The sequence below is a fragment of the Girardinichthys multiradiatus genome, chromosome 2 (assembly GCF_021462225.1).
Source record: "Girardinichthys multiradiatus isolate DD_20200921_A chromosome 2, DD_fGirMul_XY1, whole genome shotgun sequence".
NCBI classification, from domain to species: domain Eukaryota; kingdom Metazoa; phylum Chordata; class Actinopteri; order Cyprinodontiformes; family Goodeidae; genus Girardinichthys; species Girardinichthys multiradiatus.
Window position 1 is genome coordinate 11,033,852 of NC_061795.1, and position 144,179 is coordinate 11,178,030.

General features: G+C 40.4%; 1 protein-coding gene and 1 long non-coding RNA gene across 6 annotated transcripts; one reads left to right on the plus strand and one right to left on the minus strand.

Annotated features, from left to right (window-relative positions):
• Nucleotides 1-19,080: 19,080 nt before the first annotated feature.
• On the minus strand, nucleotides 19,081-59,508 carry cfdp1 (craniofacial development protein 1). Of its 4 annotated transcripts, none has more exons than XM_047354277.1 (8): nucleotides 58,972-59,508; nucleotides 52,849-52,975; nucleotides 51,572-51,761; nucleotides 51,282-51,391; nucleotides 47,589-47,714; nucleotides 45,330-45,338; nucleotides 42,870-42,916; nucleotides 19,081-20,208 (listed from the first exon to the last, which is right to left on the minus strand). In XM_047354277.1, the coding sequence occupies exons 1-8, from the start codon at nucleotides 59,036-59,038 to the stop codon at nucleotides 20,135-20,137; spliced, it is 750 nt and encodes a 249-aa protein (XP_047210233.1). In that variant the 5' UTR covers nucleotides 59,039-59,508; the 3' UTR covers nucleotides 19,081-20,134. The 4 variants fall into 4 exon arrangements, with proteins under 4 accessions (XP_047210233.1, XP_047210218.1, XP_047210237.1 ...); XM_047354262.1 differs by having other exon boundaries at nucleotides 42,758-42,916; nucleotides 58,972-59,507; XM_047354281.1 differs by lacking the exon at nucleotides 45,330-45,338 and having other exon boundaries at nucleotides 58,972-59,506.
• Nucleotides 59,509-80,249: 20,741 nt separating this feature from the next.
• On the plus strand, nucleotides 80,250-81,833 carry LOC124857799. Of its 2 annotated transcripts, XR_007035685.1 has the most exons (4): nucleotides 80,250-80,410; nucleotides 80,537-80,643; nucleotides 81,466-81,528; nucleotides 81,648-81,833. It is a non-coding gene; the product is annotated as an uncharacterized LOC124857799 (long non-coding RNA). The 2 variants fall into 2 exon arrangements; XR_007035686.1 differs by lacking the exons at nucleotides 80,250-80,410; nucleotides 80,537-80,643 and adding an exon at nucleotides 80,717-81,229 and having other exon boundaries at nucleotides 81,343-81,528.
• The last annotated feature ends 62,346 nt before the right edge of the window (nucleotides 81,834-144,179 follow it).

Consider the following 144,179-nt stretch of genomic DNA (forward strand, 5'->3'; position numbering starts at 1 on the left):
GAACCTTCTATCAGAACCAGGTCCAAACTCCTTCAGAACCTGGCAAAAAGCTCCATGAGTACAAGGAAAGAAAAACTCCATCAGAACCAGATCCAAACTCCATCAAAACTAGGAGCAAATCTCCATCAGAACCACACACAAACTCCATCAGAACCAGTTAGGACCCCTCCATCAGAACCAGGAGGAATTCTGTATCAGGACCAGTTAGGAACCCTCCATCAGAACCAGACCCAAACTCCAGCAGAACCAGGAACAAATCTCCATCAGAACCGGACACAAACTCCATCAGAACCAGTTAGGACCCCTCCATCAGAACCAGACCCAAACTCCATCAGAACCAGGAGGAAATCTGTATCAGGACCAGTTAGTCATCCACTATCAGAACCAGGTCCAAACTCAATCAGAACCAGGAGGAACCTTCTATCAGAACCAGGTCCAAACTCATTCAGAACCAGAAATAAACCTCTAAACCTCTATCAGAACCAGTTCCAAGAAGCATCAGAACCTGGAATAAATATCCACAAGAACTGGACCCAAACTCCATCAGAACCAGTTAGGGACCCTCCACCAGAACCAAGTCCAAACTCAAATCAGAACCAGGAGGATACTTCTATCAGAACCAGACCCAAACTCCAGCAGAACCAGGAACAAATCTCCATCAGAACCGGACACAAACTCCATCAGAACCAGTTAGGAACCCTCCATCAGAACCAGACACAAACTCCATCAGAACCAGTTAGGACCCCTCCATCAGAACCAGATCCAAACTCATCAAAACCAGGAGGAATTCTCATTCAGGAAAAGTTAGTCATCCACTATCAGAACCAGGTCCAAACTCAATCAGAACCAGGGGGAACTTTCTATCAGAACCAGGTCCAACATTCTTCAGAACCAGACCAATACTCAATCAGAACCAGGAGGAATTCTTCATCAGAACCAGTTAGGAACCCTCCATCAGAACCAAGTCCAAACTCAATCAGAACCAGGAGGAACCTTCTATCAGAACCAGGTCCAAACTCCTTCAGAACCTGGCAAAAAGCTCCATCAGTACAAGGAAAGAAAAACTCCATCAGAAGCAGATCCAATCTCCATCAGAACCAGTTAGGAACCCTCCATCAGAACCGGACACAAACTCCATCAGAACCAGTTAGGAACCCTCCATTAGAACCAGACCCAAACTCCATCAGAACCAGGAGGAATTCTGTATCAGGACCAGTTAGTCACCCACTATCAGAACCAGGTCCAAACTCAATCAGAACCAGGAGGAACCTTCTATCAGAACCAGGTCCAAACTCCTTCAGAACCTGGCAAAAAGTTCCATCAGTACAAGGAAAGAAAAACTCCATCAGAACCAGATCCAATCTCCATCAGAACCAGTTAGGAACCCTCCATCAGAACCGGAAACAAACTCCATCAGAACCAGTTAGGAACCCTCCATTAGAACCAGACCCAAACTCCATCAGAACCAGGAGGAAATCTGTATCAGGACCAGTTAGTCATCCACTATCAGAACCAGGTCCAAACTCAATCAGAACCAGGAGGAACCTTCTATCTGAACCAGGTCCAAACTCATTCAGAACCAGAAATAAACCTCTAAACCTCTATCAGAACCAGTTCCAAGAAGCATCAGAACCTGGAATAAATATCCACAAGAACTGGACCCAAACTCCATCAGAACCAGTTAGGGACCCTCCACCAGAACCAAGTCCAAACTCAAATCAGAACCAGGAGGAAATCTGTATCAGGACCAGTTAGTCATCCACTATCAGAACCAGACCCAAACTCCAGCAGAACCAGGAACAAATCTCCATCAGAACCGGACACAAACTCCATCAGAACCAGTTAGGAACCCTCCATCAGAACCAGACACAAACTCCATCAGAACCAGTTAGGACCCCTCCATCAGAACCAGATCCAAACTCATCAAAACCAGGAGGAATTCTCATTCAGGAAAAGTTAGTCATCCACTATCACAACCAGGTCCAAACTCAATCAGAACCAGGGGGAACTTTCTATCAGAACCAGGTCCAACATTCTTCAGAACCAGACCAAAACTCAATCAGAACCAGGAGGAATTCTTCATCAGAACCAGTTAGGAACCCTCCATCAGAACCAAGTCCAAACTCAATCAGAACCAGGAGGAACCTTCTATCAGAACCAGGTCCAAACTCCTTCAGAACCTGGCAAAAAGTTCCATCAGTACAAGGAAAGAAAAACTCCATCAGAAGCAGATCCAATCTCCATCAGAACCAGTTAGGAACCCTCCATCAGAACCGGACACAAACTCCATCAGAACCAGTTAGGAACCCTCCATTAGAACCAGACCCAAACTCCATCAGAACCAGGAGGAATTCTGTATCAGGACCAGTTAGTCACCCACTATCAGAACCAGGTCCAAACTCAATCAGAACCAGGAGGAACCTTCTATCAGAACCAGGTCCAAACTCCTTCAGAACCTGGCAAAAAGTTCCATCAGTACAAGGAAAGAAAAACTCCATCAGAACCAGATCCAATCTCCATCAGAACCAGTTAGGAACCCTCCATCAGAACCGGACACAAACTCCATCAGAACCAGTTAGGAACCCTCCATTAGGACCAGACCCAAACTCCATCAGAACCAGGAGGAATTCTGTATCAGGACCAGTTAGTCACCCACTATCAGAACCAGGTCCAAACTCCATCAGAACCAGGAGGAATTCTGTATCAGGACCAGTTAGTCACCCACTATCAGAACCAAGTCCAAACTCAATCAGAACCAGGAGGAACCTTCTATCAGAACCAGGTCCAAACTCCTTCAGAACCTGGCAAAAAGCTCCATCAGTACAAGGAAAGAAAAATTCCATCAGAACCAGATCCAAACTCCATCAGAACCAGTTAGGAACCCTCCATCAGAACCAGGAGGAATTCTGTATCAGGACCAGTTAGTCACCCACTATCAGAACCAGGTCCAAACTCAGTCAGAACCAGACAGAAACCTCCATCAGAACCTGGAGAAAATCTCCATCAGAACTGGACCGAAACTCCATCAGAACCAGGTCAAAGTCTATTAGAACCAGGTCAAACCTATCAGAACCAGGAAGAAAACTTCACCAGAGCCAGGTCCAAATCTCCTTCAGAATCCGGAGGTCCCTTCTATCAGAACCATGGTCCAACATTCCTCAGAACCAGGCCCAAACTCAATCAGAACCAGGAGGAATTCTTCATCAGAACCAGTTAGGAACCCTTCATCAGAACCAGACCCAAACTCCAGCAGAACCAGGAACAAATCTCCATCAGAACTGGACACAAACTCTATCAGAACCAGTTAGGACCCCTCCATCAGAACCAGACCCAAACTCCATCAGAACCAGGAGGAATTCTGTATCAGGACCAGTTAGTCACCCACTATCAGAACCAGGTCCAAACTCCTTCAGAACCTGGCAAAAAGCTCCATCAGTACAAGGAAAGAAAAACTCCATCAGAACCAGATCCAAACTCCATCAAAACCAGGAGGAATTCTCCATCTCGTTCCCCTGTCCATTCTGAGAAAATCGTTCCAAGAATGACGTCGATAGCCCTTACGGTTTCCGAGTTATGGGCGGTAGTTCGGGAGCATGCGCCTCCATGTTAAAAGCCCAGGCCAGGGGGAGACGATAGTGAGGTGCTGCATTAGAAATGCTGCAGGTGTCAAGTTACACTGACACTCTTTGCTGATTGGCTGATTCATTCCTCACTGTTCTATTATAGCTCTGTGTATCTCCTACTGTCTATGTCTGTATATGATTCTGTCTTTTTTTCTGCCTCTATTCTCTGCGTGTCTCACACTCGGACACACACACACACACACCCACATTCATGGATTACTATCTTTGTGAGGACTTTCCTTTGACTTACTTTCATTATCTTGATTTCTATGGCCTAAACCTGACCCTACCACTAACTCTTTGCCAGCGGGACACACACACACACACAGTCACACACACATTCCTGGATTACTATCTTTGTGAGGACTTTCCTGTGACTTTTCTTCATTATCTTGATTTCTATGGCCTAAACCTGACCCTACCACTAACTCTTTGCCAGCGGGACACACACACACACACATATCCATTGATTACTATCTTTTTGAGGACTTTGCATATACTTCCATTCATTTTCATTCGTTTCTATGGCCTAAACCTTACCCAACCCCCTAACTCTTTGACCATCTTCATAGGAGGCAACTACTGGCGGCCACTTTGTGTTGAGTACTTAAACAGCATGTACTGCTGTTCTAACAGCTAGACCTTCTAACAGGAACCTTCTATCAGAACCAGGTCCAAACTCCTTCAGAACCTTGCAAAAAGCTCCATCAGTACCAGGTAAAAAAACTCCATCAGAACCAGGTACAAACCTGTATCAGAACCAGGTCCAAACTCTATCAGAGCCAAGGAGAAGCATCCATCATAACCAGGTACAGACTTCCATCAGAACCAGATACAGATCTCCATCAAAGCCAGATCCAAACTCTATCAGAACCAGGAAGAAACGTCTATAAGAACCAAGTCAAAACTCCATCAGAACCTGGCAAAAAGCTCCATCCGAACAGGAAAAAATCTTTTTAAGAACCTTCTACAAATTTTCATCAGAATCAGGTATAAACCTCTATCAGATCAAGGTCCCAACTCTATCAGAACCAGGCAGAAACCTTAATCAAAATCAGGTCCCAACTCCACTAGTACTTGGCAAAAATCTCCATAAGAACCTTGAACAAATATACACTAGACTTATGATGATAAGACCATCTTCATAGGTCCCAGTGGAGCATCAAAACAGCGACCATTTGATGCCAGCTTCTTAAACAGGTTCTACTGCTGTTCCAACACCTGAACCAGAGTGAATAATTTTAAAGGGCAATTTCATAGATTTTTGAATATAGGCTGTAGTTAGCATTGCCATTTTAGCTAATTTTAGCTAATACATTGTTTTTGAATAGTAGATGGGGTAAATTAATATCAGCCTTCATGCTAGTGATAGCCAATATGCTAATGTTAGCAATTTAGCTTCTCTTTCTCATCACTTCTCTCTTAGCTGAAGAACACATTTGCCTTTTTAGGCAATTTCCTGTTTGTTTTTGTGTTTCTTGTTGTTTCTTGTTAGTTCATTTTTTCTGAAATTTATCCTATTTTGTATATATTTTAGCACTGACTTCAACTTCTTAGGCTATATTTTTGCTTCAGTCTATGCTTTTTCAGCTCATTTATGGGCAGCTCTTTCCTGCTTTTTAAAGTTTTTCTCAGTTCTTGCATTTCAACAACTCTTTCAACAAGTAGTTTTGAGGTAACTTTAAATGGTTAAACTGTTTTATAGCTAATAGTCTTCCTGCTTAAACAGATCAGATGACAGTTTTTCTTTGCTGTTTCTGCTATTTCTACTAATTTATCAGATTTCAGCAGTCAATGTCAGCTTGTTTCTGCCAGCTTTCAGCTACAAAATTCAGCTTACAGCATTCACACTGCATTTTCGCAGGAAATGCAAATTTTTCTAGTTCTTATTCTGGTTGCTTCCGTACACTTTTTGATTCGCTACTCCTTCTGCATACTTTGTGCTATTTCAACTGTTCAACTTTCACAATATTCAGCCCTTTCTGGACATTCCGGCTATGACTTTTGGTATTTATATCGTTTATACTTTTTAAAATATTCAGCTTTTTATTAATTGTTTGCTCCCATAGGAATGAATGGAAAACGGCAAAAATTCTGCTAAAACTTCACTGTTTTTGCCATTTAACTACTTCCGCATACTTTTAGCTAGAAACACCATTCAACTTTTAAAATGCTTTCACAACCTTCTGCTATTACTGTTTAATTCAACTTGATGTCTTTTACAGTTTTTCTACAATTTGGTTTCAAATGTTATTACGATTTTTTCAGATTTTCAGTTTTATAATCCTATGACGTAATGGTCGTGTCGCTAGAGTGTATGCTCTAGGTTTTTGAATAACCTGAAAAAGAATGAACAAACTCTCTTCACTCGCTCAATTTTCAATCTACCTATACAAATTATACATCAAAACGTAGGATGCTCTTTCGCAATTAAGAAAATGTCACCCTCATTGATGTGGGACACATAGTTTTCCGGCAACACGCCCCGAAGCAACACAAAGTCAACACACCCTGTATAGGAAATCTATAGGAATTTCATAAAAAATCAGAGCAAAAAATTCTTAGTGACATGTTTTCGAATCGCCGCCTCTCGTAAACCGTTCGAGGTAGAGACATGAGCCTTCTGGAGATTTATCTTCAGACCTTGTTGACGCTCACAGTGAAGGAATTATCCATCAGGATCAGTTAGTCACCCACTATTAGAACCAGGTCCAAACTCAGTCAGATCCCGAAAGAAACCTCTATCAGAACCAGTTCCAAGAAGCATCAGAACCTGGAACAAATCTCCACCGGAACAGGACCCAAACTCCATCAGAATCAGTTAGGGACCCTCCACCAGAAGCAGGTCCAAATCACCTTCAGAACTAGGAGGAACCTCCTATCAGAACCAGGTCCAAACTCCTTCAGAACCTGGCAAAAAGCTCCATCAGAACCTGGCAAAAAGCTCCATCAGTACCAGGTAAAACAACTCCATCAGAACCAGGTACAAACATGTATCAGAACCAGGTACAAACTTGTATCAGAACCAGGTCCAAACTCTATCAGAGCCAAGGAGAAGCATCCATCATAACCAGGTACAGACTTCCACCAGAACCAGATACAGATCTCCATCAGAGCCAGATCCAAACTCTATCAGAACCAGGAAGAAACGTCTATAAGAACCAGGTCAAAACTCCATCAGAACCTGGCAAAAAGCTCCATCCGAACAGGAAAAAATCTTTTTGAGAACCTTATACAAATTTTCATCAGAATCAGGCAGAAACCTTAATCAGATCAAGGTCCCAACTCTTTGCCTTTTTAGGCAATTTCCTGTTTGTTTTTGTGTATCTTCAGCGTATTTGTTGTTAGTTCATTCTTTTTCTGAATTTTCTGCCATTTTGTTTATATATTTTAGCACTGACTTCAACTTCTTAGGCTATATTTTTGCTTCAGTCTATGCTTTTTCAGCTCATCTATGGGCAGCTCTTTCCTGTTTTTTTAATGTTTTTGTCAGTTCTTGTATTTCAACAACTATTTCAATTAGTTTTGAGGTAACTTCACCTTGTTTCGGTGTTTTATACCGGATAGTCTTCCTGATTAAACAGATCAGATGACAGTTTTTCTTTGCTATATGTACTAATTTATCAGATTGCAGCTGACATTCTGGTTTCAACCTTATCAACTTTCTGCCAGCTTTCAACATGAGTTTAGCATTTCTGTTTTCTTCTAATTCATTAAATATTAGCAGATTTTCTGCAGTCAATTTCAGCTCGTTTCTGCCAGCTTTCAGCTAAAAAATTCAGCTTACAGAATTCACACTGCATTTTCGCAGGAAATGCAAATTTTTCTAGTTATTATTGCATTTACTCTCACAGATCCAGTATGATGTATGTGACCGGTGGTACCATGCTAACTGTGTTGCAAATCTGAACCCCAGCAAGGCGTACATACAGGTCCTTCTCAAAAAATTAGCATATTGTGATAAAGTTCATTATTTTCTATAATGTAATGATGAAAATTTAACATTCATATATTTTAGATTCATTGCACACTAACTGAAATATTTCAGGTATTTCATTGTCTTAATACGGATGATTTTGGCATACAGCTCATGAAAACTCAAAATTCCTATCTCACAAAATTAGCATATTTCATCCGACCAATAAAAGAAAAGTGTTTTTAATACAAAAAACGTCAACCTTCAAATAATCATGTACAGTTATGCACTCAATACTTGGTCGGGAATCCTTTGGCAGAAATGACTGCTTCAATGCGGCGTGGCATGGAGGCAATCAGCCTGTGGCACTGCTGAGGTCTTATGGAGGCCCAGGATGCTTCGATAGCGGCCTTTAGCTCATCCAGAGTGTTGGGTCTTGAGTCTCTCAACGTTCTCTTCACAATATCCAACAGATTCTCTATGGGGTTCAGGTCAGGAGAGTTGGCAGGCCAATTGAGCACAGTGATACCATGGTCAGTAAACCATTTACCAGTGGTTTTGGCACTGTGAGCAGGTGCCAGGTCGTGCTGAAAAATGAAATCTTCATCTCCATAAAGCTTTTCAGCAGATGGAAGCATGAAGTGCTCCAAAATCTCCTGATAGCTAGCTGCATTGACCCTGCCCTTGATAAAACACAGTGGACCAACACTAGCAGCTGACACGGCACCCCAGACCATCACTGACTGTGGGTACTTGACACTGGACTTCTGGCATTTTGGCATTTCCTTCTCCCCAGTCTTCCTCCAGACTCTGGCACCTTGATTTCTGAATGACATGCAGAATTTGCTTTCATCCAAAAAAAGTACTTTGGACCACTGAGCAACAGTCCAGTGCTGCTTCTCTGTAGCCCAGGTCTGGGGAATGCGGCACCTGTAGCCCATTTCCTGCACACGCCTGTGCACGGTGGCTCTTGATGTTTCTACTCCAGACTCAGTCCACTGCTTCCGCAGGTCCCCCAAGGTCTGGAATCGGCCCTTCTCCACAATCTTCCTCAGGGTCCGGTCACCTCTTCTCGTTGTGCAGCGTTTTCTGCCACAATTTTCCTTCCCACAGACTTCCCACTGAGGTGCCTTGATACAGCACTCTGGGAACAGCCTATTCGTTCAGAAATGTCTTTCTGTGTCTTACCCTCTTGCTTGAGGGTGTCAATAGTGGCCTTCTGGACAGCAGTCAGGTCGGCAGTCTTACCCATGATTGGGGTTTTGAGTGATAAACAAGGCTGGGAGTTTTAAAGGCCTCAGGAATCTTTTGCAGGTGTTTAGAGTTAACTCGTTGATTCAGATGATTAGGTTCATAGCTCGTTTAGAGACCCTTTTAATTATATGCTAATTTTGTGAGATAGGAATTTTGGGTTTTCATGAGCTGTATGCCAAAATCATCCGTATTAAGACAATAAAAGACCTGAAATATTTCAGTTATTGTGCAATGAATCTAAAATATATGAATGTTAAATTTTCATCATGACATTATGGAAAATAATGAACTTTATCACAATATGCTAATTTTTTGAGAAGGACCTGTATGTGCAGCTGCTGAGATGGAGCCGTCTTTTCTTCCCCTACTTTGTTGTCAGATATTTCATTGTTGTTGTTCATTTTTATTGCATTGTTTGATATGTTTATCTTGAAAAACACCTTTTATTATTACTGTCATTATTATAATGATTATTATTAGTATAACTGTACAGTTATGAGGAATTACTTTACAATTTTTATTTGGAAGAGTAGATGTGCAGTTACATAAGAAAGAAATACTTCTTATTTTGTCTTTGATCTTTTAAGGATGATTAGTTTCAAGCGAAACCTTTGACAATTTAGATTATAATATAATCTATTATTTATAGGTAAACATTTTTTTACATACTCTTTTCAGTAAGAGTTTTGAAGTCAAATTTCAAGAGTATTTTTTGCGCTTTGCAGGAAATAAAAAGTCAGCAGAAACCGTTTGGTTCAATGATTTCACTTCTGTCTGGCTACATTGTAGCTCACCACTGTCATGGTGTGAATGTGTGTATGAATGGGTGAATGACTGATTGTAGTGTAAAGTGCTTTGGGGTCTCTTGGGACTTGATAAAGCGCTATACAAGTTCATGCCATTTACCATTTTATTTAGTCTTTTACTATAAGTTACAGTATGGTCACAATATATGGTAACAGCTATCATATCCTGTAAATGTGTATATTTCAATAATAATCAGGATGATTGTGGTCAAATATTACTTTTTTATTTATTTTAGGATCAGAAACAGTTTGGCTGAATTATTTAGTCTTTTACTATAAGTTACAATAGCTACGGTTACAAGTTGTGAAATCAGCTGTTATCTGACGTCTATATTTAATGTTACCTATTATGTCAGTGTAAACAAAAGCAAACAAACGTGTCAACACAAAACAACTAATTTAATACATTTTAATAATAACAATAATAACTACTACTAATGTGCATGTGCACTGGTCCTGTTGCTCTCTTGTTGTGTAAGAGTTGAGTCTAGAATTTTCTACGCAAGTCTACTCTCTTCGGCCAAGCTTACGCAATTGGTGTAGAATACTCTTCAATGAGGCCAAGATACGACGTAAAAAGGCAACAGCACCTCCTATGGTCACAATATACGGTGTATATGGTGTAACACCTGTTTCCATCAGTTTTCTTGGTTCTATCTCTGTCAGCTGGAAGGATCATCAGCTGTGAGGCACAGCTGCTGTCTACCCCAGGACATTACTCTGGGGGTGGACAACTGCTGACTGTTTGAATGGATGTTCCTCTCTTTCGAAAACACAACAAAATTGATAGCATTTCGAAAACAAACTTGCTGAAAGATGAAAGAATGATACGAATATGAATGTGAATAAAAACAACACAATAATTTCTAAATAATCCATCAAACTTGTCTGTTGACTTATCTGTGCACAGTTTATTGGTTCTGTGTGTCGGCTGGTCAGTCCACCGTCATTGTCCATCTCTCTTGTCTTCAGCACTTGCACCAAGGGCATAAAGAAGAGTGTTTTTGCTAATTTGTTTCACAACATGCTGTCATACCAGGGCTAAAAGATATTTTTTTGTTCATTCTAGCTATTTTTTTAGCCTTTAGAGAGGAGTATAGCATAAAATGCAGGTAATGTAGTATGCTTAAGGTCAGTCTTTATGTTTCTTCATGCTACAAACTCATTGTAAAATGCACCCAAAGAACATGTTATTTTTCTAATCTCTTTATCTCTGAGATAAATAGAAACACATCTGTAATGCCATGTGACTTTGTTGACAGGCTTGGACGCCTGTCAACAGGCTATTGACACCCTTGGGTTTGAAATACTTTTGACTTTTATTTATCCTGTCTCATCCTGGCTTTCCCATTGGGCCAAAACTCATCTGGGTTCTCCTTTGTAGATTTTCCATCCACATTATGTAATGCACAAAAACAAGAATGTTATCAGATATTAAAGTAAAATCATGTACATTGGTCTTTATTATTGTTTCCACTTTAGAGAAAATAATCTTTCAATCTGCTTGTAGTAGGAACAGAATCATATTTAGCTGTAAATTTGTTCTGGTATATTTGACATAGCGATATAAAAAATAATTTCGCATTCCCATAAGGAATTACATTTTATCCACTTTATACAACTGTTGGGGTCATCCATATTTTGGGGATAGACCAGCTGGGCTGCACATTATTTGTCAAAATAAGGTAAAGTTCCCCCACCTTCGGTGAAGCGGTTGATTAAACAGTGACATTTAGCATGGTTTTGGTCCTTGAATCGCCACCAATGTGTTGGAGGGGTTTGAGTGCCCAAATGATTCTAGAGGCTATGTTGTCTGGGGCTTAAATGCCACTGGTAGGGTCTCCCATGGCAAACAGTCTCTAGGTGACGGATCAGACAAAGAGCGGTTCAAGACATCCTCATGAGGACTACACAAACGAGGATAGTTGCTGGATAGTGCCGCCCCTCCCGGGCACCCCATTATTCTGCTGGGGGACTTAAACGCCCACGTGGGAAACGACAGGGACCCCTGGAGAGGCGTGATCAGGAGGAATGGCCTCCCCGATCTGAATCCGAGTGGTGTTTCGTCATTGGACTACTGTGCTAGTCACAGATTGTCCATAATGAACACCATGTTCAAGCATAAGGGTGTCCAACAGTGCACTTGGTACCAGGACACCCTAGGTAGGAGGTCGATAATCGACTTTGTTGTCGTATCGTCAGAGAGGGGCTGAGCTGTCCACTGATCACCACCTGGTGGTGAGTTGGATACGCTGGAAGAGGAGAAAGCATGGCGAGGGTCTGCTGGGAACGTCTGGCAGAGCCCTCAGCCAGGGATGTATTCAACTCCCACCTCTGGGAGAGCTTTGACCAGATTCCGGGGAATGTTGGAGATATAGAGTTTGAGTGGACCATGTTTTCCGCATCTATTGTCGACGCTGCTGCCTGTAGCTGTGACCGTAAGGTCTATGGTGCCTGTTGCGGTGGCAATCCCCGAACCCGGTGGTGGAAACCGGCAGTAAGGAATGCTGTCAAGCTGAAAAAGCAGTCCTATCAGCTGTGGTTGGCTTGTGGGACTCCTGAGGCGGCTGACGGGTACCGCGAGGCCAAGTATGCCATGGCTGGGCTGTGGTAGAGGCAAAAACCAAGTCCTGAGAGGAGTTTGGTGAGGCCACGGAGAAGGACTACCAGTTGGCCTCGAAGCGATTCTGTCAAACCGTCCAGCGCCTCAGGAGGGGGAAGCAGTGCTTTGCCAACACTGTTTACTGTGGAGGCTGCCGACCTCAACTGGGGAAATTATTGGTCGGTGGAAGGTGTACTTTGAGGATCTCCTCAATCCTGCCATCACGCATTCCCTGGTGGAAACAGAGGCTGGGGACTCGGGGTTAGACTCTTTCATCAACCAGGCTGAAGTCACCAAGGTGGTTAAAAAGCTCCGCGGTGGCAGGGCTTCGGGAGTGGATGAGATCTGCCCTAAGTACCTCAAGTCTCTGGATGTTGTAGGGCTGTCATGGTTGACACATCTCTTCAACATTGCGTGGCAGTCGGGGACAGTGCCTCTGGAATGGCAGACTGGGGTGGGGGTCCCACTTCATAAGAAGGGTGACCAGAGGGTGTGTTCCAACTACAGGGGGATCACACTCCTCAGCCTCACTGGTAAGGCCTATGCCAGGGTATTGGAGAGGAGAGTCTGGCCGATAGTCGAACCTCAGCTTCAGGAGAAGTGTGGTTTTTGTCCCGGCTGTGGAACACTGGACCAGCTCTATACCCTCTATAGGGTACTCGAGGGTTCATGGGAGTTTGCCCAACTGGTCCACATGTGTTTTGTGGACCTGGAGAAGGCATTCGACTGTGTCCCTCGTGGTGCCCTGTGGAGGTTGCTCCAGGAGTATGGAATCGGGGACCCTTTATTAGGGGCCATCCGGTCTCTGTACAAGCGGAGCAGGAGTTTGGTCCGCATTGCCGGCACTAAGTTGGACCTGTTCCCGGTGCATGTTGGACTCCGGGAGGGCTGCCCTTTGTCACCGGTCCTGTTCATAACTTTTATGGACAGGATTTCTAAGCGCAGCCAAGGGTCGGAGGGGTGTGGTTTGGGGACGTGGTCATGCTGGCCGCCTCTAGCGAAGACCTACAGGATGCGCTGGGGCGGTTCGCAACCGGGTTTGAAGCGGCTGGGATGAGGATCGGCTCTCTCCAAGTCCGAGGCCATGGTTTTCGACTGGAAAAGGGTGGCTTGTCCTCTTCAGGTTGGAGGGGAGTTCCTGCCTCAAGTGGAGGAGTTCTATGGGTTAAGAACGCTGTCAAAAACAATGTGTATGTAAAGACGGAAATGTGTGCATATTAGTCAATAGTTGTGCATAAGTAAAATCCAAAAGAGGTATTGTATATTTTCTCTATAAGAATACAAAATAAAATGTTACAACTTGAAGAAATTACAAACACAAAATTCAAGTTTACAGTTGTGGTTTATTCTTTATGAATACAATATGCTATAACAGTTTGTGAATACGATTTCTTTTCTATGAGAATACGAATTTACATCAGCGACTTGGTGTCACGTGATCTCAGGCTCAGGATATAGTGGGTGGAGTTATACAATGATGTACAGTAGGTGGCAGTATGCACATCTGAATTTGTTGCGAACTGCCAGCAGAGGAAGAGAAGAAGAAGCAGCAGCAGCACTAGCGCAAAAAGAACGGCCCAAGAGCATATATTAACAACATTAAGACATATATAAACTTTTTAACATTACCTGACTTTGTACCGTAGTTTCTTGGTCCGTCATCTTAGCGCTAGTGCTGCTGCTTCTTCTTCTCTTCTTCTGCTGTGCATACTGCCACCTACTGTACATCATTGTATAACTCCACCCACTATATCCTGAGCCTGAGATCACATGACGCCAAGTTGCTGATGTAAATTCGTATTCTCAAAGAAAAGAAATCATTTTCACAAACTGTTATTGCATATTGTATTCATAAAGAATAAACCATAACTGTAAACTTGAACTTTGTGTTTGCAATTTCTTGAAGCTGTAACATTTTATTTTGTATTTTTAGAGAAAATATAGAATACCTCTTTTGGAGTTTACTTATGCACAACTATTGACTAATATGCACACATTTCCATCTTTACATACACATTGTTTTTGACAGCGTTCTTACCCCATAGAGTTCAAGAATCTCGGGGTCTTGTTCATGAGTGAGGGAAGAATGGAGCGGGAGATAGACAGACCGATTGGTGCAGGTGCTGCAATAATGAGGGTACAGTGCCGGTCTGTTGTGGTGAATAGAGAGCTGAGCCGAAAAGCGAAGCTCTCGATTTACCGGTCAGTCTACGTTCCTACCCCCTCACCTATGGCCATGAACTTTGGGTCATGACCGAAAGAACCAGATCCCAGATACAAGTGGCTGAAATGAGCTTACTCCGTAGAGATAGGGTGAGGAGCTCGGCCATCCGGGAGGGGCTCAGAGTAGAGCCGCTGCTCCTCCACATCGACAGGAGCCAGTTGATGTGGCTTGGGCATCTATATCGGATACCTCCTGGATGCCTTCCTCGGGAGGTGTTCCAGGCACGTCCCACCGGGAGGAGGCCAGGGGACGGTCTAGAACACGCTGGAGGGACTATGTCTCTCGGCTGGCCTGGGAACGCCTTGGGCTCCCCCCAGAGGAGCTGGAGGAGGTGTCTGGGGAGAGGGACATCTGGGCATCTCTGCTCAGTCTGCTGCCCCCGCACCCCGGTCCTGGATAAAGCGGAGGACGTGAGTACGAGTAATTATCATCAATAATTCATAATTGTAATTATTAAGGGCTTTGAGATCATAATCACAACACCAGAGGACATTTCTGATTTCTATTTGTAAGTAATGATTTTTGGTCAATAAATTATCTTTCTGAATTATGATTTTTTTAATTATAATTTTTGATGAATATTAATGAATCAATAATCATAATTCTTACACAAGGAATGTTTGAGACCATTAGCAGAATTAGATCTGGGGCTTGCTTTCAGATAAGTCTATCACATACCAGCCATCACATCACCAATTTATCTCGTCTAAATTGTCCAAATTTGATTGTTATCCATTTAGCATCCTTAAACCTTAAATTTCATAGTTCATTTGTTACCGAATTCCCCTAAACACAGAATGTAATTTTTGCCCACCAAATTATTTACTTAATTGTATCAGTTGAATAAACAGCAATGGCTAAACCTTAAGGAACATGTTATTTCTCTGACTGACTCATTTGGTCTGAGAGTCATGAAGTTTCAGAGTAGATATTTTGGAGGAGGGGCCAATTCAATCGGTTGTGCTATCAAGAACAAACACAAAATTCTCATTTAATGAGAGACCTGTTCAGGAAGTCACATATGGTCTCCACATCAGTTCACAATGCTCTTAACAGGCAGCCGTTTGTGGCCTACTACACCCTCTAATTAACAGACCTACCATGAAACAGAAAAAAACCGAACATATATAGGTCCTTCTCAAAATATTAGCATATTGTGATAAAGTTCATTATTCTCCATAATTTCATGATGAAAATGTAACATTCATATATTTTAGATTCATTGCACACTAACTGAAATATTTCAGGTCTTTTATTGTCTTAATACGGATGATTTTGGCATACAGCTCAGGAAAACCCAAAATTCCTATCTCACAAAATTAGCATATCATTAAAAGGGTCTCTAAACGAGCTATGAACCTAATCATCTGAATCAACGAGTTAACTCTAAACACCTGCAAAAGATTCCTGAGGCCTTTAAAACTCCCAGCCTGGTTCATCACTCAAAACCCCAATCATGGGTAAGACTGCCGACCTGACTGCTGTCCAGAAGGCCACTATTGACACCCTCAAGCAAGAGGGTAAGACACAGAAAGAAATTTCTGAACGAATAGGCTGTTCCCCGAGTGCTGTATCAAGGCACCTCAGTGGGAAGTCTGTGGGAAGGAAAAAGCGTGGCAGAAAACGCTGCACAACGAGAAGAGGTGACCGGACCCTGAGGAAGATTGTGGAGAAGGGCCGATTCCAGACCTTGGGGGACCTGCGGAAGCAGTGGACTGAGTCTGGAGTAGAAACTTCCAGAGCCACCGTGCAGAGGCGTGTGCAGGAAATGGGCTACAGGTGCCGCATTCCCCAGACCTGGGCTACAGAGAAGCAGCACTGGACTGTTGCTCAGTGGTCCAAAGTACTTTTTTCGGATGAAAGCAAATTCTGCATGTCATTCGGAAATCAAGGTGCCAGAGTCTGGAGGAAGACTGGAGAGAAGGAAATGCCAAAATGCCAGAAGTCCAGTGTCAAGTACCCACAGTCAGTGATGGTCTGGGGTGCCGTGTCAGCTGCTGGTGTTGGTCCACTGTGTTTTATCAAGGGCAGGGTCAATGCAGCTAGCTATCAGGAGATTTTGGAGCACTTCATGCTTCCATCTGCTGAAAAGCTTTATGGAGATGAAGATTTCATTTTTTACCATGACCTGGCACCTGCTCACAGTGCCAAAACCACTGGTAAATGGTTTACTGACCATGGTATCACTGTGCTCAATTGGCCTGCCAACTCTCCTGACCTGAACCCCATAGAGAATCTGTGGGATATTGTGAAGAAAATGTTGAGAGACTCAAGACCCAACACTCTGGATGAGCTAAAGGCCGCTATCGAAGCATCCTGGGCCTCCATAAGACCTCAGCAGTGCCACAGGCTGATTGCCTCCATGCCACGCCGCATTGAAGCAGTCATTTCTGCAAAAGGATTCCTGACCAAGTATTGAGTGCATAACTGTACATGATTATTTGAAGGTTGACGTTTTTTGTATTAAAAACACTTTTCTTTTATTGGTCGGATGAAATATGCTAATTTTGTGAGATAGGAATTTTGGGTTTTCATGAGCTGTATGCCAAAATCAATATTAAGACAATAAAAGACCTGAAATATTTCAGTTAGTGTGCAATGAATCTAAAATATATGAATGTTAAATTTTCATCATGACATTATGGAAAATAATGAACTTTATCACAATATGTTAATATTTTGAGAAGGACCTGTACATACACATACACTAACAAACATTATAAAATGGCTAAAACATCAGTCACTTGTTCAACTATTACCACGATACACTTTAAAATGTCAACCTTTTACCACTCATTTCAAAGATTAATGAAAGCAGTACCTATTATCTATTTAATCGTTTGTTTACAGGACAGGCCTTCATAATTTCCAGCTGAGAAGAAGCTGCCACAGCACAACCACAAACAGCGACAATAAAAATATTTCAATCTGTTTCCCAGTGTAAATATTTCATGTAAGGCTAACAAAGGCAAACACCTGACAGACAGATGATAGTTTCCACAGGTCCATGTGAAGTTGGAAATACACACCACACATATAAAACATTCAACACAATTAACAGTCACAGGCCACAACAAATGACAAAATAAATAACTGTGGCCGCTTCTTTAAAACAGCAATGGTAGAAGGAACAAAACTCCTTTTAAAACGGGTCCTTCCATATCTAAGTGTCCAATATTTGCGTTCAGAGGGCAGGAGCTGAAAGAGGTTATGGAGCGGGTGCTCAGTGTCTGAAACTATTGATTTGGCGAGATGGGCCATTGCTCTGTCATTGAGTTCTGTGATGTTTGGTGTGGGGGAACAGATTATTTTCGATGCTATTAGAGGGATTTTGAGAAGGTTATTTCTATTTCAATCTGAAAAGACTTACAAAGAGAGTGTTGGAAATTAGAAAAGTTTTAATGATGTGAAATTACATTATTATATCTTTGGCGCTCGGACCTGGGAGAAAGACATGAATGCTGTGAATGATATGAGCTAAGATGAACATTTGTAAGGCTTAGATTTAGAGATGTCTTCCCCCTGATCCGACACTGGTGGTGGACTGGCGGACAGGCAGCGAGGAAGCCAGGAGTAGATGTGAAGGAAGATGGTGGACGTGGGGTGGAGGAGGGATGAGCTCAGCTGACAAGCGAGGAGGAACACAGGCGAAGGTCCTTTAAAAACAAGGCGTTGGAAGGTGATTGGATGATGAATCAGGCAGACAGGATGCTGATTGGAAGGCCGGGAGACTCACGGGGAAGTCACTGGACGGTGGAGACGGCGAGGGTGAGTCTTTCATTCTGGGTTTTCATTTGAACTCCATTTGCGACTGAGAGCATGGTGTAAAAACAGGTAGAACAATGATTCCTGGTATGCAGTACTTAGGCCTGACACCATAGTATGAGAAATAGCTCTATATGATGATGCCAGAGCCACCATACTTATCTTGTTGAGGCTTGGAATCAGTGTTTGGGGGTCAGCTGACAATCTGTCTGCTGCCCCTAGATAAAAAAAAATCAACCCTGCTTTAATTAGGCAACAAAATGCAACCATGCTTAGAAAAAGCTTTAAAAGCTTTTTCTAAGCTTTTCTCTAAGCTTTTTGGTACAATGGTACCAAACCTATAGGCTTGGTGTTGTGCATAAAAAAATGGAATGTGTGTGTTGGTTCAGGAGAACTTCATGTGATGATTTCTGGCCTTTCCTAAATCTATGTCTGCTCCTAACTTGAGTACAAGTTAGAAGTTTTATGATCTGGAAGCTCTAAGGTTCCATTTTGCTTCAGTGGAACAATGGAAGTTGAGGTTGTGCAAGGGCATCAAACCATGGCTGGTTGTGATAAGGCGTTGCAGTGGGCATCCTGGCCTTGTCTTTCAGCATGACAACACTGCATTTCACAACACCCATCTAACAAAGAACCTCTTCTCTTGCCTCTTGCACCCATTTTTTCATTTTGAAGCTTAACGTACAACCTGGTTATGATACAACAGAATAACGTGGAAATTTGTAGCTTTTTCCCTGTTCCTAATGTTTTGATAAGTATACAAGTTGGCTCCACTGCTTCGATGAACATGACCAAATAGTGCTAAAATGGAAGGATTCTGTAATACCCATTCAGGTGTTTACAACACTGCACACAGAGATAACACACAAACCTCCTCCAACAAATTTACATTAGTGTAAAAAAAAACTATTTATTTTGATCTAAAACAAAGAAAATGCAGAAAATGACGTTTAGTTACACAAATCATTTAGGAACTTATTTGTTTTAAACAAGGAAACAAAACAAGCACACAGGACTAAAAAAACCCATTTAAAAGTCATTTTCAAGGCAGGGGTGTGTGCCTTGTGTGAAAGAAAGGGGGATGGAACAGTCAAAGTTAACGTCTATGCCCTGCTGACATGGTTCTGAGCCTCCAATCGAGATTGTCCAAGGGTCAGTAAGAAAGAGCCTCCATTGTGCTGCAACCAATGACTGTTTAAAGGGAGATTCTGTGTAGATTATTAACCATATATTTACAGGTTTAACCACACAGACCATTCTACGAAGTATGGTTCAGTTATAAGCTGTAGTTAAAGTACAGCCTTCCATAACCACATTCTAATCAAGATCCACTTTGATTTCTGATCCTTGTGGAATGTCTAACTGCTGTTTTAACACATCCAGGTTGCTTATGTGGTATGACACAGGAATCAATAACAATATACAAATGTAAGGACAAACCAGAACGATTAATTTTTCTGGTCTTTAATCTGATTCTTGAACAAACAGAACAGCCAGTCGTGTGCACCTGTACAGCAGTTCAGCTATGTCACTTTATTTGACCTAAATGAGGAAATGTTTGGAATGCTGTAGGGTCACATGTCATTTGTCAGGCTAATTCAACATTAGCTCAAGAGATAATTAGTCTGATAACTGATGTGTGCTGCTGTAAAAGTAGCAAACGCAAACTGATTCTCACAAGGATTGAAGGCCAAGAGGCATCAACACCCCTTCATTACACGGAAGGGTGTTGAACAACCAACAAACAACCTATAAATAGGTTGTTCCTCAACCTATTTATATACACACCCTGAAATAGGCCACAGATCCAGTTAGATCTCTTAGTACAGGATGAACGTTAACTCTGTCAGGGGAAAAAAACAAGTTACACAAATTCAAATCCCTGTGCTACTCTGCTCTGCATGTGAGTGTGTTGATCATCAATGTGTCATCGTTTCATATTGCTCAGTCGGACTGCTTTTTCCAGCTCAAACTGTCGGTGGTCGACACGCTCCAAGAAGTTCTTCCGCTCCACATACCTAAACACACACGCACACAAACACACACACACACACACATAAAAAAAAAAGGAGAAAACTAGTCTTACTTCCACTCAAACACACCCTCCCACAGAATGTATGGGTAAAGTAGAGGAAGCAGTTAAACAACTCCCTGTTCAATGTGGACATTAAATTAAACAATTTGCTGTGTCTAAATGGTTTTAAATTGGCCCACATCTTTGAATCAAAATGCATATTAAAGAGAAAATAGGTTCTTACATTTCCTGACAAACAACAAAGTATTCCACAAGTAGTAAAACCATAAACTCAGTTACCTAAACAACAGGTCGGATTTGGACAACTGTAAACACAACTGTATCATACTTTCTGTAAAACACTACACACATTTAACTACTTTAATACACTAAATAACACATTGTTTGTATTTTGCCTGTTCAAAGTGTTACACCAGTGAACCAACTGCTTAAACATATATGAGCTCAATTCTAAAATACACCAGAGATTATAAGTACACCCTTTCGTCAAACTTTTTGACAGGTGGGCGGGACGTCCGCTGAGGGCGGGACTTCCGGTTGGCGCCATGTGGGCGGGAGGTCACGTGGTCAAACAGGGGTGTGTCCAAGGGGGCGTAACCGTGGATGCTGATTGGTTGTCGTCATTAAGGGCGATACCTTAAATGAGCCAATTAAAACACAGGGGTGTTTAAGGGTGTTACGGGGAAGGCCTTAAATGAGCCAATTAAAACACACAGGGGTGTGTTTAAGGGTGTTATTAATAATCTGTATGTTTTTCAAGTGTTAATACATCTAAAACAAAAAGACATGCATCCTTTTATATTTTAAAGGTATAAGGTATAATCAACTTAATGTTGACCTATCACATGAAATCCTAATAAATGAACTGTGTAACCTGACAGAATTGTAAGTTCATTTTGCTTTACAGCAGGACCTATTTGTTGAATATATGAGCCAGTCTAAATCAGTTCAAAATAGAAAAGACCTAAAAAGTAAATAAAAGATTGTGCTTCCCTACATCGATGGAACGAGAAAACATTCAGCTTCTGCGTCAACAGACTGGAAAGCAGGTGAAAGAGGTAAGACGAATATGAGATTAACAGAAAAAAACAAAAAAAACTTTACGATCCCTCAGTATACTGTTTCCAAGTTATAAATTGACTCTAGCAATGATGTGTTTGTTTTGAATCATGAGAGACTCCATTTTAGGAAAAAGGAATGATAATTTTAGTTACCTGTAGCTTTTTCTAAAACATTTTTTTTTCATCTTAGAGCTAAAGGTTATTCAGGGAGTTACAGTTATTCTATATCCATCTGTTAGTTGCGATGTCAGGAAGGGCAGTTAGGTCTGTTCCTAGATAACCATATCACCTTTGAACTCAAGAAGGGTTTTGGTCTTAAAACATAGTCTTTGCAGTTGAGATAACACTGTCATTCTGAGATAACACTGTCATTCTGATCGATCAAACTAAAACCGAACTTGGAATACTGCCATCAGCTGTCGAGCAGCAAGGTGGGTAATAAATAAATAAAAAACAACAATAGCTCACTGAGTTTTGTCTACAAAGAAAACAGTGCAATGAATAGTCAATATGATAATTGGGCCTCTTTTTTTTTTTTGCATTTCATTGTCCTGGCAATAAAAACAGGTTCAGTTTTCACAGTAGTCAGCGCAGAGACCTCAGAGCTGTGTACATCATTGTCAAGTCTGGTACAGCTAAGAAAGGTTTAAACTTGTTACACTGAAAAATACTAGTAGAATTCTAGTTTAAACTTGTGTGATGGAAATTTTTTTGTAGTAAGCATTCCACAGTGTATGACCTTTGGGTTGCCTCATCCCTCTGAACGTCTGTGTTATTGGAGAAAGCTGCAAAAGCCATTATCAGAAGTTTTGATGGTTAGGAAAAATCCACAACAGATAACACTGTCATGTTCTGGTATAAATACTGTGTGTAAATGTTGTTCGGGGGCTCTGTTTCATTGCCTAACCTCAGTGTCAGGGTCTTCAAATGTTGAATGTCTTTGAACCACAACACTTGTTACATTGAAAATACCAGTACTGACAAGAAAAATGTCGGTAAATATTTCAGGAAACCTGGCATCTACTTCTAATGATTCACAGAAGTACAATGACATCTTTAAAAGTAAGTAAATAAGTATTCATCTTTAAGAAATCATTAAATGCATGTGAATGTTCTCTAATATTGTTTATATATATATATATATATATATATATATATATATATATATATATATATATATATATATATATATATTGTTTCTTTGTCATAGAACCCACCGCTGATGACCTTGATGATTTCATTTTGACACAATCAGAATATGGTAAGTAAATGTTAAATGCAATAAAAAATAAAAAAATAAAAAAATAAAAAAAATAAAATATATATATATATATATATATATATATATATATATATATATATTATAGTTAACCCTTGACAATGTTTCAATTTATAGATTTGATGAGAGAGGTAAACCCGAATGATCAAGTTGGAGGATTCAGCGGCTGGAATCGACAGTCAAAATTGAGATGGCGTATTATTTCCAAACAAGAAAAACCCCCAACAACATCTGAACTTTCTTCTAACACAGAAATTAAAACTGATTTTTTGAATACTCCTACGCCAATTATCATCAATTCCCCTGAAGACACACCGGATAAGTTACCGGCACCTCCAGAAAGTAAGTCCTAAGAACTATCTGTTTTTCTTTGAGAGTGAATGTATTTATTTATGTGTTATTAGAGACTTGTTTTAAACCTCAGATAAAACTGTTTACAGATTCGACAGAGAGCTCTGTGGAAGACACAGCTGTCGAGCAGCAAGGTAGGAAAAAAATTAAATAAAATAAAAACAACAATGTATATGTATTTTAAGCATAGTTCAATAAAATATCATATAAACTTGTTTACAGATACACCCAAAGATGCCACACTGAATCCGCCCACCAGAAGGTCGCTTTTCAAAGATCAAGACAGCTTTCAGCAGAGAGGCACCATTTCAGTGCAACAAGAAGCGAAATCTGGAGGTTTTACCGCACAGAATCGGAGTAAGATAAAAAATTTTTTTTTGTTTTTTTTCCCCTTAAAAAAAAAAATTTGTTTATATTAAAAACTATTATCGTTTATTTATGAACACTGTGCTGCGCAGCGTAAGATAACTTTTACTTTCTTCTGTTTTTACAGAATATTTAACCCCGGCCAAAAGACAGCGACTCTCTGCGCTGCATACCAGAGCAACGCTTGTGAGAGGTTTAATGAGCGGTACGTTTTAATTCATACATACTGAATTAATTTGAATTCCCTTTTTTTTTCAGCTTTAATGTGTTTATTTCAATATATACAGGTCCTTCTCAAAATATTAGCATATTGTGATAAAGTTCATTATTTTCCATAATGTCATGATGAAAATTTAACATTCATATATTTTAGATTCATTGCACACTAACTGAAATATTTCAGGTCTTTTATTGTCTTAATACGGATGATTTTGGCATATAGCTCACGAAAACCCAAAATTCCTATCTCACAAAATTAGCATATTTCATCCGACCAATAAAAGAAAAGTGCTTTTAATACAAAAAACGTCAACCTTCAAATAATCATGTACAGTTATGCACTCAATACTTGGTTGGGAATCCTTTTGCAGAAATGACTGCTTCAATGCGGCGTGGCATGGAGGCAATCAGCCTGTGGCACTGCTGAGGTCTTATGGAGGCCCAGGATGCTTCGATAGCGGCCTTTAGCTCATCCAGAGTGTTGGGTCTTGAGTCTCTCAACGTTCTCTTCACAATATCCCACAGATTCTCTATGGGGTTCAGGTCAGGAGAGTTGGCAGGCCAATTGAGCACAGTGATACCATGGTCAGTAAACCATTTACCAGTGGTTTTGGCACTGTGAGCAGGTGCCAGGTCGTGCTGAAAAATGAAATCTTCATCTCCATAAAGCTTTTCAGCAGATGGTAGCATGAAGTGCTCCAAAATCTCCTGATAGCTAACTGCATTGACCCTGCCCTTGATAAAACACAGTGGACCAACACCAGCAGCTGACACGGCACCCCAGACCATCACTGACTGTGGGTACTTGACACTGGACTTCTGGCATTTTGGCATTTCCTTCTCCCCAGTCTTCCTCCAGACTCTGGCACCTTGATTTCCGAATGACATGCAGAATTTGCTTTCATCCGAAAAAAGTACTTTGGACCACTGAGCAACAGTCCAGTGCTGCTTCTCTGTAGCCCAGGTCAGGCGCTTCTGCCGCTGTTTCTGGTTCAAAAGTGGCTTGACCTGGGGAATGCGGCACCTGTAGCCCATTTCCTGCACACGCCTGTGCACGGTGGCTCTGGATGTTTCTACTCCAGACTCAGTCCACTGCTTCCGTAGGTCCCCCAAGGTCTGGAATCGGCCCTTCTCCACAATCTTCCTCAGGGTCCGGTCACCTCTTCTCGTTGTGCAGCGTTTTTCTGCCACACTTTTTCCTTCCCACAGTCTTCCCACTGAGGTGCCTTGATACAGCACTCTGGGAACAGCCTATTCGTTCAGAAATTTCTTTCTGTGTCTTACCCTCTTGCTTGAGGGTGTCAATAGTGGCCTTCTGGACAGCAGTCAGGTCGGCAGTCTTACCCATGATTGGGGTTTTGAGTGATGTACCAGGCTGGGAGTTTTAAAGGCCTCAGGAAACTTTTGCAGGTGTTTAGAGTTAACTCGTTGATTCAGATGATTAGGTTCATAGCTCGTTTAGAGACCCTTTTAATGATATGCTAATTTTGTGAGATAGGAATTTTGGGTTTTCATGAGCTGTATGCCAAAATCATCCATATTAAGACAATAAAAGACCTGAAATATTTCAGTTAGTGTGCAATGAATCTAAAATATATGAATGTTACATTTTCATCATGACATTATGGAAAATAATGAACTTTATCACAATATGCTAATATTTTGAGAAGGACCTGTATATATATATATACATTTTGTTTTTTGTTTTTTTGTTCATTCTCCAGAACCGGACAGCGCAGAAAGACAGTCTCTTCAGCCTCACGGGATCTTCGAAATAAGGCCTCATCGTTAATGCTTCTGGCAGCATGTCAGATTCTGTTAAAGAAGCATTTTGGTGACATCAAGGTGATTTTAAACTGAACTGATCACTCTGTTTTTTTTTTGTTTTTTTTTTGTAGGTTAGTGTTATTTTTTTTTTCTTATGTTCATAGAAATCGATAACCGAATCAGACTTGCCCTGGATGAAATAAGAAATTTAGTAAATGAGCTTAACGAAATTCCCGTTAATGCAGAAGTAGCAGATAACATCGTGTCAAATGCATCTCCTGCTAACAGTGCAAATGTAATAAATGAAGATCAGCACGGTGACTTTTTAAACGTAATCAATCAGGCCGTCTCCACTCAGCTTTCAGCAAAATGATTCACCTGACAGTCATCAAAATCCTTCAACGTCACACGCCGCAGATCAGCACGGGGGTCATTTCAATACGGAGTTAGCGGTCAGTTCTGATCAAATAGGGCGAGATCCTCCAGCATTTTAATAACCATGAAATAAGGAGACCTTTTACCATACCGCCGCCCTGTCCAAGTAACGTTCCAGATTTAGCCGCATTCTATACAAACATCATGCGTATTCTCATTGAATTAGCCGACGCTGCAAGATCTTTAACCAGACGTAACGACGTTGTGCAGCTGGAATTAGTGGGTGAAAATCTTAATCGTCACATCACATTTACTGTTACAGATGATGGAAATATGATCCTGTCTGCTTTCGAGAACTTTCTCGACGATTTAGTACAATCGAATGCAAATATACCTGTAGATAATAACCTGAAATTTGTTCTTCAGGTTGTTAATGACCCAGCAGGAGGTTCTAAGCGTAAAGCTGCAGGAACGTTAGACTGTGAACTGTTTAATAAGAAAATGCGTCATTTGTATATTATAAACAATGCCGGTAATCAGTTATGTTTTGCAATCAGCCTCGCACACGTCTCTGACCCTGAGCTTACGGATGACCGTGCTGTAGAACAGGGGAGGAGATGGCAGCATCAGGCAGGCCTCGACGAGCAAACAGCAGTTACTTTTAGTGATATTGGTAAATTTGAAACCATTCTGAAGAGAAAAATTGTAGTTTCACAGAACCACAGGCTCTACTGCTCTGTGTAAATTTGAGACCAGTTTCCCTGATCGTTCAAACCCTGTGTTGTTGCTGTTATTTCAAGGTCATTACTATGGGATAAAAAATCTCAAAGGTTTTATGGGGTGCAGATATATCTGTAGTTACTGTTACACCAGCTATGAGAATGCAAACACACACCATTGTGAAGGTTATTGTCCAGTGTGTCAAACATATAAATGTATGCAAGAAATTAGCAATCCTGTAACCTGTGCAGGCTGTCAAAGAATCTGTCGTAATTCCTCATGTTTCAGCAGACACAGGGAACCGCGCATCAGAAATAGTGCTGAAAAACCTATGAGTGACTGTGAGTTGGTAAAACTGTGTAAAGTATGCAAATGGATATACGTTATTCCAATCAGTAAACCGAATAAACCACACGTGTGTAATGTAAAAGGCAGTATTTGCAGTGAAACCGTACCTCCCAGCCTAGACATTACATGCGATGATCATAAGTGTTACATTCAGCCTTGCAGTGCAATTAATCAGCTTGATGATAAACTGATTTTTTATGATTTTGAATGCCTCGTCAATGAGAGCGGCGTGCATACCCCCTTTCTGGTCTGTGCTAAAATGTTGAAAGATGATAAATGGCTTGCTTAAGGATTGAATTGCACCCAAAAATTTCTTCTACATTTCAGGAGGCCGATGTACAGAGGCTTCACCTTAATAGCGCACAACGCGCGTGGGTACGACGGCTACCTGATTCTCACTGCAATGCTGCAGTTAGGCATTAAACCTCATCTCATCATGCTAGGAAGTAAAGTTCTCTGTTTAACCGACCCTGATTACAGGTTAAAATACATTGATAGCCTGTCCTTCATGTGTATGAAGTTGAGTGCCATGCCGAAAGCGTTAGGCTTTACCGATCAAAGCAAGGGTTTTTTCCCCCACCTATTTTCCTCTGAACAACGTCTCCAGTATGTGGGGCCTTTTCCTCCTCCATCCTGCTACGCTGTAGAACGCATGAGTCTTCAAGAACAACAGGTGTTTAGCAGCTGGTACAGAGAAGCGAGCAAAGAGGTCTTTGACTTTAAGAAAGAAGCTATTCGTTATTGTAAAAATGATGTTGAAATTCTTTCTCAAGGATGCTTAAAATTCAGAGACGAGTTCTTTAAGGAGACAAGTGTGGATCCGTTTAAAAGTATCACAATAGCATCAGCCTGCATGAAGGTTTTTGTAACCAATTTCCTTCCTCCTCAAACCTTAGCCATTCCATCACCTCTGGACTACAGACGTAGCAGTAAAACGTTCTCCAGCGCATACATTCAATGGCTCGGCTGGATTGCAGACAGCAGAGCCATATTTATCGAGCATGCATTAAATAGGGGTGAAAAGAAAATCGGCCCATATTCTGTGGATGGGTATGCAGAGATCAACGGTGTCAAAGTTGCGTTTGAATTTTACGGCTGTTTTTTCCACGGCTGTAAAAAGTGTTACATGCCTCATGACAAGTGTCCGTTAAGAGGGGTCGCATTTGAACAGTTTTACGCAGCCACTGTTGAGAGAAGCAAGGTGTTACAAACTGTGTACGGCCTTCGTCTCGAAGTGATATGGGAGCATGAGTGGACTGAAATGAAAAAATCAGACCCAGGGGTGATCAGCTTTCTTGAGAAAGTTAATGCACCCGAACCGCTATCACCCCGGGATGCTCTGTATGGTGGACGCACCTGTCCTATGAGGTTGAGGTACACAGCGGGGCCGGGTGAAACTGTACACTATGTGGATTACACATCTCTGTACCCTTATGTAAACGCCAACTGCGTTTTTCCCCTCGGACACCCCACCATCATTTACAAAGATTTTGATGACCCCAGCAGCTACTTCGGTATAATCAAAGCTGTGGTCTACCCACCACGTGACCTGTTGTTCCCTGTTTTACCTTACAGAACATCCCAAGGTAAACTTGTGTTCACTCTCTGCCGCACATGCGCTGAAATAAATAACCAGTCAGGTCCCTGCATGCATAATGATGAGGACAGAGCTCTGACGGGTGTGTGGGTGAGTGTAGAGTTTTGTAAAGCGTTGCAGTGTGGTTATCGTCTTGCTAAAATCACAGAGGTGTGGCATTTTGAAAAGAGCAGTGACACAATCTTTAAAGGGTATATCAACACCTTCCTGAAAGGTAAGCAGGAGGCTTCAGGCTATCCGTCTGAAGCAGTGGATCAGGAGAGTAAGTCAAAGTATATAAGCGACTACAAACTGCATCAGGGCATCCAATTAGACCCTGAGAAAATTGAGGTGAATCCTGCCAAAAGGCAGGTTGCAAAATTGTGTTTAAACAGTTTTTGGGGGAAATTTGCGCAAAGAAGTGATCTGTCTCAGACCACAGTCCTCACTAACCCTGAAGAATTTTTCAGCTTCATGTTCTCGAGTAAATACAGGGTTAACTATTTTCATTTTTTCAACCCTGAAATGTGTGTAGTGCAGTGGAATTTCAGTAAACGTGTCATCTCTCCTCCAAGCAAGGCAAACAATGTGTTTATTGCAGCATTCACCACCACTTATGCACGTTTAAAACTTCTCAGCAGCATGGAGAAGTTACAGGACAGATTGATTTATATTGACACGGACAGTTTGATTTATGTGACAAAAAGTGGTGAAACTCCTCTGGAATTGGGAAATTATCTGGGTGATCTTACTGACGAGTTAGATGGTGACAGCATTTCGGAGTTTGCATCGACAGGACCCAAGAGTTATGCATACCAAACTAAAAACCGTAAAAAAGTAGTGATACGTGCTAAAGGCATCACTCAGACGCATTAATGCAGCGAGAGGGTCAATTTTGACAGCATCAAAGGGCTGGTCGAGGGCTACTTACAGAGGTCAAGTGAGGGTGTCATTGAAATCCCTCAACACACGATCAGGAGGGATAAAAATAGATTCCGTTTGACAAACGCGACATTTCTTAAAAAGTTTTGATTGGTGTATGATAAGAGACGTCTTTTTTCTGACGGGACAACTCTGCCTTTCGGTTATTAGAGTTGAAGAAGAAAAAGAAATAAAATAAAAAGTCACATGGATTTACAGGAGATTGATTTTGATTCTAGATTTAGAGCACCTTTCTCATGTATGATAGTTGGACCCAGCGGCTGCGGGAAAACTTTCTTTGTAAAAAGTTTTTTACAAAACTGTAATCATGTCATGGATGTTGTTCCAGAAAATATTGTATGGATTTACACATCTTTTCAATCCATGTAAGCTGAATTGCAGAAGATGAATAAAAATATTACCTTTGTGGAAGGATTGCCTCATTCTTTTGAAGATGAAAACCTGTTTCCTCCTGATCAGAATCATCTGATTATTCTAGACGATGTTATTGCTCAAGCCTCAGATGATGAAAACGTGATGAAAGTCTTTACCCAGTATCGTCATCATCGTAATATGAGCGTTATTATGTTGACTCAGAATGTTTTTCATCAAGGAAGGTACAGTCGCACCATCAGCCTGAATGCTAATTATATGGTGTTGTTTAAAAACCCGAGAGATAAACTGCAGCTGAATATACTGGCCCACCAAATGTTTCCATCTCAAAAGGGTCTCTTCTTGGAGAGTTTTGAGGACGCAACGAGAGAAGCTCATGGATATTTAATCATCGATTTTACGCCTACCTGCCCAGAACATTTCAGACTGAGAACGGGCATACTTCCTCAGCAGTGGCCTGCTGTGTACGTGCCCAGAAAAAAGTAAGTCATCATGTCTGCGCGTATAAAAAGGAATGTCCCATTATTCAGAGCTTTGTTTCAGGCCACTCCGCAGAAGCGCAAAGATATTCTCGCACACTGCTCTCCCGACTTTATTCAGGCTCTGTGCAAGATTGCACTGAATATCCTAAAAGGTAACATTAAACTATCACCCTCTCAACACCGACAATTGAAGAAACAAAGAAAAATCATCAGATTGTTGGGTGATAAAAGAACCGGGATAAAAACTAAACAGTTAGCTCTCAAAAAGCGACGAGGTGGTTTTATTCTCCCCATCTTAACGGCTCTTGCCCCCTTGATTGGTGATCTAGTGGGTGGAATCATCAGGAGATAATGTCTCTCAGAACATCGCAGAAGATGTTTCTCATTTCCCCTCATCAATTCAAGCGTCTGACCCAGTCAGACACGTCCATCAGACAGACGGCGGAGGAGAATTTGGATGCTGAAATGAGAGCGATAATAAACGAGCTCGGTTTGACTTCTTATGAAAAAATCAAGAGATATGATGCACTTTTCCAGAGGTATCTGACTCTACTTAAGCAAGGTGTCAAAGAAGAAAAACAGCGGGTAAGTTTAACGCTGCAGCGTGACACAGAGGTTCCTGAACATGAGCGGTCCCAAGAAAAACAAGGTCCAGGGCAGGACGAGGTCCCTAAGGATCAGGTTCTTACGGAAGTACTAAAAAGCCTACCTAAACACAACCGTAAAAATGCCGAGTACATTTTGAAGAAATTATCCGAAAGAAGTGAGAGTTGGACTTCGCGAGGTGAATTTGTATTTAAAGGAAATGTTGTAAAAGGGTCCCACATGATTGATTTGTTGAAAAATCTCATGCTTCCGTTTAAAAAATCTGGAGCATCACAAACCCGAGGATGGTCTGACTTTCTACACACCTTGTCAGAGGTAAACATCCCTATATCTTCAGTCATTAACCCTTATGCTCGTGAAGAATATAGACGTTTCAAAACAGAGGGTACATCGATTGAAAATGGGGGTACACCCCCCAGCGTTAAGCAGAGAATAAAAGAAGAAGAAGAAGGCAGATAACTCATTCTCCCTACTGGTTGAGATCTGAGCTGGAAGATCCAAAAAATGCTGATGGGAGATCAAAAAGGTCTCTTCGTAAGACGACACTACCACCCCGATGGATTACATTTTCACCATAAACCGTTATAAGAAAATGAAACATGTAGCCTATTTCTTTTATTCAATAAAATATTTATTGATTATATTTTTCAAGTCTAACTTCGTTCTCTACTTCACACACTAACATATGATATCATTACACAAATATTAAATCATAAGAAAAAAACTAAAATAAACAATGAAAAAAAAACATAAGACAATTTAAATTCCATAACAATCCATAAATATCTCCAAAGAGCATGTTCCGTGAGTATAAAATGTACAACTTTGATTAACGACACATTTCTGATATTTTTTCACAAAGTTAGATACCATTAAATCATTCTTAATCACATCTCCGATGTATTTCGACAACACTTGCTGCATTGATAATCCGCACGCTCTATGACATAGATAAAAAATGCAATGGTGACCGCACACAGTGGACAGAGTGTTTTGAAGCTGATTATTATGATACAATATTTTTGAGGATCTGTCTTCTAAAAATGTTACGATGCTTGACGGGTAGAACTCGAAATCCGGAGAGAATCCATAAGAGTCAAAAAAGCTGGATTGACCATTCTCATCCAAAGTCAGAGCTAGCCATTGTTCTCCAGGCATGTGTGAAGGATGTGTGTTCACAATAAAGTAGGCCGGCCCTGGGAATTTGTCAGCTAGCAGCGGCAGCTGGTCGCACGGCCATACACCACAAAACAAATCTCCCAGCAGATGATGCAGCAGGCTCTCAATTTCATGATTATTCATGTCTGATTAGATTAATAATAATCCACCAGCACACGCCTCTTTGAATCAATCTCTAAAATAGAGTCATAACAAGCATAGATGATCAGCGTGGTGGTATGAGGCAACGGGTTTCTGAAGCGCATTTCCAATCTTAAATTTCCACTGGAAACTGGAGATGGAGCATCTGTGTCCTCGCCCGGGTTAAGATTAAATGTGAATAGAGAGTATCCTTGATTAAATTCCTGACGTGTTATACTCAGTGGAAGATCTTTTAGATGTCGTCCTGTAGCCGTAAACAAGTTGTAATGCTCTCTCACTGAATGACCTTGGTTAAAATTGGGCTGGAAGGCTTTAGCAAGAATTTGTCTGCCATCCTTACACAAAGCTAAATATTCCATATCAAAATGATTAAAGTCAAACAGATTGAGATTGCGTGTTCCTGTAAAAGCATCATGATCCAGTAATGCAATCACCACATACTTGGGAAAGACGCCTAAGAAAAGATTCTCTTGATTGCATACCCTTGAATTTTCAGGGATGGAATATGTATTTACATTCACACGTGAAAGTGGATACAGAGCATTTGCCTTCATTAAAGCTGAAGCGTGCCCCAGTCATACAGCTGGAGAGACGGTAACTTTTTTGATGAAAAGAGATGCTCCTAATATCCTGAGTTTGTAAGTGGAGTCTCTTGCTGCCATGAGACAAAAGGCATCGTTGGCTCTTGTAAGTTTAATTTTGAGGTCAACAGAGTTTAAAAGAAGTCTCTCACAGAAAAATGTCTGCATGCAGGGGGCCTAGGAGATGTACCTCCCTGGAATTTGCCGTAAAGCCTGCTCTGCTGTTAAGACCTTGATTTGGCCCGTTAGTTGTAACAATAGAGTTCAGAGCACCTGCAGTGTTTTTATAAAAAAGACCAGAGCTAAACTGGGTTTTTAAAGAATCCTCAGAAAAGTTTAACAATGTCTCAATCATGGCTCTATATGGATGTGTAGCGCTGGATTGTGAAATCATTTAATCTCCGAAAGTGACATCACACTGACTGAAGATGGTGTTTAACGGGTAGTTGATGAGCCCTACAGGTGCATCATCTGGCAGGTTTGTTCCATCCTCGTTAGTAATTTTCACTCTGAGATGCAACAGCGTATTGTTGAGATCCAGATACTTTTCTCCATCTCCCGGAATGAAAAACTCGATTGGGCCTCCATCGGTGATTGCTGATAAAGGCTGGATCTCGGTGTAAATTTTATCTTCGATCAATAGCTGCGTCATCGGGGCAGAAAATAAGTCCAACTCTGCCAGCATGCACTCTGATGATTTGTTATGTAAAAGAGCCATTATTTAAATATATCAAAACTTGCGGAAGACTTCCTTCCTCTTCGTATGTCTGCTCCGACTGATCTCCTTTTTTGCGTTTGTCGTTGTTTTTTAACCGTCCTTAAACGATCACCAGGGGGTCTTGTTCTGGGTCTTTTGGATAAAACCATAATTCCTGAACCTTCTTGACCGTCGGTGTGTGTAGAACCACTCATTTTACTCACGGCTCTACCGATGACATACGAAGCGATATTTGATGCAGCCGTTTTAAGATGGGGTTTTGCAATTGCAAATCCTTTTTTAACCAGAGGGGATACGAAGTGGAACAATTTTGAAAATAATGATCCAATTCCGCGTCCGTACATGACCGGAGCCCCATAAAACCCTGGCAGATTACCGCCTGATTGACTTACATAGTAATTTACAAAGCGATTTGGATCACGTCTCAGACTTAGCTGTGCCATGTTCTCTCTTGCCTGCTTGATGCAGTGTTGAATGACCAGGGTAATATGAATGATAACCAATCAGTCTTAGAGGTTATATACATATCTCTGGAATAGTTTATACAAATAAAATTTATCTCAGGCTACGTTGTGATATCACCGGTCTGAAGTGTAGTCTTATGACGGTCTTTCCATAGACGAAATTTACAGGAATGTTTTGGTCCGATTTAATTTTTATATTGATATTTTCAATATGTCTTCTGGTGACTGGAAGGTAGTGGGCGGGGTTAAACGTCTGAGTAATCATATCACTGAATTTGCCTTGTACTTTGACGGTCTGCAGTAAAGGTGCAAAAGTGTCGCCTACTATTTGAGGGCTGACCACGTCGCTGTAACAGTATAGGTGATAGAAACCAGCCTTTATATCCGCTGGAAAAGGAGCCAGTTTTGGTTCAGAAACATGAATCCATTCCCCTGGTTTCACGCCCATCATATAAGCTAGAGTGCTGAAGAACCGTATTTCATACGGACTGCTTGCTTGAAATGCAAATCTCTTTTGAACTTTGCTGAATTTAATGCGGAAACCCGATTTCAATTTTTTGAAAAACATTTCCATCTCTGTCTCGAGTTGAATAACGCTGTTATAGTAGCCACTTCTGATCCTTTGCGTATTGATCTCCACATCACCAACCTTCCTCCATTCAAAGTAGGCATCATAATCCGGTAAATTATGCCATGTATGAGGGTATGAAATCTCTGCTAATGCAACCATCCATTGGCCTTCTAAATCAATATGTTGAGCTAGATTTACACGAAAACTTGAACTGGTATTATTTTTAAACACTTCCATGCTAGCGTTAGATGGAATGGTAACGTAAAAGCCATCATCCTCTACCTGACGGTTCATGATGCTGTGTCAACTGTGAGGTTTAGTGCAAACCTTTTTATACGTTTCGAAGTTCATTAAACTTGATCCAACTGTTGAATTTCTCAGGCCAGTTTTTCCAGCTTACAAAAACCTATTTGACTCCCTTGACCGTACATCGTTTTAATATTTTTTCCACTTGATACATCTTGTCGTTAAATATTTTTACTTTTTGAAGTTCCTCAGCGTAAAAGGAACCCTCGATAGGTTCTCCATCCAAATCTTTGAGTTTGTATACAGGAGGAGATCGGGGTATTCGCTCATACACTGTAAACACTTCATCCGTAAAATTCTGTTCGTATTTTTTGTCAAACACTCCACGGACCTTGGATATTCTGACAAGATCCCCCTTTTTAAACGTTGTCACTGAGTCCTTGCAATATCTGTTGGACTTGACATCATACAGATTCTGAAACACTTGAAAGGCATTTTCTGAGGTCACTTCCATAGGGCTCATTTTAATGCTGGAGTGGTAGGAATGGTTGTAGCTTCTAGCTAGGTTTTGCAGTACATCGACGTACCGCCGGGTATTGTTAGCTGTAAAATATCTCCACATCCTTGTTTTTAATGTGCGGTTAAATCTCTCGACCACTAAAGCTTTTGCTTCACTCGCTGTGGCAAAATGTTCAATACCGTATTTCTCCATTAAAACCTTAAATTTCTTGTTAAAAAATTCTTTACCGGCATCAGTCTGAAGTTTTTTGGGGATCTGACTTTCTTTAAAAACTGATTCAAATGCATTTACCACCTCAGCGGCTGTTTTCCTCTTCAAAACTCGCACATACGCCCTTTTTGAAAAGATGTCAATGACTGTTAATAAATAATTATAACCATCATTTTCCTTGGCCAGAGCTTGCATGTCACAGAGATCAGCCTGGAACTGCCTCAATGGTCTGGTGATAAAAACTCTGTTTCTCGGGAACTTTATTCTTGCAGGTTTATGTAGAGTATAGGTATCTTCTCCTGACAAAAAATCTTTAACTTTTTCAACCGCAACCTTCTTTCCCGTTTCATCTTGCATAACCCTCCTCAGTCTATCTACACCCCCAAAACTTCCCGGATTTGAAGGGCTATAATATACTTTCTTCATCAGCCGTCTTCCTGCCATCTCTGCCTTATGCTCACTCTGCCGATTACTTGTTAAATAATGAAAAAAAAACACACAAGAGGGTAGATTTATCTTTTTTTTCATTTTTGTATTTAATAGTAAAACAAAAACAAAAACAAAAAAAAAACAAAATCAGATAAAATGCAGATTAATGCAGATGAATTCAAACACTACTAGCTTTTAAACAACACTTTTGGGAAAGGTTACTATGTTCCTACTTTAATTGTATTTAATAGTAAAAAGAAAAAGAAAAAAAAAGAAAAGTCATATAATGCAGATTAATTAAAGTACTGGAATACTAAAAAATGATACAACAAGTCATCAAACATGTGAAATCAGTTTGTCAGTCCATAGCACTCTGAAACAGAGTTAAGTTGTTTGAGATGTTTCTCATCGACCATGCAATCATAAACGTGCGCTATTGCACTGTGGATGCCTTGTATCGATTTCAGTTCATATAAAACCGTCTTGGCAATCGTCTTTACTCTGAAGTCATCCGTTTGTATGCGTCGAAGTACCAGAAGATTCTGAATAGCAGGAACGAGTTTGGGGGTTACGAGTCGTCATACGATGCGTTGAAAGTTGACTTGGTAATAATCCTCCCCCAATACCTCCAGGCATTGGTGCTGACGCTGGCTCGGGTGGTTCGTTATACACCCATAGCAGGTTTCTCTGAGATAGTTCAAAGAGGTTATGTTGAATAAATGAAGTATCGCTGTTTTCACCGTATTGATGAGGGTGGTTGAGAACCAACCGTCAATTTCGTCCTCCTGGTTACTCTCATCCTCTGCTGAAGGCTGGGGGTCCTCCATCGGTTCCAGGGTTTGTGTAGGGGCTTCGGTAGAGGGTGAGTAGCTGGTGGCTACCTCCTCCTCCACAACCACCTTCATGTCTTCAGGCAGGACATTCGCGTCTACAGACTCAGCCATGAATAGCGGCAATGGTGAGCAGAGGTCTGGAGAAAGCGGTAGATATTTCATGTTGTATCCTGTAGGTGATGCAGGATTGAAGTGGTTCTCTGAGAATGAGGACGTTGAGGTGGATGGTGAGAAGAGGTCAGGGGAAGGTGGATGATATGGTCCAATGTTGAAGCTTTCATCGTGCTCAGGAGAGAAGTGGATCTCTGCTCGGTGGTTGTAGAGATCCCTGTATGGTGTCGGTCCACTCATTCTCATGATACAATTCTCAGTGTCTGTGAGCTTGCAGTTATCCCCCCCCGTATATATATCATAGGAAGGGGCGTGTCCTCAGAAGAGGGTTTGTTCTAAACGTAAAACAGGAAACGTCAGGGTTTTTTTCACTGACGTGACATCAATCCAACTTTGTGAGTTGTGGAAAAGGTCGGAAAGACGATGTCCAATTTCACTCATCTTCTCTGCCCAAGCTTCAAACGGCAGAGCCAGCATTGTCTTGAATATGCCGCAGTCCTGATTGAAAGCCTCCAACACAAACAGATCTGAGGGACTCGTCCGGTTGTTCCTGCGTCTGCTTGCCCGAAAAGACCAGCGGCCATTTGCCGTGGTTTTTGACCCCCACACTGCGCTAAAGAGAGGTTCTCTCTCAGCTATTTCAACATCGGATGGTATATGAAACATTCTCGCCCGTTTTACAGGTCGAGGAGACAGTTCATTTTCTTCTTCTTCCTCCCTCTCCTGCTTTGAGACTGTTTCAGGGGTATCATTAAGGTGCGGGATTGCAAGCCTTAACACAGCCCAGTCGCTGTGGGTGAGAGTACACAGAGCCAGTGATCCATTAAATACCTCATCTTGATCCAATTGATACAGGCAAAGCTCTCCTATTTCATACATGAAAATATAACCCCAGCTGCCAACCAGGCCATATGGCTCCAAAGACCATTCTTCCTGCAGAGTGTCGAACGGGGGTCTTTGTACCCTGCAGATGTAGTATGTTAATTTCTTTGGAGCATTCAATTCACGGGATGAATGCTGGTAGACGGTCACTGGGGTTTCGCACAGAACTGACATACATCTTGGCCGACGCGAGGTCTGATTTTCAACCATGGTTGTTGAAGTTGATGTTGGATCCTCATCATCGGTAGAGTATGTCATGACGGGAATTCCGATAGGTATCTCAGATGAGGAAGTAGATGATGCAGTTGCTTGTTCATCATCATCTTGGCACGCGTTGCGTTTCTCCTCCGCTTGACGATAAACTCTCTTAACTCTAGCCATTGTTGAACGGGTGTTCTTTTCCAACGAATGCTGCATGTAAAGTGCAGAGTTTTATCTCTGTATTTAAAGTAAACACTAAAGCACGCCCTATTGTTTTCATTGGGTTACTCAAGGTTTAACAATGCTTACACACACACCCCCTCTATTTTTAATTGGTGCTGATGCCAAACAGTTTCCGATAATACCATATTTGTCTTGTTCTATTTATAACAAACACACCTCTGTGTTTTTCATTGGCTCATTTAAGGTATCGCCCCTAATGACGACAACCAATCAGCATCCACGGTTACGCCCCATTGGACACACTCCCCTGTTTGACCACGTGACCTCCCGCCCACATGGTGCCCACATGGAGCCAACCGGAAGTCCCACCCTCACCAGAAGTCCCGCCCACCTGTCAAAAAGTTTCACGAAAGGGTGTACTTATATTCTCTCTTACACCAATAAGATAACAGCGCTATAAAAAAGGCAGCAGGTGAGCTCAGCTGTTTTCAATCAAATGAAAGGAATCTGCAGAAGACCTTTTATTTGATTTAGTGTTAAATACAGATAAGGTTATTATAGTGGTTGGGATTTTAACATTCATGTTGACACTGAAAGTGATAGCCTAAATATAGCCTTTAATGCTATCTTAGACTCAATTGGCTTTGCTCAAAACATTAACAAATCTACAAACCTATGTCTTCATTCTGTGTACCTTGTGCTGACATATGGCATTGAGTGTAAAGACATAACAATATTTTCTCATAACCCTGTCCAGTCTGACCATTTCTTAATAACCTTTGAGTTTAATTTAACCAAGTACTCCACACCTGAAAGAAAATTTCATTATAGTAGATCATTATCAGACAATCCTGTAACAACCTTTAAAGAATCTGTTCCACTTTTAATCTCCTCGTTATCACAGAAAAACACAGTGCAGGGCAATAATTTTGTTTCTTCCCCTTCACAAATTGATTCTCTTGTTCATAGTGTTACTTCATCATTGCGTGGTACATAAGACAATGCAGCCCCCTTGAAAAAGAAGGTAATTATTCATAGGAGACTGGCTCCCTGGTTTAATTCAGAGCTGCGTACTTTAAAGCACAATGTTAGAACATTGGAGAGAAAATGGTGCTCTACACACCTAGAGGATTCCTACTTAATCTGGAAAAATAGCCTACTGCTGTATAAAAAGACACTTCACCAAGCTAGAACAGCTTATTTCTCATCATTAATAGAAGAGAACAAGAATAATCCTAGGTTTCTCTTTAGTACAGTTGCTAAACTTACACAGAGTCATAGCTCTGTTGAGCCATCCATTCCCTTAGCTCTCAGCAGTCATGACTTTATGGGATTCTTCCAAAATAAAATTGATTCTATTAAAAAGAAAATCTTTGACATACTCCCGAAGATGATTACTTCATCAGCAAGTGAGACAACATTGGAAGTAACTGTAGAACCTGATCTGTGTTTGGACTGTTTTGATCCTGTGGAGCTTCCTGAGTTATCAGAAATATTAGCTTCATCTAAACCTTCAATTTGTATGTTAGACCCAATCCCAACCAAATTATTTAAGGAAGTGTTCCCTCTGATTACTAGCCCCATTTTAGATATGATTAACCTATCCTTAGTAAATGGATATGTACCACAAGCTTTTAAGATAGCTGTAATTAAACCTTTACTTAAGAAACCTTTGCTTGTTCGAGATGACTTGAAAAATTACAGACATATATCCAATCTTCCATTCTTATCTAAAATTCTTGAGAAAATAGTTGCTAATCAAATGTGTGAGCATTTACACAGCAATCACCTGTTTGAAGAGTTTCAGTCAGGCTTCCGAGCTCATCATAGCACTGATACAGCTCTGCTGAAAGTCACTAATGATATTCTTATGGCCTCAGATAATGGACTTGTGTCTGTACTTGTCCTCTTAGATGTCAGTGCTGCATTTAATACAGTCAATCACAATATTCTCTTAGAAAGGCTGGAACATGCATTAGGGATCAGGGGAACAGCGCTAGGCTGGTTTAAATCTTATTTGTCTGACAGATTCCAGTTTGTTCATGTAAATGATAAATCATCTTTAAACTCCAGGGTTAATTGTGGAATATCACAGGGTTCAGTACTTGGGCCAATTCTCTTTACTAATTTTACCTATTTTCCAATAGGTAAAATTATCAATTTTCACTGTTATGCTGATGATACTCAGCTTTACTTATCCATAGGTCGTGATGAGCCCAACCAGTTAGATAGACTACAAGCATGTCTTGAAGACATAAAAACTTGGATGACTTTAAATTGTCTGCTTCTAAATTCAGACAAGACAGAAGTTGTCGTCTTTGGACAGGAGTCTTTAAAAAAGAAACTGCTTAGTCAATCACTTAATCTGGATGGTATTAAATTGACCCCCAGTAATAAAGTAAAAAACCTTGGTGTTATTTTTGACCAGGACATGTCATTTAAATCCCATATTAAACAGGTTTCTAGGTTTCTAGAATTTCCTTCTTTCACCTCCGGGAACATTGCCAAAATAAGAAATATCCTATTCAGGAATGACGCTGAAAAACTAGTCCATGCATTTGTTACTTCAAGGCTGGACTACTGTAATTCTTTACTATCAGGATGTCCACAAAATGTAGTTAAAAGCCTTCAGCTGATTCAAAATACTGCAGCAAGAGCTCTGATGAAAATTAAAAAGAGAGATCATATTTCTCCTACTTTAGCTTCCCTTCATTGGCTCCCTGTTAATTCCAGAGACTCTAGAAGTAGAATGGGAGACAGATCCTTTAGTTATCAGGCTCCTCTCCTGTGGAACCAGCTCCCAGCTTTAGTCCATGAGGAAGACACCCTGTCTACTTTTAAGGCTAGGATTAAAACTTTCCTTTTTGATAAAGCTTATAGTTAGAGTGGCTTAGGTTATCCTGAGCTATCGCTGTAGTTATGCTGCTATAGGCTTAGGCTGCTGGAGGACATAATGACCACTTTAACTCTCTCTGCTACATTCTCACACTACTCTCCAATTTTCTATTATTTGCTGTTATTTCAGCTTTTAGCTTTATGTTCTCTCTCTTTTCTCTTCCTAGAAGCTACATCTGACCTCACTCTGTGTTTACCTGTGACACCTTCCTGGAGGGGGGCATCATCCAAGCTTCTGCTGGCAACAACTTAATGCTCACCTTCTACAGATGATCCACATGGCCCTGTCTTTCAGTGTTTAACCCTTTCTCTCTCCTAGATACAGCAATTGACTGAGCTTAACAGTAACTAACTGTGTGTGCTCTCTTTCAGACTCTAACCTTGAAAACTGGTTCAGAGTTTATCTGTTCTTTTTTTCTAGATGAAACGACTAAAGGAGCTACATCCATTAACATTTACTTTTCCATCCCATAGAAAGTACTCCTGTTTCAGTGCTTCTGTGTTTTTTTTCCTTCTCTGCTCTGTTCTCTCTAACCCCCAGTCGGTCATGGCAGATGACCGCTCACACTGAGCCTGGTTCTGCTGGAGATTTCTTCTTGTTTAAAAGGAGATTTACATCTCCACCGTCGCTACATGCATGCTCAGTATGAGGGATTGCTGCAAAGTCAACGCCAGTGACTGTCAACTGTCTCTACATGCTCATCCAGGAGGAGTGAATGCTGCAAGTCTCTGACTCGATGGAATCTGCTGGGTTTCCTTAGATAGAAAAACGTTTTATCCAATTTGGAATAAATAACAGAATCTGTCTGCACTGTTCAATGATTAGGATTAATTGGAGTGTATGTACCTGACTTTTGTGAAGTGCCTTGAGACAACATGTGTTGTGAATTGGCGCTATATAAATAAAATGAATTGAATTGAAAACTGAACTTTGTGTACTGCACACATGAGAGATGATGCCAGGACTTGTGATTTTCCTCCTACAGTTACTCTTAGTTTATTGGATACAGATGCTTTTTTATTTCCTATATAAATATCTTATGACCTCATAGCGGGAAGAAACCAGAGTATGCATTACTCTGCCCTTATGTGCTGGCTAACTTGAGTATATGGTGAGTCTGGAGCAATGGAAATCCTCTGTATACCTCACTCAGAGTAATCATGATGGAGGTCAAAGTGAAAAGAATCTTTAGGTTTTTGCAGGTCAGTATTTCATCTGGTGAACGAAAAGCTTTAGAGATTCTGAACAAAGTTTGTTTATGACAGCAAAATATAGTTTAATAAAACCGATTTGTAAGGAATGGGTGGATTTCTCCAACTGGGTGTGTGTTTGTGTTGGGATTTTTTTACACATAATACTGTACTGTACTGACAATGTATTTTAGGTGCATAATATTTACCAACAATTAGTAAAAATGTTTTGGCCAATAACTCTGTATATAAATTATATTGAAAATAGTGAACTTTGACAGTTGTAAAATGAACACAGTCGCTGTTTCATCCTCTGTCTGTAACAGTATCCCCCAAAAGTGCTGTTGTTGATGCAACCTGGTAAAGGTTACTGTGGGGCATTCACTGGAAGAAAATCGGATTTTCCGACCAGCTAGTCATTGCAGAACTTCTACAGATTCCCGCCACTAGCTGATTTCTCTGCATCTTTGATTGTATAAATGACTAAACATGTAGCTGCAGCACCTGTGTTACAAATACAAGACTGGGGAACTCCCTCCTTAAGTATAAATCGCAAAAACAAGAAGTTTGTGATATGTGTAGCTTCAAAGTTTTGCTCTCTTTGGATTGTAGAAGTTGGAAGGTAATTAATTCTGCCGTTTGACTGAAGAATGACTCAGTCTCACACCATGAACACGAACACTTAAGTCCATCAAGACACTCGAGCCTCTCACCCTTCTCTGCCTCTGTTGTGGATAGCCAGCTCCTCAGTGATGCCCTCTTCAGATTTAAAAGCATCCCAGTCCATCTTTGATTTTTCCAGTGTGCTCATCTTTTGTTTCTTACCTCCTATACGACTGAGGATGCTTGACATGCCTGCTGGACGCTTAGCACTGCAAAAACAAAAAGGATGAGAGTATAGATGAGTGATGGGATGACCCAGGTACTTACACACATTCACAGGAAAACTCTGCAGCACAAAGAGTTGTGCTTCTCTCTGTGAGGCTAAGGTAATGCCTTGGCTAAAAAAGTGAGTGACGACAGAAAAGCCAGCTTGCTTAATTTGTGGGATTAATATTGAGCAGAATCTCCAAGGCGAGGCAATCCAACCTCCAGGAGCCTGGCAGCAGAAACCAAGCCAAAGCTTTTCTAGTGAGGGAGAAGAGTCACAATGGCTCATGTCTACAGCTGTGGCTGAGAGCTGAACTGACCTGAACTGTTACTCTCTCTGCAGCATGTACTAAAGATACACCACCCCTCTTATGTTGCTTTGACTTGGAGTCCAAAAAGCCACAGTCCATTTCCCCCATTAATTCTGAGCACAATATGAATATTTATTAATTGTACATCTTATAATGTGTGCTGCATTATCACTTAACGTAGAGCTTTCTGTTTAGGTCATGTTGAGATGAAACCATCTGCAAAGAGAACCTGAATATCAGTTAGACCCTTTTCAATCACTGAATCACTTAGTGAAAGTATAACAACACATCAGTGGAGATGGGCATTATAATTTCATGCTGTATGATAAACAGATGCTTGATTAATTACTGAGAACCATTTCAACAGCAGTTATTTTGGCATTTAAAATTACATACAACCATGAGAACCTTGCACTCAGATTACACTATGCTGATGCTTGGTCTGCCGCTGCACTAAAGATAAACCTCATCTAATTACCCTCTCTTGGTAAATCATGTTCTTCAAATCCCATTGAATATTTTTTTCATAAATCCTGTGTTAAATAATTTTTAAGCTGCAAAGACAAGATCTGCTTTATCCGTGCATCGCATCTGATCAATAAGGATGGAGAATGAACAAGTTTGATGATTCTCCTTCCAAAGCTGTGCTGATAAAAGAAAACATCAAGTCAACCATGGCTTCTAGTTTAGTCTAGAAATAACAGCTCAAAACCTCCTCACAAAGGATCCAGTTTAATGTGTCTCAGACTAAATATGCTGCTATTATTTTAAGTAACATATATTTAAAAGTGAGCTGCAGATTTAAACAATATGACAGAGTCCAGCTCAAATCCTGCAGACTGGCTGCTGTTTACCTCCATAATAAAGCATTGACATGGTGTTACATGCAGGTAGAAGCTTCAAGGCATGGTAGGAAGCTTCAAGATGTCCAACAAGTGCTAGGATGGTCTTCTCCAGTCAGTGCACTACACAATCATGTTGCTACCAGTGCAGTGCTGGTTCATTGCTGGCAGCAAGTGGGTATGAATGGATCTGCATTTACAGTGAGGCGAAGACTCTTGGACAACAGCCTTGTAACAAAATCAGTAGTGAAGAAGTTGCTTCTGTCCAAGAAAAACATCAAAAACAAGGACAGACTGAAATTCAACAGGGAGTAAAAGGATTGACAGCAGCAAGCTGTGGCAATGTTATTTTTACAGCTTCTCAGTTATTTGGGACATTGATATAAAAGGCTAAGTCTACCATGGCCCGTCTGTCATTCCAGCAGTGAAGCATCCTGATAGAATCCATGTGTTTCTGCTTATTCAAGGGAGTGAACTGAATTATAATTGTTGCATGCACATCATCATGAACAAAAATGGGATTAATTAATTAGACATCCTAAAAGAGCAACTTTTTCCAACAATCCAGGAACAAATTGGTGACAATGTTTGTTGTGTTTTCCAGCATGTTGGAGCCCTGTGACACAATTCAAAAGGTGCTTAAACTGTTCAGAGCGCTAACATTTTGGAGCTGTGGTCAGGAAACACCTTAATATCTTTACCTCATCAAGGACCTGTGGTCAGTTTTGAAAAACCAGGTGGAGAAACAGAAGCTGACAAAAGACTTTTTTCCATTCACAGTTCCAGCACCACAAGGCTCCACTCCTCACTCTACTCAGCACAAACCCAGGTGTGTTTCCACTGACACACTGAGGCTGGAGTTATGGCCTGAAGTTCCACTTTCACCGGTCAGCATAGTGCACTGTCCTGCTATTCGCCGTTAAGGATTTATCATTCAGTGTTGGCCTTTTCCTTTCCCAATCTCTTTTATTGGTGTAGAGGTAGATGGAGACAATTTTGCACCATGATTTAAGTGTGTATTCTGTTTAGTCCAAGTTAAGTCTGTCATCACTTCAATCTCACCACTCATTCTTGAGTTTTTTGAGCACTCTGTTCACATCCAATTTTGGCCCTGCTCAGTGACAACGGGAATTGCTTCCAAACCTGGTACCAAATGCCAGTATTGGGCCGGAAAAGCCAGAAATGGAAGCGGTAGCAAAACGGGCTGAGTGGAGTGGAGCCGGCCAAAGTAGAACCCATGGAAAAGAGGTGGAACTGATCACCTGAAATCACTAAAAAGACAAGAATGGACCACCATCAGTCAGAATTTGGCCAAGATGTTCACATGGAACATGTCAGAGAAAAGAACAATAATTGAAACATTGATTCTTCACCATAATTTTATGTTACTACAAATAAAAATCTTTGAAACTCGTACTCGTCGTCTTCCGCTTTATCCTTTGAAACTCATTTAATATAATTATTATTTAGTTTAACTTTCTGAACATCTGTGTAACTGCAAAATGTTTGGACATGGCTGTATCTTCTCTGTTTGTGGTACTGCTTTTGCTCTTAGTTTGAATGAAAAAAAAAAAATTTAATTGCCTTGGAATTTAAAGAAAGACGGAAGTGACCTATAAAAACAGCTGACCTGGAATCCAGTTAAAGAATGTGCTCAACCTGTATTGCTGGACTGAATAACTGTTCTTATCTCGACATTATTAATTCTATTCTATTGTAATAACTACAAGTTATGTTTGACCATGTTTATGAGGACTTTTCATTAACCTCCGTTTACTCCCATTTATTTTCATTCATTTCTATGGCCTAACCCTGACCCTACCCATAACCACTTCCAGTGCATATCTAACCAGGAAAATGACCTCACTTTGCTGGTTAGATATGAAAAATGGTTCTCACTCAGCAGCAAGTACAAGAACATACACACAAACACACACGTACACACACACAAATAGGAAATGGGCTGTGAAAACTGTGGTTCCCTTCCGCTACAGGACTATTTCCCGTTTCCTCTCTCCTGTCTGGGTTTTCTTCTCTGAAAAAGGATGTGAATATCCTCACACCATTTATTGCTGTGGAAGCTAATTACAAACAGGTGGCACAATAGGAAAAAAAGCTTCACATACAGATACATCTAAAAAAAAGTTCTATATTTTTTGTTCCTCATTTCAGAAAGTGAATCTTGTAGATTATATATTATATAGATTCATTACCCAGAGTGAAATATTTCAAGCCTTTCTTGCAGCATTGACCCAAAAGTTAGTGTCTCAGAAAATGTAGTTATTACATAACACCAGTTTAAAAAATACTTTCATTGTATAAATGTTATGTAATGGCCATATTGTGGCCTACACAATCATGGGGAAGACTTCTGACTGGACACATGTCTAGAAGACAATCATTGACACCCTCCAAAATGTGGGGAAGCCACAAAATGTCACCCTAAAGTAGCTGGTTTGTCTACAAAGTGCTGTATCTAAGCATCTTTGTAGTACGTTGCGTGGCAGGAAAAAGTGTAGTACGCAAAAGTGCATCACTAACAGGAATAACAACAGCCATGGGAGGGCTGTGGAGCAAAATTAATTTAAGAATTTGCGGAAGCATCACAAGGAGTGGACACATCAAGCTCCGCTATGCACAGACAAATCCTAAACATGGGCTACAAATGTGCCATTCTTCATGTTAAGCCATTCCTGAACCAGAGATGTCTTACTTAGTCCCAGAGTCTGGAGCAAGACTGGAGAAGCACAGAATCCATGTTGCCTAAAGTCCGTTGTGCAGATTCCACAGGCAGTGATGATCTGGGGAACCATGTCATCTGCTGGTGTTGGTTCACTGTGTTTTACACCTTAAGTCCACGGTCAATGCAGCCATGTGCCAGAACATTTTAGAGCCCTTCATGCTTCCCTCTGCTGATGAGCTGTGTGGAGATGCTGATCTTATTTTCCAGCAGGACTTGGTATCGGCTCTCACTGTCAAAGGTACCAAAAGCGGGATCAATGACCATGGTGTTACTGTTGTTGATTGGCCAGCAAACTCCCCTAAAATCTATGGGCTGTTGTCAAGAGGAAGATGAGACACCAGACCCAACAAGGCAGATGACCTGAAGGCAGCTATCAAAGCAACCAGGGCTTCCATTACACCTCACCAGAACCATTGGCTGTTTGCCTTCTTGCCATGCCGCACTGATGCAATAATTCATGCAAGAGGAGGCCCAACCAAGTATTGAGTGCATAGAAATGAACATACTTTCAGAGACCTGACATTTGTGCTTAAAATATCCTTTTATAATGGATCTTATGTAGTATTATTTTTGGAGACACAGTAAGCCATAATCCATATATATATATATATATATAAATCTATATACATATAAACATATATATACATATAAATCTATACCTCTTCTTTCAGTTAGAGCGTGGCTATGGAGAATGCAATATCTTTTTACAGGTAACAAATGGTGGGTCTTGTTTAGTTATTCTGGTGAGGCAGCAAATATTGTGAAGGTGTTTATTTACCTGGGACCAGGAAGAGATGGCTGCATGGGTGATGAGCTCGTCTCTTCATCTTCCTCCTGTTGAGCGCTCTGACTCTTCAGATAACTCCTAGCTTCCCTTGAATCAACTGATACCTCCTTATTCACCCTAAAATCAGAGATAGATGCACATAAAACACTAACTCACTAAATTTGCTCCAGTGTTTGGTCTTTGAACAGGAGATAGGTCAAATTTCACTGAATAAGTCTTTGACTTTACTTTATTCTAGTAATTTATACCATTGGTTGTGTATATACTTATTCCAAACCATCTACAAGAAGGGACAGAGCAGACTGTATTTCTTGAGGAAGCTTAGGTCCTTTGGTGTTTGCAGCAAGATGCTGCATATCTTCTATAAATCTGTTGTGGAAAGTGTGATCTATTCTGCCATCATCTGCTGGGGAAGCAGCATCAGAGCCAGGGACTTAAAAAAGCTCAACAAGCTTATAAAGAAGGCCGGCTCTGTTCTGGGGAGTCCTCTGGAACCTCTGGAAATCATTGTGGAAAGACGGATTCTTCATAAAATGAAGAACATTATGGAGAACCCTGAGCATCCTCTTCATGAGACTGTCCTACAACAACAGAGTGTCTTCAGTCAGAGGCTTCTTCAGATGTGCTGTAAGACGGAGTGCTACAGGAGATCCTTCCTGCCCACAGCCATCAGCATCTACAACGGCTCTTTGAAGAAACCTTCATAATGAGCTACAACATTTAATTTCCCTTTGGGATTAATAAAGTATTTTTGAATTGAATTGAAATCCCAATTTAAACCCAAATGTTTAAATTGGCCACATAAAACAGGGCCACATGGCTGCCTGGCTATTGGTATGGCTATTGGTATAAACAGCCATGTCAGAAAAATATGACATCACATTGGATATTCAGTCCTTTCCAAAAAAATATTCCCATAATTTTGTCACACCTTTTTTTATTTACCTTTAGAAAATAAACTCATTTAAATATAAGCAAACACCAAAATTAGCTGTTTTAGTCATTACACAAAGAATAAATAAAATGTGTTTTCTACTGAAGAAAAAAGTTTCTGTTACTCCCTTTGGTTGAAATAAGCTCAGTCAGATGCTTCTGTACAGATCTACTAGGCTCGGTCTGAGTTTGGGGATCTTGCATGTTCAGCATGTTTCAGGTCACTCCACAGAATCTCAAAGACGTCAAGATCTGGGCTTTGACTTGGCTACCTAAAGACTTTCCATTTCTGAATTCTCAGCCAACAAGTCCACTGGTGTCCAGGTAATTCATTTCAGATTTATATGTCCAAAATATAGCATTGCAGACGTTTAGGGGCCAAATGTAGGAAGTGTACTTATGCACAAAAATCTTGTTTTACGCAATGTTTTACGCACAACTCGGCAAGTACAAAAAGGAACATTGTGTGAAAGTGCGCGTAAATCCACGCAAACTTTTGACCGGCCGTGAAAATGTGCGGAAGCCACGCAAACCTTTTTAATCGACAATGATAAACTACAGAAAACTAAAACTCACCTAAATCCACTGAGATATGATTCCATTCAGCTTTATTTAATTAATGGAGCATCAAACCTGATGTTTTTTCAAAATTTCAGCTTTTATGGTTTAAACCCGAGCGATGAGTGATAAATCACATTTAGCCTTATACGATAACATAAGACACCCATGAAAATGATGGAAACAACCTCAGTTGGGTGTAAACTGTGAAACGTCCCAATTCTGTCACCTGTAGATGGAAATGCTGTTTCCATCCAAATGCTGTTTGGATGTTTGGCTGTCACAGCACAGTTGCCATGGTTATTTGGACATGTGATAGGTGACTTCCGGTTATTTATACTACTTTGCATATATATTTAGGGGTGGGGACCGGCTGGTCCAAGTGCCACGTGCAGCTAGGCAGAATTCACCGTAAATTGGGATGTGTGAAGGCTATGTGTGCGGTGACATGTCTACGCAAAGTTTCGTACATCTGAATTTTTTTGTGCGCTGCAAGTTTCATAATTACTCCATATCACAAACTTTGAAAGCAGGGCACTCTTTTGTACATGAGGCCCCTGGTCCTTAACCTTGTTCACGGGGGTCTTCATGTTTATCTTAGAAAGGAAAGGTTTCTCCCTTGCCCCCCTCCCATTAAAGTTAAACCTGTACAGTCTCTGTATTGGACAGTACAGAAACGCACTTTTATATTAACAACACCAAGAGCCTGCGGTAGACTAAACTTCTCAGATTTCCATTTGTATTAACAACTTGAAAACGTATAATTTTCATTCCATGTTTCAATTATGCATTGATTTGTGTTGGTGTATCCCATAAAAGTCCAATAAAATAAACTGACTGTGGTTGAAACATGACAAAATGTGAAAAGGTTTAAAGGGTATAGCTCACAGTACCAGCCTCCAGCTGTCAGTGGATCCCCAGCTTTCCGACTGACTGGGAGGAGCAGGTGAGGCTGGGCAGCATCTTCTCCTGCTCAAGAACCACCAGCACCGGCGCCCCGCTGGGGTGTGTTCTATCCCCACGCCTCTTCTCCCTCTACACAAATGACTACACCTCAGCGGACCCGTCTATGAAACTCCTGAAGTTCACAGAGTATACCACTGTATTTAGTCTGATCCAGGACAATGATGACTCAATGTACAGACAGGAGGTGGATCCGCTGGTTCACTGTTGCGGTCAGAACCACCTGGAACTTAAGCTACTCATGAGTGTGGAGATGATGAGAATCATCAGAGCTAACCTTCCCTCTATCCAGGACTTAAACATGTCTAGGGCCAGGAAAAGGGCAGCTAAAATCTCTGCAGACCCCCCACACAAACTGTTTAGATCTTTGGGTTGGCGCTACAGAGTGCTGTTAGCAAAAACCAGCCACCGCAGCGACACTTTCTTAGTCCAGGCTCTCTGTCTGATGAACACCAGTCAGTTCCCAGATCTATACCATGCATATTTGCACCAATTCCACCCTGTCTTTTTCTTTAATGAAATACTGTATATATTTACAGGAAAGAGCAAACTTTTATTTTTTATTATTTCTTTTCATTGAGAGCAGTTGGAACTGAGGTCAAATTCCTTGTTTATGTGCACAAACCTGGCGAATAAAGTTGGCGCCGATAAATACTTTCGTAAGATACTGTAATACCCAGTTTGAGATGGGCTTTGCTTTGGGTTATTCTATTCACATACCCTTACCTCCCTTCTGTATTTCCACTTTTGTACTCAGCACAAACTGAAAACAAACTGCTAGAAATGCAGCGGCCAAAGGGAAAGTAATTCACTTGTCTAGAAGCTATTGTTTATGTGATGATGTTTAGGATTTACCCAGCAGTTTTCTCAATGGACCGGGCCCTCTTTATCACTAAGCCAGAGTAAAGGGATGCTCAATGAACATCAGAGAAAACAAATGCCAGGTCTATTATAATAGTGTGGCATCATGATGGCCATATTTTAAAGATTTGCTTGGTATTCAATGTCAGTAACAAGGCTTAAGATTTGAAATATGTATATCATACAGTAATGCCATTTTACAGTATATTTAAGTGTTGTCCAGACAGTATTTGTGTGTTTGCAGCTCTATCTACTGTTCATTGTATAGAAGATCTGAGATCACACTCGTACACATGGGGAGAACTGAAAGCAACAGTCATAAAACTGATGGATGCAATGAACCCGCATCAGAAGGATTCAGGGACTGACCGAACTTCTTCTCCAGCAAAGTCAAACACTTTAGTGATGGTGACTTTAGCAGGTCCTGGTGCTTTGGTTTTTGTACTTAAAGAAGTCCCCTTTAACACTGAAGGTTCAGTCTGCAAGTAAAAACACATGAATCAATACAGGACAAAGACAACATGATGACCTCAAAGTTGTTCTTACTCCTACGATTTATTACTATAAAATGAAAATGACAACATGCTGTTGGTCAGACTGTCATCTTAACATTCTGACATTTATAAAAACTCCCTTGCCTTTAATAGAAGCATTCTTACCTCCTTTGTGGTCTCTGCCCGGCAGTCAGGTGCAGATTCTTTGGGTCTTGATCCGACGTCGGACAGGAAAGTCGCCCAGAGATCATCTGATTTCTTCTTTCGTTTCTCTTCATCATCATTGTCTTCCTTTGGCAGCTGAGCCTCTTCAGTCCCATCCTTCTCTTCCCGCTTTAACTTCTTCCTTTTCTTCCTGTTTTAAGGAGTTCATTAAATCTTTATGATTCTCATGTGATTTTACTGTGAAATAAATTAAATTATTTTTTTATTGAATATAAAGAGCAAACACAAAAATAATAAAGTCATCCAGAGCTACAGCCTTGTGACTATTTTTTATATTACTTTAAACGATGTTATGTAGTAACATATATTTCAGTTTATTTATGTGGCACTAAATCACCCCACTACTGATTCGGTCACAATGTTAAAGTAAAGAAGGTTAAAGTATTTAAAATCTAATTAATTCTAAAATTATTTTTTACTGGTTCTGTCTGTGTGTTATGGTAATCGGTGTTATTATCAGAAACCAGTAATGGAACAAATGAAACAAATAAAACAAAGGTTATTCGATTTTTGAGTTTTTTTATATGTGGCAAAACATATGAGCTGATTTCATTTTGTTCCATTTTTTTTTTTTTATTATTGAGAAGATAAGATTTGGCAAAGCAAAACAAAATATGACTCATGTTTTCATATTCCAGGAGAGGCACCTAATTCCAAGACTAGAAGTTTGTTTCTGATAGAAAATGAGACCGATGTCCCATAGAAGATATAGAACAATGTAAAAGGAGATGGAAACATCATTCAGTCTGAGATTAGAACCAATTTCTGCAGTGTTGAACCATTTATAAGGTCATACATACAGGAGTTTTGAGGGTCTTAGTGACTACACCAATCGGCCATAACGTTAATATCAAACCTGGCCCATAATTAGGCCTTTTGATACCATGGCAACAGCACATTGGTGGCAGTGGCCGTCACTGCAGGATAAAGCTTGTTGGACACACTGGCAGACAGAAGGGTGGAGGGTTTGCCTTGATGCAGAAGGCAAATCAAATCATGTTAGGAAAATGCTGCAGGTTTTTTTCACAATAACAACATAGATACAACTGTAGCCCATCCCAAGTAATGAATATAACTACACACACACTGACACACAGGACTGATGATGGACTTGTACATTGACATCATTGCAACTTGAGCAGCTCATTGCCTTACTAGGATAGGACTCTGTTCTTATAACACACATTGCACCCTTGAAATCCGTGTACCACACTCACTTCATGCTGATGTCCTTTCTTTTATTTTTCATCTTGAGGACATGGTCAGAATGTTGCACACCGTCATCCTCGTTGAGAGGCTCTTCCTTCTCACAGTCATTAATGTCATCCTCACTGAGGTTATCATCTGGAACAAAAAAGAGCAGAAGCATATTTAAAATGTATATAAAGGTCCTGTTCGTATATAGATTTTAAAGCAAATATTTACATACAGTATATAAAAAGACAAGCTTTTCTTCTCACCGTATGACATTAAATCAGACTAAACTTTCCCTCTTTTAGGTCAGTTAGATTTACCAAAATTTTCCATCTTCCCAGTAGACTAAACTTAGTATGCCTTTAAATAATTTGGTAGAGCCTAGATGATGATTTTATGGCTCTGTTAGCTTTTGATCTCTGGTTTGACAACATCTGACTTAGATGGATGCACACTTGCAAAAGGGTTAGGGGTTAGAAACACTGTTTCCTTAAATGACATCATGAAAACCTCAAAAGAAATCAGCCAATCGTGGGCCTACACAAGTCCGGTTCATTCTTTGGTACAAGTTCCAGATGCATGTAGTTGCCACATTCATCTACTTAAAATTATATGTATAGAAAAGTGTAGCCATCATACAGCTAGAGACATGTTCTGTGCCCTAGAACATTTGTGGTGCAAAATGTGCGCATCATCACCAGAACAAAAGCTGAAGACCTTGTGGAGATGCTGGCTGAAGCTGGTAAGAGAGTGTCATTATCCACAATGAAATTAGTCTTGTATTAACATAGTCTGAAAGGAAGAAGCTATTTTTCCAAATGCAATGTAAAAGGCCAGATTACAGTTGCCCCAGAGGACACATCCACAAATTTTTCTGGACTTTACCTGTGCTCTGATGAAACATAAATTGAAGTGTTTGGTCATAATGACTATTTCTGCATTTGAAGGAAATCGAAGAAAGCTTAAAAGCTTGAGAACATCAACCCAACTGTGAAGTGTGGGGGTGGCAGCATCATGTTGTGGCTTTAAGAGGCACCAGTTTACTTCAGAAAATAGATGACATTGTGAAGAAAGAAAATAAAGTGGAAACATTGAACCGATATGTCAAGACGTCAGCCTGGAAGTTAAAGTTTGGCACAAATTGGTCTTCCAAATGGGCAATGACCCTCAGCATACAAACTGGCTGGAGAGGCCATTATAAAGCCCAAATCTAAAACAAATTGAGCTGAAAAGGTATTTGTGAACAAGGCAGCCTACAAACCTGACAGTTACACCAGTTTAGGCAGAAGGAATGAGCCAAAAATCCCAGCAAACTACTGTGAGAAGATGGTAAACGGATACACAAAATGTCTGACCCAAGTCATACAGTTTATCAAGTAGTTCAACCAAATACTAAGGAAATGTAGGTAAACTTCTGAATTTGAAGCAAATATAAAAACATCTCCAAAAAACCCTCTGTGATTATTCTTTTATTCAGCACACATAATTAGGTCAGAGCAGGAAGCCTGCAAGGGCCTATTGTAATTGTAGGATTTCTTATTAGGCCCGAGCAGGAAACTGCAAGGGCCTATTGCAATCGCAAGAATTCTTATTCTTTCTTTCTTTGTTTTTTCCGTTGCGTCTTTGCGGGGCAATTTGGGGACTTTGCCATGCACTAAAACGCGTAAGATTTTACCCAAAATTGTCCCCCGCGTGAAATTCTTGTTCCATAATGTCGTTGTCAAGGGGCGTGGCCAAATCACTTAGCCACGCCCCAAACGTGAGATGGGCTGAACCGTAAGTCGTAGAGATCTGAAATTTGGCACACTGCTAGAGCTCCTCAAACCATGAAAAAAAGTCTCTGGGGGGGGTATGTCCTAAAGGATTGTGAAATTTAGAACACATATGTAGCTTCTCAGGACCTACAAAAACGTCTCTTGGAGAGTTGGCCCAAACCCAACAGGAAGTGGGCCATTTTGGATTGAAGTTGCCATTTTGACCCCATTTTTGCTATTTCTAGCCCACGTATCTGAGCGAACTCCTCCTACAGCTTTTGACTTAGACACTTGAAAATCACTCAGTATACTCTTATGGCACTGGAAATCAAAAGTTATCAAAAGCTTTTTGATACATGAAAGCGTGTGGGCGTGGCCACGCCTCAAAATATGACTTCTCGCCATAAAAGACGAAATTGTTAAAGCTCCTACAAGGAAAGTCACAGAGACCTGAAACCTTCAAAGATTGATCTGCCTCTGGCCCTGAACAATATTCACTGATCAGATGCTGACATCAGCGAAGCCCCGCCTCCTGAGAACAGGAAGTGTAATGGTTCACTTAGTGTGGTCCATTTTTGATCCCCTCCACCTAATCAACATGAAACTGTCCCAAGTGAGAGATAACATGATTGTCTAAGTTTGTGTCTAGGACTGACTGGTTTGGCTGGAGGGTGTGGCTATGACGGCGTGGCGAATTCTGATGTCACGCCACGGCCATACATTTGGCTCTAAATTACACATGCATGGTCCGATTCACTCCAAACTGACATGACATGGACATGTTGACAAAGTCAATTAATGATGTCGTTTAGCCCCGCCCACAAACAAACAAGCGAGGGCAGCTTCCATCTGGAAGGTCCGATTCACTCCAAACTGAATATGGTTGATGTTTGTCAGGCCTCAAACAGCTCTATTGGATTACAATGAAATTTGGATCAATAGTGCCCCCTGGGACACTTCAAAGGCTTTATCTCCCTCATACATCATCGGATCCACTTGAAATGTAGTATACATCATGACTGATCAATGCTGAACATGTTGACACGGTCAGTTCATGACATCATTGCTGCTCCGCCCGCTAATAAACAACTCAGCGCAGCTTCCATCTGGAAGGTCGGATTTCCCCTAAATTTTAAATGCTTCTTGCCAGATGAGAACTCTGCACTACCGAAGATCATATGAAGTGTCGCTCACAGTCCCTCCTAGTGGCGATGTATGGAACCTAATGGCAGCCTCCTCGGTCATGTGCAGCTGGCGATGCCAGACTCCTGCGGTCGCTGCACAGGCTGAGTTGCGCTGAGGTGCGAGGGCCTTCAAGGCTGCTTGCATTATTATTCCGTTTGGCCGTCGCGGGGCAATATGGGGACTTTGCCAAGCCCCCAGATGCATACGCTTTTACCCAAAATTGTCCCCCAATGAAAACTCTTGATCCTTAATGTTGTCGTCAATGGGCGTGGCCAAACCACTTAGCCACGCCACCAAACAGTGAGATAGGACGAACAGTAAGTCGTATAGATCTGAAATTCGGCACCCTGGTAGAGCTCCACAAACCAAGAAAAAAAAAACTCTCTTGGGGGTATGCCCGAAAACGCACAGGAAGTCGGCCATTTTGGGTCAAAGGCTGAGTTTTGGACGTTTTTCACTTTTACTCACCTCGAACTTTAACGAACTCCTCCTAGGGATTTTGACCTATCGGCTTCATATTTGGTCAATATGCTGATAAGGCATGAGGGATTAAAAGTTATCAAAATTGAGACTTTTCATGTATGCTGAAGGGGTGTGGCCAGTGCATAAAAATGGCATTCGCGCTGAAAGTGAAAAAATGCAATAACTTTCCCAACGAAACACCAAATCACACCAAAGTTGGCATGAAGGAGGACCTTCGGGTTCCCGACAATCCTATAGGGTCATATGCTGACATCATCAAAGCCACGCCCCCTGAGAACAGGAAGTCACTTTTTTTACTGGGAAAAGTCACTATCTGGCTGTCTACACTCAATCAACTTGAAACTGTGTCAGGTGACTGATAACTAGTGGGTCTAACTTCGTTTGAAGTACAGTGACAATTCATAAAAGGGCGTGGCCGTGGTGGCGCTGCAAAGTTGGCCGTCACGCCATGGCCATACGTTTGGCTTTAATTTCCACATACATCATCTGATCTGCACCACATTCAATGTGATTGATCCTTGTCCAGTCCCCAACAGAGATCTGATGACATATTTGGTGGGTGTGGCCCAATTCGTCCACAGCGCCCCTTAGAAAATTAAAAAAAATCAGCCCCAAGCCATGCTTTGACCGAGGAATCTGAAATTCGGTACACATATGTATCTTCTCAGGACCTACAACAAAGTCTCTTGGAGCATTGGTCCAAACACAACAGGAAGTCTGCCATTTTGGATTCAAATGTCCATTTTGACCCTGTTTTGGGCGTTTCTAGCCCGCATATCTGAGCAAACTCCTCCTACAGCTTTTGACTTACAGACTTGAAAATCACTCAGTATACTCTTAAGGGATTGGGGATCAAAAGTTATCAAAAGCTTTTTCATACATGAAAGCGTGTGGGCGTGGCCACGTCTCAAAATATGACTTCTCGCCATAAAACACTACATTGATATAGCTCCTACAAGGAAAGTCACAGACAAATGAAACCTTCTGGGATTGATCTGCCTCTATGCCTCAACAATATTCACTGATCACATGCTGACATCATCGAAGCCCCGCCCCCTGAGAACAGGAAGTATCACGTTTTCCTTTACAGAGTCAATGTTTCATGTTCTTCACCTAATCAATGTGAAACTGTCCCAAGTAACAGACAACATGATGCTCTTAGACAGTCGACAGTACTTACTGCTTTAGCTGGAGGGTGTGAATATGATGGCGTGGCGAATTCTGATGTCACGCCACGGCCATACGTTTGCCTCTAAATTACACATGCATGGTCCGATTCACTCAAAACTGAATATGCTTGATTTTTGTCAGCCCCCAAACACCTCTATTGGATTACATTTAAATTTGGATCAACAGCGCCCCCTAGGACACTTCAAGGGCTATATATCCCTCATACATCATCAGATCCACTTGAAATGTAGTATACATGATCATGACTTAATGATGGACATGTTGACACAGGCAATTGATGATGTCGTTTTAGCCCCGCCCAAAAACAAACAAGTGAGTGCAGCTTCCATCTGGAAGGTCCAATTTACTCCGAATTTTGAATGCTTTTTGCCAGACTGAAACTCTGCATGACTGAAGATCATATGACATCTTGCTCAAAGTGCCACCTACTGGCGACGTGTTGAAGTGACGCGGTGTCATCGTATGTGGCATGTAGGAGGCGATGCCAGGCTCCCGCGGTCGCTGCGCTGAGGTGCAAGGGCCTTCAACGCTGCTTGCAGCTTTAATTTATTTTGTAATCCTAACAGACTTTAAACTGGCAACATCTAATCAAATTAAATGTCGGACAGGATTTATGTGTATGTGTATATTTAAATAGATGGTATTTGTATATCAGGTTCAAGTATATGTTACATATAAAGGTGTTTTTCCGTCCAACTCCTGCAAAGAAAATCCACATTATCAGCTTTCCACTGCCGTGCCTGAGAGTAGGTATGAGATGTTTGTGCTGATATGCTGTTTTGTTTTATGCATTATACTGTAAACTATGTCCATAAGGTCAGACGCTATTATGTCGATTATATCTATCCTGTGGGAGGATAGTTAAAATTTGACCATACAAACCTAAGCCCTCCTGCCAAGAATAGAGGCTCTCTCCTGCCAACCCTTTATGAAAGACCATAATCATTCCATCTTCTTCCTTATTGTAACATTCAGAGTTCTGTGCTGAGATATAGTTCTTGGTTTATTCTGTATGTTTCTGAGCAGCATGGTGTGTCCGGGATCTTTTCCACTTGTGATTAATACTTCTCATTGTGTGAACTCACTTTATCCTACAAATAATAGCAACAAGCAATGTGTTACTGCTCTTATTCAGCTAAATTCGAAGCTGATATTAAGAACCCGATGCTTTCTATAATGGTCTGAATCATACCGTAAGAACTTTAGTTTTTTTTTTTACCATCATTTTAATACAATAAATTGTATAACATTTCCCAAATGAGCCAGCTCTAAACGCACTACATTCTGTGTGATGAAATTGTACAACTGCTATTACAGTAAATTATTCAGGATTAAGAAATATACGTCGTCAGCTATTAAACTACAACAGCACAGGTAAAAATGTGACACAGCCTGTATCTTTAATGTAATTTCACCACACATCAGATTACAGGTAACAAATCAAGGATGTGATCAGTCTATCGGTGGTAATTACTATTAATAATCTTCCGTTATCAATTGCAAATCCTTATTTAACCCTATGCACGGCCTTACCTGAGGGAACATAGTCAGCATCTTCATGTGACAGATATCCGTCAGAATCGTAGTCAGAGTAACTCATAGTGCTAAGGGGAAGGAAGCCTTCGGAGGAGAGAAGAATAGGATGCAGCAGCGGTGCTCCCTGGAAGCCTGTTTTAATGTTAACACAGCTTTAGAGAAGCAACCTGCGCTGGGTACAGAAGCTTCCTCAACACCAACACAACGACGGAATAACTAAAACACTGACGAGATAGCTTTTCTATCCGTGGACAACCATAACCACACACACACACAGACTTCCTGTCCCGTACCACTCAGGTTCGGTAGGAAACTACCTTCTCTTTAGGACGGTTCCTGACCGAGCAATTTCACATGGAAGCAGTGTTGCCAGGTGTACGATAATTATCGTATTTGTACGATAATTTTGCTCTCTGTACGATGTACGAAACATATTCCAAAAAAAGGCCAAATGTACGATCATTTGACTATTCCGTGAATATGTGGTTGTAATCAAGTTGTCATCAGCCTATCGCCAAAGTCTGTCGGAGTTTTTTTGTGAACCCTGAAGGCATCTGTGTCCGGATTCCGAAACAAATGCTGGAAATTCCAGCCAATCGTGCTTTTCTAAATGTGACCTACGAGTGACGTGTATGCTTTGGCCTGAGAACAACGGCCATGATTGGCTGAATAGTCCACTGCGCCCGCCCATGATTGAGGAAAAGAAAAAAAAGAAAAGAAGAAGAAGCAGAGCCCGGTGTTGTACAGTTGTTGTACCGTAAAGGAATGGTCTGCCAAAAACTGATCGGGTAAGATTGGGCGCGTCCCCGCGAAGGAGCGAGCAGCGAAAAGGGGAGGAGCTTGCTGCCCAGCCTGTCAGACAAAATAAAATTTAAAAAAACGTTTTTTGACGTAAATTTTTTTCAAGGTGGTTATTATTCATTTATTTTGAAGAAAAAAAAAAGTAGAACAGGTAGTTCCCAATGAAAACGTTGCAAAATTTCGAAATTATAAACTGTATTTCACTCAGAGGAACTACATTTTACAGATCTCAGTGAAGGCATGAATTAAGTCCCAAATGGCAAAAAATTGATGTTTTTCTTTGCTAAAAAAATGATTATGGCCAATATGTCTTGACCAATGAAATGTAATTTCTGCCTTAAATGACTCTGTTTTACTGATGAACTGAATTTCACAGACCTTTGAGAATGCACTCTGTGCAAAATTGCCAAAAATAGCCAGAAATCTAGGTGTTTTTCCTCTGCCAAAAATTGATTATGGCCTTTTTTTTCTGACCATTGAAATGTAATTTCGGCCTAAAAGTGCTCTGCTTCAGTCTGAGAAATTATATTTTACTGATCTTTCTGAAAACTGCTCATTCCACACTAAATAAAATACACAAAATGAAAAATATTGCACTATTTTGTTTGCCAAAAATTGATCAAGGCTTGTTTCCTGACCCTTGAAATGTTATTTCTGCCTAAAGTAAATTTATTCCATTTAGAGGAATTATTTTTTATTGATTTTGCTGAACACAATCTATCCCACACTAAAGAAAAGCCCAGCATGGACAATATCTAGGTATTTCACCTGCCAAAAAGTGATTAAGGCTTGTTTCCTGACGCATAAAATGCAATTTCTGCCTAAAATAACTTTATTTCATTCAAAGGAATATACTTTACTGATCCTGCAACAAACAATCATTCCCACACTGAAAAATGGACCAAATGGACTATTTCACCTGCCAATAATTGATCATGTATTATTTTCTTACTCATGAGACACTATTTCTGTCTAAAATTGCTTCATTTCATTGAGGGGGATCATATTTAAGACATCTTGCTGAGCACAGACACTCCCACACTGAAAAAGATCCCCAAAAGTACAATTTGGGGGTATTTCACATGCCGAAAACTGATTACAGCTTATTCTATGACCCATGGAATGTAATTTCTGTCTAAAAGTGCTTTATTTTATTTAGGGGGATCATATTTAAGACATCTTGCTGAGCACAGACTCTCCCACACTAAAAAAATCCCCAAAAGTACAATTTGGGGGTATTTCATCTGCCAAAAAGTGATAACAGTTTGTTCTATGACCCATGGAATGTAATTTCTGTCTAAAAGTGCTTTATTTCATTTAGGGGGATCATATTTAAGACATCTTGCTGAGCACTTACCCTCCCACACTAAAAAAGATCCCCAAAAGTACAATTTGGGGGTATTTCACCTGTCTGTGGGTTACTTTTTGTAGATCTAAGTTTTACACTGGAACAAACAAACAAAAAAAACTAAGCAGCTACAGGTGCACTCACATCTCCTTTTTGGTTAATATTTAAGTTAGATACCATTTTTTTTTTCACTTTGACTTGAGTTGTTTTTTTTTTTTGTCGTTACAAGCCCTTCCACTTACCCATGTTTATTTGCAAACAAGCTATCCACCTCAAATGGCTTTACAATGAATTTTTGCAGGACTAATCTGCCTTTAAATGTCTCTTTCCTGTATGTGTTATTATCCAAAACATGCCACACTAATTTCAATGTGTTAAACACCCCAAAAATGGCTGACATAGGACAGTTTCACTCATGAAAAAGTGACAGAAACCCACAAAAAATCTATTCTTTATTTTTACATACCTGGTAGTCCTGGTCTCATTTCAACTGAAACTTTTTCAAGAGATCATGACCAAGATTTCTCGTACAAATAACTTATTTTATGCTATCACTTCAGAATCTATCAACATCTACGAACACATTTGTATGCTCGAATCAAGAATGTAAACAACACAGCTTCAAAAAGTGAACTGACTTAATTTTGATCAAACAAGATTTAAATGAACAAAAAAATTTAACTTGAAATATTTGTTCCTCTCAGAAATCAAAATAAATATATAGAAAAGTAGGCTTTGCAACTGTCGGCTTTACTTACATCTTGACAAGAGGCAATATGCATCAAAACCCTGGATACATTAACACGACTTTTTTTTTCATTGACATGCCTCACAGACAAATTTTCCTGAATTGGCTTTGAACTGCATCTTCACGTAGTTTTAGTGGAACCATCTTGGGCACACATCACATCCAATCTGTGTTGGACAAAGAGACAAAAACAAACAGTTGGCAACATTGATTTTAGAAAATTTGTGTCCGTGCACTTTGTTATTCTGAGGCTTATTACATTTTATGGAAATTTAAAAATTAAGTATTTTTATCTTTCATATAGTTTAAACATGTTAAATGTTACCCAGTTAGTGTCACCATCCATCAGTCCACAGAAATAACATAAGTTTGTCAAGTCCTCTACATAGCATGACAAAAAGGAAGAAAAATACATTGTTTATCAACGTAAATGTAACTGTAAATGATAATATTTAGATTCAACATACTAAGTTTCCATTGTGCAAGGCAGTACATGTGTGCAGTTTTAGCAAGATACCTGTGTTTTCCAGGAGGCAGACAGCAATCTGCATTCTGATAGAATTGACACTTTCTGCCGAGTTGTGAAATGCCACTGGAGACCCGTCGAGGATGCACTCTGCAAACTGTTGGCCAAAAAAAAAGGAATGTGAAAACAAAAAGGATGGGTTAAAGGCTTTGGTGATTTTTATTATAAACTGCTCACAAGTTAACTTTAGTTTTGTTTTCACCACTTACAATACTCAAATGGCAGTGTAAATATAAAATTTTATATCCAACAAGCATTACATGTTTTATGTTTAAGAATTATATCACAGCACCATAACTGAAGAATTTCTTTTTCTTTTATACATTTTGTTTTATACATTCTTCTGAAAAAACGAATAAATAAAAAATAAACTGTTACAAATTGTACGTCTTATTAATCATACCATCTGCCAGCTAGCCTTGTCATGCCTATATGCCTATTTCATCTTAGCATCAATACAACAGGTCTTAACATTACTGTCTTTTGTGCATAACGAATCAGAAACTCATACCTTTAATGCGTAAATGCCACATGAAGTGGCATTTTGTTGGATTGGGTGACTGACTGTGTCACATGCCCATCTAGATACATTTAAGCCTTTGAGTCTCATGAATGACCTAAAATTCATAAGATTCATAAAGGAACCAGAAATTACAGACATGTCCACACATCCTTATGCGTTTCCACTAAGACATTGAAATACATGTTAATAAAAAAATTACCTGGAAATGTTTTCACAGTGTTTTATTTGCCGTTTGCTCTCACCCAATGGGTCCAAGAAAAGACTTATCTTTTCTCCTGGCATTATAACCTGTACATACAAATCCAGTTGAGTCCAAGTGATAGGCAATGCAATTTTAAGGGATCTTGAATGGACAACAGAGTTCATTAAGTCATGAAATTTTACCACAAGCATCCAGTGATGGCTTTGACTATCCCTATGAGATACTTGTACAAGCATGGGTCAATCTGAAGGTTAGAAAAAAATAAAAGTATTTAAATTGTGAGGGTACTTCAACATTAAGCATAAGACCAAAAAAGATCTCTTACTCTTATCTTTGGTTTCTTTTGTTGCCAGATGTTTGTCATTTCAAAGGAATCAATGACAAAGGCCCTTTCCGTGTTTTTGTCATTTAATTTCTTTACAAGCAGGGTCAGGTATGCATTGATAACCTAGCGTACAAAAAAAAAAAAACCTTCAAGTTTCATTTACAAGATGTTGAAGTCATTAGTTCTGAATATATTGACATCTTACCTCACTTTCAACTTCTTTTTGAGGGGCAGTGTTGGAAAAGTCACTGAAGAATAATTTGTAGAGTCCAATTTTGGAGACTAGAAGATTGATTTTTTTACCCTCCCATACATCTTTCACATCTGTCATGAAACATCAATGTGATATTTTTTTCCGTTAATCTTCAGCTTTAAATCCAAATCAATTTGAAAGGATTCCACAATATCTCAATACTATTGTTTCCTTTAAATCTTGTTTAATCTGATTTGGTCTTCTCAATGTTTGTGTTTAACTCTGTGTTGAAAATTCAATAGAAAAAAAATCCTCATCATGATTATTCTCTAAATAAAAAAATGTTTATATGTTAGGTCCGTATGTTGCTCTACCATTGCAGCATGTTCATGCAGACTTTGACTTGCTTTCAAATAGAACACTCCATATAGCTTATCATAAGCATAAATTTAATCTGTCTTAGCATTTTCAATAGAGCTATGATAACTTGTATTGTTTGATTTCATGTTGAAACTTACTTTGGATAATTGAGGTGTCCAGTGTGGACTCTGCCATGGAGGCTGGAGGAGCCTTGGACTGGGCCATGGAATGGCCTATGGATGGGGCTGTGGAGGCCGGTGGGGCCGTAGACGGGGCAGTGGAGGCTGGAGGGGTTGTTGTGGTGGCTGCAGAGGCCGTGGACAGGGCCGTGGAGGCGGGTGGGGCCGGTGGAGCCATAGACGGGGCTGTGGTGGTGGCTGCTGGGGCCGTGGAGGCTGGAGGGTCCAAGATGGTGGATGCAGGGACCGTTGAGGCAGGTGGGGCCAGTGGAGCCATAGACGGGGCCGTGGTTGTGGCTGCAAGGGCCGTGGGTGCTGCAGGAACCGTGGATGGGGCTGTGGAGGCTGGAGAGGCCAAGGACGAGACTTGAGGGGAAGTGGACGAGGATGGAACTTCATAAGTCTTCCGGGGCATCCTGGGTTTCTCCTCTGAGTACATCAGATGATCCATGTTAATTTTGTGTTTGATGACACCCTGGTTGTCTTGGAGATCCACACTTTTTCCAGTAATAGATACTATAGTGTAGGGCCCCAGGTAGTTGAGGTCCAACTTTCCTCCTTTTCTCTGTTGGCTCCTCACGTTAAGCTGCCACACTTTCATCCCTACATGGAATTTAGGGGTTGTTTTGCCTCTGCTGTTTTTATCACATTTAGAAGACAACACAGCCTGAATGACTTCATCCCGTTTTAGAATGTTTTCGGTGACCTCCTCCACAGACAAGTTGTCCTCCACACTGTTGTCAACCTTTGAAATAAGTTTCAGGTAAATTTAAATTTTGAGGAATGGCACTACATGAAAAAAGTTGATGCTTTTATGTTTGTATGTAAACCTCACCCTGTAATCCTCAGGGATTTCAACAGGATACCTTGCTTCTCTCCCTAACATCATAAAATATGGTGCTAACTTTGTTGTCACCTGACGCTTGGTCTGAGGCCAAATAACACTGCATCTAAATGCTTGTCCCACACCTCTGGTTTGCTCTTGACCAGTTTAGACAGTGCTCTAAATGAACAATGGACAAGAATTTGAAATTCTATCTAAAAGCACTTGATAACATTAATGGTAAGGAAAACAAATTCAACGTAATGTTTGTACAAAAAAGTTTACCTCTGTATGGTGCCATTAATTCTTTCTACCAGTCCATTTGTTTGTGGATGGTACGGTGCACAAAGACTCATTTGGATGCCCAGCTTCTCACACACCTTTCTGTTGGTCTATGTGAAGAGGCAATTTAAATGCCAATTGGTTAAAAACGATTATTGTAAAACAAAAATGCATTTTGTCAACATATGAATGCGAAAAATTTTAAATGTGAGCGTTAGGTCACATTTGAAGGTCTATTTACTTAACTTATACCTAGGTGAAGTTATACTTACTTCATTCACAAACTCTTTTCCTTGATCAGTGAGGATCCGCTTTGGTGCCTCAAACTGATATACAAACTTAAGAAGGCACTCGGTCACCTCCTCAGCACTTTTGCTCTTTAAAGGATAAGCTTGTGGCCACTTAGTGTAGTAATCAATCATTACACAGATGTACTGATATCCACCAATTGTAGTTTGAAATTTTCCCATGAGATCCATGCCAATCAATTCAAAAGGGTGAGTTACCTTAATAAGAATCAGCTTTATTTGCCAGGTATGTGTACACATCCAAGAAATTTGAATTTGGATTGTACAATGCTCATAATGTGCATACTTATACAATAACACAATAACAAAGAAAAAAGTCAGGCTACAAAATATATAGGCAGCAGTTTCCGTTAACTTAGTATTCCCACTGAGGCTTTGTACTGATTTTAATGTCCTCTCAATATATTATTGTTAGGATTTTTATGACTTTTTGTATTGTTTATCACTCATCTAAGTGCTTTTCCCTCCTTACATGTTGCAGGAAGGGAGATGGTCACAAGAATGAGTTATGCTTTTATTACTAGCAGCATCTGGGGGCTATACACCAGGTGCCCACTTCCCACTTCCTCTGTTTGTTTTTAATCAAGACAAATGACAGAGTCACCTGAAAGTCAACTCAGAGGTGAGACAGTTTTAAAATACAGTACATGAGATAAGAGTAAGAGCTATATAAATGAAAGAAGAAAAGTACTTAAAAGTCGTTTGGTAGTGTCTCGCCGAAAGGAGACTGCATTGGAAAGGTGTTATTTCGCCGCAAAGAAATAATGATAAATTTAGGTAGGATCTCACCGCAAGGAGATCAGAGACGACTAGGCGCCGTAAAGTGAACTGGATAATTTGGTTGGTAACATTCCGCCGGAAGGGAATGAAATTAAGTGTTAAATAATAAAGACAGGAATGGTTTGGGAAGACATGGATGGGCTCATTCTCTTTGTCTCAGTCTGCCCTTTCAAACGGTACCACACATGTCCGGAAAAACATCTCCTACGCAAAGCAGGAAGCCCAAACGCACACCAAGAGTCTCATTTGGCTGTACTGCATCACATGCGCTGATTCGTCACATTTCACAGCCAGATCTGAACCTTCGGCCAAGTATACCCAGGTTTCAGGCACCGGGCCCTGGGTAAACTCGGGCCATTTGCCTGACAGCTTCCATAATGTTAATGTATGCCAAAAGTCCCAAAACGTCAGTGCCTCTACATGGGATATTCTATACCGCACACTCCCTGGATCTCACACACATACACACACACCTCCAGGACCAGGCCCACCTCCTGAACCCTCGCACCCCTCATAAACTAAGCTAGGTCGACCATACATATTGCTGAAGGGACATAAATATGTTAAAATACTAACTGTGCGAGTGCTATATTATTGTTCTTCCTATTTTTATTACACATTAACCACCATCTCCTAAACATCAATGTGGGGATGATTGTGCTAAATGTGCTTTAATTTGGAAGATAACATTGGTTTTTCACAGTGTGGAAGTTTAAGTGTAAATGAGTAAAAAAAAAAAAAGGTTAAAACTTTCCTGAAGGAAGTTTCGTTTGTCTTAAATATTGCGATCAGTCAGAAAAGAAGGTAAAAGTGAAAAGGGACATTAGAGAGTCGAAAAGAAAGTTGTTTTAGAAAGGATTATAGTGCATGTTATGAAAGGAAGTGACAGGCAGGTGGACAACTGACTGACTGATAATATTTCTTTGTGCAAAATCTGAACCTATACTAAACTTTTTCTTCTGCCTCTCTCACACACAAATACACACATATATGGGATTTGAGTTCAACATCTATGTTTTTGAGTCTGGATTTTAGAAACCTGCCCTTCTCCATGGCTACTCCGCCAGAGACGCTTCTCCAGCACGGCCTGAAAGAGAGAGATCTGCCTTCCTGCTTGTTGAAAATCGCAGTGTGAGTTTCCACAAAAAACGAAACTCAGAAGAAGTCTGGCCCGAATCCACTGAGATGGACAAAGATCCATGCTGTTTGCAAGAGCCAGAAGAGTGATACACTGGATTTATATTGAAAGCACATCTTATGCGGGCAGAAGAGAAACCGGAGCAAAGTTTCTTCTTTCTCCCTCCTGGAGAACTTAAAGTGGACAAAGAATGATTGAATGTCTCACCAACAGACCGGGGAAGGGCCTGGTTGTTTTTTGGACTGATAGAGGACTGTGTGCCTGACAGTCTGACTCTGGAGCGATTAAGAAACTGATGGGGGTAACGTACAAACACACACACATTTGCATAAATCTTTTCCTATTTTCTGCAACGAAGAACGCTTATTAACCGCTGTTCATGTGACGCTTGCTTGACGTTGAGAGATATAGCGGGTTAAAATATTATTTTAGGGTTAGAAAAGTATCTTTAAAAGGGTGATAACTTAACTCATTTGATACTTTCCAGTTAATTCTTTTAGAGAAACAAGTTCGCTTTCGTCGTGGAATATTCAGGGTCAATTATTCTAGTTATTAAAAAGCAGAGGAAGTTACAACATCTCCAAAACTCAGCAGTAACCATGTGTTTCTATGTTATGCTCAGGACAGGTTTCATGAAGGAGCATTTTTATAAAACCCAGTGCATGTGTAAAACCTGATGGGTTTCTCCTTCAGGCATTATTTTCTGTTGTCAGATTTTGTATCCCATAAATCTAATGGGTAGAGACCTCGTTAAAACAGGCTTAGTTCTACTGCAGATGGTCTTCATACAGTTTCTGACACAGTATTTACAGTTTGGTGCGGTTTTTGTCCGCAAGTGGTAACTGACGCTTATGGAAGGTACAAATTCATTGTTTTTCACAGCAGCTGCTGGGATGAGGTTATATTAGGTTTTTCTTCCCTCTTCTGATTCATGCAGCATGTTGATTTACACTGTACCTTATATCAGGTCCTGACAAAAACTATGAAAGGCTTGGTTCTGCAGTTTCCTTTTTTCTCCCTTTGGAGAAGGAAAGAGAAACCTAATCAGTTCTGTGTTGCATAGGAGTCTTAAAACACTTGTTGTTTTCTGAGATATCACCAGCTAAAAACTTTAAAAACTTTGAGAGTAATTGGTTTTGTTAAACACATTTCCCTTGGTAAAACAAACCTTTAAAATGAGAATAAAAAATGGGGTTATTTAGAAAGAATCTGATTGGACAGTGGTACCACACAAAAATTAAACTAATCTCATGTTTCCTAATAGACTATCCATGAAAAGGCCTTAAGAACCGTGGAGTTATTTTCCACCACAGTACCAAGTTTTTAAGCATGCTTTTTCTTTATTTTAAAACAGATCTGGTTTTTGTTTGTTTTGTTTTTGGCTTTTTCGCATAATGTTGTCTGAAGCTTCTCATGAACTGGGATAGGAGCAAATATGATCTGATGTAAATTAGGAGCTGTGAACTAATAATTTTAAATCTGATTATTGTCCAAGCAGAAATAATATATTTAGCCAATCCTTCAATCTCTGCAGAAAGTTAACACCACTGTTCAATGCAGTAGTACTCAAATTGTGGTTCCTGGACTCCTGAAGCCCGTAAGCCATAGATTTTGGGTCCATAAAATTATAATATTTAATTAAAGGCAGACCGATTACCTATTAAAATAGATCTAAGCCAATGATGAGTTCCAGTCATTTGGTGGCTTTGAAATGCAATAATACTCAAAATTTCTACTCTGGGGAACACAGATTGGGGTTGAAGAGTTTTGTTTTGGAACCAAGGTTAGGATTTTTATAACGGAATAAAGACAAGTAAAATCCTTCATATTAGGAAAAGAAAAGAAATAAAGGCCCTCTTAACAGTAAGAGGATGGTCGGCTCAAACTCCAGTCTCGTTGTTTGATTTCTTAGGGTTTAAAGATTAAAAGAATACATGGGAGTACAAAGGTACACAAGGTGATTTCAGATTACTAAGAGATAAAATATTGGAACATTTATCAGCATTTGGATTATTAAAGAGGGGTTCTAGTCATTTTTCGAATGTTTCTCCCCAACTCTCAAAATTTAAATAGGCCAAATTAAAGAAAATGATGTTTGTTCTTTTTGAAACACTATGTGGGAAAAAGTCCAGTTTGGAGACAAGCTTCTTATCTTAATTTCTGATTAAGTCAAACACTGCAGTTTTGTTTAGTTTGGGTATACCATAAAAATGTCAATGCCGACTTTTCTAATTTCCCCTCGGGGATCAATAAAGTATCTTTGAATTTGAATTGAATTGAATTAAAATACTTCTTTGCATTTAACCTGAAATTCTGTAATACAGCTGCGATCAAATTGAGCCAAACAAAAAGAGAACTATAACAATAACTCTCAGGATTGTAGTTATTATTATAGAGTTACAGTACAAAGAATTAGCAAAAGGTTTCAGCATCAGTAAATTTGGATTCATTTAAGAGAAAACTGTTGCTGTGCTTCTAAATACTTTGAGATCTTTTTGGACTATGTGCACTGATTTTAAGAAAAAAAAGGATCCTGAAGATTGTCATAACAAAATTGATCAATTATAGCATTAAAAGATATGGCTGAGAAAACATATTCTGAAAAGAGATTATTAAAAATTTATTTTAATTCTTGAAGCTTCAAATTTGGCCATTTGTTTGTCTTTGTTTGTTGGAATTAATGTTTGTTATATATGTTGCATGAAACAATAATCCATGTTTAGAATAATGTTTCTAAATCCCAGATTGATTAAACTTTGAGTTTTCAGGAGAGTTAAGAAGCAGCTTGTTTCTGAGGTAGGTGCATGTTAACAGTTTTGCAGTTTAAGGTTCACTAAGATGGGTTTGAATGAAGAAACTGTGGGTCCGCCCATAATGCCCATCAGAGGTTAGTTCTGCTTGACTCCGCCCACCTACCAGGTTGGTTCATGCCTTTGCTGTCATGGTAACGCTCAGTACTTCCCTTCCTGAGTTTTAACACTGTTTAAGAGACAATAGAATCAAAATGCTTGTTGTGATTGTTGCCTCAAAAACATGTTTTTTTGGATGTAGGATGATTTTTAGATTTATGTGTTTTACTATTAAAAGGTTAATGAAATAGTTTAAACTAGTTTGAGGAATTAGTTTTTCATGCAGAATCATTGGTAATTTATTAGATTGAAAGTTTCCCTGGTGCTATTAAGCTAACTGACAGTTCAAGATGTGCCAAAAGTAAGGAATATATTTCTGATAAAGAATCAGAGTTATGATTTCATACTTGGTGGGAATTATTTATTAGATTCAAATTTGTAGGGTTTATGCATCTGAATTACTTTAGATGTCCATTAATCTAAAACTTATCTTCATACAAGACAAATCAGGATGATATGTGACTTATTTCTAAGTGAAATATTGATGAACTGTACGACGACTGAAGTTGTGTTTTGTTGTTGATGGAACTGAGTTACAGTTAAAAACATCTGAATTTTCTTTATGCTGCTTTCGTTAAATTCAAAGAGACACATAGTTATGTCAGAATTAATTTATTTGGTTCTATGTAATGTGATATTGGTTACTAGAACATTCTTGTTTAAACCTTTTGCTGGATTGTCGCATGAGTTGGACCCTGCGTCAGAAGGGGGGAATGTCAGAATAAAGTAACATGGGGATATTTCCAAGATCAAGTTTTTTTCACATCTTTGTGTGAAGGTAGGATGTTGTTTTACTGTCAAAACCTTTCCACTGTGTTTTCTCAAGTTTCACAGACAGTGAAGGCTGCATTACCAGAAACAGCCACTTACACCCTCCAGTCCTTTATTCCTGGCGACTGGATTCTGATCAGAGTATATAGGAGAAAACACAGGACGTCCAGGGCTGGAATGGCCCATATCAGATCCTACTAGACACCCAGAAAAGCTGCAGTCCAGCTCCTCCAGCTTCATCTGGCTTCCAGGACACAAGTCATCTTCCAACTGGATCATCCACGGCCTGAAAGATGTGAGGACAGCGGACCACCACAAGACAAAGAACTGTAAGCTGATCACTGGTGAGTGACTGAAGAGGTGGTTGAAGAACACTGTTCTTACAAGGGCACAATAATCCCTTGGGCAGTGCAACATTATTTCAAAATCTACTTAAAGCCATCGCATTGCTTGAAAGTTAGAAATCATAAGGTCATTTGCCTCACTGCACACACACCACAGTGAGAGACACATAGGAAACATACAGGGAAGATCTCTACACATTTGCATATAACCTTTCTCTGGATGATGGACTGGCGACGTCTGCAACAAAGAGACAGTCAAACATGCGCCATGATGCTTATTTTCCTTAATTTCTTAATATTTGGTGGCTACTAGGGGCTCCTTTGCCTGGACAGCGAGGGTCAGCCAAATTCTTTTCTCCCACTTTGACAGCGAAACTGACTCTGAGGAGGAAATCTTGGATGCTTTTGTCTAACTTTCATGTTTATTGCTTGATATCTATCATTATGGCACAAATTTGAAATGTGTTCATTTCCGCCGTTGTTATAATTTGTTTTCTTTGAGGAAAAAACTGTTTGCTTTCAGTATCAGAAGGAAGGAGTTGTAATGGAAATTATTTTATTAAGTGTTCCAAAGTGTATGACCTTTAGGTTACCTTACTCTTTAGAACATCTGTATTAGAGGAGGAAGCTGTAAAAGCCATTATCAGAAGTTTAATGGCTAAAAACCATTCCTTTTGGGTGATGTCTCAGGAACCAGCAGATGGTCTGTTACCCCTGACCGAGGACGGTCTAGGGTCATAAAGCACAAACTCTTTTAAGTGGAGATAACACCCATATACTCTTTAAATACTGTGTGTAAATGTTGACACCACACTAAACCCAAAAGCAGATGATTATGATGACATGTTGTAAATGAATATATCTTCCATGCCTGAGTGTATTCATAATTGTACTTCATAAAATGACCTTATAGCAGAAAATTGAAAGAAGTTGCTGTTTAAGTGAAGTGAGAAAAAGTGCAATGATGATATGAACAAGGCTTGTTTTAATTCTTTTATTTTTTATTATTACATTTTGTTTCTTTGCTTTATTATTGTTTTACTCTGCCATGATTGGTGGTCGCCTGGCGGAGGGACCGTGTAAGTGTTTCCCACAAAATAATCTGTTTTCCGTCTTGTGGGTTTGTGCTTACACAGAGTGTTTCATTTTACATGTATTTACTCATGACTTATTCGTGATAAAACAGGGGGGAACTGTTAGGGTTTTTATTACTTTTTGTATTGTTTATCACTCATCTAAGTGCTTTTCCCTCCTTACATGTTGCAGGAAGGGAGATGGCCACAAGAATGAGTTATGCTTTTATTACTAGCAGCATCTGGGGGCTATACACCAGGTGCCCACTTCCCACTTCCTCTGTTTGTTTTTAATCAAGACAAATGAACCCTAACCCTTTCCAGTTCCTTGACTTTTATAAGTCCAAATGTCTTGATATAGTGTCGCATCCATCCTAGACTCATACAACAAAGGCTATTTCTTCTCGTCTTTGAGGCAACATAAATAATTATTTGCCAATTAAGAGTACTGACCAATGAACAGTTAACAAGGACTGTTACGTTGCCTAATGAAACTCGAATGACATAAAAAAGTAAAATGTGGGGTACAATAAAAAATGATAATTAAAACTACAAACCCAATAAAGTAACATACAAAGTTCATATAATCAACGTTTAAACAACAGCTGTAAATATGTGCATAATTATTTTTGTTTGGAATATATTCAAACCTTATTCACTTTCATTTTGAAAAGGTCTTACAATGTAGTAAAATTCAACGGGAAAAGATGGGGTGAAATGTCAAAGAAAAAATGCATTGAAAAAACAGATCAATTTTAAGAACGTGATAAGTAAATTTAACAGTTTTGGAAATGTTAAGAGTTTCTAAGATGATACAAAGGACAAAGTGCACTTTGATGTGGATAATTGAAATCGACAGGAAAGAAAAATACAAATTTTAGGGCAGATTAGTCATTCTCTTTAAAAATTTGTGGTATAAATACTTTTTGGCAGAGAAAAACCAAGACTTTTGTCCATTTGATAAATTGTGAAATACCCCCAAATTGTACTTTTGGGGATCTTTTTCAGTGTGGGCGTGTCTGTGCTCAGCAAGATGTCTTAAATATGATCCCCCTAAATGAAATAAAGCCCTTTTAGACAGAAACATTATTCCATGGGTCATAGACTAAGCTGTAATCAGTTTTCGGCAGGTGAAATACCCCCAAATTGTACCTTTGGGGATCTTTTTCAGTGTGGGAGGGTCTGTGCTCAGCAAGATGTCTTAAATATGATCCCCCTAAATGAAATAAAGCACTTTTAGACAGAAATATTATTCCATGGGTCATTGACGAAGCTATAATCAGTTTTCGGCAGGTGAAATACCCCCAAATTGTACTTTTGGGGTTCTTTTTCAGTGTGGGAGGGTTTGTGTTGGGCAAGATATCTTAAATATGATCCCCCTAAATGAAATAAAGCCCTTTTAGACAGAAATATTATTCCATGGGTCATAGACTAAGCTGCAATCAGTTTTTGGCAAGTGAAATACCCCCAAATTGTACTTTTGGGGATCTTTTTCAGTGTGGGAGTGTCTGTGCTCAGCAAGATGTCTTAAATATGATCCACCTCAATGAAATGCAACAATTTTAGACAGAAATAGTGTCTCATGAGTAAGAAAATAATACATGATCAATTTTTGGCAGGTGAAATAGTCCTATTTGGTCCATTTGGGGACCTTTTCAGTGTGGGATTGATTGTTTGTTGCAGGATCAGTAAAGTATATTCCCTTTAAATGAAATAAATTTATTTTAGGCAGAAATTGCATTTTATGCGTCAGGAAACAAGCCTTAATCACTTTTTGGCAGGTGAAATACCTAGATATTGTCCATGCTGGGCTTTTCTTTAGTGTGGGATAGATTGTGTTCAGCAAAATCGATAAAAATAATCCCTCTGAATGGAATAAAGTTATTTTAGGCAGAAATAACATTTCAAGGGTCAGAAAACAAGCCTTGATCAATTTTTGGCAAACAAAATAGTGCAATATTTTTCATTTTGTGTATTTTATTTAGTGTGGAATGAGCAGTTTTCAGTAAGATCAGTAAAATATAATTTCTCAGACTGAAGCAGAGCACTTTTAGGCTGAAATTACATTTCATTGGTCAAGACATATCGGCCATAATAATTTTTTTAGCAAAGAAAAACATCGATTTTATGCCATTTGGGACTTAATTCATGCCTTCACTGAGATCTGTAAAATGTAGTTCCTCTGAGTGAAATACAGTTTATAATTTCGAAATTTTGCAACTTTTTCATTGGGAACTACCTGTTCTACTTTTTTTCCCTGCAAAATAAATGAATAATAACCACCTTGAAAAAAATACACGTCAAAAAACGTTTTTTTAAATTTTATTTTGTCATTTATTAAGTTACATCCATCACAGTACAGTTGCGTGACAGAGTGGTTCTAAATCCAAGCAAAGTTAGAGCAGATAAATGATAAAAAGTTTATTCTTACTGCTATAGTTTAAAATGTAAATTTGCAGATATTTATGACAAACGACGAAAGCGTGAAACCGAAACTTTCACAGTGAGAACGTCGCAGGTTTTATAAGAAGAAACGGATAAACGAGACACGCCTTTGCTGTAACATTGACCATACAGATATAACTTTTATTTGTGTTTCTTTTGTTGACTTCAAGAGCTAAACCACCAAGAAAGAACTCTCAAAACTAGACGCTCAGCTGAAAGGCTGGGCGCGCTCCTGCAGCAAGCTCATCCCCCTCTCGCTGCTCGCTCCTTCGCGGGGACGCGCCCGATCTTACCTGATCAGTTTTTGGCAGACCATCACTTTACGGCACAACACCTGCACTGTGGAGCTGCGTGAAGCTGACACCCCACCCACTTGAAAAATTCCAGCAAATAGACAGAATGGTTAGTGCTTCGTTTGTGCAGGTTTGTGCCGTTAAAATTTTCATTTGTGCTGTTTTAATATCTGAGATATTATAAGTTTTAATTTCGGCCGATGACGTCACCATCCCCCCATTTTACTCCGAATTCAACCGGAGTGGGGTCATTTTTTAGTGCTTCGTTTGTGCAGGTTTGTGCCGTTAAAATTTTCGTTTGTGCTGTTTTAATATCTGAGATATTATAAGTTTTAATTTCGGCCGATGACGTCACCATCCCCCCATTTTACTCCGAATTCAACCGGAGTGGGCTCATTTTTTAGTGCTTCGTTTGTGCAGGTTTGTGCCGTTAAAATTGTCATTTGTGCTGTTTTAATATCTGAGATATTATAAGTTTTAATTTCGGCCGATGACGTCACCATCCCCCCATTTTACTCCGAATTGAACCGGAGTGGGCTCATTTTTTAGTGCTTCGTTTGTGCAGGTTTGTGCCGTTAAAATTTTAATTTGTGCTGTTTTAATTTCTGAGATATTATAAGGTTTAATTTCGGCCGATGACGTCACCATCCCCCCATTTTACTCCGAATTGAACCGGAGTGGGCTCATTTTTTAGTGCTTCGTTTGTGCAGGTTTGTGCCGTTAAAATTTTAATTTGTGCTGTTTTAATTTCTGAGATATTATAAGGTTTAATTCCGGCCGATGACGTCACCATCCCCCCATTTTACTCCGAATTGAACCGGAGTGGGCTCATTTTTTAGTGCTTCGTTTGTGCAGGTTTGTGCCGTTAAAATTTTCGTTTGTGCTGTTTTAATATCTGAGATATTATAAGTTTTAATTTCGGCCGATGACGTCACCATCCCCCCATTTTACTCCGAATTGAACCGGAGTGGGCTCATTTTTTAGTGCTTCGTTTGTGCAGGTTTGTGCCGTTAAAATTTTCGTTTGTGCTGTTTTAATATCTGAGATATTATAAGTTTTAATTTCGGCCGATGACGTCACCATCCCCCCATTTTACTCCGAATTGAACCGGAGTGGGCTCATTTTTTAGTGCTTCGTTTGTGCAGGTTTGTGCCGTTAAAATTTTCGTTTGTGCTGTTTTAATTTCTGAGATATTATGAGGTTTAATTTCGGCCGATGACGTCACCATCCCCCCATTTTACTCCGAATTGAACCGGAGTGGGCTCATTTTTTAGTGCTTCGTTTGTGCAGGTTTGTGCCGTTAAAATTTTCGTTTGTGCTGTTTTAATATCTGAGATATTATAAGTTTTAATTTCGGCCGATGACGTCACCATCCCCCCATTTTACTCCGAATTGAACAGGAGTGGGCTCATTTTTTAGTGCTTCGTTTGTGCAAGTTTGTGCCGTTAAAATTTTCGTTTGTGCTGTTTTAATTTCTGAGATATTATAAGGTTTAATTTCGGCCGATGACGTCACCATCCCCCCATTTTACTCCGAATTCAACCGGAGTGGGCTCATTTTTTAGTGCTTCGTTTGTGCAGGTTTGTGCCGTTAAAATTTTCATTTGTGCTGTTTTAATATCTGAGATATTATAAGTTTTAATTTCGGCCGATGACGTCACCATCCCCCCATTTTACTCCGAATTCAACCGGAGTGGGGTCATTTTTTAGTGCTTCGTTTGTGCAGGTTTGTGCCGTTAAAATTTTCGTTTGTGCTGTTTTAATATCTGAGATATTATAAGGTTTAATTTCGGCCGATGACGTCACCATCCCCCCATTTTACTCCGAATTGAACCGGAGTGGGCTCATTTTTTAGTGCTTCGTTTGTGCAGGTTTGTGCCGTTAAAATTTTCATTTGTGCTGTTTTAATTTCTGAGATATTATAAGGTTTAATTTCGGCCGATGACGTCACCATCCCCCCATTTTACTCCGAATTGAACCGGAGTGGGCTCATTTTTTAGTGCTTCGTTTGTGCAGGTTTGTGCCGTTAAAATTTTCGTTTGTGCTGTTTTAATATCTGAGATATTATAAGTTTTAATTTCGGCCGATGACGTCACCATCCCCCCATTTTACTCCGAATTGAACCGGAGTGGGCTCATTTTTTAGTGCTTCGTTTGTGCAGGTTTGTGCCGTTAAAATTTTCGTTTGTGCTGTTTTAATTTCTGAGATATTATAAGGTTTAATTTCGGCCGATGACGTCACCATCCCCCCATTTTACTCCGAATTCAACCGGAGTGGGCTCATTTTTTAGTGCTTCGTTTGTGCAGGTTTGTGCCGTTAAAATTTTCGTTTGTGCTGTTTTAATTTCTGAGATATTATAAGGTTTAATTTCGGCCGATGACGTCACCATCCCCCCATTTTACTCCGAATTGAACCGGAGTGGGCTCATTTTTTAGTGCTTCGTTTGTGCAGGTTTGTGCCGTTAAAATTTTCATTTGTGCTGTTTTAATATCTGAGATATTATAAGTTTAATTTCGGCCGATGACGTCACCATCCCCCCATTTTACTCCGAATTCAACCGGAGTGGGCTCATTTTTTAGTGCTTCGTTTGTGCAGGTTTGTGCCGTTAAAATTTTAGTTTGTGCTGTTTTAATATCTGAGATATTATAAGTTTTAATTTCGGCCGATGACATCACCATCCCCCCATTTTACTCCGAATTGAACCGGAGTGGGCTCATTTTTTAGTGCTTCGTTTGTGCAGGTTTGTGCCGTTAAAATTTTCGTTTGTGCTGTTTTAATTTCTGAGATATTATAAGGTTTAATTTCGGCCGATGACGTCACCATCCCCCCATTTTACTCCGAATTGAACCGGAGTGGGCTCATTTTTTAGTGCTTCGTTTGTGCAGGTTTGTGCCGTTAAAATTTTCATTTGTGCTGTTTTAATATCTGAGATATTATAAGTTTTAATTTCGGCCGATGACGTCACCATCCCCCCATTTTACTCCGAATTCAACCGGAGTGGGGTCATTTTTTAGTGCTTCGTTTGTGCAGGTTTGTGCCGTTAAAATTTTCGTTTGTGCTGTTTTAATATCTGAGATATTATAAGGTTTAATTTCGGCCGATGACGTCACCATCCCCCCATTTTACTCCGAATTGAACCGGAGTGGGCTCATTTTTTAGTGCTTCGTTTGTGCAGGTTTGTGCCGTTAAAATTTTCATTTGTGCTGTTTTAATTTCTGAGATATTATAAGGTTTAATTTCGGCCGATGACGTCACCATCCCCCCATTTTACTCCGAATTCAACCGGAGTGGGCTCATTTTTTAGTGCTTCGTTTGTGCAGGTTTGTGCCGTTAAAATTTTCGTTTGTGCTGTTTTAATATCTGAGATATTATAAGTTTTAATTTCGGCCGATGACGTCACCATCCCCCCATTTTACTCCGAATTGAACCGGAGTGGGCTCATTTTTTAGTGCTTCGTTTGTGCAGGTTTGTGCCGTTAAAATTTTCGTTTGTGCTGTTTTAATTTCTGAGATATTATAAGGTTTAATTTCGGCCGATGACGTCACCATCCCCCCATTTTACTCCGAATTCAACCGGAGTGGGCTCATTTTTTAGTGCTTCGTTTGTGCAGGTTTGTGCTGTTAAAATTTTCGTTTGTGCTGTTTTGGTTTATGAGATATTAAATAATATATTTTTTTAGGTCATCCAGAGGTCACCATCCCCCCATTTTGCTCCAAATTGAACCGGAGTGGTCTACCTTTTTAATGCTGTTCGTGCCGCTTTTATGTACAAGCTATATAATTTTCTTTCAGGCGATCACTGACGACTTAAATCGATGACGTCTATGGCCTGCGCTGAACATCATCACCACCAAGCAAGCAGTTATTAATTTTGTGTTTTTCTTTCATCATGCAAGTTAAATTGTGTTTTTATCCGATGTTGTAAAATGTATGCCTTGTTATAGTGTTTTGCACTTTATTCAGGGCATGAGGTGGGCACATGACCAATATATTCATAGTTGGACAGTATTTCCCATCCCATGCATGAAGCTAGTAAAGACATGGAGAGGTACTTTAGCCTAAGTGAAGCTTTACCTTAAGTGGACAAAAGTACTTTTTTGCAGATCAGAGCTGTTGTTAGACTTTATAGACTAACCATCACTGCTTCCAACAAACAATAGGTTTTCTACTTTCATGCCAATATTGAAGTTTTTATCTGATCAAGTTTTTATCTGATCAAGTGTTTACATAAATGCTGTCACCACTGTCACCTGATTGTTCTGCACGCCTAATTTAATATATATAACCTATACCTTACTGATAACTGCACAGTATTGTATTTTTCCTCTCTTTTATTGTAAATACCTTTCAGCCTTTTTGTGATTGTTTTTTGCACTTTGTTTCTTATAGCTTTTAGTTTGGGTAAGTTTTCTACTTTTTTAGATAAATATGAACCTGTGTACTTTCATTGCCTTATGGTTTGGTGCTGACACACTCAAATGTTCCTATTGTGGAACAATAAAGGTTTTCTATTCTAATTAATTGAGAGAGATAACCATGACTTCTGAGATCACGCATAACCAAGTTACTGTTTGAAAATGTAATCTACATTATACTTTCAAAGAAGAATAAACACTTCTGATTTGGAAAATTAACTTTATGTTATAAATCACCACAGGCAAAATATGGCATACTTAACCATCTAAGAACTTGTAACAAAGAACATTAAAATAGAACCTATTTCTGGTCAGGAATATCAAACCATGGCAAAATGTATTTGCCTTTTGATCTGGGCTTCTCAGAAATTTTCCCCCAAAATGTGTTGATTCACAGCATTCAGTCTGCTGTGTATAACGCTGCATGTGGTTATATTGTCTTCTTTTCAGACACAGTCTTCACTATATTTGCCAGGTCATCATAAAGCTCCCACACACATGGAGCTCTTTGGCAGTATGCAATGTAATGTCCCAGACCATCTTTAGTCAAGCTTCCCTTGAAAGCGATGACTCCTCTCAAAGAGAATGTCTTTCCTTGGAGAGCAACAGTGGGGGGAAATTCACTCAAAGGAAACTGAGTTGTGTTTGCAAGGTCAGTGTCAATCCATGTTATTTCTCCAATGCTGTAGCTGTGAGTAACAGTTCCAGCACAGAGCATTTTTCCTGAGGTGCTGGCTCCTGTTTTGAATTCAAGTGGACATTCTGATTCCTTCGGTAGTGGGCGAAGGCAGGGAGACTCCGGAAGGAAGAGTCCATTTTCCACTGAAATGTCAAGCTGAGCCATGCCAGAGTCCATCAGCACAGAAATGTCAGGAGAAACAAATGGTACTTCCCTTGTTGTTCCTTTGTTTAGCTGGCATAACTGTGAAGAGCAGTGTTTTGAGATGTGAACGCTGGATATATTTCTCATTGTTTTTCCAATGACCGTGGAGATATTGCACTGGGCATCGATTTGATGGGCACCAGACCTCAACTGGATTTTTTCAAACATTGCACTAAGCAGCTCTGCCCTCTGTAAATAGATCTTTGGGGTCACACCATCTGTAGCAATGGCTTTTACCAGCAGCAAGATGGGGTTGTCACTGTTGTTCCTGACAACATTTTTAAATGCTGAGCTGTCACAGAAAGCACAGCATAAGCACTGACAAAACGCATCAAATGCACATGTGTTCAGAACAGAGATTGTTGATTTCCCAACTCTAATCGGTTGATGCAGGTTTCCATTTTTTAATAGTCCCACTTTCACTCTTTTTGCCCCAAACGATGGATCTGCATGGAGCCATTCAGTGCAGGAAGTGAGATAAGAAGTTCTCTTCCTTTTTTTGGGTGGAAGAATTAGTCCCCTCCAGTTTTCAACCACGTCTTCATCTGTTGGAGGAATGTTTGTGGTTTCATCGGATTCTACAGAATGGTGAGAATCCATTCTTGTCTTGGCTTCAGCACTGTGGGTAGTCATGGATACAGAGTTTGTTTCGGAAACTTTTGCTAATCCAGATGTTTCTTTTACTGATGTTACTTTTGCAGAACAAATCCGCATATTTCCTTCAATAAAGGAAAGATGATGAGAAATAAAGCGATCAACTCGAATGGGTAAGTTCTCGTGTTTAAAAAGGCCATGCTTTACATTTTTGAATTCTGCTTCAACAGTGGCTGAGCTTGCTGTGAGGTTGGTGCTTTTGAAGAGGGGGACCATTACTCCTGTCCAAAGTGGTAAGTAACTTGCTAGTCTTATTATGTGTGGAACAATATCAGGGAGGAAATGGATATTATCCCTATCCCCATTGGCTGCAGCGAGTGACCTGCTCTCCTCGCATATGTTTGATACCCAGCCGCGTAGGTCAGTCTGGATCTCGTCAAAAGAATCCACTTGATGCATTTCATTTGGATCTTCAGCTGGAATGATGATGGAGTCTTCTGTGATCTGGGTTTTTAGATATTTTTTGCACATCTCTGATTCGAGAGGGACTCCAGAACTATCATCACCCTCTGCCTCACTGAGGGCCACAACAGTGATGGCATGTATTAGCTGTTTTGCATGGTCCAAGCACTGTGATTGAAGAAGCTTTGCTATTGCCCTGACAAAGAAATCTTTGACACGGTGTGACTTGTTTTTCAGGCAGTCCCACTGACAGATCATCTTTATGCAGTGTGCCACATCAACCCTGATAAAACAAGGAGGAAGTTTTGCAGACTGGTTCCCAAGTAGCAAACGGAAGCATTCGTTAATGTATGTCTTCAGATTGGGGTAAGGAGTGAAGGCCTTCACCAGAGCACCAAGAATAGCCAGAGAAAAGTCACTCACGGCTTCCTTTGGTATAGCAGCACCTGTACGAAGCCATTCTGTCAGCCATGTTGCAATTGCATTAATGTCGTGTCTCTCTGACAGCATTTGCACAACTGGGACTGAGCAGTTGTCCCCTGTCAGAACGCCTTGATATAAGAAGATGTGGCCAGATGTACCATTTGGTCTCACCAGTCTTACAACTGAGCCAGTTGCGTCAAAGCAAACTACTGAGGGGCATTTTTTGGACAATGCCTTATACACATGTAGCTGTGTTTGACTCCAATAGTGGCAGAAGAACTTGTCTAGACCAATGTCTCTTATACTACCACTGTGAGGTGTGCTATATTTGAATAACTGCAAAGACAAAATGGGATCTTTGTCACCTAATTCCAGATCTCTTCTCTCCTGCTTAGCTTTTCGTAGGGTGGCCAAATTTGGAAGGTGACTTGGCTCAGCATCTCCAATATCCATCAAATCTGATGCCTTCGCTGACCTCCATACAGCCGGCTCCATCCTGCCCTCACACAGTTCTTTTGAAATCTGTGCACGAAGGTTTCCAGACATGAACCTCTTGGATTGCCCAGTGTGCAGGGAGATATCACTGTCTTCGATGGAACACTGAAGCAGCATTGGGCTGTTTACCGTTGGCTCTCTAGCACAAGTCATTTTAATATGGCCTTGACACTCTTTACATAAGCCTTTGATATCTATGTAGTTGCTTGTGACAGTTGGATAAACCTTTGCTCTTTGGAACACAAATGTACATGTGCTTTTGATCTTTTTCCAAATCAGATGGTTAATTACATGACTCCAAGTGCCAGGCTTCAAAATCATATATTCCCTTTTGCCAGATGATGAAAACTTGTCATTATATTCCACTTTCTCAGGTACAAATTTGATCCATTCCTCAAAAGGAACTTCAAGCTGAAAACCTGAGCAGTCATCTTGTCCAGGAGAAATGGAGCCTGAGTCAAACTCTGTGTCCACAATGCTCTCACGATCACTTTCCTGCTCACTGATCTCCAAACATGACCAGATGTTGTGTCTGTTAGATTTTACAAAAGTGTACAGGGCTTTTGGAGACATCTTGTTTTCCAGCTGCTGACTTAATACTGTCCAAATAGTGGCAGCTGGAGTGGCTATTTTGCCATTAAGAAGGATAGCCTCTTTGGAAGTGCAGAGAACTGCAATAAGGGAATCCCTGTCTATTGATGGCTGTCGAGGCATCTAGTTAAAGAACGAAAAGGCTTTGATTAGCATTAATCAAAATATTATTCTGGCCTATATAATCTCCCAAAGCCACAAAACATTGATATTTCAGCATTCTATCACAACTCAAAAACTCAGTTTAAATTGTTCTCTCAAATCTGTAAGCCATTTATGCTGTGTTGTAATTATAGTATGTTTTTATTTTATTTTAAATGTTGAATTTTTTACCACTACTTGTCTTGTGAATTTTCAATTGAAGTATCTGTTCAACTTTAAAAATGTGTCTTAGTTCTGTGGAGTCTACTGATGTGCCTAAACATCGATGACTAAAAATGAATGGAATAGCTGCAAAATGAAGCCTTGCAGAATCTTTGTTTCAACATTTTTTTAAAGTCTGGACTTTTAAAAAACAGTGTTTTATCTAAAACCTAAACATTATTAGCTCACTTACCTTGTACAAGTGTAGTAAAACGTTTAAATTACCGCCAAAACAAGGTCAGTGGTGGGGGTCAGTACGTGGGTGGAGCCAATCCCTATGACATTGTGTGAGAACTTAGTATATCAAAGTTGCCAAGCGCTTTTAAAAATTCTTACATTTAATGTCAGAAATTAGAAATTAATGCTTGACGCATTTAAAAATTTTATTTAAACAAAAAGTAAATTACTTGGTTATGAACTTTGAGCCAATGACCTACTCGCACTTCCGCTTTTGTCCAGCGTACACGAGCTGAATTAGATTATTAAAACCACAACAGTAACACAGAACAGTTATTGAAATTATAAACATTACATCATAGTGGTCGCAGACCATGTCAGGTTTTGGGCAAGGAATGTGTAGCTGCAGCTGGTGGATTTTTCCCATTTGTGAGAGGATAATATTGAATTACTGTGTAGAAAGATAAAGGTATTGGTGACTTAGTAGACATATTTAAAGCAAATTTCTTTGAGACCAAAAAAGTTTCATAATCTTTATTAAGGAATAAAGTGCAAAACACTATAACAAGGCATACATTTTACAACATCGGATAAAAACACAATTTAACTTGCATGATGAAAGAAAAACACGAAATTAATAACTGCTTGCTTGGTGGTGATGATGTTCAGCACAGGCCATAGACGTCATCGATTTAAGTCGTCAGTGATCGCCTGAAAGAAAATTATATAGCTTGTACATAAAAGCGGCACAAACAGCATTAAAAAGGTAGACCACTCCGGTTCAATTTGGAGCAAAATGGGGGGATGGTGACCTCTGGATGACCTAAAAAAATATATTATTTAATATCTCATAAACCAAAACAGCACAAACGAAAATTTTAACAGCACAAACCTGCACAAACGAAGCACTAAAAAATGAGCCCACTCCGGTTGAATTCGGAGTAAAATGGGGGGATGGTGACGTCATCGGCCGAAATTAAACCTTATAATATCTCAGAAATTAAAACAGCACAAATAAAAATTTTAACGGCACAAACCTGCACAAACGAAGCACTAAAAAATGAGCCCACTCCGGTTCAATTCGGAGTAAAATGGGGGGATGGTGACGTCATCGGCCGAAATTAAACCTTATAATATCTCAGAAATTAAAACAGCACAAATGAAAATTTTAACGGCACAAACCTGCACAAACGAAGCACTAAAAAATGAGCCCACTCCGGTTCAATTCGGAGTAAAATGGGGGGATGGTGACGTCATCGGCCGAAATTAAACCTTATAATATCTCAGAAATTAAAACAGCACAAACGAAAATTTTAACAGCACAAACCTGCACAAACGAAGCACTAAAAATGAGCCCACTCCGGTACAATTCGGAGTAAAATGGGGGGATGGTGACCTCTGGATGACCTAAAAAATAATCTTTAATATCTCAGAAACCAAAACAGCACAAACAAAAATTTTAACGGCACAAACCTGCACAAACGAAGCACTAACCATTCTGTCTATTTGCTAGAATTTTTCAAGTGGGTGGGGTGTCAGCTTTACGCAGCTGCACTGTGGGGCTGCAGCTGTTGGTAAGTCCATTCCGTACTGACGCCACAAAGCTGCGAGTGCCTGTTAGACGCTATTCAACACATCAACAGGCTTGTTATTTTGGTTATGACGAGTGTACGATAATTTCCCTCAAAATGTATTATTTATGTCTCTAGTACGATAATCCTACATTTCTCACCTGGTAACACTGCCTGGAATTAATTGTACAGTTTGTGTTTGGTTTTTTTGTTTTTCATAATGGACGTATGTGAACCGTGTGCCTCTACCATGGTTATATCCAAATATAAAAGTGGGTATGAAATCTCTTGAAGTAAAACGAGACTGTTAACTAAATTAAAACAGGGTGGAAACCAGCATATATGTTAGATGTGTTAGAAGAAATGAGGAAGACTGGATCACAGAAAGAAATACACGAGATTAAAGGAAATAAAGCAAACCAGACTCTGGTTTATCCACAAATAAATAGGATTGTATGTGCAGTTAGAGCGGAAAGACAGGGTGTTGAGGTGTCATTGATATTTATTCCATCTCCGAACAAACGGAAGTTGATGAGATTCTGTAGTAAATAGTAAACTTAGGAAGGGATAATGTAAAATGATTGGAGATATTTAGATGATTTATTCGGTTTGACAGACAGATTTGTAAAAAACAGTCTATATATAGTGGAGCTGCTAGAATGCAGTGGAGATGCTTTCTTTCAGTTACTGAGGAACACAGATTGCATTGATAATTGTCAAAAGAAATATTAAATACTGGTTTCCTCCAAAAGATGGTAGCAATGCACCTGATATTGGCTGCTGTCTGATCCACGAGAAGGAAAGAAAGAATCGTAAACACAGATAAACCATTTAAACATGCATGGCCGAAGGTTTCATTTATCAGACTGACAGCTGAAGTTCGAATGTAACTGGCTGTAAAATTTATTTGTTTTAGTTATTTGTGTATACATCGGTGACTGAAACGGCGTGGGCAGAAGCAGCGCTTTTTCCCCTTATCCTTTATCTTTTAAACAGATCATATTCACTAAGTATTTACAGAATAATTGGAAATTGCTTGTCTATTGACAATTTGCATACCCGCCCTGTTATAAAGTGATTGAAATAGCGACATCATTAAAAATAAGAAAAGAAAACAAAGATCGTTGCCATTTAGAATTTATACCACATTTTTGTAATGATTTTTTTTCCTTAATAGAAATAGAAATCTCTGCAGAGTTTCACACGTTTTTAGTTCATCATAGTAGAGATTTCACAAATGAACTCCTGTCAGTGAAACACACCTCTTTTTAAGATTACATCTAATTTCTGGTTTTATAAGAACTTTAAGTTTATCTTTATTATCTCCAATGTGCAACAACGTTTGGATACGGTTTGGATGTACATTGTTTTTACTATAAAAATTGTTCAAGCCACACGATCCTGAAAACTTTAGCATCATATTTATACAAAGAAATACAATGTTTATTTTCAAAATTTTTTTTTCCTTTTCAATTTTATATACAGGATCAGTGATTGTTTCATATACACTACCGGTTAAAGGTTTTAGATACACTTAATGGGTCTCTTTGTTTTCATGACTATTTACAGTGTAGATTCTCACCAACGGCAACAAAACTGTGAAAGAACACACATGGGATTATATAGTAAACAAATGTGTAAAATAACTTATAAGTTTTATATTTTAGATTGTTCAAAATAGTCACCCATTTCTTTGATCACTGCTTTGTACCCTTAGCATTCTCTCCATGAGTTTCACGAGGTGGTCACCTGAAATGGTTTTTCAAACAGTCTTGAAAGAATGTCCTAGAGGTTCATTTAGAGACGGCCAATGTTTATATTTTAGCAAAGGGCGGCTACTTTAGGGAATTAAAATATAAAAAAAAGTTTGTTTCGTTGCCGTGTTCTGCTTCATCCGGAACCGGGTCGTGGGGGCAGCAGACTCCGTTGAGACGCCCTAACTTCCCTCACCCCAGACACCTCCTCCAGCTCCAAGCCCAAGGTGTTCCCAGACCAGCCGAGAGACATATGCCCTTTTTCCACTGGCTCGTTTTAGGCGGCGCGGCTGGTTTCACACGGTATTTTACCAGTTGTGTTTCCATTGACCCACTGACGGCTGGAGTTATGGCATCTGAATCTTCGCCTTTAGCTGTCAGTGTAGCTGCCGTGCTGCTGTTAACATTACTCTGTGACATTGTCACATTAAAGTAATCTGCATGAAATGATAAAAAGTTATAAATAAATACAAAATAAAAAAGTAAATAAACAAAATACAAATAATGTTTGAATAGAATTTAAATAGAAAATAAAAAAGTAAATAAACAAAATACAAATAATGTTTGAATGTTTGTATATGCCAGAATGTCTTTGTGTTTTTTCATGTATAAAATCATCCACTAGAATAATTATCTAGAACACAGCCCAGCCAGAACTTATAAAATAAGGCTCAGGGGTTCTGTTGTGGGGGTTGGGAAGAGCAGCAGAAAGGAGAGACGCTGCTATCTGGATTGATAAAGCTCCAAAGTTTGTCTGAAGAAGTTACAGTTTTGGGCTTTATAAGGACGTTTTTGTCTCAGCCATGGCAATAACAAGGACAAGGTCTTTAAAGAGCAAAACCGCAGCCCTCTGACCGTGATGAAGTTAGTGTCAGGTTGGATAATCGTGCTGTGCGGAAAATTTGATCCAACAGTCTGATTACGGGCAGCTGCTGTCTGCCTGCTCCCTCCTCCTGCAGACGCTTGTTAAGGACCGTCAATAGATTTCTGAACCAAATGCGCTGTTTCATGGGGGTTGTAAAATAGTTGTTTGGTTGTTTTGTTTGGTGTTTTATGGGGGGAAATATATGTGCGTCTGAACAGCTGATTTTATGTATGATCAACTGCGTGTAATTCAGAAAGCTGATGTTTTCTTTTTCTTTTCTTTCAACCTTTCAGGCATGGTTTATGATATGTAAATAGTAAAATTATATTTCGATTTGACCCCCTGACATTGTGGTCTTTAATATTATTGTAGTCACTCTTGCATTTAACTTTTCCCTGCGTGTCCTGGGCCGTCCCCTGAGCCTCCTCTCAGTGGGACATGCCACTCCATTCTCCCCTCACTCGTGAACAAGACCCCGAGATACTTGAACTCCTGCACTTGAGGCAGAAACTCCCCACCAACCTGAAGTGGGCAAGCCACCCTTTACCGGTCGAGAACCATGGCTTTGGACTTGGAGGAGTTGATCCTCATCCTAGTGTTGAGGTATAATAATTCTACCACTAATAACACACGGCCTCAACCTCACCCAGTCCGTACGTCGTGAGAAAGAACAGAGAAGAGCAGGAAATTAAGATTAACACAAGTTTAATTTGATACACAAGTCCAATGATTTCCAATGCATAACTGAGTACAAAAGAATAATACAAAGAAGAAAAATTACCTAAGGCACCTTAGGGAGAGACTCGGGTCAGCAAAGCTTATGGCTGGATTCACTGAGTGGTCTGTCTCACTATCAGTGTTTAGGCTTTTATACCTTTAACAAACTTCAAAACTGACTGCTGAAACATCCTCTTAAGGAATTATTAACGAAGCCACATAATGGAGGTTTTACATTCCTGTGAATCATTATCACCTATGTGAGTACTTTATCGCCCATACAATGCCTAAAAGCCGGCATTCACTGATTACAGGTACAGGCAATCATCCTGTCATGGGGCTGACCATTCTTCCTGCCTAAAGCCTGCTGTCCCCTCTTTCCCCGAGGTCACAGGTTCACCAAGCAGACCATAAACACAACACATGATATATTTCAGATTTATGCCTACACATGCATACACAGTGTGAAACTAAATGATTTAAATTCTCAACACTAGCCGCTTCACACTCGGCTGCGAGCCACCACATGCTATAGATCTTGGCTAAAGCAGGACCATGTGCAAACAGAAGAGACAAAATCCACTGGTCAAACCAGACCTCCTCTGGTCCTTGGCTGCGCCTAGAAATGCTGTCCAAAAAAGTTATGAACAAGATCGGTGACAGAGGGCAGCCCTGCTGGGAATATGCACCGGGAACTGGTCCAACTTAGTGCCGGTGTTGTGCCAAGGTAGTTATGGTAAATGGACTGAATTTATATAGCACTTTTCCAGTCATACAGACCGCTCAAAGCACTTTACACTAGAGCCACATTCACCCAATCGCACTCACTAACACTCACACATTCATACACCAATATGCAGATCGGTAGGCAACTTGAGGTTAAGTGCCTTGCCCAGGGGCACATCAACATATGGCAGGAGGAAGCTGGAATTGAACCCACAACCTTCTGATTGCAAGACAACTTCTCTTCCTACTGAGCAACAGTCGCCTCGACATACTTTGTATCCCCAGTCAATTCCGCCTCATTTTCAACCATCTAGACGTGGAAATAAAGATGTTTTACTTTTGTTAACGAAGTAAAGGAAGAGTGTTGTTACATTATCGTTTAGTTAGTGGGTTTAAACTGAAAATGTCACGTATTGTCATCACGTGGTATTGTACGGGATTGTTTGAACAAATCAAGAACGGTTGCCTCAGGTGCGTAGTTAGACCTGGGCGGAAGCCCCGGATGTTTTCTGAATAGCCCCGGAGTTTTTGATAGGAGAAATTTAGAAATATTCAAAAGATGCAGCCATAAAAAGGTATTGGATTTCAAATTTTTATTTCAAAACAATCAAATTTTTTCAATTGTGTTCCATATAATCATGTCCCGCTCCACCTAACCTGCCAATGAGTTAAAAGGAGAAGACAGAAAATAGCTATTTGCGCACTTGCAGCACCACAAATGCGCAACTACGCGCACAGCCATAGACGGACTCCATTCTGGAGAAGTCCAGAACAGCAGTTTACTCCAGGTCGACCTGCCTCCTTCATTACCTGAAAAGTTACAATGAGCGCCTCGAACAGGGCTCATTTCAGGGCAACCGCGGAGCCAACCAGAGAGTGGAACCTGGTGGGTGTGTGTGTTCAGGAACAGGTGGACGCCGAGCGGTATAACCCAGGTTGAAGATAGTGGTAAAACCTGAATGCTGACTCGGAGTGGGCTAATTGTAAGTTACAGCTAATCACTTATTTACCCAGCAAGACATGAGGTGGAGGTTCACTCTAATGAGCATCATCAGGGTCATGATGAAGAACAGAGCAGAGGGACTTTCACCTGAGCTACACGTGAAGTTAAATGATGCTGTGACAGAAAACAGTAGCAACCTTCTCTGTGAGCTTCTGGCCGGATTTGCATCATAATGTGAAAATATCTGGTCCTTTACTTCAGTAAAAATAAAAGCATTTAATCCTAACGTAACTGAACACATTAAAAGGTCCTTTAGATCAACACATTGCATCTCATGGCTGCAGCCGGTCTTATAGTCTAATTCTACATGTAGACAGAAAAAGTGTTGCTCAATAAACTAGGAAAATATCTCCTGGTGCCAGTAAGACGTAGTAGAAAGAGCAAAAGTAAGCCTCCCTTTTCTCTTTCATATCTTCTGTGCTGATTCTAAACATGCAGCTCTGGCTTTAAAGATGCAGTATAATTAAGAAATAAATCATAGCAATTAATCACAGGTGGACCATTGATTAGTTAAGTATTTTTCTGAATTACACATGTAATATTATATAAACTAAACTCATTAAACAATGACACCATATGTATACAGTTATTAATAACTGTAATATTAGTACTATTATTAATAACTGTATACATATGGTATCATTGTTTAATGGGTTTAGTTTATATAATATTATAAACTAAACTCATTAAACAATGATATCATATGTATACAGTTATTATATACACACCCTCCGGTCCCCCTTCATAAGAAGGGGGCCAGGAGGGTGTGTTCCAACTACTGGGGGATCACACTCCTCAGCCTCCCTGGTAAGGCCTACGCCAGGGTATTGGAGAGGAGAGTCCGGCCGATAGTTGAACCCAGGCTTCAGGAGGAGCAGTGTGGTTTTTGTCCCGGCCACGGAACACTGGACCAGCTCTATACACTCTACAGGGTGCTCGAGGGTTCATGGGAGTTTTCCCAACCGGTTCACATGTGTTTTGTGGGCCTGGAGAAGACATTCGACTGTGTCCCTCGTGATGCCCTGTGGGGGGTGCTCCAGGAGTATGGAAACGGGCGCCCTTTATTAGGGGCCATCCGGTCCCTGTACGAGCGGAGCAGGAGTTTGGTCCGCATTGCCGGCACTAAGTCGGACCTGTTCCCGGTGCATGTTGGACTCCGGCAGGGCTGCCTTTTGTCACCGGTCCTGTTCATAACTTTTATGGACAGGATTTCTAGACGCAGCCAAGGGTCGGAGGGGGTCTGGTTTGGGGAGCAGTGGATTTCGTCTCTTCCTTTTGCAGATGACGTGGTCCTGCTGGCCTCCTCTAGCCAAGACCTACAGCATGCGCTGGGGCGGTTTGCAGCCGAGTGTGAAGTGGCTGGGATGAAGATCAGCTCCTCCAAGTCCGAGGCCATGGTTCTCGACCGGAAAAGGGTGGCTTGTCCTCTTCAGGTTGGAGGGGAGTTCCTGCCTCAAGTGGAGGAGTCTAAGTATCTCGGGGTCTTGTTCACGAGTGAGGGAAAAATGGAGCGGGAGATCAACAGACGGATCGGTGCGGCTGGCACAGTAATGGGGGCGCTGTGCCGGTCCGTTGTGGTGAAGAGAGAGCTGGGCCGAAAAGCGAAGCTCTCGATTTACCGGTCGGTCTACGTTCCTACCCTCACCTATGGCCATGAACTTTGGGTCATGACCGAAAGAACGAGATCCCGAATACAAGCGGCTGAAATGAGCTTCCTCTGTAGGGTGGCCGGGCACTCCCTTAGAGATAGGGTGAGGAGCTCGGCCATCCGGGAGGGGCTCGGAGTAGAGCCGCTGCTCGTCCACATTGAGAAGAGCCAGTTGAGGTGGCTCGGGCATCTATACCTTGGGAGGTGTTCCAGGCACGTCCCACCAGGAGGAGGCCCAGGGGACGGCCCAGGACACGCTGGAGGGACCATGTCTCTCGGCTGGCCTGGGAACGCCTTGGGCTCCCCCCAGAGGAGCTGGAGGAGGTGTCTGGGGAGAGGGACGTCTGGGCGTCTCTCCTGAGTCTGCTGCCCCCGTGACCCGGTCCCGGATAAGCGGAAGACGACAAATACGAGTACGATATTAGTACTAATAAGGTCTAGGATGAGGCTGTATGCTATATTTTAAACACCACAACACCCTTTCCTCTCAAAGTGCTTAATAGTAAGAACTGCACTAATCTCTCACATGCTCAGTGCAGAACAAAAGACTCTTGTAAAATGTTTCATTTATTATTTTTTGCAGGCCTGATTTCTTCAGAAGTGGAATGAAGGGCTGAAAAGATGGCGATAAAAGAGAACAGGATCATAAAAGGAACAATTTTAATAAAATGTTTCAAAAGCTCTTGGCATAAGAAAATAAATGTGTTTTAGGATTTTAACATTTGACTAAGATTTAGGAAAATCAACTTTATACCACTTTCCTTTTTTAAAATGTAAGAATAAAGACAATGGACAAAATTATTTTTATCTGGCAGATCTAGATTCAGTGAGATTTTATTTCAATCAAGAAGTATAGAAACGAGACTTTAAAAAGTATAACAATATATAGTTATAATAATATATCGTTTTAAAAAATCTATTTTATTTACATTTTATTAGAATGGCATGTTCAAAATTATTTAGACTTTTCAAAACTGAATGTTAAAATTGTACAGATTTAAAGCACTGCAGCCCAGTTTATAAGTGCTGACCAGTTTTATTGTACATCTTTCTAATGGTATTTTGCCATTTGTCTTTGGAGCAGTCATGCAGGCTGCCTGGAAGTATCCTACCATCACCATCTTTTTTAACAACAGGCTTCATATTTTATTTTACACTGCTATCCTTAGATTATAATTAATGGTCTTTGTCTTTTGAAGTCTTTCTGTGCTAATGTTGCGCAAAATCAGTCAACAAATTTCCACTATTTTTGGGGAAACAAACTCTATCATGCTGAGCCTGTCAGGATTTGTATCCCCTTCCAAAAATAGACCAACAATATCCCACATTCTTGATTTTTGGATCATAAACACTTCTTATAATCAATAACTGCTCCAGAAATTTTGAAGCTGTTACTTTTTTAAATATTAAAGTTACAGGGGGATACGGAAAATATCAGGGCCAGTCTGCCATAATTTGTACCCCCATCCAAATAATGGACAAACAGTATCCCACATTTTGGTGTCACAAGTCCACTGAGGGACATTGTGTGCCTTTCTTTGCAGAAGTTCCATTTAAAACCCTTCAGACCAATCAATAAATATGTGCCTTTCCTAAACTATCATGAGGCCTGACATACAAACATTTTGGAAAATACTGAGTCACTCAAAGCAAAACTCTTTCCTCTTAACAATGTTTTTATGTAGTAAGCATGCAATAGAAAAAGCCAACCAGTTAATTGATCATGATAGTCATATGGTTCTAAAATACAGGTAACTATTGCTACTCTATAGGTCCACCATGGGACCCCATTAATGTCCCACAGCTAGATTTTATCATTAGCAGCACAGATATTTCAACCCTGGGGATGTTTTTTCCCAATCATACATAATTGATGAAAAGAGACATTCTAAAAGATTTGAAGAGTAGGGCATCACTTGCACTGGTAAATGGAATGGCATAAAGAAAATATTGGTAGATGACTTACTGCCCTGTTATTTTCATACACATGCAAGGAAACAGTACTGTACAAAACATAAAACTAGAAAACAGTAACAACACAAAACTTTTAAGCTAAACAAGGGTGTTCATTTGAAAAAAGTAAATTAATGTTTACTGACAGTAGTATAGGTTGTGTTGGTTTGAGTGACTGTGGAGACACAATTGTGTTAATGAATATACAAGTTCTTCTCAAAATATTAGCATATTGTGATAAAGTTCATTATTTTCCATAATGTCATGATGAAAATTTAACATTCATATATTTTAGATTCATTGCACACTAACGGAAATATTTCAGGTCTTTTATTGTCTTAATACGGATGATTTTGGCATACAGCTCATGAAAACCCAAAATTCCTATCTCACAAAATTAGCATATCATTAAAAGGGTCTCTAAACGAGCTATGAACCTAATCATCTGAATCAACGAGTTAACTCTAAACACCTGCAAAAGATTCCTGAGGCCTTTAAAACTCCCAGCCTGGTTCATCACTCAAAGCCCCAATCATGGGTAAGACTGCCGACCTGACTGCTGTCCAGAAGGCCACTATTGACACCCTCAAGCAAGAGGGTAAGACACAGAAAGAAATTTCTGAACGAATAGGCTGTTCCCAGAGTGCTGTATCAAGGCACCTCAGTGGGAAGTCTGTGGGAAGGAAAAAGTGTGGCAGAAAACGCTGCACAACGAGAAGAGGTGACCGGACCCTGAGGAAGATTGTGGAGAAGGGCCGATTCCAGACCTTGGGGGACCTGCGGAAGCAGTGGACTGATTCTGGAGTAGAAACATCCAGAGCCACCGTGCACAGGCGTGTGCAGGAAATGGACTACAGGTGCCGCATTCCCAAGGTCAAGCCACTTTTGAACCAGAAACAGCGGCAGAACTGGACTGTTGCTCAGTGGTCCAAAGTACTTTTTTTCGGATGAAAGCAAATTCTGCATGTCATTTGGAAATCAAGGTGCCAGAGTCTGGAGGAAGACTGGGGAGAAGAAAATGCCAAAATGCCAGAAGTCCAGTGTCAAGTACCCACAGTCAGTGATGGTCTGGGGTGCCGTGTCAGCTGCTGGTGTTGGTCCACTGTGTTTTATCAAGGGCAGGGTCAATGCAGCTAGCTATCAGGAGATTTTGGAGCACTTCATGCTTCCATCTGCTGAAAAGCTTTATGGAGATGAAGATTTCATTTTTCAGCATGACCTGGCACCTGCTCACAGTGCCAAAACCACTGGTAAATGGTTTACTGACCATGGTATCACTGTGCTCAATTGGCCTGCCAACTCTCCTGACTTGAACCCCATAGAGAATCTGTGGGATATTGTGAAGAGAACATTGAGAGACTCAAGACCCAACACTCTGGATGAGCTAAAGGCTGCTATCGAAGCATCCTGGGCCTCCATAAGACCTCAGCATTGCCACAGGCTGATTGCCTCCATGCCATGCCGCATTGAAGCAGTCATTTCTGCAAAAGGATTCCTGACCAAGTATTGGGTGCATAACTGTACATGATTATTTGAAGGTTGACGTTTTTTGTATTAAAAACACTTTACTTTTATTGGTCGGATGAAAAATGCTAATTTTGTGAGATAGGAATTTGGGGTTTTCGTGAGCTATATGCCAAAATCATCCGTATTAAGACAATAAAAGACCTGAAATATTTCAGTTAGTGTGCAATGAATCTACAATATATGAATGTTAAATTTTCATCATGACATTATGGAAAATAATGAACTTTATCACAATATGCTAATATTTTGAGAAGGACCTGTAATAGAAATATCTTTTATTGTCCCACCGAGGGAAAATTGATGATGATAAAACAGAGTAGATTCTCAGTCATCAAGGACATCATTAGCCTAAGTGCTTAAGTAGAAGCCAACAGGAGTACCCTTGTTTCTTGAAGACTCTGCCTCTGTTATCCAAAAGGCTTCTTCTATACTGAACTGACCCATTTTCAGTTCTTAACTCAAAACGCAGTTTTGATGACAGGGTCAAATTCCTAAGGAAAAGAAAAAAGTCCAGTTGTCTTCTATTTAGGCAATTAGTATATATTGCTAATAATTATATTGTTATATTAAAATGAGGAGACACCACTGGTAGACATAAACGTTCTGAAAAAAAAACTTACATCTCACATGCACAATAGAAAGATTAATAATAGATAATATTAAAAATCAAAAGATGCAGCTACATCACAATAATAACAGAGAATTTAAGTACACCCTTTCATCAAACTTTTTGACAGGTGGGCGGGACTTCCGGTGAGGGTAGGATTTCCGGTTGGCGCCATGTGGTTGCCATGTGGGCAGGAGGTCACGTGGTCAAGCAGGTGGTGTGTCCAAGGGGGCGTAACCGTGGATGCTGATTGGTTGTCGTCATTAGGGGCAATACCTTAAATGTGTCAATTAAAACACAGGGGTGTGTTTGTTATAAATAGAACAAGACAAATATGGTATTATCGGAAACTGTTTGGCATCAGCACCAATTAAAAATAGAGGGTGTGTGTTTGCAAGCATCGTTAAACCTTGAATAACCCAATGAAAACAATAGGGCGTGCTTTAGTGTTGACTTTAAATACAGAGATAAAACTCTGCACTTTACATGCAGCATTCGTTGGAAAAAAGAACACCCGTTCAACAATGGCTAGAGTTAAGAGAGTTTATCGTCAAGCGGAGGAGAAACGCAACGCGTGCCAAGATGATGATGATGAACAAGCAACTGCATCATATACTTCCTCAACGGAGATACCTATCGGAATTCCCGTCATGACATACTCTACCGATGATGAGGATCCAACATCAACTTCAACAACCATGGTTGAAAATCCGACCTCGGTTCGGCCAAGAGGTATGTCAGTTCTGTGCGAAACCCCAGTGACCGTCTACCAGTATTCATCCCGTGAATTGAATGCTCCTAAGAAATCAACATACTACATCTGCAGGGTACAAAGACCCCCGTTCGACACTCTGCAGGAAGAATGGTCTTTGGAACCATATGGCCTGGTTGGCAGCTGGGGTTATATTTTCATGTATGAAATAGGAGAGCTTTGCCTGTATCAATTGGATCAAGATGAGGTATTTAATGGATCACTGGCTCTGTGTACACTCACCCACAGCGACTGGGCTGTGTTAAAGCTTGCAATCCCGCACCTTAATGATAGCCCTGAAACATTCTCAAGGCAGGAGAGGGAGGAAGAAAAAGAAGAAAATGAACTGTCTCCTCGACCTGTAAAACGGGCGAGAATGTTTCATATACCATCCGATGTTGAAATAGCTGAGAGAGAACCTCTCTTTAGCGCAGTGTGGGGGTCAAAAACCACAGCAAATGGCCGCTGGTCTTTTCGGGCAAGCAGACGCAGGAACAACCGGACGAGTCCCTCAGATCTGTTTGTGTTGGAGGCTTTCGATCAAGACTGCGGCGTATTCAAGACAATGCTGGCTCTGCCGTTTGAAGCTTGGGCAGAGAAGATGAGTGAAATTGGACATCGTCTTTCCGACCTTTTCCAAAAGTCACGAAGTTGGATTGATGTCATGTCAGTGAAAAAAACGCTGACGTTTCCTGTTTTACGTTTAGAACGAACCCTCTTCTGAGGACACGCCCCTTCCTATGATATATATACGGGGGGATAACTGCAAGCTCACAGACACTGAGAATCGTATCATGAGAATGAGTGGACCGACACCATACAGGGATCTCTACAACCACCGAGCAGAGATCCACTTCTCTCCTGAGCACGATGAAAGCTTCAACGTTGGACCATATCATCCGCCTTCCCCTGACCTCTTCTCACCATCCACCTCAACATCCTCATTCTTAGAGAACCACTTCAGTCCTGCATCACCTACAGGATACAACATGAAATATCTACTGCTTTCTCCAGACCTCTGCTCACCATCACCGCTATTCATGGCTGAGTCTGTAGACGCGAATGTCCTGCCTGAAGACATGAAGGTGGTCGTGGAGGAGGAGGTAGCCACCGGCTACTCACCCTCTACCGAAGCTCCTACACGAACCCTGGGACCGATGGAGGACCCTCAGCCTTCAGCAGAGGATGAGAGTAACCAGGAGGACGAAATTGACGGTTGGTTCTCAACCACCCTCATCAATACGGTGAAAACAGCAATACTTCATTTATTCAACATAACCTCTTTGAACTATCTCAGAGAAACCTGCTATGGATGTATAACGAACCACCCGAGCCAGCGTCAACACCATTGCCTGGAGGTACTGGGGGAGGATTATTACCAAGTCAACTTTCAACGCATCGTACGACGACTCGTAACCCCCAAACTCGTTCCTGCTATTCAGAATCTTCTGGTACTTCGAAGCATACAAGTGGATGACTTCAGAGTGAAGACGATTGCCAAGACGGTGTTATATGAACTGAAATCGGTAAAAGGCATCCACAGTGCAATAGCGCACGTTTATGATCGCATGGTCGATGAGAAACATCTCAAACAACTTAACTCTGTTTCAGAGTGCTATGGACTGACAAACTGATCTCACATGTTTGATGACTTGTTGTATCATTTTTTTTTTTTAGTATTCCAGTACTTTAGTTAATCTGCATTATATGATTGTTCTTCTTTTTTCTTTTTACTATTAAATACAATTAAAGTAGGAACATAGTAACCTTTCCCAAAAGTGTTGTTTAAAAGCTAGTAGTGTTTGAATTCATCTGCATTTTATCTGATTTTGTTTTCTGGTTGTTTTTTGTTTATATTAAATACAAAAAAAAAATAATAAGGATAAATCTACCCTCCTGTGTGTTTTTTCCTCATTATTTAACAAGTAATCGGCAGAGTGAGCATAAGGCAGAGATGGCAGGAAGACGGCTGATGAAGAAAGTATATTATAGCCCTTCAAATCCGGGAAGTTTTGGGGGTATAGATAGGCTGAGGAGGGTTATGCAAGATGAAACGGGAAAGAAGGTTGCGGTTGAAAAAGTTAAAGATTTTTTATCAGGAGAAGATACCTATACTCTACATAAACCTGCAAGAATAAAGTTCCCGAGAAACAGAGTTTTTGTCACCAGACCATTGAGGCAGTTCCAGGCTGATCTCTGTGACATGCAAGCTCTGGCCATGGAAAATGATGGTTATAATTATTTATTAACAGTCATTGACATCTTTTCAAAAAGGGCGTATGTACAAGTTTTGAAGAGGAAAACAGCCGCTGAGGTGGTAAAGGCATTTGAATCAGTTTTTACAGAAAGTCAGATCCCCAAAAAACGTCAGACTGATGCCGGTAAAGAATTTTTTAACAAGAAATTTAAGGTTTTAATGGAGAAACACGGTATTGAACATTTTGCCACAGCGAGTGAAGCAAAAGCTTCAGTTGTCAAGAGATTTAACCGTACATTAAAAACAAGGATGTGGAGATATTTTACAGCTAACAATACCCGGCGGTACGTCGATGTACTGCAAAACCTAGCTAGAAGCTACAACCATTCCTACCACTCCAGCATTAAAATGAGCCCTATGGAAGTGACCCTAGAAAATGCCTTTCAAGTGTTTCAGAATCTGTATGATGTCAAGTCCAACAGATATTGCAAGGACTCAGTGACAACGTTTAAACAAGGGGATCTTGTCAGAATATCCAAGGTCCGTGGAGTGTTTGACAAAAAATACGAACAGAGTTTTCCAGATGAAGTGTTTACAGTGTATGACCGGATACCCCGTTCTCCTCCTGTATACAAACTCAAAGATTTGGATGGGGAACCTATCGAGGGTTCCTTTTACGCTGAGCAACTTCAAAAAATAAAAATATTTAACGACAAGATGTATCAAGTGGAAAAAATATTAAAACGACGTACGGTCAAGGGAGTCAAACAGGTTTTTGTAAGCTGGAAAAACTGGCCTGAGAAATTCAACAGTTGGATCAAGTTTGATGAACTTCGAAACGTATAAAAAAGGTTTTGCACTAAACCTCACAGTTGACACAGCATCATGAACCGTCAGGTAGAGGATGATGGCTTTTACTTTACTCTTCCATCTAATGCTAGCATGGAAGTGTTTAAAAATAATACCAGTTCAAGTTTCCGTGTAAATTTAGCTCAACATATTGATTTAGAAGGCCAATGGATGGTTGCATTAGCAGAGATTTCATACCCTCATACATGGCATAATTTACCGGATTATGATGCCTACTTTGAATGGAGGAAGGTTGGTGATGTGGAGATCAATATGCAAAGGATCAGAAGTGGCTACTATAACAGCGTTATTCAACTCGAGACAGAGATGGAAATGTTTTTTCAAAAAATTGAAATCGGGTTTACGCATTAAATTTAGCAAAGTTCAAAAGAGATTTGCATTTCAAGCAAACAGTCCGTATGAAATACGCTTCTTCAACACTCTAGCTTATATGATGGGCGTGAAACCAGGGGAATGGATTCATGTTTCTGAACCAAAACTGGCTCCTTTTCCGGCGGATATAAAGGCTGGTTTCTATCACCTATACTGTTACAGCGACGTGGTCAGCCCAAATAGTAGGCGACACTTTTGCACCTTTACTGCAGACCGTCAAAGTACAAGGCAAATTCAGTGATATGATTACTCAGACGTTTAACCCCACCCACTACCTTCCAGTCTCAAGAAGACATATTGAAAATATCAATATAGAAATGAAATCGGACCAAAACGTTCCTGTAAATTTCGTCTATGGAAAGACCGTCATAAGACTACACTTCAGACCGGTGATATCACAACATAGCCTGAGATAAATTTTATTTGTATAAACTATTCCAGAGATATGTATATAACCTCTAAGATTGATTGGTTATCATTCATATTACGCTGGTCATTCAACACTGCATCAAGCAGGCAAGAGAGAACATGGCACAGCTAAGTCTGAGACGTGATCCAAATCGCTTTGTAAATTACTATGTAAGTCAATCAGGCGGTAATCTGCCAGGGTTTTATGGGGCCCCGGTCATGTACGGACGCGGAATTGGATCATTATTTTCAAAATTATTCCGCTTCGTATCCCCTCTGGTTAAAAAAGGATTTGCAATTGCAAAACCCCATCTTAACACGGCTGCATTAAATATCGCTTCGGATGTCATCGGTAGAGCCGTGAGTAAAATGAGTGGTTCTACACACACCGACGGTCAAGAAGGTTCAGGAATTATGGTTTTATCCAAAAGACCCAGAACAAGAACCCCTGGTGATCGTTTAAGGACGGTTAAAAAACAACGACCTACGCGAAAAAGGAGATCAGTCGCAGCTGACAATCGAAGAGGAAGGAAGTAATCCGCAAGTTTTGATATATTTAAATAATGGCTCTTTTACATAACAAATCATCAGAGTGCACGCTGGCAGAGTTGGACTTATTTTCTGCCCCGATGACACAGCTATCGATTGAAGATAAAATTTACACCGAGATCCAGCCTTTATCAGCAATCACTGATGGAGGGCCGATCGAGTTTTTCATTCCGGGAGACGGAGAAAAGTATCTGGATCTCAACGATACGCTGTTGCATCTCAGAGTGAAAATTACTAACGAGAATGGAACAAACCTGCCAGATGATGCACCTGTAGGGCTCATCAACTACCCGTTAAACACCATCTTCAGTCAGTGTTACGTCACTCTCGGAGATCGAATTATTTCACAATCCAGCGCTACACATCCATATAGAGCCATGATTGAGACATTGTTAAACTTTTCTGAGGATTCTTTAAAAACCCAGTTTAGCTCTGGTCTTTTTTATAAAGACACTGCAGGTGCTCTGAACTCTATTGTTACAACTAACGGCCCTAACCAAGGTCTTAACAGCAGAGCAGGCTTTACGGCAAATTCCAGGGAGGTACATCTCCTAGGCCCCCTGCATGAAGACATATTTTTCTGCGAGAGACTTCTTTTAAACTCTGTTGACCTTAAAATTAAACTTACAAGAGCCAACGATGCCTTTTGTCTCATGGCAGCAAGAGATTCCACTTACAAACTCAGGATATTAGGAGCATCTCTTTTTATCAAAAAAGTTACTGTCTCTCCAGCTGTACGACTGGGGCACGCTTCAGCTTTAATGAAAGCAAATGCTCTGTATCCACTTTCACGTGTGAATGTAAAAACATATTCCATCCCTGAAAATTCAAGGGTATGCAACCAAGAGAATCTTTTCTTAGGCGTCTTTCCCAAGTATGTGGTGATTGCATTACTGGATCATGATGCTTTTACAGGAACACGCAATCTCAATCTGTTTGACTTTAATCATTTTGATATGGAATATTTAGCTTTGTGTAAGGATGGCAGACAAATTCTTGCTAAAGCCTTCCAGCCCAATTTTAACCAAGGTCATTCAGTGAGAGAGCATTACAACTTGTTTACGGCTACAGGACGACATCTAAAAGATCTTCCACTGAGTATAATACGTCAGGAATTTAATCAAGGATACTCTCTATTCACATTTAATCTTAACCCGGGCAAGGACACAGATGCTCTATCTCCAGTTTCCAGTGGGAATTTAAGATTGGAAATGCGCTTCAGAAACCCGTTGCCTCATACCACCATGCTGATCATCTACGCTTGTTATGATTCTATTTTAGAGATTGATTCAAAGAGGCGTGTGCTGGTGGATTATTATTAATCTAATCAGGCATGAATAATCATGAAATTGAGAGCCTGATGCGTCATCTGCTGGGAGATTTGTTTTGTGGTGTATGGCCGTGCGACCAGCTGCCGCTGCTTGCTGACAAATTCCCAGGGCCGGCCTACTTTATTGTGAACACACATCCTTCACACATGCCTGGAGAACACTGGCTAGCTCTGACATTGGATGAGAATGGTCAATCCAGCTTTTTTGACTCTTATGGATTCTCTCCGGATTTCGAGTTCTACCCGTCAAGCATCGTAACATTTTTAGAAGACAGATCCTCAAAAATATTGTATCATAATAATCAGCTTCAAAACACTCTGTCCACTGTGTGCGGTCACCATTGCATTTTTTATCTATGTCATAGAGCGTGCGGATTATCACTGCAGCAAGTGTTGTCGAAATACACCGGAGATGTAATTAAGAATGATTTAATGGCATCTAACTTTGTGAAAAAATATCAGAAATGTGTCGTTAATCAAAGTTGTACATTTTATACTCACGGAACATGCTCTTTGGAGATATTTATGGATTGTTATGGAATTTAAATTGTCTTATTTTTTTTTTTCATTGTTTTTTTTTTTTTTTTTTTTCTTCTTATGATTTAATATTTGTGTAATGATATCATATGTTAGTGTGTGAAGTAGAGAACGAAGTTAGACTTGAAAAATATAATCAATAAATATTTTATTGAATAAAAGAAATAGGCTACATGTTTCATTTTCTTATAACAGTTTATGGTGAAAATGTAATCCATCGGGGTGGTAGTGTCGTCTTACAAAGAGACCTTTTTGATCTCCCATCAGCATTTTTTGGATCTTCCAGCTCAGATCTCGACCAGTAGGGAGAATTAGTTATCTGCCTTCTTCTTTTTCTTCTCTGCTTAACGCTGGGGGGTGTACCCCCATTTTCAATCGATGTACCCTCTGTTTTGAAACGTCTATATTCTTCACGAGCATAAGGGTTAATGACTGAAGATATAGGGGTGTTTACTTCTGACATGGAGTGTAGAAAGTCAGACCATCCTCGGGTTTGTGATGCTCCAGATTTTTTAAACGGAAGCATGAGATTTTTCAACAAATCAATCATGTGGGACCCTTTTATAACATACCCTTTAAATACAAATTCACCTCGCGAAGTCCAACTCTCACTTCTTTCGGATAATTTCTTCAAAATGTACTCGGCATTTTTACGGTTGTGTTTAGGAAGGCTTTTCAGTACTTCCGTAAGAACCTGATCCTTAGGGGCCTCGTCCTGCCCTGGGCCTTGTTTTTCTTGGGACCGCTCATGTTCAGGAACCTCTGTGTCACGCTGCAGCGTTAAACTGACCCGCTGTTTTTCTTCTTTGACACCTTGCTTAAGTAAAGTCAGATACCTCTGGAGAAGAGCATCGTATCTCTTGATTTTTTCATAAGAAGTCAAACCCGGCTCATTTAATATCGCTCTCATTTCAGCATCCAAATTCTCCTCCGCCGTCTGTCTGATGGACGTGTCTGACTGGGTCAGACGCTTGAATTGATGAGGTGAAATGAGAAACATCTTCTGCGATGTTCTGAGAGACATTATCTCCTGATGATTCCACCCACTAGATCACCGATCAAGGGTGCAAGAGCCGTTAAGATGGGGAGAATAAAACCACCTCGTTGCTTTTTGAGAGCCAACTGTTTAGTTTTTATCCCGGTTCTTTTATCACCCAACAATCTGATGATATTTCTTTGTTTCTTCAATTGTCGGTGTTGAGAGGGTGATAGTTTAATGTTACCTTTTAGGATATTCAGTGCAATCTCGCACAGAGCCTGAATAAAGTCGGGAGAGCAGTGTGCGAGAATATTTTTACGTTTCTGTGGACAGGCCTGGTACAAAGCTCTGAATAATGGTAAATTCCTTTTTATACGCGCAGACATGATGACTTACTTTGTTCTGGGTACGTACACAGCAGGCCACTGCTGAGGAAGTATCCCCGTTCTCAGTCTGAAATGTTCTGGGCAGGTAGGTGTAAAATCGATTATTAAATATCCATGAGCTTCTCTTGTTGCGTCTTCAAAACTCTCCAAGAAGAGACCCTTTTGAGATGGAAATATTTGGCGGGCCAGTATATTCAGCTGGAGTTTATCTCTCGGGTTCTTAAACAACACCATATAATTACAGTTCAAACTAATAGTGCGACTGAACTTTCCCTGATGAAAAACATTCTGAGTCAACATCATAACACTCATATTACGATGGTGACGAAACTGGGTAAAGACCTTCATCACGTTTTCATCATCTGAGGCTTGAGCAATAACATCGTCTAGAATAATCAGATGATTCTGATCAGGAGGAAACAGGTTTTCATCTTCAAAAGAATGAGGCAATCCTTCCACAAAGGTAATATTTTTATTCATCTTCTGCAATTCAGCATACATGGGTTGAAAAGATGTGTAAATCCATACAATATTTTCTGGAACAATATCCATGACATGATTACAGTTTTGTAAAATACTTTTTACAAAGAAAGTTTTCCCGTAGCCGCTGGGTCCAACTATCATACATGAGAAAGGTGCTCTAAATCTAGGATCAAAATCAATCTCCTGCAAATCCATGTGACTTTTTACTTTATTTCTTCTTCAACTCTAATAACCGAAAGGCAGAGTTGTCCCGTCAGAAAAAAGACGTCTCTTATCATACACCAGTCGAAACCTTTTAAGAAATGTCGCGTTTGTCAAACGGAATCTCTTTTTATCCCTCCTGATTGTGTGCTGAGGGATTTCAATGACACCCTCACTTGACCCCTGTAAGTAGCCCTCGACCAGCCCTTTGATGCTGTCAAAATTGACCCTCTCGCTGCATTCATGCGTCTGAGTCATGCCTTTAGCACGTATCACTACTTTTTTACGGTTTATAGTTTGGTATGCATAACTCTTGGGTCCTGTCGATGCAAACTCCGAAATGCTGTCACCATCTAACTCGTCAGTAAGATCACCCAGATAATTCCCCAATTCCAGAGGAGTTTCACCACTTTTTGTCACATAAATCAAACTGTCCGTGTCAATATAAATCAATCTGTCCTGTAACTTCTCCATGCTGCTGAGAAGTTTTAAACGTGCATAAGCGGTGGTGAATGCTGCTATAAACACATTATTTGTCTTACTTGGTGGATATATGACACGTTTGCTGTAGTTCCACTGCACTACACACATTTCAGGGTTGAAAAAATGAAAATAGTTAACCTTGTATTTACTCGAGAACATGAAGCTGAAAAAGTCTTCAGGGTTAGTGATGACTGTGGTCTGAGACAGATCACTTCTTTGCGCAAATTTCCCCCAAAAACTGTTTAAACACAATTTTGCAACCTGCCTTTTGGCAGGATTCATCTCGATTTTCTCAGGGTCTAATTGGATGCCCTGATGCTGTTTGTAGTCGCTTATATACTTTGACTTACTCTCCTGATCCACTGCTTCAGACGGATAGCCTGAAGCCTCCTGCTTACCCTTTAAAAAGCAATGAATGTAACCTTTAAAAATTGTATCACTTCTCTTTTCAAAATGCCACACCTCTGTGATTTTAGCAAGACGATAACTACACTCCAACGCTTTACAGAGTTCTACACTCGCCCAAACTCCCGTCAGAGCTCTGTCCTCATCATTATGCATGCAGGGACCTGACTGGTAATTTATTTCAGCGCATGTGCGGCAGAGAGTGAACACAAGTTTACCTTGGGATGTTCTGTAAGGTAAAACAGGGAACAACAGGTTACGTGGTGGGTAGACCACAGCTTTGATTATACCGAAGTAGCTGCTGGGGTCATCAAAATCTTTGTAAATGATGGTGGGGTGTCCGAGGGGAAAAACGCAGTTGGCGTTTACATAAGGGTACAGAGATGTGTAATCCACATAGTGTACAGTTTCATCCGGTTCCGCTGTGTACCTCAACTTCATAGGACAGGTGCGTCCACCATACAGAGCATCCCGGGGGGATAGCGGTTCGGGTGCATTAACTTTCTCAAGAAAGCTGATCACCCCTAGGTCTGATTTTTTCATTTCAATACACTCATGCTCCCATATGACTTCGAGACGAAGGCCGTACACAGTTTGTAACACCTTGCTTCTCTCAACAGTGGCTGCGTAAAACTGTTCAAATGCGACCCCTCTCAACGGACACTTGTCATGAGGCATGTAACATTTTTTACAGCCGTGGAAAAAACAGCCGTAAAATTCAAACGCAACTTTGACACCGTTAATCTCTGCATACCCATCCACTGAATATGGCCCGATTTTCTTTTCACCCCTATTTAATGCATGCTCAATAAATATGGCTCTGCTGTCTGCAATCCAGCCGAGCCATTGAATGGACGCGCTGGAGAACGTTTTACTGCTACGTCTGTAGTCCAGAGGTGATGGAATGGCTAAGGTTTGAGGAGGAAGGAAATTGGTTACAATAACCTTCATGCAGGCTGATGCTATTGTGATACTTTTAAACGGATCCACACTTGTCTCCTTAAAGAACTCGTCTCTGAATTTTAAGCATCCTTGAAAAAGAATTTAAACGTCATTTTTACAATAACGAATAGCTTCTTTCTTAAAGTCAAAGACCTCTTTGCTCGCTTCTCTGTACCAGCTGCTAAACACCTGTTGTTCTTGAAGACTCATGCATTCTACAGCGTAGCAGGATGGAGGAGGAAAAGGCCCCACATGCTGGAGATGTTGTTCAGAGGAAAATAGGTGGGGAAAAAAACCCTTGCTTTGATCGGTAAAGCCTAACGCTTTCGGCATGGCACTAAGCTTCATGCACATGAAGGACAGGCTATCAATGTATTTTAACCTGTAATCAGGGTCGGTTAAACAGAGAAGTTTACTTCCTACCATGACGAGATGAGGTTTAATGCCTAACTGCAGCATTGCTGTGAGAATCAGGTAACCATCATACCCCCGCGCATTGTGCGCTATTAAGGTGAAGCCTCTGTACTTCGGCCTCCTGAAATGCAGAAGAAATTTTTGGGTGCAATTCAGTCCATAAGCGTACCATTCATCACCTTTCAACATTTTAGCACAGACCAGAAAGGGGGTATGCACGCCGCTCTCATTGACGAGGCATTCGAAATCATAAAAAATCAGTTTATCATCAAGCTGATTAATTGCACTGCGAGGCTGAATGTAACACTTATGATCATCGCATGTAATGTCTAGGCTGGGGGGTACATTTTCACCGCAAATACTGCATTTTACATTACACACGTGTGGTTTATTCGGTTTACTGATTGGAATAACGTATGTCCGTTTGCATACTTTACACAGTTTTACCAACTCACAGTCACTCATAGGCCTTTCAGCACTATTTCTGATGCGCGGTTCCCTGTGTCTGCTGAAACACGAGGAATTACGACAGATTCTTTGACAGCCTGCACAACTTACAGGATTGCTAATCTCTTGCATACATTTATATGTTCGACACACTGGACAATAACCTTCACAATGGTGTGTATTTGCATTATCATAGCTGGTGTAACAGTAATTACAAATATATCTGCACCCCATAAAACCTTTGAGATTTTTTATCCCATAGTAATGACCTTGAAATAACAGCAAAAACAGAGGGTTTGAACGATCAGGGAAACTGGTCTCAAATTTACACAGAGCAGTAGAGCCCGTGGTTCTGTGAAACACTACAATTTTTCTCTTCAGAATGGTTTCAAATTTACCAATATCACTAAAAGTAACTGCTGTTTGCTCGTCGAGGACTGCCTGATGCTGCCATCTCCTCCCCAGTTCTACAGCACGGTGATCCGTGAGCTCAGGATCAGAGACGTGTGCGAGCCTGATTGCAAAACATAACTGATTACCGGTATTGTTTATAATATACAAATGACGCATTTTCTTATTAAACAGTTCACAGTCTAACGTTCCTGCAGCTTTACGCTTAGAACCTCCTGCTGGGTCATTAACAACCTGAAGAACAAATTCCATGTTATTATCTACAGGTATATTTGCATTCGATTGTACTAAATCATCGAGGAAGTTTTCGAAAGCAGGCAGGATCATATTTCCATAATCTGTAACAGTAAATGTGATGTGACGATTGAGATTTTCACCCACTAATTCCAGCTGCACAACGTCGTTACGTCTGGTTAACGATCTCGCAGCGTCGGCTAATTCAATGATAATACGCATGATGTCTGTATAGAATGCGGCTAAATCTGGAACGTTATTTGGACAGGGCGGCGGTATGGTAAAAGGTCACCTTATTTCATGGTTATTAAAATGTTCACGTTCAACCACGGCTGGAGGGTTTCGTCCTATTTGATTAGAACTAACTGCTACGTCCGTATTGAAATGACCCCCGTGCTGATCTGCGGCGTGTGACGTTGAAGGATTCTGATGAGTGTCAGGTGGATCATTTTGCTCAATACTGAGTGGACAAAATGCGCTATTTAAATCGTAAAGAGCCTGATTGATTACGTTTAAAACGTCACCGTGCTGATGTTCATTTATTACATTTTCACTGTTAGCAGGAGATGCATTTAAAACGATGTTATCTGCTACTTCTGCATTAACGTGAATTTCGTTAAGTTCATTAACTAAATTTCTTATTTCATCCAGGGCAAGTCTGATTCGGTTATCCATTTCTATGAACATAAGAAAAAAAAAAAAAATAAAACTAACCTACAGAAAAAAACAAAAACAAAAACAAAACACAGTGATCAGTTCAGTTTAAAATCACCTTGATGTCACCAAAATGCTTCTTTAACAGAATCTGACATGCTGCCAGAAGCGTTAACGATGAGGCCTTATTACGAAGATCCCGTGAGGCTGTAGAGACTGTCTTCCTGCGCTGTCCGTTTCTGTATCCAATCTGTCCTACCATCAACGTTACCTCTGTAAGGAGAATGAACAAAAAATAAATAAATAAATAAAAATATGTATATATATATATATATATATATATATATATATATTTATATATATATATATATATATATATATATATATATATATATATTTATATATATATATATATATATATATATATATATATATATATATATATATATATATATATATATATTGAAATAATCACATTAAAGCTGGAAAAAAAACAAAGGAATTCAAATTAATTCAGTATGTATGTATGAATTAAAAAGTACCGTTCATTAATCCACTCACTAGCGTTGCTCTGCTTTGTAGCGCAGAGAGTCACTGTCTTTTGGCCGGGGTTAAATATTCTGTAAAAACAGAAGACAATAAAAGTTATCTTACGCTGCGCAGCACAGCGTTCATAAATAAAACGAAAAATAGTTTTTAAAATACACAAGTTTTTTTTTTAAATCTTACTCCGATTCTTTGCGGTAAAACCTCCAGATTTCACTTCTTGTTGAACTGAAACGGTGCCTCTCTGCTGAAAGCTGTCTTGATCTTTGAAAAGCGACCTTCTGGTGGGCGGATTCAATGTGGCATCTTTGGATGTATCTGTAAACAGGTTTATATGACATTTTATTGAACTATGCTTAAAATACATATATATATATATTGTTTTTATTTAATTTTTATTTATTTTTTCTACCCTGCTGCTGCTGCTGCTCGACAGCTGTGTCTTCCACAGAGCTCTCAGTCGAATCTGTAAACAGTTTTTATCTGAGGTTTAAAATACATTCACTCTCAAAGAAAAATAGCTGGTTCCTAGGACTTACTTACTTTCTGGTGGTGCCGGTAACTTATCCGGTGTGTCTTCAGGGGAAATGATGATAATTGACGGAGGAGTATTCAAAGAATCAGCTTTAATTTCTGTGTTAGAAGAAAGTTCAGTTGTGGTTGGGGTTTTTTCTTGTTTGGAAATAATTCGCCTTCTCAATTTTGACTGTCGATTCCAGCCACTGAACCCTCCAACTTGATCATTCGGGTTTACCTCTCTCATCAAATCTATAAATTGAAACATTGTCAAGGGTTAACTATAATATATATATATATATATATTTTATTGCATTTAACATTTACTTACCATAATCTGATTGTGTCAAGATGAAATCATCAAGGTCATCAGCGGGGGGTTCTATGACAAAGAAACAAATATATATATATATATAAACAATATATATAAACAAAATTAGAGAACATTCACATGCATTTAATGATTTCTTAAAAATGAATACTTACTTACTTACTTACGTTTAAAGATGTCATTGTGCTTTTGTGAATTATCAGAAGTAGAAGCCACAATTTCCGGGTTTCCTGAAATATTTACCGACATTTTTTCTTGTCAGTACTGGTATTTTCAATGTAACAAGTGTTATGGTTCAAAGACATTCAGCATTTGAAGACCCTGACACTGAGGTTAGCCAATGAAACAGCCCCCGAACAACATTTTACACACAGTATTTATACCAGAACATGACAGTGTTATCTCAACTGCAAAGACTATGTTTTTAAGACCAAAACCTTTCTTGAGTTCAAAGGTGATATGGTTATCTAAGGAACAGACCTAACTGCCCCTTCCTGACATCGCCCCTAACAGATGGTTATAGTATAACTGTAACTCCCTGAAACCTTTTACTCTAAGATGAAAAAGTAAATGTTTTAGAAAAGCTACAGGTAACTAAAATTATCATTCCTTTTTTCCCAAAATGGAGTCTCTCATGATTAAAAAAACAAACACATCATTACTAGTCAATTTATAACTTGGAAACAGTATACGGAAGTTCTTTTTTTTTCTGTTAATCTCATATTCATCTTACCTCTTTCAGCTGCTTTTCCAGTTCAAAGGTGATATGGTTATCTAAGGAACAGACCTAACTGCCCCTTCCTGACATCGCCCCTAACAGATGGATATAGTATAACTGTAACTCCCCTGAATAACCTTTTACTCTAAGATGAAAAAGTAAATGTTTTAGAAAAGCTACAGGTAACTAAAATTATCATTCCTTTTTCCTAAAATGGAGTCTCTCATGATTCAAAAACAAACACATCATTGCTAGTCAATTTGTAACTTGGAAACAGTATACTGAAGTTCTTTTTTTTTCTGTTAATCTCATATTTGTCTTACCTCTTTCAGCTGCTTTTCCAGTATGTTGACGCAGAAGCTGAAGGTTTTTCTCGTTCCATCGATGTAGTGAAGCACAATCTTTTAATTTACTTTTTAGGTCTTTTCTATTTTGAACTGGTTTAGACTGGCTCATATTATTCAACAAATAGGTCCTGCTGTAAAGCAAAATGAACTTACAATTCTGTCAGGTTACACAGTTCATTTATTAGGATTTCATGTGATAGGTCAACATTAAGTTGATTATACCTTTAAAATATAAAAGGATGCATGTCTTTTTTTGTTTTTTAGATGTATTAACGCCTGAAAAAACATACAGATTATTAATAACACCCTTAAACACACCCCTGTGTGTTTTAATTGGCTCATTTAAGGCCTTCCCCGTAACACCCTTAAACACACCCCTGTGTTTTAATTGACTCATTTAAGGTATCACCCCTAATGACGACAACCAATCAGCATCCACGGTTACGCCCCCTTGGACACACCACCTGCTTGACCACGTGACCTCCTGCCCACATGGCAACCACATGGCGCCCACATGGCGCCCACATGGCCCCCACCGGAAGTCCCGCCCTCACCGGAAGGGACTTCCTGTCAAAACGTTTGATGAAAGGGTGTACTTAAATTCTCTAATAACAAATGACAACTAAATGAATAACCACATCAATAAATAGAGTGTCATAGTGTTACATATGGCTCTGACCCACATGCAGAATCACGCTCAAGGGAAACGGGTACAAGTTTGAAAAAAGGTTTATTTAAGGAGAATGGATCGGTATGGTGTGCAGGAACAACTGTAAGGAAAAACGACAGGTAAGTGGCACAGTAAACCAAACCGGAACTTAAATGTGAAATGTCTCTTACTAGGAGGGAGTAGGCAATCCGCTAGGAGGAGAGGGATTCGGACTGGAGAAGAAGTGAATATGTAGACAACGGTAAGTCCGATGATTTCTTAGTTACGTGGGTTAGAGCTTGGAGTGCAGGCGAAGCGTCAGTGGAGAGGTGGAGGGTGGACAGGTTAGGTTGAATGGTCTCTGGAGAATCAGGGTCTGGAAGCAGGCAGCCGGGGACGTTCCAGAGTTCGGCGTCGGGTAGGTGTGTGTGGAAGATCCTTCCTTGGGAGATCCTAGGAGCGAGGCTAGTGCGAAACGAAGCCACCAAAGTCCATTACGGGCTTAACCTGAGATGCATGGAAGGTAGGGTGTACTCGTAAAGAGGAAGGCGACCTGAGGCGAACGGCAGAGGGACCGACTAAGGACTCAATAACGTAGGGCTCAATAAACCTAGGTGACAACTTCTTTGACATGGCCTTGAGAGGGATGTCCCGGGAGGATAACCAAACCCTTTGTCCCGGCTGATAAACAGGAGCTGGCCGTCTCTTGTTTGTTCTGGGCCGCAGTCCGATTGAGCACCTGAACTGTTTGTCTCCACATCAGTTCACATCGGCGAACATGATGGTGAACAGAGGGCACAGCCACGTTGACCTCGTCAGCCGCGACCATAGGTGGCTGGTACCCTAATGAGGCTTCAAAGGGGGAAACTCCTGTAGCAGACAAGACCTGTGAGTTGATAGCATACTCAACCCAAGGGAGATGCTCGGCCCAGTCTAACGGGGCAGAGGAGGTCACACACCTAAGTGTGGACTCGAGCTGCTGGTTTAGTCTCTCTACTTGTCCTTTAGATTGGGGATGGTGGCTTGAAGTCAGTGATACCTTGGCTCCTAAAACAGAGCAAAACTGTCGTCAAACCTGGGAACTAAACTGGGGCCCTTGGTCAGACAGAATATCCTGTAGTATACCGTGTAAGCTAAAAACGTGCTAGACCAAACGTTTGGCAGTTTGCAACGCCGAGGGAAGCTTTCTAAGTGGCACTAAATGACAAGCCTTGGAGAAATGGTCAACAATAGACAAAATTACCGTCATACCCTTGGAAGTGGGTAGTGGGTCATCTGGTGTGAACTGCCAGGAAAGAGCATCAGGCTTGGAGTTCTTACTCCCAGGTCTGAAAGAGATGGTTAGATTACACCGAGAGAAATAAAGAGACCAACGGGCTTGTCTTGGGTTAAGTCTTTTAGCAGTCTGTAAATAAGCCAAGTTTTGTGGTCAGTCCAGACTAAAATAGGGTGAACGGCACCCTCTAACCAGTGTCTCCACTCCTCTAAGGCTAGCTTAATAGCAAGGAGTTCCCTGTCACCCACATCATAATTCCGCTCAGATTGGCTCAGCCGATGCGAAAAATACCCACAAGGGTGCAGTTTGTCGTCGTCAGAGGAACGTTGTGAGAGTACTGCTCCCACCCCAGTGTCGGAGTGCGTCGACTTCCAAAATGAACTATCTGGAGGGATCTGGATGTTTTAAGATGGGTGCCTGGGTGAACTTCTCCTGAAGAACACAGAACACTTGATCCACAGCGAAGTTCCAAAGGAAGTGTACTTTAGTGGAAGTTAGTGCAGTTAAAGGTGCTGCCGTCTGGCTGTATTTCCGGATGAAGCGGCGGTAGAAATTGGCGAAGCCAAGAAACCTCTGTAATTGTTTCCGTGAGTCCGGAACAGGCCACTCCAGCACAGCCTTAACCTTCTCTGGGTCTGCACGGAGCTGTCCACCCTCTAGAATAAAACCTAAGAAGGTTACAGAGGTCTGGTGAAATTCACATTTCTCCGCTTTCACGTATAGTTTGTTCTCTAAAAGTCTTTGTAACACCAGATGAACGTGATGCTGGTGAATCTTCATGTCCTTAGAATAAATCCAAATATCGTCTAGGTAGACAAACACAAAAATGTTCAAAAAATCCCTGAGGACATCATTAACAAGTGCTTGGAAGACAGCAGGGGCATTGCAGAGGCCAAATGGCAGGACTAAGTATTCAAAGTGTCCAAGTGGGGCCTTAAAAGCTGTCTTCTTCTCACCCCCCTGGCGGATCATAACTAGGTGGTAGGCATTCCTAAGGTCAAGTTTAGTTAAAACTGTGGCCTCGCGGACAGGTTCAAAAGCTGAAGAAAGTAAAGGAAGGGGATACTTGTTCTTAACCGTAATGTTATTAAGCTCCCAATAATCAATACAGGGCCTTAAAGAACCATCCTTCTTGTTGACGAAAAAAGAAACCTGCGCCTAGGGGTGATGAAGAAGGGCGGATAAGGCCGGTAGCCATGGACTCATTAATATATTTCTTCATAGTCTGCTGCTCGTGTGTAGAAATGGGATACAACCTGCTGGTGGGCAGGGAAACTCCTGGAAGTAAGTCAATGGCGCAATCATAGGGTCGGTGTGGAGGTAATGAAAGCGCCTTAGCTTTGTTGAACACTTGATCATGGTGATCAATGGTATATCAAAGTTACCCGGGTAAGATCCGGAAAATCACTCTCCTCAACAACTGAGTCAGGGGGAATGGGAGCGACTGTAGACTGAAGGCAGGTATTGTGGCGACTGGTGGACCAGTGAACTGCTGAGCACTAGCACCTACTACGAGTAAAAAAACAGACAAAAACAGAACAGAAACTCCAGCCCCGACATAGAGTCCTTATCTAACTGTTATAACAGTATTAATGATACACAGAAATGGGAAAGTATACAAAAAACTGGTCAAAATCTTTATATAATTTCTACACATGGTACAACAATACCTTAACAGCAAAAAATAATAACTAAATATAGTAAATGCTGTTATTTAAAAATGTAATAAACAGAGACTAAAATCAGAATCAGAATCAGCTTTATTGCCAAGTTCGTGCAAACAAACAAGGAATTTGACTCCGGTACACTTTGCTCTTTTGTTCTGTTTTTGCATTACAGAATATACAAATTTACAAGTTACAATGTACAATATACAATGTACAATGCAATATTCTGCATTACAGAATATACAAATTTACAATGTACAATATACACATATCTAACAAAAAAGGTGCATTTGCAACATCTGTAACATCTGTATGCTGTTGTTTTGTACTCTATTGAATGTTCATCAGAGAAACAGCCTGGGGGAAGAAACTGTCTCTGTGGCGGCTGGTTTTAGTGAACAGTAGAGGGGCTGTATTGGTATATGGAAGACCACAAATCAGAACACTGCAGCAATCTATTCTACATCTTATAAAAGCATGTAATAAATTGTCTGTATTAGACCAAGAGACAAACTGTGAAATTCTGGATATGTTCTTAAGATGATGAAATCCATTTAAGATCACATTTTTTAAAATTATATCAACAAGTGTCACCTTGAGTACAGCCCATTTGAGTACAGTGAACTGATTGTTCAAGAAACGAGTTTGAGATGATTCGTGCTTTATGACATGGTGCGTTATCCTGCTGGAAGTAACCATCAAAAGATGGGTACACTGTGGTCATAAAGGGATGGACATGGTCAGCAACAATACTCAGGTAGGCTGTGGCGTTGACACGATGCTCAATTGATACTAAGGGGCCCAAAGTGTGCCAAGAAAATATCCCCCACACCATTACACCACCACCACCAGCCTGAACCGTTGATACAAGGCAGGATGGATCCATGCTTTCATGTTGTTGACGCCAAATTCTGACCCTAGCATCCGAATGTCGCGCAGTAATCGAGACTCATCAGACCAGGCAATGTTTTTCCAATCTTCTATTGTCCATTTTTGGTGAGCCTGACAGGAGTGGCACCCTAGAGATGGTAGTTCGTGAAAATCCCAGTAGATCAGCAGTTTCTGAAATACTCAGACCAACCCGTCTGGCACCAACAACCATGCCACGTTCAAAGTTACTTAAATCACCTTTCTTCCCCATTCTGATGCTCGGTTTGAATTACGACAGATCGTCTAAACCATGTCTACATACCTAAATGCATTGAGTTGCTGCCATGTGATTGCCTGATTAGAAATTTGCGTTACTGAGCAGTTGGACAGGTGTACCTAATAAAGTGGCCGGTGAGTGTACATGTGGGATACTGTTTGTCCATATTTTGGAAGGGAATTCCAATTATGGCAGGGTCAGCCTGATATTTTGTATCCCACTGTAACAGTTGCATTTAAAGAGCTAACAGCTTAAACATTTCTGGAGTAGTAGCCAACATAACAAGTGTCTGTAAACTGAAAATCAAGAGTGTGGGATATTGTTAGTCCATTTTTGGGAGGGGATACAAATTATGGCAGACTGGCCCTGATATTTTTGTATCCCCCTGTAACTTTTGCATTTAAAGAGCTAACTGCTACAAAATGTCAGGAGTAGTTAGTCATTATAAGAAGTGTTTATGATCCAAAAATCAAGAATGTGGGATATTGTTAGGTCATTTTTGGGAGGGGATATAAATCCGGACAGGCTCAGCATGATAGAGTCTGTTTCCCCCAAAAATAGTGGAAAGTTGTTGGTTGACTTTGTGCAAGATTAGGACAGAAAGATTTCAAAATACAAAGACCATTAATTATATTCTAAGGATAGCAGTGTAAAAGAAAATACGAAGCCTGATGTTAGAAAAGATGGTGATGGTAGGATACTTCCAGGCAGCCTGCATGACTGCTCCAAAGACAATTGTCAAAATACCATTAGAAAGATGTAAAAAAAAACTGGCCAGCAATTATAAACTGGGCTGCAGTGCTGCAGAATGCGCACTCCCGACGCTGGGGATACAAATTATTTCAGGGATAACTACCTTGGCACGACACCGGCAATGTGGACCAAACTCCCGCTCCACTTATACAGAGATCTCCTGGAGTGCCCTCCACAGGGTACTTCGAGGGTCACGGCAGAATGACTTCTCCAGGTCCACAAATCACATGTGGACTAGTTGGGCAAACTCCCATAAACCCTGTAGAGGGTGTAGAGCTGTTCCACGGCTGGGACGAAAACCACCTGTTCTTTTGCAATTTTTTGTTTGCTACATAATTCACAGTTTTGATGCATTTAGTGAGAACCTACATGCGATGTAAATAGTCATAAACTGTCATGCCCAGTCTATGTTTAGTGCTTGTGTTTTTGTTTATTTTTACTTAGTCTGGTTGTTTGTTTAACTTCTGTTCTGCGTTATGTTAATTGGTCTCACTTCCTCTGTCTCCCTGCAATCTGTTCTACATCTGTTTGCGGTTTCCCATGATTACCTGGTCTTGTTCATTGGTTCTCCCTGCATTCCCTGTTTATATATATTTCTTAGTTGCCACTGTTCCCTGCTGTGTCCTGGTCGTACCTGCTCATGTATCCTATGTCCTGGCCTGGTTCTGCTTTCCCAGCCTGGTCCGTGAGTGAGAACAATAAATATCAAATTTACCTTCATTCATCTGACTCCTGCTGTTTCCTTCTCTGCACTTTGATCCTACCCACAACAACTGCGCAGTATGACATAAACAAAACCAGAAAATGAGAAAGTGTTTTTAAAACTTTTGACTGGTAGTGTATATTGCCCCAAAATTTTCATAATATCAGAAATTATATGTTTTTTATACAATTTGCATAATAAACTTAAATTTAGTATGTTTTTGAATTTATGTAATACTGCAATTGACATTGATATTTATTTTTCCTAATCAGAATCAGCTGTTCTCCAAGTTTGTGCACACAAACAAGGAATTACAACTTTGCTGTCAATGAACAGACATTTAAAATATAAATATATAAACAAATGGTTAAAAATAAAGTTTTTTTTTAATATGTTAATGTTCATACATATATTTTTATTACAAAGGAAGACAAGGTTAAATTAGTGCAAACACTGTTAAGTGTTCATCAGAGTGATAGCCTAGGGGAAGACATTCTCTGTGGTGGCTTGTTTTTGCAGATAGCACTCTGTAGCTCTAATAAATAAGAATGTGGACCCGGATTTCAGGCAGACACTGATATAAGTTAAAAAAAAAATTTTAACAGATGAACTGGCGGGAGTCAGGAAACCTCTGCAGGAATTAACAGGAACCAGCAAAGGGAGAGAACAGATTGGTGGCTGTTGCAGAGTCAGGATATTTAAAATAGACCTTAAAGAAAAGCCACCAACCTTTTCGGGATCAGGCCAGGTAACTTGATTCTATTTGTTTGCTTCAGAGGAAATTGCCAGTAATGCTGACGATGTCACAAGTAACAACAAGGGAGGGGAGAGCTTTAAACACATTAAACACTAAAGCGGTGTCTGACAGATTGATCAGAGAACAATCCAGATTCTAAAAGACAGGCAGGGGTCATACACTAGAAGGTAGGTTTACAAATCTACTTGAACGTCATGCCACAGAAGCAAGGTCGTTGTCCAGCAATCAGAAACTCTGCAGAAGTGAGGTAGGGGCAAAGCAAGGCAGGGGAATCCAGGGCACAGAAACAAGGTAGTAACAAAGAGATCAGGCAAAGACATAGAAAAATGCTGGACATCTAGCAAGAGCTTTCAAAAATCTAGCAGAGGGGGCAGTACCAGTCACTCAAAAGATTTCAAAACCACAGATCTCAGGGCGACAGGCCTGTAGTCATATACTCCTGTGATTGTGTATTTCTTGGGAATGATGGTGGAGCATTTGAAGTAGGAGGGAACCTCACACAGATCCAGCTGCAGGAGTTTCACAGACTGGTCCCAGGAGGGAACCTCACATAGATCCAGCTGCAGGAGTTTCACAGACTGGTCCACTGAGGGGCAGTCATTTGTGCACAGGAAGAAGTGGGACAGAGAGAGAACACAGCCCTGGGGGGCACCAGTGCTGAAAATGCTTTCCAGCCTCAGCTGTTGCTGCCAGCAAATCAGGAAGCTAGTGATCCTCCGAGAGCTGAAGGCTGGCACTGTAAGCTGGTTGAGTTTCTGTTGGGGGGCACACAGGTTGATGTTTAAGGCCGAGCTGAAGTCCACAAACAGGATCCTGGTTTAAGTGCCTGGATAGTCGAGCTGGTGCTGGATGAAGTGTAGTTCCAAGCTGACTGCATCATCTGCTAACCTGTTTGCCTGGAAAGCTATTTGCAGGAGGTCCAGCAGGGAGTCTGTAATGTCCTTCAGGTGCTTTAATACCAAAGGATTTCCCTCAAAGAATTTCTTGACCACAGACATCAGGGCGACAGGTCTGTAGTCATTTAATCCTGTTATGGCTCATTTCTTGGGGACCAGGATAATAGTGGAACACTTGAAGCTGTACCGTACTGCTTCAAGTGTTCCATTATTATCCTGATTGAAGATCTGAGCAAAATGTGAGACCTGTTGGTCAGCACAGGCTTTTGGGCAGAAGAAAAAAATACCATCAGGTCTTGGAGCTTTCCTGGTCTTCTGATGCCTAAATAACCTATTCACATCCCTCCCAGAGATCTTTATTCCAGGCAGGGATCTCAGGAGGCAGGAGAAAAATTAAACAAGTTCATTTTTACAGGAATGAGATATGTAGCTGGAACCGGGACTGGAGACACCAAACTGTACGGAGGAGAAGATCACGTAAGTTACTCTGAGGTTTGATGAAGAATTATTGGGGAATGAATTTACATTCCTGCTTACAGAAGATGAGAACGTGGTGGGCCGAGGGATTTAATCCGAGGTAAGGGTGAGCACTCTGGTGAAGGTTTAGGTTAGTACTTGGAAGTTGGAATCTCATAACAGTTTACAGAAACTATGATCACTTGGTGAAGTTTCTTGAGACTACAGGTCCTTCTCAAAATATTAGCATATTGTGATAAAGTTCATTATTTTCCATAATGTCATGATGAAAATTTAACATTCATATATTTTAGATTCATTGCACACTAACTGAAATATTTCAGGTCTTTTATTGTCTTACTACGGTTGATTTTGGCATACAGCTGATGAAAACCCAAAATTCCTATCTCACAAAATTAGCATATCATTAAAAGGGTCTCTAAATGAGCTATGAACCTAATCATCTGAATCAACGAGTTAACTCTAAACACCTGCAAAAGATTCCTGAGGCCTTTAAAACTCCCAGCCTGGTTCATCACTCAAAACCCCAATCATGGGTAAGACTGCCGACCTGACTGCTGTCCAGAAGGCCACTATTGACACCCTCAAGCAAGAGGGTAAGACACAGAAAGAAATTTCTGAACGAATAGGCTGTTCCCAGAGTGCTGTATCAAGGCAGAACATTTTGGCAGAAAACGCTGCACAACGAGAAGAGGTGACCGGACCCTGAGGAAGATTGTGGAGAAGGGCCGATTCCAGACCTTGGGGGACCTATGGAAGCAGTGGACTGAGTCTGGAGTAGAAACATCCAGAGCCACCGTGCACAGGCGTGTGCAGGAAATGGGCTAGAGGTGCCGCATTCCCCAGGTCAAGCCACTTTTGAACCAGAAACAGTGGCAGAAGCGCCTGACCTGGGCTACAGAGAAGCAGCACTGGACTGTTGCTCAGTGGTCCGAAGTACTTTTTTCGGATGAAAGCAAATTCTGCATGTCATTCGGAAATCAAGGTGCCAGAGTCTGGAGGAAGACTGGGGAGAAAGAAATGCCAAAATGCCAGAGGTCCAGTGTCAAGTACCCACAGTCAGTGATGGTCTGGGGTGCCGTGTCAGCTGCTGGTGTTGGTCCACTGTGTTTTATCAAGGGCAGGGTCAATGCAGTTAGCTATCAGGAGATTTTGGAGCACTTCATGCTTCCATCTGCTGAAAAGCTTTATGGAGATGAAGATTTCATTTTTCAGCACGACCTGGCACCTGCTCACAGTGCCAAAACCACTGGTAAAGGGTTTACAGACCATGGTATCACTGTGCTCAATTGGCCTGCCAACTCTCCTGACCTGAACCCCATAGAGAATCTGTGGGATATTGTGAAGAGAACGTTGAGAGACTCAAGACCCAACACTCTGAATGAGCTAAAGGCCGCTATCGAAGCATCCTGGGCCTCCATAAGACCTCAGCAGTGCCACAGGCTGATTGCCGCCATGCCACCCGCATTGAAGCAGTCATTTCTGCAAAAGGATTCCCGACCAAGTATTGAGTGCATAACTGTACATGATTATTTGAAGGTTGACGTTTTTTGTATTAAAAACACTTTTCTTTTATTGGTCGGATGAAATATGCTAATTTTGTGAGATAGGAATTTTGGGTTTTCATGAGCTGTATGCCAAAATCATCCGTATTAAGACAATAAAAGACCTGAAATATTTCAGTTAGTGTGCAATGAATCTAAAATATATGAATGTTAAATTTTCATCATGACATTATGGAAAATAATGAACTTTATCACAATATGCTAATATTTTGAGAAGGACCTGTAGATGGAGGGTTCTGCAGAGCTAAGAGGTGGAGGGTGAGCAGCGTGAGATCTTAGGAGTCGAAGGGCTTGGGCTGTCCGCTGGAACATGATCCAAAAAGGATTCTTGAAGGCTTGATGTCTTGACTTTGGCAGGAGGCCGACTGCAGCTTGAAGGTAGCATTAGTAAGTCACAGGAGCTTGGAGCCAGGACTTGGAGGTTACCTGAGAAGGAGCACATGAAGAAGTAAGTCAAACTAGAATCAAAAGCTAGGGACAAGCAGAGATTCTGTCCAGGAGAAGTTACCACAAAGGCTAACACTCAGGCACTGGAGTGCAGACAGCCCAGCCTTCTTATACTTCTCCAGTAGATTTTAGATAGGCAGCACCTGTTCATCTCAGCACCTGTTTATCGCAGAACCAGAGGCTCTGGCGGCATCTAGTGGTGAATTCATGTTAGTAGCAGGCAGAAAACAACACACTAAAATCCCAGACTCCGACAGATAATTTTGCCTTGTAGCTTGGAAAAACAAAAAGAAAAGTAGGTGGTAAAAAAGTAGGCCATTAAACTAGACAAGGGGATACGCTTGTCAGTGTGGCGCAGAGAGCGTCAATAACATTTCACGTGCATCCTCGCAACTGAAGTCATGTATGCCTGACTATGTGGAAGTTTTAACAGTCCAAACTATGAATTACTTCCACCAGCTGGCTTGGAGTGTGGACCAGAATGTCGCTGACCTACATAGCTGTCCGTTGTGCCTGTTTAAAAGTCAGACTTTAATAAAGATTGTTCTTGAGCAAAGTCCTACACCTACCACACAGTTTTTTTTTTCTTTTTTTCAGTAAGATTTTGTGATTATGGGTTCAAAAGCCTTTTTGAAATATGTGAACTCTCCAATTGTATGCTTCTTAAATATTATCATTATGCTGGTCTTAAATCATGGCAGGGGATTTTCTCTGTGGAGTTTGCATGTTCTCCCACTCTAAGCATTCTTTCTTTGTCCTGTATGTTTTTGTGTTGCCCTGTGATGGACTGGCAACCTGTTCAGGATGTACCTCACCTGTACCTCACTGACTTGAGATTGGCACCAGCCTCTCCATGACCAGGCAAGAATTCATTGGGTAAAAAAATGTTTAGATGGAACCGGTGGTTGTCCCTTTTGCTGAATAACCATCTCTTATCATAACCACAGAGCTGTGTGCATGTTGTTTTGGTGTTTTCCCTCCTCCTCTTTCTTCCCAGGGTGTGACCAGTAGGTGCAGGCTCCATTGAAGTGCCTCATTAAGGCTCATCATGCAGGAGCTTAAAGAGGAGACAGACGATAGATCGTTTTGCTCACGAGTTGTCATCAGGTAGTAATCTCTTTATTTTCATTGGTTCCTGGAGTTTTGACTCTACTCTCCCTTGTCTTCTCTGGCAGAAACCGGATTCCTCCATTGATGTTTGAATTCTAGACTACTGTGATCTGCTTCCAGATGGTACAGAAAACAGGAACTTAAACACAATAAGGCGAAAGAACTACATAGATAACAGGTGGCTGCAATTAACGAAACACAAATAGATGTGGATTATGACAATACGTTGTACACAATAAACACCATATTTGAGCTCAGTGTTCTAAAAGTGTACATGCTGTTAGGCCATCTTTGCCAAATGTTCGATAATATATTTTGAAAAGGTATCATCAGGCATGGGACACTTTTCATCAGACAGTCATATAAAGTGGTGGGGGAAGCTTCCGGACAGACCTGGTAAACCAGAACAAGGTGAGTGGTAAATGGAGTGACCTGGGAAGATCTGGGAGAAGACTTCATTTGGAAGGTGTAGAACACAAATGAGTTTCTCACATGTTGGGGACATAGAATCCGAATACCATATGTAGCTGGTGGTTGCTGTGACCCATAGGTCATCACGATCTTTAGTGGCAACAACTAGATTGCCCAATGGTAGACAAGTGTAGACTGTTTAAAAAACAAAATCCAGTGTCAGTAGTAGATCCAATTCTCCAAGAGATGGTAACGGTGATGAGCATCTTGATGCTGCTATGGTTGAAACACTTCAGTGTGAGATAGATGGCAGTTATTGGGTGCTAAAGACAGTTTTACTGTGTATCTGGTCCCTGTATTAAAGAAGTAAGAGCTTTGTGCACTTTCTCAATTCAATTCAGTTTTATTTATATAGCGCCAATTCACAACAAATGTCATCTCAAGGCACTTCACAAAGGGTTTGGAATGGTGCGGGGTTGTTGGGGGGGTTAGATTAAACTACTGAGTGTTAAAGTTTGGACATTTTAGAATGGGCTATGTGTAGGGGTACTAAGTAAAATAATAAACTGATAAAGTTTGTCCATCTAGAGCCCACTGGTGGCCATTGTTATACTAAAACCACAAGGATTGGGGGTACCTCTCTCTGTCAGACTGATTACAACCATTAGAAAAGAGAAGGGGCAGAAATGGAGGGTGTGATTGCACCTCAACCATAACTGAGCCGGTTTAGGCTAAACCTGACTCCCCCTTACTCCATCCAACAGGGAGGGAGGAAGGCAGAGGTAAAAATAATTGGAGAGTGTTGTTTCCTGTTGCATTGTGTTAAAATGGGCTAAGTCAGACCAGCCTGGTAGCCAGTCTTCATTGATTGCGCATTGCACCAGTAAGAGCAGAGTGTGAAGGTTCAATTAGCAGGGTAAGAGCACAGTTTTGCTCAAAATATTGAAATGCACACAACATTAAGGGTGACATACCAGAGTTCAAAAGAGGACAAATTGTTGGTGCACGTCTTGCTGGCGCATCTGTGACCAAGACAGCAAGTCTTTGTGATGTATCAAGAGCCACGTCATCCAGGGTAATGTCAGCATACCACCAAGAAGGACGAACCACATCCAACAGGATTAACTGTGGACGCAAGAGGAAGCTGTCTGAAAAGGATGTTCGGGTGCTAACATGGATTGTATCCAAAAAAACATAAAACCACGGCTGCCCAAATCACGGCAGAATTAAACATGCACCTCAACTCTCCTGTTTCCACCAGAACTGTCCGTCGGGAGCTCCACAGGGTCAATATACACGGCTGGGCTGCTATAGCCAAACCTTTGGTCACTCATGCCAATGCCAAACGTCAGTTTCAATGGTGCAAGGAGTGCAAATCTTGGGCTGTGGACAATGTGAAACATGTATTGTTTTCTGATGAGTCCACCTTTACTGTTTTCCCCACATTTGAAAGAGTTACGGTGTGGAGAAGCCCCAAAGAAGAGTACCACCCAGACTGTTGCATGCCTAGAGTGAAGCATGGGGGTGGATCAGTGATGGTTTGGGCTGCCATATCATGGCATTCCCTTGGCCCAATACTTGTGCTAGATGAGCACAAGGACTGCCAAGGACTACCGAACCATTCTTGAGGACCATGTGCATCCAATGGTTCAAACATTGTATCCTGAAGTCGGTGCCGTGTGTCAGGATGACAATGCACCAATACACTCAGCAAGATTGGTGAAAGATTGGTTTGATGAACATGAAAGTGAAGTTGAACATGTCCCATGGCCTGCACAGTCACCAGATCTAAATATTATTGAGCCACTTTGGGGTGTTTTGGAGGAGCGAGTCAGGAAACGTTTTCTTCCACCAGTATCATGTAGTGACCTGGGCACTATCCTGCAAGAAGATTGGCTTAAAATCCCTCTGACCACTGTGCAGGACTTGTATATGTCATTCCCAAGACGAATTGACGCTGTATTGGCCACAAAAGGAGGCCCTACACCATACTAATAAATTATTGTGGTCTAAAACCAGGTGTTTCAGTTTCATTGTCCAACCCCTGTACATTCCAATTAATCCTAACCATTGAACAGTGCAGTCAAATTCAGTTTATTATTCATATTGGTTAAACGTTTTTCTATCTAAGGAAACCAAGCAGATTGCATCGAGTCGGAGATTTGTAGCAGTCACTCCTGGATGAGCATGTAGTGACATTGGACAGTCACTGGCATTGACTTTGCAGCAATCCCTCATACTGAGCATGCATGTAGCAACACTGGAGAGAAAAAACTCCTTTTTAAGAGGAAGAAACCCCCAGCAGAACCAGGCTTAGTGTGAGCGGCCATCTGCCACGACTGCCTGGGGGTTTAAGAGAACAGACCAGAGAAGGAAAAAGAACATGGAAGCACTGATCCATGAGTACTTTCTATGGGAAGGAAAATTAAATGTTAATTGGTGTAGCCTAGCCTTAAAAGTAGACAGGGTGTCTGCCTCACGGACTAAAACTGGGAGCTGGTTCCACAGGAGAGGAGCCTGATAACTAAAGCATCTGCCTCCCATTCCACTTCTAGAGACTCTAGGTAACACCAGTAAACCTGCAGTCTGAGAACGAAGTACTGTGTTAGGAATATATGAAACAATCAGATCTCTGATGTATGGTGGAGCTAGATCATTAAGGACTTTATATGTGAGAATGGATGGCTCAAAAGAGCTATGACTCTGTGTAAGTTTAGCAACTGTACTAAAGAGAAACCTATGATTATTCTTGTTCTCTTCTATTAGTGATGAGAAACAAGCTGTTCTAGCTTGGCGAAGTGTCTACATCAGTAGGCTATTTTTCCAGATTAAGTAGGAATCCTCTAGGTGTGTAGAGTGCCAGTTTCTCTCCAATTTTCTAAAATTGTGCTTTAAAGTATGCAGATCTAAATGAAACCAGGGACCCAGCCTCCTATAAATAATTACCTTCTTTTTCAAGGGGGCTGCATTGTCTAATGCACCACACAATGAGGAAGTAACACTATGCACAAGGTTGGGCTTTGTCACCAATTCTGTTTATGGTATTAATCTAAAGAATCTTAAAGACTATAGACAGGAAAAAGCCTGATTTGGGAACCTCATATTGGCACCATGAAGCTAAGGCTTTTCGTCAAACCTGGAGGGGTTTGTAGAGCTTGAAAATTTTGACTATTCCCTTTGAGGCAGGGTAAATCTCAGCCTCAAACACAGGACTCCATGTATGTCAGTCCCTTGCTCAGATGGGAGATTGGAGCAGGACATGGATAGGGAGATCGGGGCTTTGTCTAAGGTAACGTGTGTTGGTACAATTTGTCAACGTGAGTAAATAATAGAACCAAAAGTCAAGTCTCAAATAATCAGTCAAGCTGCATTCCAACCTATGGTCATGAGATATAGTCATGACTAAAAGAACAAGATCCTGATACAAGCAATGGAAATATGCTTCCAATGGGGCATAAGAATATCTATTTCTATTTGTCAGACAATGCATGTAGGTATGAGGCAGTTTCTGAATTAACAGAGGTATATCGTACCATATTAAAAACTTGTGACCAGTTGCCAAAGCAGTTGGTTAAACAATCCAACAAACTTTGAACAGCCCAAAGCCCTAACAAGCGAAACCATTCAGGATTTCATCCAGACATTGATACAAACATGTCAGAGGGAATTATAGAAATGATGGAGCAGAAAGGTAATAATACGGATTCTGTGCATAAATTTAGAGATGCATACTTAAAGAACTCTTAAAACCTATAAAACATTTTAACAGTTTTTTAGTGAACTGTAGAAATGTAATAAACAAATTGTATTTCACTGCCAAAACCTTTAACCATGACTGTAATTGCAATAAGAATCTTTATTGGAGTGGGTGGATTTATGTGATTAACTTCAAGGATGTTGACAGTTAAAACAGATTTTTGGTTGAGTGTTGTAACATTTAAGAATCATAGACCTTTAGATGAAATAAATGATACTTCAAAAACAAAGTGATAAAAGGATGTTCAGCCTGTTATTACTTTTAAAATCTTTTTCTTTTTCATAAATTTACAAGACTAGTTTCACAAGATGACTATTCATTGTGTGTTAGGTTCGCTGAAGTAGGTTACTAAGTAGATAAATGACTTTCAAAATCTTTTTTAAACAAAAGCTTTCTTAATTGCCTGTTCTGATTTAAAGAGGAACACAGTGTATTAGACAGCAAACATCATAAGAAGCAAAGAGATGTGCTCCTACAAAGAGAGGCAACCATTACACCTTCTCCTTCCAAATAACACATAATTGCTTTCTCACAATGTAATGTGTTGAGATGGCTGGCTTAGCTCCATTTGAAGATTACCTAAATGAAGAGTGATTAAGTGTAATTTGCACATATTAATAGCAGGAGGTTACAGAATGGTGTTAGTCACGTATAGAAGACAGTTAAATAGTTGCGTGATTAAATATACAAACCAGGTAACATGACTGGATGTCTCTGCAAAGGCCACTAGCTGAGGAAAATGTACTCTACCATTTTTAAACTTAAGAAATCTTGTGTAACTTTATCCCTTTAAATCAAAACAAACTCGATCAACAAACTCGATCTGGTACTTTTTAAATAAAGAATTAGCCTGCATGTTGCCTGCAGCATTTTGTTTAGAAATAAACCAAAAGAAAACGCAAAACAAAAATTTAAAAGTACAGTACAGACCAAAAGTTTGGACACACCTTTTCATTCAAAGAGTTGTCTTTATTTTCATGACTATGAATATTGTAGCTTCACACTGAAGGCATCAAAACTATGAATTAACACACATGGAATTATATACTGAACAAAAAAGTGTGAAACAACTGAAAATATGTCTTATATTCTAGGTTCTTTAAAGTAGCCACCTTTTGCTTTGATTACTGCTCTGCACACTCTTGGCATTCTGTTGATGAGCTTCAAGAGGTAGTCACCTGAAATGGTTTTCCAACAGTCTTGAAGGAGTTCCCAGAGATGCTTAGCACTTGTTGGCCCTTTTGCCTTCACTCTGCAGTCCAGCTCACCCCAAACCATCTCGGTTGGGTTCAGGTCTGGTGACTGTGGAGGCCAGGTCATATGGCGCAGCAACCCATCACTCTCCTTCTTGGTCAAAAAGCCCTTACACAGCCTGGAGGTGTGTTTGGGGTCATTTTCCTGTTGAAAAATATATGATGGTCCAACTAAACGCAAACCGGATGGAATAGCATGCCGCGGCATGTCACCAGCAAAGCAACCCCACACCATCACACCTCCTCCTCCATGTTTCACGGTGGGAACCAGGCATGTAGAGTCCATTCGTTCACCTCTTCTGCACCGCACAAAGACACGGTGGTTGGAACCAAAGATCTCAAACTTGGACTCATCAGACCAAAGCACAGATTTTCACTGGTCTAATGTCCATTCCTTGTGTTCTTTAGCCCAAACAACTCTCTTCTGCTTGTTGCCAGTCCTCAGCAGTGGTTTCCTAGCAGCTATTTTACCATGAAGGCCTGATTCACACAGTCTCCTCTTAACAGTTGTTCTAGAGATGTGTCTGCTGCTAGAACTCTGTGTGGCATTGACCTGTTCTCTAATCTAAGCTGCTGTTAACCTGCGATTTCTGAGGCTTTTGACTCGGATGAATTTATCTTGGTCTTCCTTTCCTGGGGAGGTCCTCATGTGAGCCAGTTTCTTTGTAGCGCTTGATGGTTTTTGCGACTGCACTTGGGGACAGTTTCAATGTTTTCCCAATTGTTCGGACTGACTGACCTTCATTTCTTAATGTAATGATGGCCATTCGTTTTCCACATGAGTTAATTCATAGTTTTGATGCCTTCAGTGTGAAGCTACAATATTCATAGTCATGAAAATAAAGACAACTCTTTAAATAAGAAGGTGTGTCCAAATTTTGGTCTGTACTGTATGTCTTAAATAACTTTGCAAGTGCAGATCCTGGTAATTGAAGAACTTTGTCTTCTGTGCTGTAGACTGCATCATACATATTCAGTAGCAAATGCCCCTCTGTAGTCATTCAGGATTTTTGGTTACTATGCGACAGCGCCTTGAGTGCCTTGTTGCTGAAAAGCGCTATATTAAAGTTGGAAAGACCGATAATCCAAACAGGTGGATCTATGTACTTGTGCGGATTAATCCACGGCCGCACCACACTGTTGTGTGCACAGAGTGAGAGAGCGATATCGCACTGATCAGGAGTTGCTGAGAGCTAATGAGTAGCTGCAGCACCGCAGTTTTGTTAAAGTTACAGAGTTCAAGTTAAGAGAATATCACCTATGCATGTTAGTGGATGTTACAAGTGCGTCACTGACAAATGTAAGTGTGTTATCCTGGTGGGCAGGAAGATTTCCCAATATAACTTTTTGTGTTAGCGGTTTTGTTTGGTTAGCATCTAGCTGTAGCTCTAGTCAACTCTTAAAGCCCGTATATAGTCGATAGTTATTGTTAATGGGATTATCCTGAATGTCTAAGTGTTTATATCATCACATATGTCAGTAATTACCTTTTATGTGCAGTAGAACGGAGTGTATCTATCCTGTTTGACTATTGTTTTTTGGGTTTAACTTGGCTGGTTTAGGTTGGCCAATAGATGGCAGCAGAGTCCTATTTTGTACTAAATTACACCTGTTCAGGCTGAATGTATGTTTAATGCCAGCTTACATCATTTGGGTTCATGCATGTAAGCATGTTCAGGTAGATTGCTTTATGCACTTTATTGATATTTTATATTGATTATTGTATTTCTGTTTCCCTTTAGACCCCAATCATAAACCTTTACATCCACTACCTGTATGCCCCAGGTCTTCAATAAATAAATAAATAAATACAGGTATGGCAGCATCCAGTTTCTCCTCACCCTTCTACCGACCCTGGGAGGAGCCTGCATCATGTGGAGTCAGTCATAGTGATATTAGATCATCATTACGAAAACAGTCAACGCCATCTATGTTTCACGTCAGTGCTAGTACATACCCTGATGAAAGGCAGTTATATCAGCAGACTAGCACTCTAGATGCCAGGCTTGAAACTGCAAAACAGCCATTTGATGCAGGAAAAGAGATATCATCTGAGGGTGCACACAGATCCCATGATGATCCTACAGAGGCTGACACACAAACTGCGCATGGAGGGAGAGAGCAGTTCTTGATGGAATCTGTCAACAGGATGATGACCGAGCTGGAAGCAAGCAACATCCTCTTCATTTAGGAGGCCCTACCCCAGTGAACAGCTGTATAATAACCATTTTTCTCTACCCTTATCTCATAAGAGGAGTTATCTGGTTCCTGTTGCTGGTCACCAACTCCCAGGCCATTACTTCCCCCCTCAGCATGTCTTGAGCAGAAATCCTCCAAGTTCAACACAGATTCCACAACCAATTAACATCAAGCCATCATATCTGCCATCAACTCTCCAGCCCAAGTATGATTCAGCTAGCGATATGCATAATATGCCTCCACAGATGCCCCCAGGTTATCTCAGAGAGAGAACTTATAGGGGTCCTATCCCAACCATTCCTGATTTCACTAAGAAAGATCCTAGTGAGTTCACTCATCTTAAGATAGCATTAGAAAACCCTCTGCCCCCAGGTTTGAAGAGGCACGTCTTGTGGCTGACGCTTTTCTGAACTCCCCAACACCATATTCAGACACCATGGCTGCCTTAACAGATAAGTTTGGCCAGCCTCAAAGGCTAGCCCTAATGAAAATAGCCATGGTGATGGCTGCTCCCGACATCCGACATGGGGACTCACAGGCTTTCCAGAAATTTGCCCTACAAGTTTGTGCTTTGGTTAGAATGCTGAAAACACTTGGGCATGACGGCGCAGTGGAGCTTCAGTGTGGATCTCATGTGGAGCGCCTGTTGAGTAAGTTACCTTCTGATCTGTGATCCGAGTTCCATATACAGAAGTACAGGAGACCTGGAACTGGATATAACCTTACAGATTTCTCAGAGTGGCTACAGCATGAGGCGTGGTGCCAAGACAATGAGTCAAGTAAGCCTTAAAGACCACAAGCCTGATGGAAGGAGGAAGACAGATTTAAAACATAATTCTAAATCCACTTACCTCGCCACAGTACTTCATGGAGCTGAGGATACCTCCAGCCATCATAACTCAGAGTCAACTTTAAAGAAATCTGACGATTCAAGCAGGAAGAAATCACGACAGGCTTACTGCCCCTACTGTGATAGTAGGGAGCATTTTCTGATTCAATGTGATGTGTTGAAGTCCTTTGACAAAGATCAGATCAGACAGTGGATAATAGCCAACAAACGCTGCTGGCGCTGTGGGAAACACCATCAGGCTGCACAGTGCAACCTCAAGAAACTTTGTAGTAAGTGCCAAAGGAAACATCTCCAGATATTGCATGTTGTCAACATCAAACCAGGAAAGGAAGGATCCTGTTTAGTGAACTCTGCCACTGAAACCCTGTACCTTGGCAGACCAACCGAGTGCAGTGGTGTTTTACTGAAAGTAGTCAGATTCCTCCTTCACCATGAGAACAAGACGTTTGACACCTATGCAGCCCTGGATGATGGCTCAGAGTGCACCATGCTCCTGCCTGGAGCTGTACATAAGCTAGGGCTTCAAGGGCCCCCAGAAACATTAGTCCTCCGAACCATTCGCCAAGATGTCCAGCTGTTAAATGGCACAGCTGTCATTTTCAAGATCTCGCCCATCACCGAACCAAACGGATTGTTCACAATCACGGATGCTTTTCCAGCCAAGCGCCTCAGCCTTGCTGACCACACTTATCCAATGGCCACCCTTAAGTTAAAGTACAAGCACCTCCAGGATGTTCCTATCCAGCCCTTTGAGAAAGTTACTCCTATGCTTCTCATTGGAGCAGACCATCCACACCTGATAGGTCCAGTGGAGCCAGTTTGTTTAGGTCCCCCAGGTGGTCCTGCGGCTATTCAGACCAGTGTCAAAATAAGGTGAGATCTTTCCATGTAATCCATGCAACATTTAGTAACTGCTCACAGTTAACTCCATAAAAGTTACAATAAATATCCTTATGAGTAATCCATGCAATAATTATTAGAAAACACACAGTTGAAGCAGTGGAGAGTGAAACAAGCATGTTCTCATATTCTGGAGCTGAGAGACTGGCGAGGCCTGTGTGGAGCCACATATTATCTGCCACATGTTATCTGTCTTATCTTTTGCAAAAATATAAACAAGTATATCCAAAGAAATAATGTATGATGATTTTATATTCTTTCACATGTATTGAATAAAATTAGTAATCTTTGATTAACAAGTTAAAAGATGTATGATTGAAATGTGGTTAAGAACTGAGAATTAGAGTAAAAAAACATTCTCAATCAGCTATATATGAAAGAAATAATGTTGTGTGGTGTATGAATAAAAAGGATGAAGTTTAAGTAATGGTGTTAAACTGTAAATGAAGTAAACGCTGTAACTAAACGTTTGAGCAGCACCAATGTAAGAATTAAAGCCTCTGTTTAAGAGGAAGTGTAACATTGAGTGAGACAGGAATAGAGCAGATGTTCGGGAATTGGGGAAGTGAGAGCTGTAGACTAATGACTAAGGCGGGGGCGCAGGGCAAAGAAGAGGCCAGCAGACAGCTCAGGACCGAGGTGATGATGGCATGTCTGATATGGACACGACTCAGGAAATTCCAGAAAATCACCTTATGCCATGGGTGACCAATGGGACAGCCATGGCAACAACCACTGGCCAATGAGCACAAAGGGTTTGGTGGAAATGCTCTATAAAATGGGCAAGAATAGAGGAACTAGTTGGTTGTTTTCTCGCAGAAGACCAGCGAACAAGATCGGAGAGACGCTACAGATGAATCAGAGGACCAGAGACACAGCCCAGCTATTATTGAAATTATTACGTGTTGCCGAATTGAAGCTGTTACTGACCCCTGCATAAGCGTTGCTAATTAAAGAAAGCATATAAAATTCTAGTTAAATCGTGGACATTCAATTATTAGAGTCACCTTATTTTTGGTTTTTCATTGGTGGTAAAAAGTCTTGTTGCCTGGTTCTGAGAGATTTTGGGAGGTTTTTATAGGTTGCCTTAGCCAAACAGCACCCTTGGGGCTCATGCTGAGCCACTAAAATTAACCTAGCCCATATACCAAGAGCCATTTGTAAAAATAGGGAATGAACAGCTGTGAACAAAAGTGACTGTTGAAAGTTTGGATGACTGCGATAGGCTACTCAGTCGTCCAGACCTACAGTTGAAGAATGGCGAGACTTTTGTATGAAGGCTGTCAGAGGCTAGGCGAGTCATTTCCCAACACCAGCTTAAACAGAACTTTCAGTAAACCTGCTTAGTAAGACCTTTCAGGTTTAGGGAAGTCCGGACCCGTTGGATGGAGAGCTGGATTGAGCAATCCCTTTAGACATAGGGAAGTAGGAGGGAGGGTTAGCTCATCGGACAACGTAACCAGGCTTGGCTGGATTCTGCAGGGGCCTATCAGGATAATGATAAAGCAGATATCTTCTCAGCAGTGCTTGTTTACTTCCTTTAGTCCATTGGAAATGGAACTCTGAAAAGATGTGGAGAGGTTGTGGCAACTGGATACTTTACTGATGAGGAGTAAATGAAAAGTGACTAGGTGAAGACCAACAAGCTATTAACCTCCTGGAAGCTAAGCTCACCAGAGTTGAGGTTAACGGCATTCTCAGGTATGCAACTCCTTTACTCAGGAAAAAAGATTTCCCTCTGTTTCAGGCCCCCCTGGATGCAGTGATGTCAAGGCTGAGAGGGCTGGAGAAACACCTGCTGACAGATCCAGAGAGCTCAGTGTCTTATGAGGTGGAGATAAAGAAGATGGAAGAGGTTGGAACTGCAATGAAGATACCCACCCCTGAGACTGCATCAGGCCGGTGTCTCATCGAGTCTCTGTTGCCTGGTCCTACGCTTAGTCCCTCCTTATTAGGAGTCCTTCTGTGCTTCAGGGAGCACAGTGTTGGTATTAGTGGTGACATTAGAGCCTTGTTCCACCAAGTGTTGTTGCTGCCTGAAGACAAGCCCCTTCTTCGCTTCATCTGGCACAACATGCAGAGGAAAGAAATGCCCCAAGTCTATGAGTGGTAGGTGCTGCTGTTTGGGACCATCTGCAGTCCTTGTTGTGCTACCTATGCACTCCAGCACCATGTCATTAGTCATAGCACTACTGAGAGTAAAGAGCAGTTCTCAGTTGAAAGATGTTTTTATGTAGACAACTGTTTACAGAGCCTGCCATCTGTCCAAGACACTAAGCTGTTGGTCAGCAACTTCAGGAGCCTCCTTGCCTCTGGAGGATTTGATCTCCATCAGTGGGCCAGCAGTGTGCCAGACATCATAAACCATCAGACGTCAGGTCAAGTAAGTTGGAGTTGTGGTTGGCCTACAATAGGTCTGAAGCATCTGAGTTGCCATTAGGGTTGAGCTGGCAGTGTGATACAGATACCTTTGGCTTCAAGCAAAGATCAATCACCTACAAAGAGGCCATCATGCGCAACATCTGTCGGCTTTTGGTTAGTCAGTGTGACCCTCTTGGGTACATACTCCCCTTCACCACACAGGCCAAATTATTGGTCCAACAGCTGTGGGACAGGCACAGAGACTGGGATGACCCCAACCTTCCCCAGGATCTTCGGTTGGCCTGGCACAGCTGGGAAGAGGAACTGGAACAAGTAAGAATACCCCGGTGCTATACTCCTTCACACATGGACAACCCAGATACAAACAGAGATATTCACATGTTCTGTGATGCTTCTGAGAAGGCCTATGGAACGGTCGCCTACCTACGGTCTGAAGATTCAGAAGGAAAGGTGAATGTAAGCTTCCTCCTTGCATGTTCAAGAGTTGCACCTCGGAAGCAACTATCCAAACCTCGATTGGAGCTGTGTGCAGCGGTCACAGGTGCTCATTTAGCAACGTTGTTGAAGGGCGAGCTCACCCTTAGCATTCGCCATGTTGCCCTGTGGAGTGATTCCATCACTGTCCTTTCATGGCTCCATTCAGAGTCATGTCGGTTCAAAGTATTTGTAGGCACCAGGGTAGCAGAGATAAAGGACCTTACGGATCTTAAAGCCTGGAAGTACATTGATTCTCAGCAAAACCCAGCTGATCGTCTTACTCGAGGCAAGATACTCCAGAAGCCTTTGATACCCAACCAGTGGAGTCATGGGCCAGGATTCCTACAGTCACCTCCTGAGGAGTGGCCAGCACTCATTCCATCATCCAACTCCACATTGGTTGAAACCACCTGTGGGAAAAGTCTTCCCAGGAGCTGATGGCCATATCAGGACAGCAGAGGTTCAGATAAAGGTTAAAGTGTATACCCGGCCAATTGTCCGCCTAATTATGTGGTATAATTGAAGCTTGTTAAATCTTTATAAAAAAAATTAAATAGTAGTTCAATCTGTTGAATAGTATTCTCAAATAGTGTTAAAATGAAGTGGTCTCCCATTGGAAGTACTATTGTTGTGTATTTTTGTTTACATTACAGTTGATAGATCTTGTTTTCTTCTCAAACAGAGCTAGGGGATCTTGGAAAATGGAAAACACAAGTCAACAAAACACAAATGAAATGAGGAAAAAATAATTGCAATAATATGACAACTGTCCAGATCCCGGTCCCTGTAGCATCTCTGAAACATAACCTGTATAGAGGATAAGCACAATCAATCAATCTCAGTGCTGTTCTTCAAAGTGGTATGGTCACCAGAGATCTGCACTTTCCAGTCTCTCTGCTGTCTGAGGGGTTTGGCTTAGGTCATGCATGACCTCTGGAAGTTGATGATCATTACCTATGTTTTGTCCATGTTTGCAATGAAAAGGTTTGGAGACCTTGTTCGGTTGCCATGGTAATTATTTACCAGTACCAGATTAGTTATTATCATTATATGCAATCATTTAAAATGAGACAAAGCTTTTTGCTGTATATTTTAATCTAAGATGTCTCAGATAGATGGCCACTGAAGCTCTAGAATGAACTAACTGCACACTCTTGTCCATGAAAATATAAAAATGGCTTTTCAGCAACAGGCTGCAGTTTGTTCTAATAATCATGAGTTTTACGTTAATCCCTTTATGCCCTTCAGTTTGAGTTTACCCCAGAGTTATTGTCAGGTTGACATAAAGATATCGAATTGAGAAGACCTGACAGCCATGTCTTTATGGAGATCAATATGGATTTATGCAAATATTGTTAGAAGATCTAGTTCTCTGGTTGTCATGTTCTGGTTTGGCTCACTGTTGTCAGTAATGGCCTGTGTGAAGCTCTCAATTGAGTTATAGTGACAGTAAGAAATGATCTCTTCATTGTAAACTATTGACTTGTCTGGTTCCACAGCTCTAAATAAAGTTTACTTTCAAGTAGTGATTGAAAACATGTTCATCTTCAACAGGCAGAGTTTGTTCCACAATATAGGAAACTGATACTATCTTAAGAGGGAGCCCATGCCTCCTGTTGCACACCATGAGGCATTTTGTGGGGCATGCTGGAGCTTTTTTCCCCTCCTTATTGACTGAGTTATTTAGAATTCTATAATACACTGGATTATTTGTATTTTTGCTTTCAAACAGGTTCTAATTTAAAACAACATTGTTATTTGAATATAGCATGTTCAATAGAATTACAATTAGTTATTTAGAGTGCAAAATATAAGTTGGGCTCCAAAATGATCTTTGGTACATGAGTAATGTACATTAGTAGAATACATATGCCACAATGGCTGTGTCATGGTTTGAGGCAAATTCACGACAATACTGTAGTCTACAAGGAAGAAAAGGCTATCTGAGCCCTGTGTAACCAAAGAAAAACTTGTGTCTGCACTGAGTTATGTTGCCTACTTGATCCATTTTTAAAACTGATGTTCATATCAGTGGGCCTTGCACCAAAAGGGTCCTGCATGAGTTAACAAATGTTCCCTTTGCATCTGAGGGTTCTTTTTGGGTAGTTTGGCTTTCTCCAATGCAGTGGCGGTTCAAGGCCAAATTTTCCACGGGGGCAAAGTGGTTTTTTTTCATGGGGACACAGAAAAAAGAATGTAAATAAAGTGGGCAATATTTAATAATTTATCAGAATATGTGAATTTATTTGGAGCACCAACAAGCTGAATTGCTCCTGTCCCCCATTAATGTGGTTGGAAATGTCCTCAAATTAGTCTGCACTGGTGGATTATCTTTGCACTTGCTGATATCTGAAAGGAGATTGTTAGGTATTATTTAGTCAACTCAGAGGTAAGAACGATACAGTCAGAGTTACTTGTGACAAGGGTAGCCCACTTTGCAGTGAAACTACAAAGTTTTTGACACCCTATCTCTTTATTTATATGCACAGTTCAACAGACAGTTCAGACAGGGTGTGTGTGTGTGTGTGAGACGGAAAGGAGGCTGGTTCACACAGAGATAACAATGATCTCACACACACAGGGAGGAAGGCATAGTGCAGGTGCCTTGCAACACAAGGTTTTTACATGAGTGATAACAAGTTTTTGCACCCATCCAACAGTCCCTCCTTTTATCACAAGTAAAAACATTTAATATAAAAACGAGTAAGAAAAATACTTTGTATGAGCGAAAACCCACGGACGGTAAACAGATTATATTTCGTGGGAAATACTCATACGGCCCCGCCGCCCTCGGCGACCATTAAAAGTTAAATGTTGATTAATACTTGAAATCATAAAAATAAAATAATGATACTTGAAATCATAAAAATAAAATAATGATACTTGAAATCATAAAAATAAAAGAATGATGCTTGAAATCATAAAAATAAAAGAATAATACTTGAAATCATAAAAATAAAAGAATAATACTTGAAATCATAAAAATAAAAGAATAATACTTGAAATCATAAAAATAAAAGAATAATACTTGAAATCATAAAAATAAAAGAATAATACTTGAAATCATAAAAATAAAAGAATTAAAAAATCTGCCCTGTTTATGTCATCATTGTACTTTTTCTCATTTCACTTAAGCAACAACTTCTTCCGATTTTCTGCTGTAAGGTCATTTTATGAAATACAATGTATGAGTACACTCAGGCTTTTGATGTGATTTATTTACAACATGTCATCATAATCGTCCCCTTCATTTTCGTGCATTTCTACCTGGTTCAGTGTTGCATATGCCACCATGAACAATACCAGAAATTCTGTAGGAATGGATGTGCGTCATGTTCTTCCGTCAGTGTTCTGAGATGGGTCCCGTCTGATGTCCATCTCTTCTGGTTCGGTATCACCTCCTGTGGATCCTGCTTTAGATAGAGAAAGAGTCCTGCTACCAGAATTAAGCTCAGGCTTATCAGTCCTGTCCACATGTTACAGAGAGCCATTTTATAATTGGGCGCAGATCAGCTGTTTTCTTCACCGGTTTGAGACGCTGGGCCATCTTTGAACCCGGACTTCCTCTGCTACCCCGTCGGTTGGTTTGGCTCCTGTAACGGCAAAACTGGCTTACAGTGGCTTTTATGGATCCAGGAAGGCCTCTCTGCTATTTTCAGAGCTGTGGGCGTTGTCAGGAGTATTTGAAACGGCCCTTTCCACCAAGGAGTGCTCCAATCCTTCCGGTGGAGTGTCTTAATCAGGACCAGGTCTCCAGGCCTCATTCTGTGGGATAGGAGCAGAGATTATCGGCAGACCACTGGACATTTGTTCTTCTTTTGTCTGCAACATTTTATTCATCCACTCAGCTAATGAAGGTTCCTGTTGTGCTTTCTCTATTTCATTCATGTCAGAGGGCAGAGAAAACGGTCTGCCATGTACTATTTCTTTGAGAATACAAATTCACATCAGCAACTTGGTGTCACGTGATCTCAGACTCAGAATATAGTGGGTGGAGCCATACAATGATGTACAGTAGGTGGCAAATGGAGTAAGACCAGTTTGATTTGGAGTTATTCTCATCCATAATTAACCAGGGATAGGCATTCGGGCCATGGCCTCCCTGTTTCTTCCATTGTTTTCCTTAATCTTTAACTGAAACCCTAATGCATTAGAACTTAGTTCTATTAATTTATTTACAAAATGAGTTCCATTATCTGACCTTATAATCTGTGGGATACCATATGTGGGGAAGAAATGTGTCACTAGGTTCATCTATTACAACTAGGCAATATTTCTTTCCCCGTGTTTGCAACAAATTATGCATGATCTGCAAAAATGATTTGCATAGTCAGAAAAATTTATAGTGTAGCATTAATGCTTTACCAGATGTGACATATTCCCCCCTTGACACGTGGGTCTTCCCAATGTGTCACTGTAGCCGCTGTGTTGTATAACTTTTTTGGGAGGATTGGTTTATCTTCTATCTGATAGATGTCATCTTTTTTCTGTGCTCCTCTCTTTAGCCAGGCCTTTATTTCTGTCTTGGGTGCTGACTGTTGGGCGTCTTTCAGCACGTCTGTGTCTATAAATAGCAGATCTGACATTTTCTCTTTAATAGGTTGAAATGAGTTAGTTCTGTCCCTGATGATGTTTTAAAACCTCTATTTTGCCAAATCTTAGCATGGTGATGTACTGATCTGAAAACGTATTGGCTGTCTGTGTATATAGTAAGTATTTGTCCCTCATGTAATTCACATGCTCTTACTACAGCATATAATTCTGCTGTTTGGGCTGAGCATGTATTGGGTAGAGATTTAGCTTCTATTATCCTATCGATGGTTGTTATTGCATAACCAACTCTATTCTTTCCATATTCATCTTTAGATGCTGAGCCATCTACAAACACAACACATGAATCTGGTATAAGGATTTGAGAAATGTCTTGTCTGGGTTTTGTGTCTTCTTCAACTTTTGCTTTATAAGAATGTGGTTTTCCATCTTCTGCAGTAGGTATTAGAGTACTTGGATTTAAAGGGCACATCTTTTTAGAGTTATGTTTGGCTGTGATAATAATAGCGATGTCAGTGTGATATGCCTTGCATGTAGCGTCAGGTGCTTCTCTTAATATTCCTGACTTCAACATATCTTGTATTACTGGCTTAGTATCTTCTTCAGCTTCTGGCTTTAAGGGGTATTGGCGGACTAATGGCCTTTTTTCAGATATTAGTTTAACCTTGTATGGTGGGAACCCCTTTATAAGCCCTACATCAGTTGATGATTGGGACCACAGTTCAGGTGGGACAGCAGCTAGGACAGGATGCATGTTGCTCTCAGCTAAGCCCTGTATTTGTCCCTCTGCCTCATCTAAATGTGTCCTTGGATGGACTTTGACTATCCACGCCAGAATGAGCTTCCAGATTCCTGTATTAGGATCTACCTTTGACAGTGTCAGTGCTGTTCCTGCAGAGGTTTAAAGCCTCTGTTTTTCCAAATTCTTATTATTCTTTTTTATCATATATTATAAAGTAAGTCCTTATTACATTTAAAAATGAGATCACTATTTTTGGTAATTGCTATTATTATAAATAATGCTTGGTTTAGTTCTTATTAAAAATAAAAATAAAAACTCACTCACTGATGAACACAAAAAATGAAGGGCATATTATATCTTATAATCTTAGTTTGTTTTACCCTGTTTTATAGATACAACATACAGTTTCAGTCAGCTTTGTATTTAGTTCAAGTAACTAAAGTTTGTTTCAATTAACTAAAGTTTTATCTATTTCAGTCCAGTTCAGTAATTCTGTTAAGGTTAATTTAATCTTATGTTAAGTTTGAGTCTAATTCAATCATTTTGAACCTGACTGGAAAAAGTCTAAACATCTGTTAAAATCTTTTTGTTTTACCATAGAGAACTGACCTAATATTATTATGGTAATGTTGAGGACTCTAATTTTTACATAACATGAAACAGACATTTATTTCACAAAAACAGAAAGTCAAACACAGACATTTGGCCACATGAAAGTTTAAATAACCTGTTTGTACAAGAATTGTGAAAAATTGAAGACAGATCTATGAACTTTCTTATGGTTATCAGTATTTTCAATACAGGTAGAACCTTTGCCATCTTTATATGATTTTTCGAAAAAGATTCTGGAAACCTTATTAAGATATAAGTTTGGCAAAGATCATCAGAACATCAGACCTTTATTAGCGCTTTTAAGGTCCCTCAAAGATGCATTACAATGAAATCAGTCATTCCCATTCACACACATTCACACACTACTTACTTATTTTTCTGTCAGATTAATTTTTATTTGCAAAAATTTGAACATAATTTGACTTCTATTATTCTTAAAATGCACATTGTTTCCTCATAACCCCTTTTGTTTCCACGAGGTCTGTTTTGAACGCTTCAATTCTTTTTTTTTTTATTCACCAAGAATCAATAAGGTGGTCTTAGTGGGTCCACCTTAAAGGTGTTATCTGTTGGGTGTCATGTTATTGTCAGGTCAGTGAGGTTCATAAGTCAGTCAGAACTTTGGTCATTTGTTCTGTGCACATAATGTTTCATAGATTCAGCCTATGATTAGTCAGCAAACCTTCCACCTATAGGAGAAAAATTGATTGTTAATGAATGAGCTGCATTTCCTAGGAACACTGTCTTCCTCCTGGATGAGCATCACCTGTTGAAAAACTTTCATCATTGTTTGTTTCACATATTCAATCAGATCTTTATATTATACCAGTAGGTGAAGTTGTTAGTATCTCATGTAGACTGACATATACTGTTGCATTTGGAGAAGATCTCAGATTAAATAAACTTAGTTAGAGCGTCAATCCAGGTTCATTTTGTGTCTGCAGACTTTAGCCAATTTTTCTTTTCTTTCTTTTTTTTTTTTATACATAAAGAGCAATATTCAAAACATTTTCAAAAGGCAGATTGTGGCAGAATGTAGACAAAACTGCTTATTGATTGACAAAATAACATTCAAGCACACAATCACCATATTAAAAGGCTCTACTTCTAGAGAATCACTAAACTTTTGGGGTCCGGTTTTGGCCCGCGGACCTTGAGTTTGACACATGCAGAGGTAGAGTTACAATTTTTTTCAGACCTTTCAGCAGAGACAGGCTTCTGCTGTTTGCAGAAGTTTTATCTTTGTTTTCAGGCAGCTGCATCTCTTTGTCAAGGTCGTTTCACAGAGCTGAAATTTAACTTCTCTCAAAGAGGAAAAATCAAGAATGCACACAATCTGAGCCAAATATGGAATTATTTCCCTGTAAAATGAATCTTTTGCATTTTATCATGATATTGTTGGTAGTATAACACCATAGAATGATTTTTAAAGCACCTGTTTCTCACTAATGCTTGCCTACAAAATATTTTACTCTCAGATTACTTCTTTAACAACATTCTGTTCTCCCTTCTCTAGTCATTGTTCACTGGGTTGTCCAGTTGGACAGTTTCCATGTTGTCCACATTGTCACCTCCTCTTTTAACTTCTTTTACCACGTCCTCTAAAACCATCTCTTAGTCTTTATAATTTGGGGCTACCTTGGTATTCTAAACTGGGATGGGCGGCGATCCGCCCCCCTTTATTTGTTTTCAGTTAAGCTGAAAGTTTTTTCCTGTGCTTTTCTTAAGGCCTCAGTATTATGGCTATGTCAGTTAAAAGCTGCTCTTATTGTTGTTTTTTTAATTCATCTTTTTGTTTTAATCTGTTTATCAACTGTGAGCACTCAGGGACTGAAAAGTCCCCTTTGAAATTATAATCTGGCAAGGTTTTTTATTGTCTCTTGAATCTTTTGAATGCATAATCTCCAGTTTAAGATCCCCGTGTAGTTTTAGGATTTCAGTGATAATTAAGTTACCTGAAAATCCGTATTTTTATGCCATCGTGTACATATTTCTGTTAAATCAGAGATTTTTCTCTGTTCTTTCCCCATTGTTCTTTGTTATTTTTCTCTTTTTAGTTTTCATTATTTCTAATTTTAGATCCCCTTGTAATTTTAAGACATCCTTTGTATCTAATTTGCCCAAAAACCCATGTTTTTTATTTTTTATTCCATCTATGACAGATCATACCTGCTCCTTTTACATAGTTCTCCATAAACTTTACCTCCCCTTCTAAGTCAATTAGTTTACTTTGTTTCTTCCCCATTATGTTTTATGTTAGTTTAATTATAGTATAAATGTCCCAGATAAAAGGTCACTGGCATGAGACTTTAAGGAGAGGACATTAACACGCCCTTCTACTGCGACTAATTCGCAGCGGTGTTAATTTTCTGGAATGAAATCCGACCTGAATCTCCAAAGTCACCAGTACGTAGTTTTAATCTGGGCAAAAGAAAACACAGGACTAGCAGAATCCTGCTATGATTCTATTAAAATGCTTAGTCCTCCAAACACACACAACACAGTCACACAGTTAGTTTCAGGTACCTTGTAATTTTTCTAAGTTAACTTGGTGTTATTTTATGAGCTCAATTTACTCCGTTCTTTTTACTTTTATAGCGCTTATTCTATTCCCTCGCAGGGGAATAACCCTTAGTCGTTTTATTTGGCCCCCTTCTTGGCGGGGCCCTACCTTAATTTGTCACTATTCCTTTCACGGTGGAATAAAACCATCCCAATGCAGCGTCCTTACCGGCGACGCACTACCAACGACTTTTAAGTACTTTTCTTCTTTTATTTATATAGCGCTTACTCTATTCCCTCTCAGGGGAATAATCCTCAGTCGTTTTCTTTAATCCCCTTCACGGCGGAATTGTACCAAATTTGTCACTATTCCTTTCACGGTGGAATAAAACCATTCGAATGCAGCGTCCTTACCGGCGACGCACTACCAACGACTGTTAAGTACTTTTCCTATGAACTGTATTTTAA

Coding starts and splice junctions, on each gene's coding strand:
- cfdp1 (XM_047354262.1), bottom strand. CDS start 59,038: ATGAGTTACTCTGACTACGATTCTGACGGATATCTGTCACATGAAGAT. Junction 52,976..58,971: donor TGCTGACTATGTTCCCTCAG/GTAAGGCCGTGC, acceptor TTTTTGTTCCAG/ATGATAACCTCAGTGAGGAT. Junction 51,392..51,571: donor GGGCAGAGACCACAAAGGAG/GTAAGAATGCTT, acceptor TTTTACTTGCAG/ACTGAACCTTCAGTGTTAAA.